At 41.8% G+C, this 120,109-nt stretch overlaps 2 protein-coding genes and 2 long non-coding RNA genes across 8 annotated transcripts in view; 2 read left to right on the top strand and 2 right to left on the bottom strand.

Annotated features, from left to right (window-relative positions):
* The first annotated feature begins 2,008 nt into the window (after positions 1-2,008).
* On the top strand, positions 2,009-9,518 carry LOC124072098. Its single transcript, XR_006845446.1, has 4 exons — positions 2,009-2,086; positions 2,482-2,525; positions 3,001-3,045; positions 9,380-9,518. It is a non-coding gene; the product is annotated as an uncharacterized LOC124072098 (long non-coding RNA).
* Positions 9,519-10,991: 1,473 nt separating this feature from the next.
* insm1b (insulinoma-associated 1b) lies at positions 10,992-14,793 on the top strand. The gene is made up of 2 exons (XM_046413912.1): positions 10,992-11,129; positions 12,771-14,793. The coding sequence occupies exon 2, from the start codon at positions 13,243-13,245 to the stop codon at positions 14,695-14,697; it is 1,455 nt and encodes a 484-aa protein (XP_046269868.1). The 5' UTR covers positions 10,992-11,129; positions 12,771-13,242; the 3' UTR covers positions 14,698-14,793.
* A 2,875-nt stretch (positions 14,794-17,668) lies between these two features.
* Positions 17,669-103,088, bottom strand: ralgapa2 (Ral GTPase activating protein catalytic subunit alpha 2). Of its 5 annotated transcripts, none has more exons than XM_046413864.1 (41): positions 102,783-103,088; positions 89,728-89,838; positions 89,315-89,364; positions 82,368-82,425; positions 80,399-80,442; positions 79,990-80,170; positions 79,733-79,848; positions 79,217-79,355; positions 78,275-78,483; positions 77,210-77,443; positions 76,762-76,944; positions 75,832-75,966; positions 75,561-75,709; positions 75,314-75,425; positions 74,731-74,968; positions 73,547-73,726; positions 70,937-71,083; positions 70,442-70,564; positions 69,722-69,807; positions 69,529-69,619; positions 69,101-69,274; positions 68,063-68,242; positions 67,103-67,296; positions 66,919-67,017; positions 66,186-66,341; positions 62,469-62,597; positions 61,259-61,387; positions 60,978-61,036; positions 60,590-60,698; positions 58,762-58,872; positions 57,521-57,589; positions 57,113-57,250; positions 54,003-54,180; positions 51,757-52,585; positions 50,797-50,868; positions 49,963-50,086; positions 49,690-49,845; positions 46,284-46,442; positions 44,220-44,347; positions 25,657-25,778; positions 17,669-20,385 (listed from the first exon to the last, which is right to left on the bottom strand). In XM_046413864.1, exons 1-41 carry the CDS (start codon positions 102,886-102,888, stop codon positions 20,228-20,230), a joined length of 6,165 nt encoding a protein of 2,054 aa, XP_046269820.1. In that variant the 5' UTR covers positions 102,889-103,088; the 3' UTR covers positions 17,669-20,227. The 5 variants fall into 5 exon arrangements, with proteins under 5 accessions (XP_046269820.1, XP_046269817.1, XP_046269819.1 ...); XM_046413863.1 differs by lacking the exon at positions 70,937-71,083 and adding an exon at positions 22,498-22,529 and having other exon boundaries at positions 20,264-20,385; positions 102,783-103,081; XM_046413861.1 differs by lacking the exon at positions 70,937-71,083 and having other exon boundaries at positions 102,783-103,083.
* Positions 103,089-115,114: 12,026 nt separating this feature from the next.
* The window catches only part of LOC124072210, a 7,337-nt gene continuing 2,342 nt past the window's right edge, over positions 115,115-120,109 (bottom strand). Inside the window, exons 2-5 of the long non-coding RNA XR_006845465.1 lie at positions 117,637-117,684; positions 117,458-117,525; positions 117,285-117,367; positions 115,115-115,736 (exon numbers count right to left, since the gene is read on the bottom strand). This is a non-coding gene — a long non-coding RNA (uncharacterized LOC124072210). The remainder of the gene's footprint in view (positions 115,737-117,284; positions 117,368-117,457; positions 117,526-117,636; positions 117,685-120,109) is intronic.

Genomic DNA, 120,109 nt, shown 5'->3' with positions numbered 1-120,109 from the left:
TCTTTTCTGTCCTCTAGTAGTGATGGATGGTCATGCTGCAGAGGATTAGGAGCATTTCCGTCACTTGGAAGAAGACAGTGATGGACCACTGGCATCTGGAGATTACCCGAGTTTCATTTCACTCAGTTTATGTAAGTATACAACAAGGAGGCCTGAGGAAGAATATCTTTAAACTGATATGAAAGATCAGCATATTTTAAATTCAAGGGGATGATGTTTGTCAGTCATTTGTAAGAGGAAAGGCTACTTCTTCGTTATAATTAAACAGCACATTGTTGCTCTATCATGACACACAATTAAATTGCTTGTATTAATTGCCATGTGGAGTTTGCTAACTTTTTATGAACATACTGCTGAATAATAACAACAATCCCTTGGACATTGGCATATTGGCATAGTGGATGCTGTTTCAGATTTCAACATGAATGCCACATAACAAAGTATAAACCCACCAAAACAGCAAGAACAAAGGAAACTGTTGACTTCAATCTCCAAAACATTTCATTTGACATAATTAATTAAAGTTACAATTATGAGCACAGATAAAAGTCACCCCTAAAGTTAAGCTTCTGTCACTTCCTCCTGCTTTCACCACTCCACCCAGAAAACACAGAATACAGTACGTTCGTTCACTGAGGAAAAATAAAAAAGCTGATGGATGGAGCGAGAGAGGATGTGACCATCCGCAGGGTCTCCGTCTGATTCTCTTCATCTCTCTCCACCTGAGTGCCAGTTAATCCCCTCCTCATCCCCCGACTCCCAGCTGGATACATCGGCTCCTTCTGAATGGCAAGCTGCATTAACGGCGAGAAACTTCCCCCCGCTGTCTGTTAGTCAAAGCTGATTGGAGATTATGGGCCTGCGGTGAAAACACAGCCCTCCATCTCATCTCAAATCACTTTCCACCCCTCACTCTCTTTTATCTCTTCCTCGTCTCTTCACTTCTTTATCTTATTAATTCCAACTCTCCTTCTGTTCAATGTCATCAACTTTCGCCTGCCACTACATTTTGTCCCTATTCAGTGCTCTTTTTTGACAGCTGAGTGACAAGAAAGATGAAGAGGAGGAGGAAGAGGGATAGAGAGGGAAAAAAGCTTCCCCTCCTGAGTGGAGCCAGAATGATGTCATGGGGGCATTTGTCCTCCTGGTGTGGAGGCTTCCCTTCCCCTGCTAATTACCTTGTACAAACTCGAATCTGATATGGCGGATATGAGGCCCAAATACAATTATTGTGGGCTAACAAAGAGATATTGAGATTCAGGGAATGAGGGAGAGACTGCAAGTGAGATAGAGGGGAAGACACGCGCACAGCCATGCATGCACACACACATACGGCAACCACATGCATGTACACACGCTTGCATACCCACCCACACACACACACACACACACAAACAGAACCACTTGTCCTTCCCTTCCATTCCCTCAGATAGGCTAATGTTATTACTGGGGTAATTATCCTCATTAGTGCCAGCAGCTGTAGAGAGCCCATTACTTGCTGTTCAAACTCCATCCCGAACCTTTCTGTCTTCACATCCCTCTTTGTATTGCATAGATCTCATTTAGAGACTTTGCCTCTATCCTCTGCATGCCAAGTGGAGGCTGTTGTAAAAATAGAGCCCCATCAAGTATCTAATAAGCCAGAGTTACCCCTGTTTTCTAACCTGTTAGAGTCCATTTTGTGGATGAGGGCTACTACATCAGAGAGAGCTACATTAGAGCACTGAACAGTGTCCAAAATTAGGAAAATAATCAGAGAATGGCCCAAGTGTTCAATGTGTATGAAATAACAATCTTTTGTAATAAAACGAGGGTATGTTAAGAACAAATAAGCTGTTATTTTGATTAAAAGCTGCGACTAAATTTTCATGTCATTCGAACCTTTCAGGCTTTGCGAGTTGAGCAATTGAACACTAGATGGCACTGTTTAGTCAAATACGCACTGCTCTTCAGTGACTATGCGTCTACTTTTGACATCTAGATCTTTGAACACTGGTACTTATTTACAAAAAAAACAAAAATTAGCTGCCATACTGTTGCCTTATTGGATGCAACAAGACTTTCCCACTGGCATGACTATGAAAAGGTGAGGATAATTGTGTGTTTACATAACGTATTGCCTCTTTATTTGCTTGATGTTTATAAGAAAGCTCGCGGAAAATAATTGCCTCCATGCTTTTTAACTTTAATGGTCTGTCTGCATCTTTACACACAGATTATGAGATCAAGAACTGAAACAGGCAGCTTTGTGCATAGCATGCCCACAGCTCTGTGAGATTGCCTTTTGTTTTATTACCAGAGGCTCGTGCGGACAGTAGGTAACCTGTATGCTGCTAAGCCTCGCATCAGGCGCTAAATGTCATGCATAGCCTGTTTTTATTGGCTGATATAGCAGGTTGTGCCCTTCTCCTTTTCCTGGAAGCCATTGTTAAAGAGCTGGTTGTTAATGCTGCTGACCAGATGGGCTCCTTCTCCCCACAGCTCTGACTGAGGGTGTTTACCAGGCACTGGGCTGTGGATAACAGGTGAGACTGCTGTTGGCTTGTCAACCAATCAGAGAGGAGCAGATGTCTGGCCTCTGCCTGTAAACCTTTATTTGGCATTTGGGGCCTTACGGGAGAGGGTTTGATAATGACACTGAATCAAAGTGAATCCTGGTTTATATGCTTTTTTTTTTTTTTTTTTACACAAAGCTATTATGTAAAATGGTTGTGCTGGCTAAGACAGTAAGTCCCCACACATATCAACTCCATACCCACTGCTGTAAAACCTCCCTGAGCACCACATGTTGAGTATTTTTTGTAGGTAAGAAACTTCAGTCAAATAAATTTGCTGTATCTTTTTGTGTATCTAGTGCTTCAGATGAAAAACTGCCCAGCTATTTAATTTTCCCTTCGTAAAGTTCAGACATCATTTCCAGAGATGTGCCCTTGTCCCTTGTGTGACAAAATGTTTCCAGCATTAGCTGGGCAAACACTGAACATTCCTTTTCCTTTCCAGTGCAAGCCATTTTGCATTACTGCAATTATCATGGCAACAGCAGAGGTAAGCAGGATTGTTGAGCAGTAGTCTTTTAAAGCTTTGAATCAATCTGCCTTAATGGATGACCTAGACTCCAGTATGCATGTATGGATTAGTTTGACTGGAGCACCTGTCCCTGTTCTGTCAACAGCAGATCAAGTTACTGGCTACACATTCACCTGGCTGACACAATTTCCTGTGATTGATAATACACTGGTCTTTGTTCACTGCTACCCACAATACTGACGTTGTAAAGTTATTGATGGGTGATTTTCAAATACTTTGGGTATATGAATAAATTATTGGTGAAATATTTTTTTGATCAGTATGATTTAAAATAAACATCAGATAAAATTCTCTTTGCATAAAAAGTCCAGTATAACATTATATTTCCACAAAGAATTCCACTTAACGGCTGTGCTCTAATTTCAAGATCTGGCCCTAACGAGGAACAAGGTCTCTCAGGTTGATTATGGGGTTAAGCTGCCAGAGCTGCCAGCTGAAGCAAGACTGAGACTGGGCTTAACATCCTTCCAAGGACAGCTTGTAGAATCTGGAGTGGGGAGAATGCTCTCGCTGAACTTTGCTCCTGAGTATTGAGATTTAAAGATTATATTTCTAAGTATTACTCATTTCTCTCAGATTTCCAGTCAGATATTGTTGATCATGCATATCTGGAGGCTTGTGATGTTTAGAAGGGAACTGGGAAATTAGAGCAGCTGAGCATATCTCCTTCACACTAGACAAGTTTTCATTCACCTAATCAGTGCAAATATCTCCTCAGAGTTTCTGTGAGCACAATATGGGGAAAATCCCCTCAGATTCGGGGTAGTTTCATTCATAATTAAAAATGAGGAAGCAGATCATTTCAAAGCATCCAGATAGTTTTATCACATACTAACGTATAACCATTAACTGATGTCCAAACAAACGTCACTTAGCCTGTATCTCCTACTGACCGCTCATCATAGCCCTGCTTCTGCCTGTATCTCCTACAGATTCTGGCTAAGTAATGCAGGGCTCCAGATGACACATCATTCACATTTCAGAAGTCTCTTCTTATTTCATCCAGCTGGTTTTAAGCCAGCTTCTGCAGCCTGCTACTCCGCATTCACTGTCATCTCCATTATCCCTCATGATGATGATACGATTAGCTAGCAACCGTTATGCTAACCACAAAGCTGGATGGGTGATGGATGGGTTAAGTGATAGAGTCAGGCGGTTGGTTGGGGGGGCTTTGTCTTGGATCGCTAACACCTTCTCTCTTGTGATCCAAGCAACCCCCCAATTGCCTTCATCCAGCCCCCAGATCTACTCCTGTTACCCCCCACCAGCTGCCTCTGACCCGTCAGCATAGTCTTGCCTCTGCTTGCCATGTGCTGGGAGTCAAAGGGTTCCCACCTATTGCTCATCAGAATAGAACCCCACCATCTCCTGCCCCCACGCACAATCAATTGCTTGGTAGACAGAGATGGATTGGGACATCCATGACCCTACACCTTCCATGGAGGCCCGAATCCCTCCAAAGGGTCGCTGTCACTGACAAATAATGGAAACGATTCCAGGAGGAGTGAGCAGGTCAAGTCTGCCGCCCCTGGAAGGAAGTTATCACAATGCAATGGAGGGAAATTCTTTTCTCTTTAGGAACAACAGGCCCGATGTCTAACAGCATGTCTGACAGAAGGATGTGCGGTAAACAAAGGTTTGCTTTGATGCTAAAAAAAAGACTTAAATTTATCGAAATGTAATCTCATGGATTCTATCTTTGCAACAAGCGAAACACATGGTGCATATCAGTGCGTTGTGCTTAACTCATCGGTTCAATAGTGTCTGTCCTCTCAAGTCAAAGTCATGTGTGATGAAACATTACATTGCAGATTTGTACAGAAAATAGAATCTTCTATGTTTATTGGTCCCTGGAAAGGAGATCAACACGGCTTTGCCTACAAGTGTGTGATATTCCAGTTTATGCTCACCCAAGATGACAGCACTTTTTTAGGCTTTAATCAAATTATGTCTAGCATGTCAGCTGGATGTCTATTAAATATCATTCTATCTGCCAAGCTAACCGTTAGCCAGTCTATTAGGTAAACTTAATTGGAACCATCAACTCCTTTTACCATGAATTTAAATAAACTAAGAAAGTGTAGCCGCATTGTAAAAGCTCCATCTCTTAATTTTTACAAGATATTTTATTTCTGTCATATTTAATTTTAACGTAGCTTGGCTAACACTGGTCATACTAGAAAGCCAATGAATCTGGATGCTATGTGGGTTATTTCTCATTTTAATAAAGCTAAAATGTTAGTTAAGATTACTAAATTCAGATGCATTAGGGAAACAAATGAAATTCTTATTAACATAACAAACCCTAGTGAAGCGTAAGCATATAGGACTACAGTACATACCAGGATTTCTGATCTAAAACATGAATCTGGACCCACTTAGAGACACACAAAGTAAAAAGCTAAAAAGCATTTAAACTCTGATACATTCATACTGGCCTTCTGCACATTTGACTGTCTGCTCTCAATAAGCTTCCTTACTCTTCTTTCCTTTTTTCTTCATTCTCAAAATGATACAATCTTGACATTCTGCCTCACATCATCATGTGTATTTGAGGAGTTGCTGTCTAGTGCTTCCTGATTTACTTCACAACAGACTGAGTGATTGCATCATTCACATGAGCATTGACAACAAATATCATTCAGACATGTAAAAGTCTCCACAATGCCATAACACGATGATTGGGAGTGAAAGATCTTATTCTGTATTCACTGCCAAGGACTCAAGGAGGATCATTCTCATGTAGATGTGTCCTTCTGAAAGTGCCTCAGCTATACAATTTCCATTTAGATAAGGTGTATACACAAATAAAGAAAGGACATTGGGTTCTTCATTTGATTAACTAATCATAGTCTTTGTAATTCCACTCGGAGACCTTGAAGGGCAGTCCTGGGCTGTGCACCCTGATTAGCCTATGCATGATTGCTACTGCTGTGGCACAAATCAGTTCAAGTAACTCAACTCCATACACTACACAGTGGCTGTGATTAAACAGGCGATTAAGACATAGAGAGTTTCTGTCTGTTTAATCCCTTTTCCCATTGTCTAAATAGATAGCCACAGTATAGTCCCTGATCAACAATAACTGAACACCGCAACAATCGGACTGAGAGGTGATTAGGGTCTTTAAAGCTCCCTGGAGTGTGGATGCAGGTTGTTTGTGATTAGCACAAATTTAAATGGACATTCTGTTCTTATTGCCTCTTGCAGGAGCAGAGAATTCGTTATCTGATGCGTAAGCTGGGAGAAAAAAAAAAAAAAAAAAAAAAAAGACACACCACAACCCCAGGGCAGAAGTAATATCTTCCAGAATGGTATAATCTGCATTTGTGGCATGGAACATGCCAAGTGAGCAAACTTTCAGTTCACATCATGTTGAGAAACCAAACAAAGCACTCCTCAAGCTCACGACTCAAGCCTCAAAGTGCTTTAACCCTCTTGCCACTTCTGTGGTAGCCCTCTTCATGCTGTGCAATGGTGTCTGGGTATCATTTGAAGGCTGTATAGAAACTCTACAGCTCCTCTCCATGACTGATCCCTTTTGATAGAGCTCATTATGCAAACTGCTCCCAACTCCCATCGCATAATTAGTGCTTAATTAATTTGAGTGAAATCTTTCATCTGTCTGTGTCCGGCCAGCTCCTTCCTTCCATTTACAACATGATATTAATTTCAGAGGGGGGAATAGTAGCCCAGCTGATGAAAGGGCTGATATAATTAATCAAGTACCGTATCTTTTTCCTTCATTTTTTGCAGGAATAATAATAAGTGTGATGAGCAGAGTCTGATTAACCCTATTATGCTCCCTAATTAGGGTGATCATTTAATAATCAAGGAAGCAGCACAATTATAAGAGAATGCAAATTATGCCATCTAATGAAGAGTGTGTAAATTCTGTGAATTCTTACTTAGGAAAATGTGGCATTCCAAAGTCAAAGGTCAACAAAAGGTTTTTCTCTTGACGCACATATGTTAAGGATTTTTCTTATTTTTCTTGAACTCCAGTAAATCTCTAAGGATGACAGCCTCAGTGTCAGCAGGATGAAATGAAGAAGAAATATGCATTTAAAAAAAGTTTGTTTTTTGCGGGGAGTTAGGTGTCATTAATGTGTAGTTGGAGTCAGCAGCTGGTTAGCTTCATCTTCTTTAAATCTTCCTCAGCACTAAAACTCACTGATTAAGGCATCATATTTAGCTTGTCTAATCCATCCGAACACCAAATTGCAAAACATGGGGTTACACAGGGTTATGTGCTGGACTACTACTTCTTCGTAAAACCAAAATACCATCATTTTATTTTGTACTGATTAAAAATATTGAGATATAAGGTATCAATTTGTGATCTGCTAGGCTTATATTTTTTTTAGAGATACTGTTGAGGAACTGTTTCCAGTCTTTGTGCTAAGCTAAGCTGTTGCAGACAAACATAGAAATGGTTGGAATTTTGGCAAATCAAATATTTGTTTTCTTCAAATGGAGACCTGCTTTTTTCGTGTTCAAATTAAAACACAATTAATATTAAAAGAAAAGAAAAGAAAAAAAATCTAAGTGTTCATTCTGTTGGCTTTCGTCACTCAGGCACTTAAAGCCACTGTGTGGGCATTAACTCTTATTTCCCGCTGGCCCTGTGTGTTTTTATAGCACACGAGACTGCCTCAGCTGCCTCTGTAAACTCAAGGACAGACATTCAGTACCATGGACAGCAACCAGCCCAGCCTGTGGGGGGAAACTTCCACAGACTTTCCACATGTAGACCTACGGTTTAAAACACACCATCTGGAATATGAATTCATGATACAGGGAAGCTATGTATTTAGCAGAGATTTCTACACAAGCCGAATGAAAGAATACGTGAGATAAGCTGACTAAGACTACGAGAAAGATGACAGTGTGTAGCTCAACATGTCAATAGATAAAGGATATGGCCCATTAGGTCTGCCAGAGCCCATCTCTCATGCTCCTAGATGATACAGCTGCTGTCTGCACTTTCATCAAGATAATGGTGACCTCATATATGGAGTCTATGAGCAATGGTCCTGATTTCATTTTTCTTACATGGAGTCATCATCAATATCATTACAACCTTCAGTCCAGTGAGCAATAGAGAGTGGACCTTTTTTTGTTGTCTACTTGCATGAGAAACACATTGAATGCTAAGCAAGATCCTTTGTATGCTGGCTTCCCTTGCTGCAGTATGTGTGTGTACCTCCTGCACTTCTTTCTATCTGCAAAGTGTGTGTGTGTCTACATGAATGTACCTCAATTTACTCCTCTTCACCCCCATAGTGCAGCTGTGCCTCGGAGGACTCTTGTGAAGTAATTGAATGAGCAGGGGCAGGGGGAAACCTGTGGCAGCGAATGTGGTGCCCGCTGGCCTTATTATCTGTAATACGGCAGCCGCTCTGCCTGCACTTTCTCATCCGCTCATGAATACAGAAATGAATGTGGTGGACATCAGAGGTGAACACAGAGGGGAGAAACAGGCCAGAGCCGTTTTTAATCAGCTCCCAGATAGAACAATCACTTTATCCACCTCCACAGCTCAGAGGTGAATTAGTGTTTAACATTCCATGGCATGCTTTCTGACAGGGGACTCCACCCCAAACAACCAATGGACTGCATAGCTTATTGAGAGACACTCTGATGTTTTTGATGAGTAAATTAGAGCTAAACATGCCCCTGGGAGTCAAGCAAGTGATATGCCTGATATGCAGGAAGATCTCTTTCTAATAAGAGGCTATTTACAGGGTAAAGGAAAGCTGATGTTGTTCCTTTGAAGCCTTTGTTCATGTGTCCGTACACAAAAAACATCAGATATGACCAATGAAAGCATCTAGGGTTTCCCCCAAAGTCATTAGCAAACTTTTGCAATTGCTCATAATGCATTTCATACTTATTTTACTGTAGATTTAAAATAAACTCGCTCTAAAGATGCACTGCAGGATATAGCAGCTTCAGAAATGGCATAAAAGCCCGGAAACAGCTGTCCTTGTCCTCACAGAGTCATCAGCATCACTGTCAAAAGTACAGATGACATCAGGGACATTCCCAGTCAACACCGAGGTCCATTAGTCTTAAGCTCAATGCTATACCACTTTACAAGGCTTTTCACAGTAACCGGGTCTCACGGGCATCCTTCTAAAGTACACTTTAAAGTCTAGACAGTGACCTCTGTGTTGCTTTCATGGCCAAACAGGCAATTTCCCCATTGATCTTCTCGATACTACAGCCTGACTTTTATTTTTTTCCTTCAAACTTGCTACAAACCTTTTACTATTGTTGCTCTTTACAGGTACAGGCTGACTCCCCCGAGACTGCCTACAGATAGTTTTTCAGATCTTCAATCAGAAACCAGTCATTATGAATCAACAGTGTGCAACCCAAATGGTGGCCCACTGCTGAACTTGTTATAAATTAAAAAAATGTTTTTCAAAGGCAGACAACTCTGTTTTTACTGTTTCCCCTGTGAAAACACAACTCTGACTCTGTGGTATATGTGTGTCATAGGGATTGAGTTCTGAAACTGTACTGAAAATTTCCTTCTCTTTGGAAATAACAGAACATTTTTACCAACAATTAATACCTTCACTGTAGCAACTGTTGTCCTCAACGAACCAGTCAACAAATAGCAACAGGACTAATTAGACGTGAAAAGGGCACCTACTCTCAAGTCAGGCAGTGGGTTGCTCTATAAAAATTGCAGACAAAAACAACAGATATATTATAGCTAACCTAAAGCGAAGAAAAGCAATGAAATGCATGGGTATATGCATATTAATTCAGAAATAAGGTACAATAACAAAGCTACAACAGCACAACTTAAAACAATGGGGCAACAGAGGAGAACTGAGCTGTCCTCCCTCTGCAGAAAAAGTTTAAATGTGGTTTGGACAAGCTCATATAGAACTATATTTAAAAACCAATCACTTCATTAAACTCTGGCACTTTTGTTCTACTGTGTCATTGTTCTCTTATTGGTGCCTGCCGGCTCTCAGTTTCGAGGACAAAGGCTAAAGCTGAGGCTGTGCTGTGTCCACAGCCAGCCTGATTAAATCTGGGTCCCTCGCTGGCTCTCTCCGTGGTGCTGAAAGAGTCCTCTATCAGATTACAACCAGCCAGAATAGGACCTCAGCTAATCCATTACAATAATTGATTGACAATGCATTGAAGGTGGCCATGTAGTGAGCAGCAATTACAGACATGTCCTACTGCACTTTCAAATTGGCTTGGATTGGCAAAGCACATGGAGCCAATCACTCATGTGGGAGGTACAGGAGGTTTCTGTACATCTGTAGTGAAAATAAGGCTAATCTAATCTCTGTAAAACAGCCAAACTGCTCCACAGCTCCCTGGTAACTTGGTTAATGTTTGACAGAAATAGCGTGGTGAGATGTCTGCAAAGAGATATGGGTGATATGCTTTGGATACTAGAGGTAAACTCTCTATCTGATCTAAACATTAATTCTTCATCCTGTAGGTGGTGCAATGAAGTCAGAACTGGACTCTGATTTCTTTGCAGCAGAAGCTCACAAATGTATTAGTTCTAATCTCAACACAGTTACACAGTCAATTATCAGGCCTACAGCAGATTAGGCATCATGTAAACGTGAGTGTTTTGAGAAAGCCGAACAACTTTAGACCAAGTGTAAGGAAACACGATTCATCATCACATTAACGTATTTTACAACATTAGGCCTACTTATTCGTGTATTTCCAACTTTTATCATATTATCTAAGTAATTACATTGGCAGCGTAGACTATGGGCAAACGGAAAATGAGAGCAACATATAAAATCCTATAGCATCCGATAAGGTTTGGGAGGGTGTAGCTGAGCCTGCTGCAGCTGTATGCTAATTAGGCGCCTATGCTTCCCGTCCAACAGGGCAGCACGCGCCACTGATCAAACACGCGCATGCGTCGGTGTAGCCGCACAGGCCCACGCGCCCCACAGAAATTATCACGGGGGAAAGAGAAACTCGTTAAAATGCCATCAAAGCTTGTAGTCTCAACAAACCACGACTAATGGATGCAGAAAGAACAAGTAAGTGAGCAAAGGAGGCAAACGCAGATAGACTGAGCAACATGACTGGAAAACGTCGACATTTTAGGGCGCGTATTAATTACTAACAGCGAGTCAGTGAAGCTCTAAAATTAAGTGACGTATAAACACTTACAAAAGAGATTTTCGGCCCATACAAAAACTAATGTTTAAACTTTAAAAAAAAGTTGTCTTAGTTTTAGCTGCATTTTCAAGGGAATTTAAAACTCTGTCCCCTTATTTTAAAATTTTAAAATTTTGTTTATGTACCTTTTTTTTTTTTTTTCAACAAATCTGTCATTTAACCCTTTCTAACCAAAATAACGGTGTGCTCTCAGGCAGGTGAGAAGGCACGGGGACACAGAGGCCTATTGAAAGAAGGCGCAGGCCTGCGGCTCAGCTCCGATTGTGTAATTATTTGACTTGGGCATACTGCAGCTTTATGCAAATGAGGGGAACAATGCACGACGATGGAGATTAATTCCTCCCTGGTCTCCAGACTGAAAGCAAAAAGAATGCACTCTCTGCCAAGTGGCGCACTGCAGTCTACATTTAGCCATTACAACGAAAAAAAGAAAGAAAGAAAGACAGAAAAATAGACCCATATATGAGGCCTGCGCAGATAACATAAGGGTAAAGAAAACAGGCCACAGTTGTTGGAAAATGTCTTTATTTGGCACTCGGGATGCTGCAGAGTTCTCGATTTAAACAGAGTTTTGATTTAATAAATTAATAAGGCATAACTAATCGTGCAACATCTTTACTTAACTCAAACAACTTTTAAACTTAAAGTTTAAAAGCTTCTCTTAACTGAATGGGCCTTGCAGTCAACAGTTAACATCCTGACAACAGCACATGTTTATGCAAACAGCAGTTCGGCAGCAGCTTCATTTGAGCTTTTTGGTAGTTATACCTCTGCAGCAGTTTGCAGCACAAGCCTCCACTGCGGCCTTCTTTGTCTGGAGCACTGATTCCGCCCAGCACGCGTCTAGCTGTGGGCCAGATTGGCCGTGAGTCCCGTTTCACAGTTAAGAGGTCAATTTGCCTTTCAAACGAAAGAGAGAGAGAGAGAGAGAGAGAGAGAGAGAGAGAGAGAGAGAGAGAGAGAGTGGGAGAGAGAGAGAGAGTTAGACAGAGAGAAAAGACAGGGATATCCAAGCACGGGCAGACGTGGCTATTGTGCACAAAGACCAGAGGGCCTTCTTATTACTTATGTATGCAGCGAGATGTCTGATTTATATGTCGAGTTAAACTACCGAGACAGACACGTGCCCTAAAATAAAGAAAACACTCCTTCTATAATATTTATTTAAGACGTAATAAAATAAAAGGCTATAAAACCTGGCTTGTTTGGTTTGTTGAAAAGCCTGCGTAACGTGCGTATGGGTGATGCGTAAAAGAGGCTGGAGCACGGCTAAGGAAAAATAAAGAACTGTACGTGTATGAAAAGAGAAAAACACTGAACTCACTGAACTAAGAGAGTTTGTCTTACAGTTATGTCTTTCACGGTTATGAATTGTCTCCTTAAATAGCAGATAAGGAAAAAACAGAGCTTTTGGTTTGTATTTAACCAAGCTTGTCTCGTTCCCGTCTTAATTCTAAATTGTGATGATTGTTGCAGTGACGGACATTTCCTTTTGGCAGCTCCGGGACCCCCAGAGGAGAGCCACAAAGCCGTGGCACGTGTGCAGTTGTATAGGGGCCCATCAGACCGTAAAAAGAGGAGGGTCCCGGCGTGTGCCTCTGTCGGGGAGGGGCTGAGCGCACACATTAATGTAATAAACCGCCAGTACATCTGCTAAGCTATCTGCACATCCTCCAACGAAATCCGCCAAACCCAGTCTGTAAGCCCTCCCACAATCAAATCCACTGGGATCTTGGTTTCATCCGATTGGTCGGGGATGCTGTAACAGGGGGGGCGAGAACAATAGCATCATTCCGGCATAAAAAGAGTGGAGCTATGCCTTGGAGACGAAAACATTTCAGCAACAGAAGGATCGATATACTGGGGAGATAAAGTCCCATAAGCTTCTTGTGTTGCCATATTTTTAACAAACCTGGATACTCGAGACTTCACCCACCTCCCCGAAGTGCCTTTCTGCTGTTACTCGCCAAGATGCCCAAAGGATTCCTGGTAAAAAGAAACAAGAAATCTGCACATGTTTCCTACAGGACTCGGTCAGACGAAGATGACCTCCAGGAGCCACCCACCCCAGCTGCCTTGCTGTGCCAGGCGGACCCCTCCCCGCCGATGTCCGTAGCGTCCAGTCCGGACCGAGCCGCAGCATCGCCGGATTTCACAGCAGCTGAGGCGCCGGTACCAAGACTGGAGAAGCCGGCACAGTTCGGCAACCCAGAGACGGTGTGCCAAGCCCTCTACAGCCCCACCCGGCCCATCAGCAAGGAGCACGACAGGGAATATTTTGAGCGAAGTTTCAATCTAGGCTCGCCTATTTCTGCCGAGTCATTCCCGACACCTGCCTCCCTTTCCGGTCTGGACCATCTCATGTACGCCCCGGTCGACCTTAAAATCGGCACCAGCAACAGCAGCCGAAGCGGCACCACCAGCAGCCTCCCGGCACCAAGCAACCGGGTCGGTACCAAAAGACCCGCAGCTGACGGCACGGAGCGCAAATCTAAACCCGCCTCCAAGAAACCCAAAGCCATTAGAAAACTCAACTTTGAAGATGAAGTGACGACTTCTCCCGTGCTTGGTCTCAAAATCAAAGAGGGGCCGGTGGAGATGAAGCCGAGGGCGCAGTCCTCCGGAGGAAACAAGCCTTTAGGGGAGTTTGTGTGCCAGCTGTGCAAGGAGGCGTATGCGGATCCCTTCTCTCTGGCTCAGCACAAGTGCTCACGCATTGTCAGGGTCGAGTACCGGTGTCCCGAGTGCGATAAGATGTTCAGCTGCCCTGCCAACCTTGCCTCCCACCGCCGCTGGCACAAACCCCGGACCACCGGCGTACCGGCGATGTCACCCGCACAGGGCATCAAAACTGAAATGGCCAAAATACCACCACTAGGTGTCAAGTCAGTCTCCGACGAAGCCAAAGACATGAGTGACAGAGACACCCCGAGTCCAGGTCTGTCCGAGTCGGGCTCTGAAGATGGCTCATATGACTGCCAGTTCTGCGGGAAGAGGTTTAAGCGACAAGCATACCTAAGAAAACACATCATGGGACACCAGGCCTTGCAAAAGAAAGTGCTGGAGGAGCACGGGTTTCAAACCAGCGACCGCCCGGCAGAGCAGGCTTCGGTATCCTCCTCCTCCTCCTCCTCCTCCTCCTCCTCAGCATCATCACCTCCCTCAGAGGAAGCCTCAAACCAAAGCCCTCTCAATCTGAGCCCGGTGGACTGCCTGCTGTGCCCGGTGTGCGGGGAGAGCTTCACCAGCAGGGCCGGCCAGGAGAGACACCTGCGCCTCATGCACTCCTCCCAGATTTACCCGTGCAAATACTGCCCCGCCACTCTCTACAGCTCGCCAGGGCTCACCAGGCACATAAACAAGTGCCACCCCTCGGAGAACAGGCAGGTCATCCTGCTCCAAATGCCGGTGCGCCCCGCCTGCTAAAGACAACACAAAACTCGTGCCTTTCCTGGGGTGGGGTGGGAGAATTAAAAAAAAAAATAACAAAAGAAGAAACAAAAAAGAGAAAGAAAAAAGTGGCTTTGGGGAATAAAAATAAGTTCGTGATGCTAACTGCCATAACTTTAGGCCAATGAAAGGCAGAGCGGTTCGATGTTTAAGTGGTGTTTAATGAGGTGTCTTTTCCATGCCAATCAGTGATTGTTGAATGCTTCTCTCTATATTTGAACTACATAGGCCTATTTTGAGATTTTCTTTCTCAAATTAGTTTATCAAGAAAAAAAAAAGAAGAAGAAAAGAATACAAAGCGTTAGTTTGACTGTTAAAAGGGTATTTTTCTAGGACAGCACATGTGTTCAATGATAGCTTCTAGACCTAAGAAATGTCTTAAGATTCTCAGAAATCCTTTTCCTCATCAAAGCCTTTTCAATTCACCGACCGTGATTGCTGTATCACTGTAGCTTTACGCTAGTTTGTGAATGACAGAACTTACCAACTTTGTGTTGGTGGGGGAAAAAAGAGTGAGTGAAGCATTCTCTGTTTAGTAGAACCACAAATGCCTTTAGTATACAAATAAGCCTAGTCCGACATAGCCTACATACACATCCAAATCCCGCTGTATAACTGCCTTAAAAAAAAGTCAACATAGACTGTTTTAATTTTGAATGCTGGCACATATTTTATTATTATTGTTATTATTATTATTGAAGATTGTTGCAATATTTTTCATCATATGTTTATTTATTTATTTATTCGAATTATTTTATGTAACTTATTGTTGTGTTTGTTGTGATTTTTCCTGTGAATCGTTCTGGCAGTTTACATGTCGTATAGCCAAAATGTTTTTGTTTTTTTTTTCTGTTTATTCCTTTGTCAGATTTACAGTATGAGTTGTGATATTTGTCGTGGGTCGGGTTTTAATCTTCAATCTCCACAGCTCTTGTAAAAAGGAAAAAAAAAAAAAGAAAAGAAAAAGGAAACGTAAAGCTCTTACCTTAGATGCAATCTTTTTTAAGGACAAGTTATTTTTCTTAAATGTTGGCTTTTATAGCGCTTTGATTGTATGTGTATATCGTTGTTGTCTATCGAAATAAAAATATTTTCAAAAGGACTCAGGTCTCAAGCTGGTTTCACTGTTTGAGACAGAGTGGACAAAGTACACGGCGTCAGTGAACTTTATTTCTCAAGCAAAAGTCAGTACTTTTCTGCAGGGAATTTTACATTACTTACATTGCTGAGTTTAGTGACTAAAGTTTTTTTTTAAATAATACGCTTGCTGATCCTTTCTTTGGTCATCCATGATGTGCGCCAATTTAGGAAAGCAAATCATTTCCACCGCATATTATCATGCCGAGATGACATGGAAATTAAAACGCGTAGAAAAGGCCTCTGATTTCTGTACTCTTTATTTTCAGGACACAAACTTAAACGATCATCTTCTCCGCCAATTAGAACCTCAAAAGATATCCATCAGTATTACACCACGTGTGGAATATTGTCCTAAAAACCCTTACGCTTCACTTAATTTATGAGTCCGTTCATCTCAGTATAGAATTTAAGACATTAGATCACCACCCAAAGATTTTTCAGAGCAGCTTTCTTCCGGTTTTTATGGCCGATTACGCGGGTAAAGCCGCTTCCCAGAGTCCGAGGGCCGCATGAGGTTACCAAAATCTCACACACTTAAAAGTTCTAAGAATGCCAGCGTCCAGTCATCATCATCATCATCATCATCATCCTCTCTCAGCGGATCACTCCTAAATAGTGCCAATCTATCTATTCGTCCTGAACAGGAAAAGGAACCCTCAGAGGTCCCCTTGGCCAAACCTTTGCCTTCGATTTATCAGACTGATTCGCAGTAAATCGTTGCTGCTGTGGCTCAATTGACGCCGTTTCGCTGCCATAGAGAAGCACTTAAGGCCTAATCATAAATTCCCTCCTTAATACCATGTCAGGGCACGACAGGAGGACAAAGAGGTGGTGGATCACAGCTCACCTCTGCAGCAGTAAAACATCTGTCTGCGTCGGAAGACCCATGCAGCTCGATTCTTGTTGGTTTTAACATGATTTAGGACACAGCAGGCCTCAGCTGGCTTCATGTCTGACCTGGAAAGCATTAAGTCAACTGTAATTTAGCAGGTGGCCTCCAACTGTGTCACCTCAGACTTACAGACACATGCAGTCAGCGTGGAGTTGAGCTCAGAGCATTGTGGTTAAACTCCCATAATCTGTTATAAAGATAAAAAAATGACTCCCTGACTGTAAGTGTTCTTTTTAGATTGTTCCTGCTCATTAATCTCTGTAGCTGTCCAAGCCAAAAGGAATAACACAAACTTTTTTCAATGAGTGTTACTCCCCCTTAAGGTCTCTGAAAATATATCAAGACAGAGATATGTGAAAATAGACTGCAGCCAGCAGTATAACACATGAAATAATACAATCTGGAAGTAATCACAGAATGTCAGCCTCGGAGGGGCTGGGACATCCAGCCCCTGCCTGTTCTCTTGTAAATGATGACAGTGTTGAGCTGGGTGAAAATGAGGTAACATTAGGTTCCTTTCTCACACACAGTTTTGGTGATCCAATCCAATTATGGTCAAGTGCTTTTCTTGCGTTTTTAGGCGACCCAGGCGAAGCAGGGCACCAGTAGGTGCTGCAACCATTGCACCTGTACCTCCTGGTGAGGCTCCATTATGCTGGCCTCTCCTCAACAGGGCTGAGCAGCAGGGGAGACAGATGGAGGAGGGTCAGGTTACCCCTGCTGCTGCTGTGCTGCTGCTAGCACTGCAGGGCCAGGGTCAGAAAGTCCATGGTAACAGCACCATCATGTCAGCACACACGCGCACACACACACGCACACACAGAGATAAAACCCACAACCACTACTCTACAAAATCTGAGGTTACACAATTAGCTGGCATGTTGCTGAGAGGGGAAAAAAAATGACAGACACATAGAATTTCAAATCGATTTAATGAAATGTTTCAATTTTCACATTTCTAATAAAGATAGCAGGACTTCGGTTGTTAAAAACAGTTTGATATGTTGACAAGTAATGATGAAATCTTCAAGCTTTTTTTTCCTCTTTCTCTTATACAAAGATTATATTACAGGCATTAATATATTTATATCAAGAAGGCGAGGAGGCCCTCAAATTTGACACAGTGTACAAGGACTTCTGAAACGAGAAGAAAAGCAACAAGAACATACTCGAACTAACACCAGCTCATTTTCTCTTTACGTATATAAGACACACTATTCTTTTCTTGGTCCAATCTAATATCTCCAGCAACTAAGCCACCTTTAGTGGCTTATTTCATCTATAACCTACAATCTTTAGATCAGCATCCTGGGGGGTTCCTTCAAGTGGCTTTGGGGAAAATAAAACCATAGATGTGATCCAGGCCTATCTATACATTCTTTAAAAAAAAAGGAAAAAAAAAAACAAAAAACGATCCTTCAATCCTCCTGCTGTTTAGATTCCCCATTTTCTGCTCCGGGGAACATACAGACCAAAAGAGGAAGCAAGATGTGAAGAGTAAAAATGGCAGGAGAGCAGGGGAAAAGTAAGGCATAGTAGTGCAACAGATGGGGATAGTGTTGCAGCTTGGGTGGAGCCCTCAGAGGGTGCAAGTGTACACTGTGTGTGCTTGTGTGAGTGTGTGGGGAACACCTGGCTACCATGACAACCTGAACGGGCAGGTTGGAGAAGTGAGAGCGCCGGCCAGGCTGTTGCTAGGAGGACTGTTAGAGTTCAGCTCTGGCACGCCACCTAACCCCCACCCCTTCACCCCCACCAAACCCTCCTGTGGCCTCCGGAGGCGACGTGGGGAGAGAAACATGGGAAAAGGAGGAGGAGTCGATGCCACTTGAGTCCATTCACAGATAAAGACAGAGCAGCACACCACCTATAATAAAGACGAAACAGAGAACCCTGCTATCCGAAATCCATCTGTTGTTGTTGTTGTTTTGTTGTGGGAAGCACAGTGACAGTGACCTTTACAGGCGTAGGGGAGGAAAACACTTTGTTTTAGACTGCTAACGAGGAGACACGGTGCAGGGTTTCCATGGTTTGTCTCAGATGATGAAGAAGAGAAACTGAAATCTGATTATGTCGAGTAGGGATGGGTGTGGGACAGCATCTTAAGGGACAGACATTACACAGGCACTGTGAGAAGCTCCCTCACACACAGATGACACACACACACACACACACACACACACACCAGTGCATGGAGTTAAGATTCACCTGAGGCTCTGGCGGTATTTTTCCTCTAAACAGCACATGAATACATAATACAACACGACAGCAAAATAATTCATCATCAATCAAATAGTCCTTCCTATACACATCTAGCAAACAGACATCAACACATAAAACTTAAAGCAATTTACATCCAAGAACAAAGAGAAACATTCGATGCTAGTTAATCAATGAGAGCGAGTGCAAAACGTTGGTTGGGAACGTTGGAATGTCGATGTCTTACCTTCACAGGACAGGGAAACTGATAGCAGAGGAAAGAGACAGGAGGAACTTATTCGATTACCGGACATGAGCCTATGTTAACGACATCAGAAAACAATTACAAACGCAGTCTTTTCTCATTCCAGCAGAGTTGCATAAATCAAATCAAGACACAATCCATCGGAATTCATTTAAAAAGGGTAATTAGAGAGATAAAAAAAAAATTCTATTCAGCTCAGGTTAGAAAGACGTCATTGATTGTCCACTCTGGGTTCAAAACTATAAAAAGCCTCTGACTGCAGGGACTGTGGAGTCTGTGTAGTGGTGCACTGAGTACAAATCATTCTGGGGAGGCTTTCCCCATGCATCAGTCTTTGCTCCTTTTCATTGCAGGGAGGTGGTCCACCAACACGGTCCAAACTGAAGTGGTATCTTTGACACAAAAAGATTGTGGCAGGTGCAGAAAGAGGTAAAAAGGCAGACATATTTATAAATGGATACCAATCTCTTGTGCGGTTTTAGCATGATGCCATTTACAGCTGTGTCATTCAGTGCTTCATAACATTAAGTGTTGAGATGCGTGAGATACAACAACAGGGTAAAGTGGTCTCCCATTCCCTCACTATGGTAAGAACTTTCTTCTTGAGTGCATCTTGTCTGCACTAGAAGGTGAGAATAAAAATGACATTTTCATCACAGGCTGCATTAAGACTTCTCTGTAAAGTCTTCCTATGTTACTGATTCTTAAGCTGAAACCACCAGGATGAACGTAAATAGCTTAGTCACACGTTCATCTCAATCAAGCAGTTAAACACCACAACAAAATGATTGCCACTTAAATTAAAATTGCAATATGCTCCAGTTACATGTTTATATGACATGAAATAAAACAAAGAAACAACATGTGCCCTCCCCCCCAAAACAAACAAGCAAACAAACAAACAAACAAACAAACAAATCTCTTGCAGTCATGGCTGGGTGTGTGAGGTTCTTCTAGAAAAGATTAAAGGCTGCACTTGGGCGGGTGGGGGTGGGACGGGGTCAAAGAGCTCAGTTGGAGGATTTGCTTATGGCGCTGGCTGATCGGCGGAGTTTTCCGGAAACTCGGTTCTTCGTGGCACGGGGCATCGTGGGAGAAACCTGGTCGACGGAGTCTGCGGTTCCCGCGGCGTTTGCGGCGTCGGCGCTTGCACTGCCGGTGAAGGAGCCTGGGGGGTGAGTTTGTGCCCAGAAAGAGACACAGACAGAGCGGGTCAGACATGGCAAGTGCTCATTGGGCTTTGTGTGATTGCCGTTTATCCCAGCATGCTTTGTCATGCACGTAGCTGCTCCCGCAACAAAGATTACCCAGTTCATCAGATTTTCACCAACATTCTCAAAACTTACAATGCAAACTATGGAAAAAATAACAAAGATTTGAGTTTGCTCGACCTGTTAAGCCATTGGAATAAAGATTTGTGGAAGCAAATGAAATGTTTCAGAAATTACATGCCTTTGTCACATGCTGGCAATGAGCAAAGCTTGTTAAAAAAGAGGCTGCCTTTCTTCCCAAAACTGTTTTTCCAGATGTTTATAGGATATAAAAATGAGAGGTAACCTTTGTAGCTATGGGCAAAAAAAAAAAGTAACAAGTATTCAATTCGCAGTGTGACAGCAGAATGCTTTGAATGAAAATAAAATTACACATTATGCTCTTGTTGTGAACATGCGGAGACTTCCCATTGTCAAACATTGTCCTTTTTCAAAAAAAAAAAAAGGGAAAAAACCTTAACATCCATGATTACAGGATGGCAAATAGTAAGAAGCTGGGAGGTGGGCATCAAAAGCTGCTGGAGACAATCAAGTATTGTTGACACTCCCCTGACTTCCTTGCGTTTGCCCCTGACCATCCCAAACTGCAAAGCCCCCTCCCCTCCCGACCCGAGTCGAGTTTAAACAACTTTCCTGCTTTGTCGAGATGGCATCTGGTTCCCTATTTTCTTTCCCATCCTTTTATTTCCTGCCATTTTTTTCGGAGGCATCTCAAGTTGCAGCAGCTAAAAGGAATGGCAGATGGCTGGAGTAACAGACACTCAGCAGCTCAGTGGACACCAGCAGCATCCAGGGCCGTGGCTCTCCGGGAGAGGAGGGCTGGGCTTTGGATGAAACGCTGTGTGTGTGTGTGTGTGTGTATTGTGAAGAGCTAGAGGGGAGGTGGGATGGGGGGGGGGGTACAAACATGCATTCTCAAATCTGCATATGAATATAGAAAAGGGATGGGCTTGGCTAAAAATGTGGGCTGGCCTTATGGACAGGGCAAATCCTGCATTCCCGTATTCTTCTACTCATTCCTACAGTAAACACTTTATTTTAAAAAACTAAACTCCAGCTGCATCTGCTGTGAAGACATAAGACAGACAGGAGGAAGGCTACCACCTATTAAAGCTAATATACGCAGACAATAGTGTGGTACGGTTCACCACTCACTAAACAGACTTTCCTTTTCGTTCAGCAGCCATTAAAACATGCTGCACTAAATAGTCATCACTCCCACTGTGGCACTTAATAACTGTGGTTGCATCAGATCCTAAATGATGTTCTTCACTGCATGACCTTATGTAAGAATTAATTTTCATAGTAAGTCAAGAGTAAAAAAATAACCCGTGGCCGGAAGAAGCTAATGTGTCATTACTATCGTCATCATATCCCAGCATTTCCTCTCCTTACTCAGCCCAAACTGTCTTACGGTGAGGTTAATTTCAGACGGAAAGAAGAAGGGAGAGACTGAGAGAGAAAGAAAACAAAGAAAGTCTTTAAATGGCCCTGCTATTCCATTGGTCCCCTCTGCAGCAGTTCAAACAAGGCTTTAGATGACAAAGACGTCTTCCAGTGCGGCAGGTGTTACTCTCAGAGTCTGCCCCAGGCAAACAGGCACACTCCAACAGGAGGAAATGAGGGGGGTGGAGGGATTGGGGAAAAAAGGAAAGCAAGAAAAGAGAAAAGTGTTTGCTGGGGGAAGAGATAAAGGCGCGCCACATGCAGAAGCGAGGGCCAGAAGTGTAGCCATATTGTTCATGCTGCTACTTAGTCAGGTGCTAATTGTGCCCACCGTACATCACTTTCAATTACCAGCCAGGCCTAAACAGTAGGACACCCCCCAAATAAACAGCCTGGTTTCTCTGTCCCCTTCCCTTTGTGAGAGCACTTGGTCAGTAAAGCGTGGTTAGTACCGAATGAAAAAAAGAAGGAGCGAGATTGGAGGGCAGCCAGGATGAGTGTACGAGTGAAGGGTAGGTAGTCCGCTGAACGGAAACAATCTTCCGGTCTGACTCGGGGCTTACCTTGGACCTTTAAGATTTTATTTTTTTTTAATCTAAAAGGGAAAAACAGAGCATCATGTGAGAGAGAAGTGGACACACAGACACACACCATACCACACTGCAGCAGAACACAACACAACGCTGCTGAAAAGTCAGCAATTTGCATGGATATTCAGACAGCTTGTGTGGCGTTGAGGTTAGTTGTCACTGGAGGGTTTCAAAAAGTCAGATGAGGTTAAATGACTTGTGTGAGGAGTTAGGAAACAAGTGCCATTTTTCTGAAGAAACCTCGAGGCCATATTGTCTGATGGTCCCTGATAAATCAGTCCAATTCACAGTTTTCAAATCTTTCAAAAACAATTTTGAAATCCAAAGCATGAATGGTGGGCAGGTTACATGGCAACAGCAGGCTGAGAAACATTTACCAGCAGTGTTACTTTCAGGGGGGGCTTAGGGTGAGAAAAGTAAAAGATGTTGGTGTGCATCAGAGGGCTATGGGAGCTTTTAAGTCATTTTATCCACTTGAGACAAGTACTGCCTTCTAGTTTGCTGTTACTCATTTTGAAAAAAGTTTAGACGATGAACAAAAAGCAAAAGAATAAAAGCTGAGCCAAGCAGCACAGGTGTGACACAGCAAGGGCAGAGCACTGTGAACGGAGTGTGTATTACAGATTGACTAGCTCATGCAGGAAGCCATGACTGGCTGGAGTGAAGTTGCAGGATGAGGGGGAGGTTGCATTCAGGATCATGGAGAACGAGACTGTGGAAAATACTAACAAGTCAACAAGGTTAACAGATGACAGGAGAGGGCCAAGGGTCCGGTGCTTTACAGCAACGCTGGTGAATTAGTGCAGGAGCGCTTCATTTAGCCCTCAGCACGCAGAATCTGTACTAGAATTCGAGACCTGCTTTGCCAGTGCAAAAGGGCTAAATCAAGCACAACCCTCGTGTATTTGATGATGGTGGGCTTCACAGAGACCTAAATGAACGAACGGATGGATGTTGGTGGGCTGGGGAAGGGCGTCATGCCAAATGTGGAGGAAGCAGCCAGAATCTTACAGTCCAGTTTGGCCCAGGGGTACTCCGTGTCCCATACCATCCCCGGCCAACGCCTGCACGCTGTCATGGAGCATGGATGACATGTTAGTGGCAGCAATGGGAGCCAGAGCACGATGGAAAGGACAGACATATGGGAGGACAAACTGACATACAACAACACACATACACACAGGCGCACACACACGTACACCCGAGGCATGGATGGGCAGTAGCACATTTCTGAAGGGTGAGAATGAGGAGCAGTGTCAGCCAGCCATCACTGCTACATTGAAGCTATGTGCTTAACGGGACAGACGATCAGGCATGATAGACCATAACAATAAAGGACACGGAAATGCATTACATATGTGGCCTAAAGCGTTAAATACATCATGACTATGGTTTTGAACAAAGCAAAACTATTCTAGCTACAGAGCAGCTGTCAATTTATAAACACACCTGGTAAGAATAAGTCATTTCTTGAAGGACAAATACCATAACATTCACTATTAAAGGAATTTTATATATAATTTGTAATTATAATTTTTATATCTATACTGTATATATATATATTTCTTAGTGTTCTGTGTAAAATGCATGCCAGATGTTGTCCACAATTTTATGTTTATTTTACTAAAATCCATCAATAAGTTTGGAAACTCAGAGGTGGACGAGTGAGGTGAACAGAGGTTAAAATTCCCTCTTCACCAGCCCTGTTATAATGGTTAATCTACAAGAAAATGTGTGGTGTGAGTGAGTGCTGGACAAAATATGAATGGACACACTCTCTCTCTCTCACACACACACACACACACACAAACAAACACACACACACACACACACACACCCTCTTATTAATCTATTTACGCACATATATTCCAGAGAAATACAAATTGCCGTTCAGAACGAGTTTCTGTAGCAGTGAGGGCGACACAGCAGCCTTACAGACTTCATTATGTTATGGTCTCTCACATTAGCCACAGCATACACTGTGAAACATTATTCTGGCTAACCTTTCTAACCTTTCTCTCTGTCCAGCCACAAAGACTGAAATGCTCAGCAAGTTCAGACAGATTTTCTTTCTCTCTCTTTTTTCTCTCCCTCCTCTAAATTCCACTGTTTCAGTATCCACTTTTTTCCTGTCCTTCCTTTTAAGCTGGTTTGCTGCTGGGGATGAGCGGATGTGAGTACAGGTCAGTCTGGGTAGGTTTTACACCTCTGGAGGAGAGATGCGCAAAGAGTATGGTAATGTGGCTGCCCACATCCTGCCTGCCTTCAACAGCCTGAATATCACACCTTCTGTCTGAGAATCTGAAGTCCTACATGGACACACAGTCTAGAAAATCCAGACATTTAATTCTCACATGCCAACATAGAGGATAAAAACATTACATACACTTTAAGCCAATCCTTAAAACTTATAAGCACTGACAGTTTTGAAAATGACAAGATGGTGTGGTATTGTGGATTGCTTTTCTTGTCAAAACAGAACGTGTGTCGGGATCCAATAGAGTGGAAAAGTGCAATCCCGTATTGATTTCAGTGCTGTTGCAGATCGATCAGAGCTGGTACAAGTAGGAAGAACAAGATAAGACACGTTTTCCATTCTATTCATCATGGTCTGATTAGAGTGCTGTGCTGACATCCGCGAGCTGCTGTTTGTGGCTTGGATTTCTTAAGTGTCGACGAAAGAGCTCATGAAGGCACATGTACGCACACACACAAACTTGTACTCTGCAACTGCCATTTAACAAGGCTGCTTATATTCATAGGAAAGTAATTGCATGGAAGGATGCAGTTTGAAACAAGAACAGATGAACAAAGTAGCGTGAGTGGGGCTTGAGGAAGTGGAGAAAGCAGATTGTTTGAAGTCGGTCGGATGGCGTGAAGAGCCGGGCCAGCCGTTTGATATTCATCAGCGAGCGTAGGCGTGGAAGAAGAGTGGACAGAACGGGGGTGGGGGGTGGAGGAGGCGACTGGGGCAAACAGGTGTGGTGGAGGAGGAGAGACAGACAAAAAAACAGGGGGCAAGAAAAGAGACGATGAAGGAGAGGGAAAGAAAAGAGAGAAAATGCACAAATGCAATGAAGCCACAGTGGGATGGAGAGACAGACAGAAAGTGAAGTGTGGTTTGTTTCTCACCTGTCCCACTCATCGGATAGCCAGGAGAGGGGGAGAAGACCTGCGAGGCAAAGTCCTCGAAGGTCATAACTTCTCTGTGGTTCTGAACAATGGCCTCCAGGTAGAGAGCCCGTTCCTCGTAGCTGTTTAGAACTCATTAAGGAACAAAACATAATGGCAGATTGGACAAGAAAAACAAGGTATGGTTAGCCTTCGAATGTAGCTCAACCTAATACTCACAAAATAATCACATTTCAGAATTAAAACATCCATCTGTACATAGCGCAATTTATCAGTTAGGAAGTCATAGCAACAGTCACAACAAATCACATTTTTTCACTGCCGCACTGCATACATTTACTGTGAGAGTGAGCTAGGAGAGCAAGAGGCAGCTTTACCGGGCAGGGCAGCTCCACCATCAGCAGCCCAGCCAGAAGCAAAGATGGAACAATCAGTCATGCCACACATCCCCAAATGAGAAAGCAGTCTCCAAAATAATCATAAAAAAAGAAAGAATACATCACTACTGGCGTGATGCTCCAAACCTCTCCTCTCCCACCTCTCTTCTCTCTAATAGAACCCCTGCTGCAGGCAGCATGTCTAGGACCACCCTCCCCGATGTGCTGCCTGCCACTTCTCCGTGCCATCAGGGGGAAAATTGGAGCCATTTGAAATTCAGAGTGACAAGCAGTGACTGGAGCCTGGGCAGCCAGCATGCAGGATGGATGGCCGTATTTGAAAAGGGAAAGCTCAGATTAATAAATAAATAAATAAGCCTGCAAAATGGCTGCCGGGTGAGGGAGGAAAACATTCTGATGGCCATTATCATATCATTATCATACATATATCGTGCTATGTCTGTTGTGGAATGGAAGCAAGTGCTGGATAAAATATGGTGTGGGAATCTATTGGAGTAAAAAGGTCTATAAGATGGCATAATGATAGCAAGCACTTTTCAGATTTAACTGTGCATGTATGTTTAACAGCGAGTCTGATTATTCTCACGGCTGCGTGTGGAGGCCATTTTCCTTGACAGACAACACCCAACAAATTACTTGACAAACAAATGCCTTCTCACTCTCACAAACACACAACACTAGTCTCTCGACACAGAGGGCTCCCTCCCCCCCTCATCTCATTACAGCTGCCAGGGTGGAGTGGCACTGGCCTGCTGCTGACGCCAAAGCTGAACCAGGCTAAGCTGAGATAGGCTAGACTGGGCCGAGAGGCTCTGGTCTGGGTTAGATAGATAGGACGAGACAGTGACTGGGCAGGGGGCCTGCTGTGGGCACATGCCGCCACAGCAGGGGCCAAGGCAGCCATGACCAATGGCTTTGAGAGAACCGTGGCAAAGCGGGGGTGACGGGCACCTGAGCCGGGAGGCACCAGAGGGTACCATGGCCAAGCTGCTCACAGGGACAGACAGAGATGGACAGGGGGCAGAATAAGACAAAGGACAGAGGACGACAGAGCTTGTATACATGTGTAGATGTAGTGAATACAGTTAAGCAAATCTAGTATAGTCTAGTTACATGTGTTTTAAACATCAAAAACTTGAATACCATTATTTCACGATGGCAAGTAAAAGTTAGAAAAACTAGAGAGGGCAGGTTAAAATAAATATTTTCCTTAAACAGAAATACTAACAGGAAAGTCTACTCTGCTCAGCCATTCTTTTTGGCATTTTGTTGGAAAATGAGATTCTTGGATGAACACACAAGATCTGGACACTTGTCAGGACAGTACACCCAGAAATCCATTAAAGTAAAAGGTCGCATTTCCTACCACAAATAGGCAAAGAAAAATGGAAAGACCAAATAAATAAATAAATAAAAACAACTAGCATACTGTGTATCTGTTCTCTCCAACGCATACATTTAAGAGAGATGCTAAACAGCATGGCATGAAGGACATAAAAGCACTTCCCTCTTGAGCTCTATATCTGTTCTGTTGTCATAGCCAGACATGCAACGTCACTGTCACTGTCACTTGCTGGAAACAGTATTGGACAAAGAGTGGGCATCCCAATCTCTGCTACCATGGTAACTTGGGTCACAGCTCTGTGTGGTGGGTCATATCCAAGCTTTTATGGAGAATAGAAAGGACGGATGTTTATAAAAGAACAAAATGTGCAGAGAAAGGTAATAAGTGAAAGACAAAATATAGCAGGAGAAAGGACTTGATGAAAAGAAATGAGAGAAGTTAGAAGGAAGCCAACAAGGGAAAGACAAGGAAGGACGAGGAGAGAGAAAGAGTAGCTCGGCACAGCGTGGGTCAACAGAGCCATATGGCTGTCCATTATCAGGGATGCAGATGACTGGAGGCCTGTTATTGAGATTCCTAAAGCAAATATTGACTCCAGCTGGAGCAGACGCTCTCTCGGACTCTGACACACGCCTCTCCTCCACTACTTCCTTCCGTTGCCCTCCATGCAAGTTAGACAAATGGATTATGGTGGGTGAGAAAAAAAAAAACTTCAAAGACTAAAATGAAGGGAGATAGTGCAGAGTTATCAACAGACAAGAGAAAATATATGACAGGCTGCCAGGGAGGAAGACAGGCGTAAGGTAGGGAGGCTAATAAAAGGTATTTTGGAGATGAGTGAAAGCGAGAGCCATAATCAGCTCACTTAAGTAAATGTACGATGCTATCTGTGGGTAAAAAAAAAATTGCTGCACAGAAATCAGACCTGATGCACAGCGAGGGGTAATCTCGCCTTCTCTCTCTCTCGCACTCCCTCATCTTTCTGCTTGTCTCTAATTACTAAGCCATGGGCACAGCTTGTTCCCCTGCATATACACAGATGCTGCTGCCTCCATGTAGTAACTTAATCAAGGGACATGTCCAGAACAGTGACGCAAAGGCTGTGCCCATGTCATGGACACCAAACCTGCTGACACTGACCTACTTTTCAGGTTTTTTTTTTTTTTTAAAAAAAAACAACAACAATGAAAATAGGCCCCATGATGACTGCCCAGCTAAGCTTCATGTTTGTGACAAAAGTTCTCCGGAAAGAAAACAAAAAATGGTATACTTCATGAAAATGGTATGAGTTGTTCAAAGCTCTTCTGATGAACTGTATTACTGTGTTGCTTAATGGTGCACTACATTTATGTCATAAAAAAACTCATAATGTTAGGGATGAAATATAGAAAAAGAAAAATGCAGACAGGTCTACATTTCCACAGATGGACTGCAACTTAAGTCACCCGTGACATAACTGTCATTTACAGCTGAACTGGGCCGACAAGCAATACAAGCCAGTGTATGGGAGGGCAGTGTGTTGCGCCACTTTGGGAATTTCCAAGGAACCCCAACGTTCCAAGTGGCTACATTCCTATTAGGGAGAAGACAGTGAAACCAATGTAATGTCTACGGAGCGTGGCAACCATTGGGATAGTAATGAGAACAAAAAACTAAAAAAAAAACCCCATCCCAGATCTGAGATAACGAAAGACAAGCAGACAGGGGACATATAGAGACATTGAGGTTACAGTTATGGAGGTACAAGGGTGACTGAAGGGCTATTATCTATAAAGATAAAAACACAAATCCATTCTATTAACTTCCACATTACAGTGTTTCAGTGGATAACAGCCCTTCCCCAGCCTGTCCCCTGCTTGCCCTCTCCTTCCTTTGTCACTAAAGTTGATAAAGGTTTTGACTTATGTGTGGCATGTGGTGTCTGAGGGTAGGTGTGTATCCAAAACCCAAGCACTGGTACACAAACAAACAAGCCGATTATGCTCAAACATCATTATGAATGAATAAATAAATAAATAAATCCTGTACGTGACAGAATCCAACAAGGTCAAACCTGTGAAAGCATATGTGCGTGTGTATGAGTCAGCCTACGTGTACATGCATATGTATCTGTGGGTGTGTGCACGTATGCATACATATGCATGCATCCTGTCCAGATGGTAGTGGGGTAGCTCTGGGGGAATGGTGGGGGTCAAGCATCTTTGTGGATCAAAGCCAAGGTCAGGGCAGCTGCAGTGGCCCATGTTCAAGGTGAATGGAGGCCTCAGATGGCTCTTCATTAGCAGGCTGCTCCATCCCTGCTGGACCCCATCGGCCATCGGCCACCAAACCCTCATCATCATCTCCGTCCCTTCTACTCTTCCTGTCCACAGGGACCTGTCCTGAAAATGCCTGTCCACTGGGATCCATTTTGCGCCGTGTGTGTCCCCACCCATAGCATGCAGACACATACACATGCTCACACATAGGCGTTTATGCATAAATAGGCACGACACACACTAACACCCTTCACCCACTCACACACTGTTCTCAAAAGAGCCAATATTGACCTCTGAACTGGTGTCTCTCTGGAGAGCAGAGTCCTCACCATCCAGCCTCTGTCTTTGTGTTCCTCAGCCCACTGCTGACAAAAGGCCTCATGCCACACACTCAACGTCTCTTAAACACACACAGGGTGCAGGGATGTTTACGCATCATGGCTTTAGATCGTACTCCTTTACTTGAAGGTACTCTGAAGGTAAACCTTTCATATTAAGTGTTTGCTTATCATTTCTCACCACCAGCACAGTGTGTGTGTCCTTGAGGCATAACAAACATATGAATGTTTGCTTTAAATTACTTTTAAACCTGGAACATTAAGATCCATGATGACAAGTGCTATAAGTCTTCCTCCCAGCAAAGGAGCTTTGTTAACTCTTCTTAATGTTTGATTGCCACCAGCTATCAATCAATGGAAACACTTTCACCCCCATGCTCATGCATGTGCTTTGAGCTAGTGTTAGCAGGGCATGAGTTACCAAAAACAGAACTGAACAAAACAGAACAAAACTCAATTGATATGGCAATGACACTCTGAAGATACACCTCATTTACGCATGTTTGAAATGAAAATTAGCTACATAGCGATTCCTTTAAACATCACTGGGTTCCAGTTAAAACAATTGGGGGACACCTTTCAATAAAATGTCCCACAGTTCACAGAATGAATACTAAGCCATGAAATTCAGAGACCTTCAGGCAAACTTATGAGAGGGACCTGTGTAAGGACACAGATAGTTCAACATGTTTTGGTCAAAGTGTTTAAAAACTGAAGGCTCTCAAGGGCCATATGCATTCCACAACTATGGTATGCAATATAGTTTCTTTTGTTTATGCGGCTAAACCTAATGACTACTGCTACACGACTACAGGACATTTAAAAAACTAGGCATGAATGCCAGATAAACACAATGCTGTATCTGGTGAAGACAAGATAAAGCTCAACGCCTCAGGATTACCATCCCAACAGCAAACTGTATTGGTTGCAGCATCATATCAGAGGGTTGGCTGTCGGCAGATGGGTGGTCAAGACTAGAGTGGGTTCAGGCCAAGGGACTCAGTGAAGCCCTGCCAAAATCCAAGACTGGAAACTTGTCCTGTTTTGAGGTTTTTGTGGAACACAAAACAAAACAAAACAAAACAAGACACACTGAGCAATGTGTTATTTTTTCATAGTCAAACTCTCCTTTTGTAGAGTAACGTAATTACACAAGGGAACAGAATGAATAAGACAGACATAGACTTGCACACAAAGTTAATCTGCTGATATGGGGGGGGGGGGGGGGTGGTGGTGAAGGTCCAGATCAAGCAAAGGAGCATCATTTGAAGGGGCCTTAAGACCCATACTGACATTTCAGTACTTAAACTCCATTTCTATCAACCTCTATTTTTTTTTTTTTTAATTTTTCATTCCCTGAAAAATAAATAAATAAATAAACAAAAATGTAAGGGAAATCATAAATTTCTTTAGAGTTACTGTTACTTGAAACTAGACAGTGACCAGAACAGATACTAGACTGAGTTTTGAACGTATTTCAACAGGGTATGTTGCTGCAGTGAAATGAGTCAGGACCACAGACTACTTCTCAACAAGTGCAGTTCACGATGACAGACCAGTGTGGGCATTAAGTTGCACTTGAGGAAAAACGATGGAAGAAATGTGGGAGCAACAAGAAATACATGCAGCCAATCCTGAATATTAGACGTTGCTTTAACATGGTAACCTGGATGACAGCAAATGGTTAAGAAGTCCTCTACTGAGAATCATGCCTTATGACTGTTCAAAGCTGTGAAGACTACTAACTTTACAAAGTTTGTCAGTGAACTAAAGTTAGCTGAAGTTAACACAGACTTTCATTAAACTAAAATAATTTAAGACACAATCAGGACACACTGTAGGTACATCCTCAGAGAGGACACATGGTTGACCTTATGACTCTGGAAGTTTGACCTGAAGAATACCAAAATAAACTGAATGGCTGTGTTTTTTTTTTTGTTAAAGAGAAGTAGAGGGACCACTCCTGTGCTCCTCGGGCCTCCACAGCTGCAGCCAAGGTTAATCCTGTTTGGAGAAGTGCTAGTGGTAAAAGGGGCTCTTGTAGTGAAGAGGGACAGTTTAGAGATGAGGTGGAGGCTGCCTCTAGGTGCTTGACCCGCTCCTCTCTTAGCCCCACATCTGCCCATTAACCTGGGCCAATCAGCTTGACCTTGGCAAGGAGAGGAGCTCAGGAGTAGCTCACAGCGCCATTGACTCCCAGCAGTCACATAATTGGACTGTTAAGAGGAAGGGGTGGGGTATGTGTGTGTAGGGGGTACTTGGTTGGGCCGGAGTGCCAGTGTTAGCAGGTTTGCGGGGGAAGAAAAAAAAAAAAAAAGCAGATGTGGTCATTATGTTTTTTGGAAAGACATAATGTCTCACCTCCTCATATCACATGCACACTATCACAGAAATACTGTCCATCCATGCCAGTTTTGTGTATTGCTTAAGTAGTAAATTACAAAGTAAAATATGACAAATGACTGGTGGCAAATATCGGTAGGAAAACATCTTTAGACAACTTATATACATGCTCTTCTTACCAGTCACTGCACTGGGTATCACAGGAGGAAAAGAATCTACACTGGTGTAACATGAACATGTTTAAATCAAGAAGTGATCACAGTACCATCTCCATGAGGAACTGGTATGGAGAAATTGATTGGACTACATATGGATGAACTGTTACTCATTATGGAAAAAGAGATAAGAGGCAGAAAAATGGCAGTGAGTCTGGGAAGTGTACAAAGGGGACAGACGGGGAAGGATTGGTGGAGACACAAAAGCAACAGATAGGACTAAGGAGAAAGAAGGAGGAGATGGAAAGATGGGAGGAGAAAAGATGGGAAAGCAGAGGAGAAGAAAGAGGAATAAATCTGAGCAGGTGTTGATTGGAGAGAGGCCAGGCAGTGAGTGCCAGCGGTACCTGTTGTCACAGCGAGGCCTGAGGTGTGAAGCTTGTCTCAGCAGAGGCCCTTAGAGGTGTGAGGTGATTATGGGAAAATGGGGAGAAAGACAGAGACATTTAGACAGAGAGACACTGAGACAAAAAAAGATAAGGACAGAGAGAGTGAATGTGGCAATAAAGCTGGCTGCTGGAATAATGGCAGAGTGGGAAGGAACAACAGATTGAGATGGATAAAGTGAGAGTGTGTATGACAGAAACTAGCCAGTAGGGTGATTGTAGTGTGTGTGTGTGTGTGTGTGTGCTCCACTCCGATTTTATATGGCAGGTACTCAAACCTTGGTGTCTCATTAAACAGCTTTTTGCTGTAGACATAGCAGCAGGAGAGAAAACGTCTGAATGTGTCACAGATGCATTATGATGAGTGGAGGTGTTTGTGTGTCCATTTTCTGGGTGTGCATACACATGCACAACATCATATGCTCCAGAGGAATAGCTGGTTTCAGAGAGTTTTAACAAGTAGCCTAATTAGGAGCAGGTCCAGGAAACGGGAGCTCAGGAGCCCCAAAGGAGTCGGGTCAAACAGTAAGCCCAGGTTAATGACACCTCCAGAGGGGTGAGTTTCCCACAGCAAGAGCTTTCTAAGCTCCAACCTCCACACCTTTCCACCGTCCATCTGGCATTCAGACAGCAGGATGGGAAGTTATGGCTGTGACATCACTGCTAACCTGTGACATCATCACTGCCCATCAGTGATTTCACACAGGTTTGCCACAGCTGCAGACAAAATCTGATGTCTGCTAGCTGGCATGACCAACTTATTTATGAGCTGACTGGAGGAAGTAGTCACCCATTTTCTCTAGTTTCTGGCAGTCCACCATTCCTCTGGGGGACACTAAAAATCGATTTCTGCTCCACAACAAATCATAAGACCAGCACCTACACCAAAGTCAATGTTGACCTCAAGGACCGACTGATTGCAGGCAGTTCACAGAATATAAATGAGCAACAAGTCATACTCACAACACAGAGAAACAGAATAACCACAAGACACCCGGTGACATCATAATTTGTTGTAGCATGGTATGTTCAACACAACATGACAGCCATCAAAGCCTACTGGGCTTGTGTATTCAGATGAGCTGAGTCTGTAACCCATCTCTTTTTCAAAGGACTCTGGTCCATTGATGAGTCCTAACGCAGCAGCCTTAGATGTGAAACACAATGGATCGACATGATTAATCAAACACAGGCCCATTATAGCCAGACAGTCACACAGGCCTCCACTGTGCATTAACAGAAAGTCATAATAAGATGAGCAAAAAGGCTCATAGGGATGAAGATTAACAGATACAGTTCTGTGACTGGCTGGGTGAGAGTTCTCTCTGAAGGTCCCCTTTGTCGGTGATGATGGCCAGAGTGACATGAATGCCTCAGCCTTCTGGAAACATTATTAGGTCAGGACAAAGGTGTGCATCTTATGAGTTATCTGAGGTGTGTATGCATCATGGTTTTCCTTCACTTCCTGATATTTGAATTGTTGAGAATCGAGACAGGGAACAACGGCATCTATCTGATCTCAATTTGAACTTTTAATAAAAAGTCAAAAATGAAACCGAGAAGGGCACCACAGACACAGACTTTGATTGAAATCCACCCGATTACATATGACGCATTTCATCTCTTCTTTCTTCTAGCTTTCATGATGAAATTTATAGTGTGATAATTAATATCAGGCTACAGACTCAAACTCAGTTTCTGGCCAACTGTACTCACCTTAAAACATCACAGCATCAGAGGACCCTGGCATTCTGTAATCTACTTGACACTAGAAATCACGATTGACACTTAAATTGCAGAAGGAGTGTGCAAACTCTGGGTCATGCCAAATGGCTCTGGTTTTAACCCTAAGATAACAGTGTTCAGACAAGTGCTGATGAAATATTAAAGCAAAATGAACATGGGCTTCTGCAATTTTAATGATGGCTTGTGGCATGTGCTAGAGAATAAGTGTGATGCCTTAATGCCAAGCATCTCTGTCTGCATCCCCACTAAAACTCGCTGAAATCTCTTGTTCTTCCATCATAGAGGGGGCAACCCTCTATGATAGGTTCATCGGGCCAATTAAGCTGCCTGGCCTTAAGCAAAATGCCAGGCATTTAGGGGGAATGATAATGATTAGTGCTAGGTTACATATGATTAAAGCTGTGGTGAATGCAGAAAACAGAAATTGTTAGTTACTAAGGGCAAGAGTGATTTTATTTGCCCTCATACTTTCATTTTGGACACATTTCAATCAATGCCATTGTGACTGCGATGGGATATGAAAAATTACACATGCAGACACTGGACCGTCGGGCCAATTTGTTCACATCATTTTGTCAAAATGATGATGATGGATGAATATATTGTTGTTGAAGAGCCAAGGATATGATGCAAAGGTAGGCAATGAAGGCAATCTCTACAGCGAGCCCTCAGATTGAAAAAAAGAGTGCAAGTGCCTTTCACATGAACATCCTTACTCCATTCAACTTTTAGACTTGTCAATCAAAAAGCAAATATATAGTGGTGTCTGTCTGAAAATAAGGTGCTGGATGGATAAGAGGGTGGGAGCCAGACAGGAAAAGGGGACAAGTCTTCTACCTGGTGTAAGTGTAATGGATGAGGAGGATTGCAAAGGTGTGTATATGTATATACACTTAAGGACGCATACAGAAAGAAACCCACAAACAAAAACCTTGGCAAAAAAGAAAATGGACTTCTGTGTTGGCAACAGCTTTTTCCTAATCCTCGCCCCTGGGCTATATTGTGCAGTCAAGCAGGCTATTACATGGCAACAATTAGGGGGGTTGGAGCCCAACACCTGGTCGTCTCCTATTCTGGCCCTTCAGTGGCAGCTGACTGTACAGTCTCATAGCCAGGTGGCCCTCCTTCAATGACATTAGCTAGTCACTCCAGGGTTAATCAGGAGCTTGCCATCATCCAGCAGGCATGCACAGAGGTCCATTCAGACTAGAAGCTTTTATAGGAGGAAAGGGATGATGGAGACAATGTTGTTATAAAAACTTGTTCAACTGAAGATCTCAGACAGAGCACCTAGATAATAAAAATGAACTTGGGGGAGGGTTTAGGGCATCGTGGATTCGTGGTCTAAGTTCAGTGTGATGCTTTGATTGGCTCAAGCCGAGCTAGCGGCACATCAACAGTGCATCCTGCAGATTATAATGGGCCTTTTCATGGGTGGACAAAAACAGATGGAGGAGCGGGAAGTGCTATACATCCACGCAGACGGGTGATGATGTGGGGGGAGGCAAACTGGATTTTGTCAAAGTCTGCAGATACAAAAACAAGTGGGTGTAGCTAAAGCAGCACAGCTATATCTGCCTGCACAAAGCCCCATTCCAAAGCCCCCTGGCTTGGAGATCTGAGGGTAAATAACACTCATTAGAATAACAAAAGCTATAGATTTGTCCCCAAATCAGCTACAGTCTCATCAATAGTAATTAGAGGCTATACATAACTAATGAAGATGTGTACACTACATTAAACAAAGGTACTGAGAGCTGTTGTGTATTTAAACATAGAATGTTGGATAAATGGATGTCTGCAGAACAAAGCAGTTCTTAAATTTCAACCACAACAAAAACAAAAAGTAGGATAAATGAAGAAAACAGGTGTTACCAATCCTAATATTAATGGAATACTGAATGACAAGAATGCATTTAGTTTTTTCTTAAAACTCCCACTACTAGAATATGTTCTGACTGCGTCTGTAACCAACGATACTTTCTCTTTGTTTGACATCAAACTCAATATTGTTAAAGCCTGTTGCAGTGGAGAGACACAGGAAGATTTGGCCGATATTTCTCAGCGCTTCGCTTTCAGCCACAACCGCCACTTGACAATGAAACACGGACTATTAGTATTAACACATCAAAGGCTGCTTTCTGTAAGAAGAGGCAGACAATGCACAGCGACGCATACTTAAATGTTTTGTTTTTTGTTATTGCTTTGTTTGCCTTGCCTTGTCTGTCAATGCAGAAAATTCCTTTTAGTGCAAAAATGCAAATGCTGTGAGGCACAAGGACATCCTCCAAAAGAGAACAATGGCCACAGGCCAGCAGAGGAGTAGACACTGCCTTTGAACCATTTAAAGAGGCATTAATGTGCAACTTATAAATAATCAACTAATTCCTTCTTAAAACAGCCAATTAAGTCTGTGACATTAAAAGCAAAGCAGCCTTATGTAAAAAAGGAAAAGAGCAATCCCAGTCTCCGAACAAAAAAAGAGAATTGAAAATTCAATAGCCATTTAGGGACAAAGAAACCCAATAATGTCACAAGGTGTCTTCACAAGAGTCCCAAAAAACCCAGGGCCACATCAGAGACTGAGAGATTCCAGCGGAGAACGATGAGTGACATTTCCCTGACATTTCCCAGCAGCATTCAATGCGGGGCTGTCTTGAGACGGCATCAGAAATATCTATGGATATGCTTGCATGTGACACAGGCGTTAAGGGATGCGGGCTCTTTCAGGGGACGGCCTCAGCTCTGGGGCCGGTGATGAGGAGCATGGACCCTGGGAGATTGAATGGTAATCACTGGAGCACAGATAATGGATGATTGAAGGCTCTTTCTACACCGCTGTTGGATTTCAATATCAGAGAGGCCCTAGAATTGGGATTCTTATCAGGGGCGGTGTGTCAAACAAAGGAAAGCCGAGCGTGAAATATGGGGTCCAACTCAGGCACACGACCATGGCGATTAGCACAAGGATAAAAAAGGCCGCACAAACAAAAGAGGGCAGCTTTGGCTGGACAAAGGGCTGTCCACTGCCTTGTAACAAGAGACATGGGAGGAAGAGGAGACATAAAAGAAGGGAGAGAGTACTTGGTGGCAAAAAAAGGAGGGCAGCACAAGAGTTTTGCTGAGATGGCTAGAAGAGGAATAGTGATAGAGCCAACTCTTAAAGAGAGTTCCAGATTCCCTGCTTCTGAAGAGGAATAATGGACCAGCAGGGATGAAATGCAATATACCCCAGCTCACAGCCATCCAAACAAATCCAAACAAACACACATTACCATTTACGTACACACTCACACACACAAACACACATGGTGGCACGAGGCTTCACATCTCTGCCAAGTCCATCACAAAAACAAAACAAAAAAAACAACAAAATTATTCCCATTTATCCCCGGATTCCAAGCGTTACAGCTTGCCAGGAAAGCTCATTAACCCTCCCTTCAAGAACCTGGAGACAAAAGAGGGAAAAACAAAACATAACTAATCAATGAGAACGCACCCATTGAGGAGGGGGGTGGGGGACAAGAACATGCATCCATTTGGATAACCTGAGAGGGCTAACAGCTTTTGCTTTAGTGTTGCACTGGCTGGCTACAGGGCGGAGAAAGAAAGTTCATTAATTAAACAGGGCTAGGGGGAACAGATGGAATGGCTAGCTGGATGCTTATCACTTAAAGCAGACAGACAGGGTTTTACTCCCGTGCTAGAAGCAGCACCACCTCTCATCAATCACAATGAGCATGTCTTCTTAACGGCAATGTAGTCGGTACTAGCCTAGTGGTAACACTGGGGTCAGGGTATTCTGGCTGATAACCTATTAGCAAGAAAGCTATTACAGCGATTTCATTTGTTGCTGATATTTAGAGAGGACATTTGCTGTGTTTTTTGACAGTCCTTCCATGGGTATGGTCTTGATGAGTGTTCACACGCAAACCAACACTGTCAGTGATTCCTTTACAGTATAGTATCCAATGTGGGGTGATTGCACTGTTAGGCCTACATGTTAAAGTGTATGCAAAATGTAATTAATACATTAAAGTCATGTTAACCTAAGACTTCTAAGACTTTTTCAACATGATACCATGACATGCTTTCTGTAAATTACACTGTAATATGTAATTGTGTCCTTAGAAATAGTCAAGAAATTGTCATTTCTATAACTGATAACTTGTTCTTTATATAATGCATGACCTTTAGAAATGAGCACAGAAAACACCTAAACCTGGACTGTCTATGTACTTTGAGGATATATATTTTTGTTTAAATATTGATTATAGTGAAAATTCTAGAAAAATTCAGCATTGCAGTTTTGAAGTTTAAGAGTATCAGAATAAACTGATAAGCCATAAAACTGATATGATATGAAAGTGATATTTTGTCCCGTCCCCAACTAATAGAAGGCGACTCCAGTCATGCTGGCTTTCACTTTGCCGCTCACAAACACACAGATGTCAGACATGAATGCATAACAGACGGAGGGAGAAGGGGAGGGGCGTGAGGGTGGGGGTTCAAGTTTAAAAATACACGGAGCGTGACATTCTTTCGGTTACACTAGGCTATTCGGGTTCTACATGGTCTCTTAATATGTTATGCAATGCATAAAAATGTGGTTTATTGTAAAATAAATCAAAATGTGAAATAAACTGAATTAATACAGCTGTAAATTATGATTTAAGGAGCCCTTCTATCCCTTTGCCAAATAAAGATTATCCTAATTTGTCAGAAAGGTTAATTGGGACACACAAAGAATGACGATTTTGTAGTACTAGATTAGCTACAAAATAACAGCGGCTTCTGTATGCATACAAACAGAAACACATGCACAAACAGGCACAACAGTTTGACACCAGCAGTGTGTGTACGCTACCCCAGGCAGGGCTGTGGGTCCCTGCTGTTGGCCGTCTGGTTCCACGCCTGCTGTACCTGTGTTTAAAAGGGGCGGCCCCCATGAAGCTCAGACCTCAGAGTGCAGCCTGGGCTGGGCTGCACTGGGCCCCCAGGGCTTTCTGGGTGTGGGTGCCATGCAGCGGACGCCTTTTGTTACAGGCTGGGTGGCAAGAGGAGGAGGAACTGATGTGGGGAGTGGTGGGGGGCAGAGGGAGAAAAAAAATGAGTAATGCTATGAGTCATTCTGCATTAGCAGCAGGGGAGGGAGACGGGGAGAGGGGAGTGTGGATGAGGGGATGGGGGTTGAAGGGAGAGAATACTTTTGCATGTTGTATGAAGCTAGACGCCATATGCCATCCGAGCTGGGCTGCCTCCTGAGTCAGGGCTCTTGGTTTGACAGGCCTGTGCTTGCCCCCCTCCTCACCCACAAAGCTAACCCCTTTCCCCCTAACTAACACTCCAGCAATGGACAAGGCAATTGCTTTGGTTGTGCATGTGCTCTGTGTATTTGTGTGTGTGTTGGAGATTGGAGGGGTACTCAGTGATCTGAACACATCGGACATTGTCGTGGGTCCCGGCAGGAACAGCTGGTCAGCTGGAGAGTAGGGCTGGAGGGGTGGGGATAAGGAGGGGGAAAGAGATGGGAGGCAGTGCGCTACACTGATAATGGGATTAGGTTAAAACATTCAGTGGGGGAGAGACCCCTCCTCTCTGTGTAGCCCCGCAAATACTGTGTAAACTCTCAACCGCTCTGTCAAAGCCAGCTTTGACAGAGCTTGGAGAGCAGCTTTCTCCAAGCAGGGACATTTACACTCAGAAATGGACCCTAACTGAACCCCCAACTCCCTACTCAAGAATTTTACTGTATATTACAAATTACTTGGGGGCACACTCACAGGACAGTTTCAGCCCTGTTTTACATAAACAGGAAGCTGGCTAGTTACATTCACATCGGCTCAGACTGCTACACAAATCCAGTAAATAATGACTAGCTGGCGTCTCACTGTGCCCAGTCAAGCACTGTGTTCCACAGTGATATAGACTGCTGAGTATTATCTATGAGACTGCCGACAGTTATGGCACAACAGCTGGCAAATTAGACCTATCAGCGATGCTTAATAATTCATGTGAGACAACACTAACATGGCAGATCCTATTCATGACATCCTATCATGCATATAGACACACTTTCATCTCCGCTAGGTGAGGAATCTTACAGTATACAAAGGAGAGCACTGCCATCAGACAAAGACACAGTGAGAGTGGGACAATAACTTGCTCAGAAGGGGTGTGAGAATATGTCAGTGTCAATGCAGTGACTGTAATAATTATGATGCCGTCTGGGGGGGGGCAGCAACAGCATACAAAAGCCTACATACAGGATATCATATCCATCATGTTTTCAGAACACAGCCATTGTAATTATGTACATCTCGTTTTGGCCTTCAGTGGTGCTGGGGGACTGTAGATCTCATATGAGCCTGTGAGGGAACATGACAGACTTTAGCAGCTTTCTGGGTTCCACTGAAAGGATCAAGCACCCTCCTCTTCTTTCTGCTACTGCGCGCACACACACACACACACACACACACACACACACACACACACAGTATCTAAAAGCCTGGCTCGCATGACTGGCGATGGGCAGAAACAGATTATGGTTATTGATCGCTGCCTGGAGATGGATCTGCGTGTGTGCGTGTGTTTATGTGTGTGTCAGAACAGAGGATGGGGACTAAGGGCAGTGTGCAAAAACTATTGATTCTGTCCAGTAGGAAGGCTATGTCTCTGAATCAAGGTCAGTTCCACACTGTCTCACCTATTAGAAACTTGCCATCTCCCCAACACACACACACAAATGCAGACAGTTTTTACACTTAACAATAATCCCTTCACGAAGAGTGATGGACGGCACATCAAAGTCGAGTGCTTGCAGAAGAGAGAAATGAATCCCAGCTGCTGGATGAAGACATCATTCTACAGTGACAGTATGAAGGATCTTCATCATACAGTAAATGGCAGCAGACAGCAAAGCCATCCGGTGAAAGGCTGGATTCAGGTGACACAAACTCATTGTCTCCTTCTAGCCAATATACCATACACTGTGCGCATGCAGTAACAAGTGCCATTAATAGAGGAACAAAATGACATTCACTTATTCTACTGTATGGCTGACAAATCGATGAAAAGAATGGTGCTTTAATAAAAACTTAAGCTGTTTTCGATTGAACATTTTGTGGTCACTGGTGTGTGGTTATTCCAAATGCAGCTGTGAAGCGTGGACTAGTTGCAGACAATACACTCAGAACACACAAAGCCAGACCAGCTGCATTTTCCATCAGGCATATAAATAATAGATGATACATTATGAGTTGTCTGTGAGAGGCTTGTGATATGTAGTCTATGAGGGCATGGTCAGGTCTTGACAGAAGAAATTGAGAGAAATTCTAAGTGACAATGAGAGCTGGGCACTATACAATATTTCGCAAACCAGAGATGGAGGAAAAGGAGTAGAGGGAGAGACAGAGGAAACAATTAGAAAAAAAAACAGCAAAGAGGGAGTATCTATCTGAAAAACACTCTTGTAGCCCGTGTGTGTCTATTTTCCGAAAAATGCTGGTGGTGGTCATTTTTAATATCAAATCCTATTAGCCTGAGAGATTCTGTGAACATTGCAGCAGGCTGCTGGAGTCCTCTCGAGCCTTGCAACAGAGCGAGAGAGGGAGCCGCAGCACCATACTGGCCTTTTATCTGGACACACGGGGGTCATATAGCTTCTCTTTGAAGAAATATTCAACTAATTACCTTGGAGAGTGGCCTCACAGGCAGGCAGCAGACTGTGGATTGTTAAGGCATTGTGAAGGGGTAAACTAAGGATGAGGATTTTCATCCTGCACAAAAAAACACACATACCAGAAAAAAAAAAAAAAGATTGGGTCATTGTTCCAACCTGTGAAAGATAAAGAGCCACATAACCTGAGAAGATGGAAGAATGGCAACTGGAGAGGCAAAAGTGCAAAAGGCTTGTACAATACAACAGCAAATCCAATGATGAAAGCATATAAAGAAGTAACTCCACCCGCTGATTCATTTATGGTTTGTGACATTTGTCAGTCAGGACATCCTGTGACCCCAATTCCCTGAAAACCTAAATACTTGGTTATCACTTTTCACATGGTTTAGAACAAACATTTTTGTTCTGTCCTCACAAACCCTTTAGCTAGGCAGACAAAAAGCCGAAAAAAAGACACAGAGATACTCATGCTGGCAGTGTGCTTCGCCTGGCACATTCATTCATCTCCTGTTTTGGAGTGTGTGAGGCCTGGCAGCCTATCAGTGCCAGAACTCCAGAGGCAGCGCTTATCTCCTCTCATAGATCATGCCTTTGTGCTGTCTGCTCTTCTGCTAAGGAATGCCAGGTAAGGCTTTGGTGGCTCAGCATAGGCCCGGTACTGTCCCCTCCTTCCCTCCGACCCTCTGAGTCTCACAGAGGCATTCAGGCCTGTGGCTGCCCCCCCCCCACCAAAGCACTGAGAGTCAGTGCTGGGCTAATTCACTTGGCGTCGGGTAACAGACATCTGTCACTCAGGGTGCCCCCAGGGACACACAGACAAGGCCTGATAAAGGGGTGGTGGGGCCAGGGGATGTGATGCACTGTGAAATGCATACACACATACACATACTTACACACACCTAACTATAAACACACGCAGACTGTGTTGCGGTTTAATTTAAGATCATTTAAGGCCTTTGTTGCAAAAGACCACAAAACAAGGACTTGACAATAAAAACAACAACTTTTTAAAATATGCCAGTGTCTTAAAAACAATAGATCCTCATCTTCCACCAAAATGAAACCTCCTTGGGGGAGGTTTCTATAGCAACAGCCAGAGGGGTAGCGTGGTTCTGGTGAGGCGGTGCCGTGCATGCTGTCCGAGAACGAGCAGGGCGTTAAGGGAGATCAGGTTTCCCCCTCCAGGGGCCATCCCGACCCGAGTTCCCCCCCCCACAACTCTGCTGCTGGCATTCACATGCTAATTCATCTCCATTGGTGATTACACTCCCTTTAAACCAACTGACAACTACAGCTGGAGTCAGGCTCTTAACAGCACACTGTTGGATGGATGGATGGATGCGTGCGTGTGCACACACTTGTGTGTGTGTATGCACTTGTATGCATTTGCAGAGGGTGTTCTTATTTCAGCTCTCCTTGGGCTCCATAAACTGGTAGTGATAGATGATGACATATATCTGTGTTCCTGCCTAAAACAGCCCCTTGCAACCTCCCATGTTGCTCCAGGCAGTGGAACAGCCCTGGCCTAATAGCCGTATGTAAATCAGCCAGCCCATAAAGATCAGTGTCAGCACTCAGCTGTGTGCGTTGGCTGATGTGACAAGCACGCCACATGTCTCAACGAATTTTCCCAAATGGGCCTCTGTTCTGAAAGTTTAAGCTCAGTGGTGTTATACATCCAATGAAATCACTCTAAAAATATCACAATATGTATGCTCATAACCGTAACGGTCTCAGCTGTGTGGGTAATCAATGGTTTATTTTTTTTAAATTGTTCAATTCCTCTGATGAGCTATTCCCATCTGGGATAGTGAAGAGTAAATGAAGCAGAAGGCATGAGGAGTAAAGGATACAAGCTCTGGTACAGAGTCAGCCGAGACTTGACAGCTCTGCTGGCATTGATACAGGTGGCCCGCACCAAGCTTGGCAGCAGCGTCCCAGTGATAATGGCGCCATTAAACAGGGGACCAAAGAAAGGAACCTGGGGATGTTGAGAGGGAGAGAGAAAAAAAACCGTGAGACACCAAAACTTCGACACTGATTCAAAGTCAATTTGATCATTGTCCTGTCATTGCACATTTAGGTGCCCAGAAATTATAAAGGTTCTTTTTTTAACCGTTTTTCCATCTGCTTAGGGCAAGGGTTCAAGTTGAAATTAGATTTTTTTTTTTTACCTAATTTTGCATGACAGTCACACATATCTAATGCGAATCAATGTTAGGTAAATGAAATTAAAATGACAATCAGTACTAAACAATGTCCTCATATTGACCTACTGAACAAATACAAAGGAGCAATATGCATTTTAGTTGCAGTGTGTGAACGTCTGTGGGTCCACGCGTCTGTTCATGCATATTAGAAGGGGCCCTTAATCACAGAAGCTCAATGGTCGTTGACCTGGAAGTTGACGTGAATGTCAAAGTCTCTCCAAAAAGTCCTGCTGTCTTCTACTTGGTAGTTCAGCAAGTATAACAACCAATCAAAATCTACTATAAATGGATTTTAATCAGAGATGATACAGATGTATCAACTTAATCACATACCAGATAAATGGGGTAACAGTGTGTATACCAACACATGAGAAGATATAATTTTTCCATGATTTTGGAGGTGGAAAATTTAAAGCTCTCGCTTGCTTGGTGGGATTGGGAGGCAGAACAGTGGCTGTGCTTTGGCTGCAGAAACCCTCCACTGGAGTGAGGCTAAAATATATATTGGCGATATCATCTGAGAACCACCTGCAACTGTTAAGGTATTAAAACTTAATGTATGCTTGACTTTGTGCATAATTGAGTATTAAATGTCACGCTTCTGTACAACATACATGCTTAACTGTACAACAAAAATAATCCAAACAGTCTCTCATAGGGTCTTAATGAATGCAGTTACCTGTAGGGTAAGTATAGCAATGAGTGGTAACATTCCAATCCCCACAGAGATGGAAATAATTTGTTATCATAATAATTTAGAGTGGTGATGAAAATTCTACAAAAGAGTAAATCACTGATGAATATTTGTGAAGGAAATACTGTAATATAATTAACACCATATGAAACAAATACAGCCCACCAACCTGCAGAAATACCTGACAGTAACTTCTCCATTGGGCTGGTCTATGACCATCATACACAGCTGAGGATTAAACACTGTATAAATATTTACCGTTTTTCTACAGCAATAAAACAGGTGGGCAAACAAATGCTTGACTATAGGACATGGGAAGCACCACAGGGGCACAACAGTCATTTCTCCACAGGGATGGTAGATGCTCTGGGGCTAAGATCGTTTCAGTAAAGCCAAGCTGAGACTCTATTGTTTCTTGCACTATGTTATGCATTTCTCTCAATAATTACTTGAAAGACAAAAGTGAGAAATACATAAGAGACTATATGATGGAAACATTTTTTCATCAGAATATTGTTCATATGGAAAATATTGTGGTTCTGTCTGAACATTTGAAGTCAGCCATTGTCCAACAAAGAAAATTCACTGTCCTCTGAAAGGCCACACATCGAGTGCTGAGTAACCAAGATGAAAGCAAGCCAAGAAAGGGTAGTAACCATCTCTGAGAGAACATACCCACAGTGTGGGTAATAATGCACTGCTGGAGAAAGGGGAACTCAGAGCCTTTAGACAGAAACCACAACAGGAAAAAGAATCCATAAAACTCAAAGGAAGAGAGAAGAAAGGCTTTAACTCATGAACAGAAACTGGAAATTAATGCTGAAAATAACCTGATAGTTTTTTTGCTTACTGTGGCTGGCAAATGCTACACTTTGGCATCTTAGTACAAATGCAGCTGGATCAAAAAATGTTCACAAACATGCAATAAATGTAATGTTTCATTTCCAATGAGTCGTAGGCATATAGTGGACAATAATCTTTACAAAATCCACTCACTGACTGCAGTGGTTTACCTGTGGCTTTTTCATGATCTGGATGAAATACATGTGGTTCTTCATCGGGTAGATGATAATCAGCACGTCTCCAAAGTCAGTTGGGATGATGCCACGTCGGTAGTCCCTGGTGTGCTCTGACCACACTATGTGCACCTCATCATTTCCCAGGTGACGCAGCTGCCAAACAAACAAAATCAGTCTAATCAAGTGCCTGGCGAGTGCAAGCTATTATTCTTTTAGGTTTTTCTTACACACATAAAGTGATACATATGTGCCGACACACACTTAGTCTTGTGTTTGTATGTCTTTGTCAAACAGTTAAGATTTCTGTATGTAGTGAAGGCTTTGAAGATATGTAATAAAAAAGGAGTAAGTGAAGTTTTGGGGGGATGGAAGTTATGGAAGTCACGGCTGCACTAACGTGAGTGAATCCGGTGAATAACTTCCAGTGAAACATGCTGTCTTCACTTAGAGACTATTTTTTACAAATGACTGATAGAGAGTTTTGTCACCTGGTGCAACAACAATGACCTGATGTTGTTGCAGGACATTCAAGATTCCACAGTGATTTTGACCTTTGACCTTTTGGATACAAAATATCACCAGTTCATCATCAAGTGAATGTTTATGCAAAGTATGTAATTTCTGCTGTTAGTGGCCTCTCAGTCAAAACAAAACAAAAGATATAAGTATCGAGGGATCATGGGAGTTGCAATCTTCATAATTAAACAAACAATATTACGAAGATCTATCTATGTAATGTTGGCAGACGAGGTAATGTTTATTCATGCTCACCAACTTCCTTTGTCACTTGTTGCGACAGATGACCAAATGAAATGCACCGCTACCTTAATTAAAACTGCTGATTTCTCTGAGTTGACTGATTAAAGAAGATTTGCTGCTGACAGATCAGTCAAATTTCTGTAAATAAAGTAGCATAAACTGGCTTTTATCATTGCATACAGCATCATTTTATTTAATGTTTATTCCAGTATAAGCACTGTTGGAGTATCTGAAAGATGACACATAAATACAGCAGGTGCAAAACCAAGATAAGTGCTTACAGCTCAATCACAAACTTTGTTTGAAAACAATGGTTTAAATAGAGGTCTGGGCTCTGGTTTGACTCTTTTTATAGCTTTTTCATTACAAATTCAAATTGCAAACACAAAATGCACAAAATTGAGCATTTCAAAACCAAATAATTCAAATCCAATTAACTTTCTCCATCAGAGATTAAATTGCTTCCCATTTCCACTCTATTCACAAACACAAATGAAACTGGGCAGGGCAAGAAGATACACTTAAATGACAGGAAATTGACTGAGACCAGTTTAAAACAGGTAAACAGCTTTCCTCTTTCCAAAGTAAAACTGGCAGACTTTGCTACATTATATACCCTGACAAGTGCAGATCATTTATTATCTGGTAGTCCACTGATGTTTTCTGGGGTATCATGGACACTGAAAAGTGAGTATCTACTCAGAGGACAACATCTGCCAATGTACTGTGGCTCTAATGAGCCATTAAGAAACATGCCCTCGCCACCAAAAATGCAATTAGCACATTCTATTATAAGCCTTTAATTATGGTAATGCGGTAATCTTAAACAAATCCACGGCATGCTGATTACTGGAGCTTGCCAGTTCAGTCTGTCTGTCCAAGGATCAGCAGGTACCAACCAGGTCAGTCACTGGGACAATTTCAGAGAAAATGTTGAATATGCATTTGCAGTAGACAATCAACACTGGGATGTTAATTTGGGTTAAGATATTAGCATTTGGATGAGCTTAATCACAAGTTTAATGAGGATGCTTATGCTCCAGTCAATCATCTTCTACACCAGTCTATTTACTTCCTCGTTAATCACATCCAAATGTTTGAGACTTCTTTAATAAAATGTGATTCAAGTCAAAGGCTCTTGTCCAATTAGCCCTCTTTGACCTCCCACCCAGCAAATGGGCTTCACACACATAGAGACAGCAGACCAGAGGACTGCAGAACACAAGGAGTTCCCTATAAAAACAACCTGCGGCACCCAGTTAAGCTTTGGTGCCTGGGGGTGAATGTGATAGCTAAGGCACCCGTCAATCTCCCTCTCTTTCACAGACACACACACACACGGTCTACATGGCCTGACCCCAACCCTGCAGGTCGCTTCGATAACCGCATTACTGAAGCCAGCTGCTGCTGCAGCCTGCACTGCCTAAAACCCACAATTGGATTGAGGAATTCATGGTTTTCCCTCTTTTCCCCTCTTCCCTCTTTTGTAGCCAACCCCCGCCCCCGAATCGTCTTCAAACAGGCAATCTGCCCAGCAAGAGCTCCCCCATCCATCGTTCTCCCACAGTATGCTTCTATGGTTACAGGCAGTAAAGTGGGTGACTGCAGGACTAAAAGTGTTATTTTTAAATTGACAGGGAAGCCCAGTTCTCATTCCAACCCTCCCATCTTTCTGAAGCATCCGTGCATGCAGCCAGCCTGCCTAATTTCTGTTCGGCCTGTGGCTGATGTGGAGATCTGTGCAAGGTGAGCATCAGCAATTATAGTTCCCAACAAAATGAATAGAAGTGGAGTGGCAGCACACTCCTTTCTGGGCATGATCGCCCCTCCAGCGCCTCACTCTGGCGAACCATAGTCAAAATCTTTACAAACTAATTTTTGAAGTCACTAAGTACAGGTTCAAGACGGGTTTAGAATAGGTAGGGGGTTATTTGTGAAACCGAGAGGGGGGAGATCTGTGGTTGACTGGGGGGGGGGGGGGGGTGGATATGAGAAGAGCCTGATGAATTTCCCTTCACAGCGGGGCACTGCATGAGAAGATTGGCAGCACGGGCAGGAGCCTTGCGGCTCATTTCTTCGTGCTAACTGGTACTGGTGCACTACAGCTCAGAATCCCACTGCAGAACCCAATCGATCGCTCCTGTGGCGGCAGCAGGAATTGGATAAAAGGATCCTGCCGGCATCCGGCAGGCGCCTGCCCTAGCAGGGAGAGCTAATGGCTGAATCCAGGCCCTGGTCACAGCACACAGGGAGGGGGGCAGGGGCTAGCAGAATCATACTCATTACCGCAGCGGCACATGCCCTCTCTTCACTCACGCGCCTGCAACTCTCTACTCCTCAGGCCTGCTTGGCTGGGGTCACTAATCAATGCCCGCACTCTGAAGTCACACCTCCTGAACACAGCTTAACACGGAGCTGAAGGCTACAACAACATACTGCTATGGTCAGGCAGAACTGTGTAGCCATTTCACTGCAAAATTCAAACTGGCACGGTAGAATTGTGTCTTTTTTTTTTTTAATACTCGACTTGACGTGCAATTCAAAACTACATACTATGGCAATGGAAAGGTCAAAGACAGGCAGGAAAACACCTCCATAACACAGATTAAAAACATTCATTGACTCATGCAACACTTTTTACCTTTTTGGTGATGCAGTCATCAGAATCAGATGGCATACGAGTAGATACGTGGAAGATGGCCTCCACGGTGGAGGTAGCATAGTAAGGAGCTGTTAGGCCTGTGCTGCCATTCCTCTGGAGGCCACCCATAAAGCCACAGTGTGTGGCCAAGTCCACCTAAGGGATACACGTACAGTTTAGAGTTTTCTGAACAGGCATGTACATTGGTGTGTGTTAATTTCGGTTGTATCTATGGATACAGGGGCGTTTATTTGAGGGTGTGGTTGTCTGCACCTCCCATCCCAGTCCAGACACAAAGTCTTCATAGGCCTGACTGCCTGCACTGTTTGACAAGATGGAGCACTTGTCCTCTTGGCCCTCTCCAATGTAGAAGACAGCAATCTTGTGCGTCTCTCGACTAAAAAACAAAACATATCGTAGCCATTATTAAAAGAACAGCAACACAGTGGCCAATTTTGTAAATGCAACAGAACTTGAAAAGCTTCTCACTACTCAAGCCACTTCAGATGTAAATGCTTTGAAATGTGAATGCAATGAATTAAAAGACTCGAGCTGTTAAATAAAATCAGGAAGAGAATGTGAAAAAAAAAAACCCCAACAAGTTTGTCAGGAAAATTTTTCCATTATCTCTCCAGCTCTGACATGATTTAAAAAAAGAATGACTGCCCTCACCCCACACGCCCACCCCAAACACCCTCTCTCCTTTCCCTGTTGCCATGGCAGTACATCATCCTGGGGTAGATTTAGGACACTTTGCATGCTTGTGCACAGGTTGCCCGACCAAGTCAGGCAATCTGGGAGAAAGAAGCCCGATCCTGAGGGACGTCTTTAATAAGCTCCTGTCATTAGCAATGTGTGGAGTACTTATTGATTGGCCTAAGAGAGACAGAGTAAAGCAGCAATACTGACAGTGGGGGACTCTAGGCGCAGGGATTGGCAAGAGATAGTACAACTTAGTAAAATCATGGCAAAGGAAGGGAGTGACAGGGCAATATGATGCTGCTTTAAGCGACAGTCCGACTTCTAACCAGTGTTAACTTCACTTATGTATGACTTATTATGCAGAACACCACATGAAATACAATTCCAGAAGTTAAAAGGCATTACCACTGCCTGGAATCCAAGTTTTTCAGTTCCCTTAAGAGTTTGGAGTTTTTCTTCAACAAATGGAAACTTTTCCTGTTAAAGAACAACAATCTTGATTAGACATGATATGTTTTTTTAATTCTCTTCATGAAATACAATTCAGGAAACCATGTTATAGTGGCAACAACAGTCACTTAAAAATGTGGTTTAATCTACGCGCGAACAGTAAAAAAAAATGGTTTCATGCAAAGTTTTGTTTTGTGGTTTAGATTAGCAAAGGCACAGGTGCAAACAGCAATCTCCTACAAGCTGTGTGTATGTTGCACCATCTCCATTAAGAGGTGTAAGCTTTTAATTTACGGGGAAGCAAAGATGTGGCTGTGCAAGGTAGACCTCAGTGAAAACAGCTGGGCACTTTTACCCTGTGGAGAGGAGATTAAGACACCGCAGACTCCAGTGTGATTTAAAATTTGCTCTTTCTCTCTTTGAGTAACAAGCCAACTGCTGAGTTACTTTGAGGATAAAGGAAGTAACTTGGTTTCAAACATTGTAGATTGCCAAGGTTTTTATCCGTCAAACTGACTACATTTAGAAAGTGTTTTGGAGAATAAATGACTCAGAAACAGAAAACCATATGACTTTTAACAACTTCCTTTTCCTCCATTTGTTTGTGTTTTCTTTTTGATTTTGACATCCGGCGCCGCTATGAACGGACGCCTGCCAGGATTGCTCCTTTCTTTGTGTTTGTTTTTGTTAATGTATATACTATATACTCTGTTATTTTTTTTTTTATAGTACTCTGTTATTTTTGCATATATTATTATATTTTGTGAGGAAATTACTTTCTACTTTTGTATGCTTCTTTGTATTGCAACCCTGGCACTACAATTTCCTGTGGGATCAATAAAGTTCCTATCTTATCATCTTTGGTATAGTGCAAACCACATCAATGCTTGTAGCCAACTTGTGTTGGTAGGGTACCTGCGGTCCCAAGAGTTCATGCCAAGGTCATTAAGCAGCAGCCGACAGAAGTAGAAAGGGGCTTTTGGTTCCTGTTGCGAGGGTTCCCTCTGGCAAGTGGCCCGAAAGCTTACATCAGCATCCCACCTCCTCACTTGCTCCTTCTCCTGCTGAGTCTGACGCAGAATGGCCTGCAGGATAGCGTTCTCTTGTTCTAGGTTCATGCCAAGGGGTGATGGTGCTGGCTGGTTGAGCTTGAGTTGTGGCTGGGGGAGGCATTCTGGGCTGCACTGGCCCAGGTCCTCCAAAAGCTTATCCAGAATATCTACCTCTTCCTCCTCACAGCAGTCAGAGAGTGAGTCTGAGACTGAGGAATGATTCTTGTACAGTCCCTTTGTTGGAGAATTGGGCTGGTTTTGGATGTGAGCGACAGGAGTGGAAAGAGGGCTATCAACTGCATTAAAAACTCCTGCATCAACACAGTCTTCCTGGGTGGTGCAGTAGAGGATTGCGCCATCCCATGAGTATTTGCCTGAGATGTCGCGGACAATGACACGCACTTGGGAGGAAGGTTGGGGGGGCTGTCCCACAGAGGGGGTCTCGGCGGGGATCTGCAGATAGGATACCAGTGTGCTATCATTGAAGACAAACAGCTGCAGGTTGGGGCTTTTGAAGACCTCAGAGGACAGCTCGGATGATTCCACATATGGGTTGTCGTGGTTCTCGCTCACTAGGCTATGTAGAAGTGCGGGACCACCACTCAGTGGATGATGGCCTAGATGGTTCACCAGGTGAGTCATGACCATCCGTGCTGTCAGGGGAATCAGTTCCAAGTTTCGGCGTCGCTTCTCTGGTGAAAGAATGAGGGCATGAGGATAAAAACACTGAGGCCATCTCTGAAGGAAAATACACATGAGAAGGTGTAACAGTGATCAATGGTAAAAGTTAGCGATGGGCTTAGACTAAAGCAGCACATGAGGCTACCTTTGATAATAGGTCCAATGCAGAACCATATTTCAAAAGGCCCACATTTGTGTGTAGACATGCTATCATCTCTGTTAGCTCTTTTTATACAAAGCCAAATCTCATTTATGATTACTAATAGGGGTACTTTATTCATTTCTCACAATAGCTTAGCCAGCACATCTCTAAGTAGGTAGCATCTAATCATGCGACAGACAACTTTGAAAAGCCCATTGAGTCTTCTTACAATGGACAAGCGCTGAGGCTGGCTGAGTGCTAATGAGAACCACTATCTTTACAAGCTGCGTAATAAGGCTCTACTTAGTGAATTGCATTTATGTAAATGCACAGGTTTTTGCTCCCAAGTGAAAGGCATGCCGTGCTCTATTCTGCAGTGATGTGGGAAAAACAAGAAGATGCACTCTTGCATTGTGACAGTGCTATCAATACCATCATCCCCCATCAAAGTGGAGAAAGCTCTTTAGAAAGCAGGCCAAGCTGCATTAGAGATGCGCTGGCCCTTTGATGTGACTTGATCAATATGAGGTGGGGGCATGAATATAACTAGGCCGGCACTCTTTGGTTTGCCCTTTTGATAGTGTTTTGTTATTTCTACTAAGACTCTGTGCAGCTGTGCACCAAAAAGCAGAAGTGTGGTGAAATTTTCCCGCAAAAGCTACTGTTAAAATTTTGTACATTGTTTCAGCAGACATATGGGCTGTGTATTTGAGCTCTAAGGACTTTTCACAAGTTGAGGATGTGAGGGAGAGAGAAGAATACATTGCCTAATGGAATCACAAGGTCACAAAAAAAGAGGAAAAAAAAAATCACATTTTTATCGAGACCCCATAATGGGCCTTCTCTCTATGGCTGAGTACTAATGTGAACATTCCAGTCCCTGTGATGGCTGATTTCCTTTTCATACTTTTAATAAGATATTGACATTTAATGGAGAGGCTGCAAATGGATGGGCTACTTTGAGTTTGCTTTTCCCTGTAATATTTCCTTTTTTGAGGGAGGAATAAGTTTCTGTGGTCTGTACTGTACAGCATAGAGCTAAAATGAAGTAGTGAGATTAGAAATATCAGGTGGTAATAAGCTATGATGTGGCAGCTGAAAGCCATCAATAAGTGCCCCTTTTTACTCTCTCACTCATGTCTATCCATACATACAGACACAAGCACACATACAGTGTACTCAATGAATCCAGCACCATCATTTTAGGTGCCAGCACAGTAAATTCTATAACACAGCAGATTATCAAACATGGCTAAAAAGGGGAACAGGGATGTTTTTATTATTACCCTCAGCTACGGTCAGCAGGTTGCCGAAGTCAGAGGTGGTTGTTTGGGTGAGTGGTGGCTCACAACTCTTAACCTGACCCAACATGAGGTCATAGTCAGTGGACAAGTCTGACAGGCTGAGGAGGTAGTGGCTCTGTTGAGTTTGCAGGTTGGAGCTGGACACACAGCAGTGCAGGACCTACAAAACAGCAGAAAAAGGGAAGGACTTAGTGATTATATCCAGATAAAGGTGGGGGGGGGGGGTAGATTTTCTACAGTATGACATAGACCGGCACTTTGATGACTGATGTGTAAAGACAACGCCCTGTTAGACAAGGTGGTGTCTGGCGAGACGATGCAATGACACTCCTGCAGGTCTGCTCTTTAATGACATGATCCAGAAGCATATGAAAGGGGAATATATGGTCCATTTACATCATAAGGCGACAGAGGGGAGGAAGACAGAGAGAAAAAGGGTCTTTATTGCCACTAATCCATTTCTCCTGTGATGTGTGAGTGTATCGATCTACATAACAGATGGCAGAGCATCCGTTGGCAGGGCTAGATAAGGCGCACTGGGGCAGTTGATTACAGCCATTGGACAGGTTTACACTGTTTGATTTAATTAAGACTTTATCCTTGTGCTCAGCTCCCACAACAAACACGCACACTCAGTCACAGACACATGTACATATTCACAAACACACCTGTATACTGTATAATCTGAGTGGAGATTAGGTGCTGCATATGAGTGGGCAAAACATATGTCTAATGTATGTAAATGAGGGGGCCTCTCCTTCAGAGTAGAGCAACTTGGGTAGGGCCATGTAAAGGCTAATCCCATTCAGTACACACAGACACACACACACACACACACACACATGCTCAAACTTGGCTGAGAGACGCTCAGAGAGGCAGGCCAGCCCTGCCATCTGAAACAGTATTGTGTGGGGCAATGCAGACAGTATGTGGATGATTCTACTGAGCAGACCTCTGGGTGTATGGGGGGAGGGATTGAAGGCTTGATGCTGAAAAGGCCTGAACCAAACAGCTGCTATGCCAACGCTCCAAAGAGGTTCCTCTGTGAAGAGGAGGAGAGACAGAAAGGGAGGCGGGAAAACCCACAGCTGTGTCTGACAACTAAGTGACTACACTTCAAATAGCAACAGTTCCTTGAATGTAACGCACACTGAAACAAGCATACTGTAGTGTAGTGAGTGTAATGTCGTACGAATACGAGTATGTCTATGTACACAAGCCAATCAAATAATAAAAATGCATACAGAGATATACAGGTGTGCACATGCACAGATGTACCTATCCCCCAACCCCCACCCCACACACACCTACACCAATTTTTGGTACTTTACATAGACTTACATTCATTTCCTGGAGGCTTAACCACACCTAACCATAGCAATAAACATTACTTGCCTCATCCTCATCCATCTATCCTCAGCCTAACCTTGAAACAAGTCTTCAACATAATATTTCATGATTTACATTTTGTCCTCATAAGTAAGGCGGGTTCTCACAATGTGACTGTGTAAACAGATTTTTGCCCCCACAACTACTGGAATATGTGTCCATACACACACGCACACAAACGTGCACACACACAGAGGGGAGGTGCAGCTGGCTGCTGAGGCAGGCTGAGAGAGCAGATGGAGTAGTTTGAACAGATCTCTAACAAACCAATGAGGTCTATTGCCATGTTGCTTTTTAACACTGATCTGCATGCTGATGCATGCTTTCAACTCCAGATGAATAGCAGGACAACCTTTTCTGGCTACATGTATGGTGCTTGTGTTTGATGGCTTGGGACGGAGTAGACTGAAGCTTTTTTTTTTTAAATGTAAAGCTGTAATTAAAGGAAGGTGAAGCATAAAAAAATAAATGGACACTCTCTGTTACCATGCCATTGACACAGGCAACTGATGGAATAATAGGGAGAGGATTTCTATTAGGGAAGCTATTCTCTTGTGGGTACAGAGAATAATTAGCAGCCAATGTATCTGTGGAAATGTAAAGATTTTAGTCCTGATATTGCATGAATATTGTCACACCTCTTGATTGCTTAATATATTATTTCCAATGAAACCCAGAGGGCCCATGCCTTTTGTGTGTCGATAGACAACCAATCATCCCTAATAGTCTTTGCCTTCATAGCAGCTGCAGTGGCTCTCATATTAAGACATATTCCATTCAAATCTTCAGGACAAGCGTTTATAGCCTGAGCTTATCAAATGGACAAAGGGTCCTGTTTGAATAATTGGACCATTTCTTATCAGGGGTGACATCCTTACAAAGATCTGCCGTTGACCGCATCTGCCCAGACAGGAGGGAATGAATAATACCTCATTCATTTGTGCCTGAAGCTTGGCCCTCATCCTTGGGGTCAGACCATAAAATAAAGGGTTAGAGGGATAAATGCACAGAAATAGATTGAATACTGGAAATCTTGTCTTTTTCAAGTAAATGTAGTAGATGCTACGACAACGTAAGTTGTGAGAGTTCCTTACATATGATAAATGCCAACTACATGTGTAAGGTATGGCAGGTGCTTCTAATTTGTTGTGTCAATATAATGTTAAATGAGGCATAGTCATGAGGTCATGGTGAAGGTGAGTCTAATTAACATGGCAAGCCCATTTGGTGGGGTGGGGTGTGTGTGTGTGTGCGCGCGTGGTGGGGGGGGTGCATTAATGAATGAATGCATTATTTAGACATATGCCGATCAGCTTCACTTGCAACTCTGCTTTCCTATAGACCACCATTATAAAAAGAGAAAACTGTTGACAGGACAGCTTAAACTAGGTTTTAGATTCGTAAAATCCTCTGTGAGCCAGGAAAAGAGATAAGATAAGAACTTTATTGATCCCGCAGGAAATTGTTGAAAAAGCCAGGTAAAAATAACATCATCATGTTGTAAGACCAAGCGGGAACTCGTGGGCGGGGCCAGCGGGAGGAACACTACTGAACACATTCAGCAGACTGCATACCCAGGAAGTAAACCTGGAAGCTAGAAAACTTTTTTGGCATATGAGGTGAGCTATACTTATTGGACCGAATAGAAACCAACCACAACTTTCACCCTGTCCCACCTTCCAGCTGCCAGTGAGATTACCCACCCTGTAGATGTAGTCCAGCAGTGGGGCCTTGTAGGATGTGCGATCCTCCAGCAAAGGCATGGTGATGGGTTCCAGGAGCAAACTCAGGGGAACGGCCATGCACCAGTCCAACAGGCAGAGCAGCAGTGACACCATCAACTGATTAAGTGACAATGAAGGGACTTTTTCAGTTCAGTTATCCACCCTTAAAAAGATTCTAGAAAAGTAATACCGATATCGCACAAAGAGCAAAACAGTTGCAGAGAAACAACAATTAATGAGAGCTGCAAAGAGAGAAAATACAGAAAGAGAGAGGGCAGAACAGTAGAGACAACAGAAACATTCCTCTGCAACTGCACCATTCCAACATGACAGATGAAGGGCCTTCAGATCTCAGCCATTTCACGTCCCCTCCTTTCCAGCATGTACCTTTTTGTCTACTTCCACTGTTGAGTGCTCTGCGCTCGGCAACAAAAAGGCTATTGTGGCCACAAAGATCTGTGTGGGGACAAAACAAGGGGAAAGATAATTGGATGACACACTCCTATTCATCAGCTGAGTCAGGGCTGTGAGCAAAAATGGTTGTGATGCCACAGGATGTAGAGTATGTATATGCACAAGTAATAACTCATGTAAGACTTCCTGTAAAAGCTAATGAGCTGTGATGGGAATTTCTTATATCTCTTCTAATATGTTGACACAGGTCCCTAATGGCGTTTGACAATTTATAGCCCTTATTCCAAAAAAGTTGGAATGCTCTGTAAAACATGGGGGGGAAATCAACGATTTCAAATTTGTAATGTTCAAGAGAACATAGTATGAAGACAAGATGTTTAACATTCAAACTGATAAATTTTTTTTAGTAAATATAAAACCATTTTGAATTTGATGCACTCAGTAAGCATTTGGGAACACTTTTTGCTCGATATATGACTTGAAATGTGTGCAGAACGTATCTTGGAATGGTCCGAATGCTCCTTTTCCCTTTAGTCTGGTGGATAAGACGTCCATGATTTTCAAACACAATCTGAAATGTGGATTTGTCAAACTACAACACCCTATGCCACTTTCAGTCCATCTCAGATGAGCTTGGACACAGAAAAGTTAGGAGTTGTTTCCGTATGTTTTTGATATGGGTTTTGCTTTTGCTTGGCAAAGTCTTAACTTTCATTTACAGATTCAGCAACAAACTGTGTTTACTGTGTTTTTTTTGAAGAATCCATGCAGGGATGTCGTTTCAACAATTTTGTGCACTGAAAAATGTTCTTAAACTGTACAACAATTTGTCCATGGAGTTTTTCTCAAAGTTGTGAACCTTGGCCCATCCTTGTGTGTGAACGAGGAACGAGTCTTTCGAGGAAGCGCCCTTCATACCCAATCATGATACTATCACCAATTATCAATACGTTTAAGATCATTACCCCATGAATGTTCAAAATAGGTGATTTTTTTTTCCACAGTTTTTTTTATTTCCCCTGTCTCAACTTGTTAGAAGCATATTGGTGACATCAAATTCAGAATCAATGTGTATTTACAAAAAAGGTTTATCAGCTTGACCGTTAAATACCTTGTCTTGGTACTCTCATCAGTTGAATATAGGTCAAAAGAATTTTGCAAATCAATGCATTATTTTCTTAAAATTTACATTCTGCACAGCATGTGTGTGTTACCTCAATGATTTTCTTAGGCAGAGTGGGCTCCAACCTCTGCAGATGTTCCCAATGGGAGATGAGCAGCTGAAAAACGTCACAGGCTGCTTGAGCCACTGCTTTGTTCTCAAACTGGACAAACAAACAAGCAAGAAGACAAGTAAGGATCAACAATGCAAAGAATTTTGCTCCTTTTATAACAAGTAGTATTGACATAGAGAAAAACGTAACCAAAACAATGTTATAAAAATACAATAAAAAGCATAAAAATAAAAGTGATTTGCCTGTTAAAAAACACAAAAATAAACAATGCTGTAGCTCACACTGCTCACCATCAGAACAGATTCAAACGATCGTAACAAACAGAATTTAAGTCGAAATTACATATGTACAATACGTCTTGAGGCATTCATTTGTCCCAGTTCTCAAACATCAGTGTTATCAAATTTATCTTTCACACTTCCAGTAACACTTCCATCATTTGTTCTATACATTTCCTTTCTTGGATGTCTGTCATCTAAGTACCGGAATTCTAAAAGGTCAGATTGATGAGTTGGGCGAAAAAGTTCAGGCACACACTGTGACAAAATTTTGAGTAATTTCTCTTAAATTTAATCTTTCGCTTACTGTGCATATAATCAGCATAATTTCATTTCCACTCCAAACCATGGCTCATTTTCTCCAGCCTCATCGGAGTAGAGAATTGAGCTGTTGACAATTTTCTTTCAAATGTGGATTTCTTCAGTGATTTGAAATTCTTTGTGGAGAAATAGAATTTCCCATTTCTTCCAGCTGAATGCCTCTCAACATGTAACAAGAGCAGACAATGTGGGGAGTGCAGAAATGGCCAAACACAAAAAGGGGCCCTGAGAGTTCAGCACCTGCTTTTAGAAAAGAGACTCTCAGTGCCACTCTTCCCCCCAGATCCCCTACCCAGCCTATACCCTCTATTTTGGGGCTGGCTGAGTCTGTGTGTCAAGTTGTACAGGGGAGTGATTACTGCTCCATTAGAGAAGGAGGGGGGTGGGGGGGGGTGAGGGGGCTGCTCGAGCAGGAAGCTGGGAGATGTAGCTGCTTAAATTGGCCCACATCTACTGAGAGTGAACAGCCTGGAAATTACGCCACCACCCCAAACCCTTTTCCATGGGAAAAAAAAACTCCAGCCTCCGCTGGTTCTCCGCATCTCTTCACTCAGGTAGGAAAAAAAAGGATTCTTCCAAAATACACCCATGAGTCACATCACTGGACATGTTTTATTCTCACCCATTCTCTCCACTCACTATGTTGAAATTGTTCTGCAGTCCTTTTATGTGATCAACTGTCATTTTTGAGTTAAACACCATAGGTTTTGTGGGATAAAACAAAAAATAAGAGGATGATAAAATTCAGGATTCGTCCAACAATTTGTTTGAAAACACCGTGGCTAAAAGTCATGTATTTGAGTCAGAATATGCTATGCGGTTATATTTTCTTAATCAGACTGTACAGATAATTTAGCAGTAAGGTTATCATGATACCAGAATTTTAAACTTCTATGCAATACTAGCATTAAAAAAATGAAACTTCATAGCCCTTTCAATAACATGGAAAAAAAATCCTAATCACACTGAGCTGATACAGAAAAGGTCACATACCAGCACATCTTTAATAATATTAATATCTGCACAGCCTTCAACAGAAAATCTGATTGCAGGTGTGTTTTATTAATTTTTTTTTTGATACTTTGGTTTTAAACACCTGGTAGCAATAAAGTATTGAACTATCAATACCTTTGACAAGCTTGTGTGGCAGATATGATGCCACATATGCATTTACAATGCGATGAAACTCGCCTCAGAGGATCACTGACCTTTAGTGTTACTCCCAGAACACTGATGGCATCTTTAACCTGGTTGTGGATGTTCTTTTGCATCAACTCCTCACACACCCACAGACCCAGACTGCACACAGCAATGCACCTGAATGACAGAAGTTATTATGGTTACATTTAACAACAATACAGAGTTTGAACTTCACAAAACATTTTCAGGAAACTATTCTACAATAAAACTTAAGGACCACATTTCTGGCAAACAGTCTCTAAAAGCATTTTTTTACGATGGTTAGTAAAGGCTCTGAATCCACTGTTTTTGAATTTTTTATTACACATACATGTGCATACATATTCACATCAAGACAATAAAATAAGTAAAAAATGTAACATTGAAAATAAGCATCACTAGTACTGCCATCCATACCTGGCCCCTTCACAGTGCTCCTTTGTTGCTGTCTCTAGCAGGATGCTGACCAGATAGTCCTGAACAGCAAAGACAACATGCCAAGTTCACTTCATAATCTATATGAATCTATCGATCTATCCCATTCACTTCATTTAATATTTGTTAAAATCTGATAGCATCTGGACTTGGAAATCAGACTGACACATTCTTAAGACCTCAAGTTCACATTTGAGGACAATTTTATAAAGTGCTTAAACATGGTACTTGCACATGCAAGGTGGTACATGTTGACTATTTACCTTGATATCCTCATTGCCCACAACAATGTCATCAGAACCAGGCACACGCTGTAGCACAGGAATCTGGAGGTAAAGGTTGGGGAAACACACGAGGGAGCCCAGAATTGTCTGAGCCTCCATCCTCGGAGCCTGGCGGAGATGATGAGGACAAAACAACAAAAAACATCATGCTATCATTAACTCCTGAAAGCTACATGAAAACAACCCAGTTCCAGGAAACAGGAAGGTCGCTATCTGGGGAAAAAGGATTGGAGGGATCCAGCAGGATTAATTGGGTATTTATTCATGATTCTGCTGATGTTCAGCAGAATCTCCTGACACATGGTAGGCGTTGGGCAATAAAATGACTGATTTAATTCGCAATGGATTCAGCTCTATAGCACACTGCACATCCCATTGCACCTGTTGAACCACTGTTACCCTGAAAACAGATAATAAAAGAGAAATGATCTGGCAATCAAAGCAGTAAGGAACTACACATGGTCAAACAAGTGTCCCTGTAAACAGTTCTTGACATCTTGACAACACACTTTAGAGAAGTAAGAAGACAGTCAGCACTGACTTGCCTGTGTCTACGTTTAAATCTGTGCACAATCGCATTAAGTTAAGAGGGAGTCTGTCAACATTATTTCAATTTATTGTTCCAAATCCAGCCTCAGTTATGCAAAATGTTTGCATTACAGGCCTGGGGTCATGTGACTGAAGGAACATCAGTAGGCTATTCCAAAAGAATGTGTACAAAACTCCTCTGTTTTATTCATAGGAACTACTAAAAGCACAACATGAAACTGAATAATGGAGGAATAATCATGAACTGTGCAACAAGATCGAGCAACGACCCTGTGTGGTTTTAATTTCAGTTACAGTGGCACAGTCTTAGATTCAAGGACAATGAAACAAATACGATGCTACATTTTCCCACACGTGAAGACTGCATTCACAATTTTCTTGCAACAATAACAAATAAGTTCTAGTGCTCTTAGTAGAATTCACAAAAGACTTAGATTTTCAAAGTCAGACAGCTGCAAAACCTGAGACAATAATTACAGGTATGAGGAGGAAGTTTTTTTTAAGTATTTTTGCATACAAATTCAGTGGACACTTTTAAATATGTGTGACATTTAACCACATGTTCTAGTTTTGGAAAACATAATAATACATTGAAGAGCACAACACAATAAATCTGAAAAATGAAAAGGGGTGCGTGTACCTCTGAGGAGACAGAGCTGAGAACAGAGGCTGCAGCAGTGATGAAATCTCCAACAAGCAGGGTGAAGCCCGGCAGGCCGAGGAAGAAGAAACGAGGAGAGCAGGAACGGATGATGGTGTTCAAAACATCCTGATGACCAGCATACATGCACACACACACACACACACACAGTGTTAATAGAAAGCAAACAGTAATTTCCACCTTGAAATCTGACTTGACTTGATACAGGAATAAATATCTATTATCTATCAGAACCAAAACTGAGTATCTTCTACAGTTAGATGGGATTCCTGTATTCGGTATGAGCACAGGGTCTCATTAGTGTGTGTGTGGAGGGAAGCAGAAGTATTTCGTAAATGGGCCACCATGTGAAATACATGGCAGGGAGAAAGCTTTTTTCCTACAATAGGTAGGCTAAGCATTTTAACAGTGCTGAGAAGAGTAAGGCACTCAGCTGTACGTGTCACTAAAGGACAGGAAAAAAACGAGGTGGGAAAGAAAGACAGAGAGGCAGCAGATGGATTGTTCACAGAGGATAAGAGGGAGAACAAAAGACCCCAACTTTCGTGAGCCACGTTTACATACACACACAAGCAAACCTGTAATTAAAGCTAGAGACAAGTATTGTTTTGCAGAGGTACAGGCGGCTCAGTGGCAGATGGGTGCTCTTTCAACACTGACATATGCTGTACTGCAGAGGGCTCTGCACAAACTGCTCAAGTATGTACAGTGTAATGCCATGGTAGAAAAAACCATAAAAAGCTGTTAACAGGTTTCCATGTTTTATTTAGGTGGTAAAGCAGCAACGAGATCGATTCATTCATTCTTCACTGACAGATTGTTCGTGGAAATAAAAAAACCATACTGGTATGAGAATGCAGCATCTCAGCAAGGCAGAATCATTGTTCTGTCTCTTATCTGAGACATGCGCGTGTATATTTGTGTACAAAGGCAAGGTCCAGGCTAGAAACACCTGCTTTCTTGGCCATAAACTTGTGTAAATCGGACAGTTCAAACATGAGCTTGTTTCTAGCTAAACCGAGGCACCTTGGCAAACACACATGCACACTATTTCTCCCTGTGTCTCTCTCAATGACATAAATCGCCTGAAGCTTTGGTAAACAGGGAATGCAGGCGAACAAAAGGAGAACAGAATAAACACGCGGAGACTCTAAGCAGGAAGTCAAACCAACATGATGCACTGCATGTAGAAAATTGGTGGGAAGAGCTTTAGGATTGAGAGCCCATTTTACCCTCATTTTGTTGGTAATTGACCTCTGAAGCATAATGTGCACTGCAGTCAGAGGTAATTAGCATGCAACAAACTGTTGCTTGATTGCCTGAAATGAGCATTTTAGAGGAGACCACAAATGTAGAATGCAAAGTGTTTTCTATTGTATGTGTAAGTACAGGGAACCTGATTTGAGGTGTGTATATAGAAATGGGAATTTTGGAACACACACTGGCAGTAGGAATGGCCTCTGAATCAACAAAAGGTGCATTAACGTAACTCTGAATAGGGCCACCTCAGGCCTTTTCATTTGGCCTCATCTCCAGGAAAGCACACGCTGTCCACCTGCCGCCCCCCAGGGTGACAGGGTTCAGTTCGGTATTACATCACTCCACACAACATCGGAAAATGTCTGTCTTGTTTGAGAAACATGGATGTTTCCAGTTTAGTATGGGTTGGATTTCCTCTTGCAAACACCATTATCATCAATGTGAATATCTGGGGTTTTCCCTTCACAAGCTGCTGGGATGTAACCCACCTGCAAAATAACCGTGAGGTAAGGTTAAATCAACAGCCATGTTTAGGGTCAACTGCCACATAAAATAAATAAATAATACAAGAGCTCTCTTTTTGGATTGGCAAGATGAATCAGTTAAGGAGGAACTAGTTTAGCTCTGTCTATTTGCACATTGTGTGCAGTGACTGTGCATGGCTGATCTAAGTGTTCTTCCATATACACAAAATGAATAGATATCAAATTTAAAAAAAACAACAACTGCATTTGTGAGCACAGCGCAGACAGGAGACATATTAGGTAGATTACAGCTATTGTGCTATGATCATGCCTTTGTGAGACCAGTGATCAGGGAATGACAATCAAGACAATAGCCCTGACCTTGGCACTCTGTCAGTTGGAAGGAGAATCCCTCTAAGGGATAAGGGAACCGTCATTTTTCTTCTCAGTGTAGTGAAAGTAATGGTAAAGATTTACACTGGGATTCCCCCTGTTGTCTAAGTGTCTAAACATTTAGTCTAAAGAAAATATAGACCACTCTATATTGGTGGCTAATTATGGGAGCTAAAAAAAAAAAAAACAAAAAAGAAAAATATATGTATGTATACACACATATATATATATTTCTTTTTTGTTTTTGTTCACTTATATTTCAATTATACATATACATATATATATATATATATATATATATATATATATATATATATATATATATATATATATATATATATATATATATATATATATATATATATATATATATATACACATATATATACATATACATATATATATATATGTATATATATACACATATATATATATACATATATATATATAACAGATTTGGAAAAGTATGTGCTTATTCCTTTTTTTGGTGGAGTGGGGGAGGCAAGTGAAGGCAGAGAGGAAGGAGGAGGGAGACAGTAAGAGCCACTTTCTTATGTTAAGCAGGCGTGCGGCTGTCCTCTATTGTGTGGCGTGAGGACTCTTTTCTCCGGCCAATTTGAGCATGCTTCAGTGGCCAGCCTGGCTCTGGCCCCCTGACGCATTATACAGAGCCACAACAAAAGCTGGAGAATGTTGCCTTGTCCCTCACTGTGCCCCCCTCATTGCTCTACTCTACACTACGTTCCCCAGACTCCCCTCCCCGCTCCTTCACACACTTGCACACACAGGCAGGCAGGCAGACAGGCAGGCCAGCCTATTCTGGGCCCCTGGCCGACGTGTCAGTCTAACGGAGCGCGACAGACGTCAATCCTTAATTAATCACGTATACGCGGCAGGGGCTCAAAACATTATTTAACGACATGGACAACATTCTAATAAGCTTGTCGCACTGCCAAAGCGCAATAGAAACCCAGCCAGGAGGGCATACATATATACACAGACTCACACACTTGCATCCAAAACACCTCCCACCCACACACACTTTTATCGCTGTCCTTTGTTTTGGAGGACTCTATTCATCTCCACTAAGCTTCACATGGAAGAAACAGAGCAAGGCCAGATTTAAATACGAGGAAGGGTGTGGCTAAAGGAGGTGGAAGATGCCAAAACACTAAAGCATTCTTCATTACCACTGATTGGCACGCAATTTTCAAAATAACCAGCTGAAACAAAGCCTCGCCCATCTTACAATAGCAGTGCACCTATGTGACCCCTGTTCCTACTCCTGTCACAATGCCTGTAAAAAGAACTGGCACTGGACACATATCAATTAAGGTGATGAGCCAAGAGTTTACCTGAATTACATCAAGAACCAACAGGTGACTACAGCTCACTCAATAACATCAAACAGGAAAAGTAGATGGCAAACTGGCAACTACCAACCATCGTTCCATCATTTTCCTTTTTTTTTTTCCTACCAGGGTCAATGTACATAACATGAGTTTGACTGGTGCGCCATCTGGCGGTGACAAATATGACAACTGGCAGCTTTACTGTCGGTGCCTCCTGCTGGTTGTACCTGGTCATCACTGGTGATGCCCTTGTGCATGATGTAGTAGAGGTGCACCAAGAAATCACTGTTGGGGAGCACATCCTGGTGCCTGGTCATCATCTCACAGATCAGTTTGTAAGCCTGCAGTTTGCCAGCCTTGTACTCAGCAGGCAGCATGGTGGCCTGTGAAGGAGAGTGAGATGGTGAGTGAATTTAACGTGGCCACAGTTGCTTTTCTCCATCAATTTTCTCTATCACAGGAACTGTGTGTTTAGTTGCAGTTGCAGTTTAGTTACAACTGCCGAAGTCAACCATTCACTCCTGTTTGTTACTTGAGTCTGTTGCTGAAAATGTAATCAAATTGCTTCCTGGGCTTTAGAAGATTCTCCCAGAGCAACACGTGAAATGCTTTGCATATTTTATATATTATATATTTTTTTTATTTATTTTTTTTGGTTGGTGCATAACCAACCCCAAGCACTGGTATATGATGGCCCGAGAATGCGACTCTTTATTGAGCTATCTTTCTTGAATTCTTTGTTTGTTTCCTCTATTCATATGGAAACTTTTTTTCTGGGAAAAAAAAAAAAACAACTCATCACCAGATAACACAATCGGATTGACTACTCATTCTGCATGCTGCTGCATCCCTCGTTTCCTTGTGTCTTTTGCACATCTTTCGTACATATTTTCAGATTGTGTAAGTATTCAATCATTTTGACTGCTGTTTTCTAAATGTTGTCTGCTGTGTTGTTGATACCCGGAAGAGCCAAGAGGCCAGCATTCGAATAGGTGGGATGAAGGCAGGCTGCGGTGGAGAAGACTGGTTGTCAACACTGATCCCGAGGTTGTCCCGGATCTGTAAGCACAAGTTCACTTTCAGTCAACAAATCAACATCACCAAAATAAAAAATATGTTTGTGGTTTTTGCCTCTTCACCTTACCTTGGCAAGCTTGTGCCAGAGCTCATAGAGATAGGAGAAGACTTTGGCATGGATTTTGGGGCAACGAATGTTGTTGACATCTCCCAGGATGCCCAAAATCCTCCTCCACAGGACAAAGGCCGAATCAGCATGCCAACCAGTTAGGGTCCCACCAGCAATGATGCTGACATCATCAGCCAGGCATTCACTACTGTCTGCATGGTCAGAGAGTTAGGGGTGGTTTGGGTTAGAAAAACAAACATTTGGAAACACCTATGCATATTTGTAGCAGCCTGTGCATAATACAAATTGAATAAAATTAATATGATAGAGGATATGGGATTCAGCCAGCAAATGTAGCACACACTTTGTAAAAGCTTTTTAGATTAGATTTGTCCGCAATGCATTAAAGATTAATAAACCCTCAAAATCATCCTGTCACTGCTTGAGCAGTTGCTGACCAAATCCTTAGTCTCTCTGCGTATTTTCCCAAATGCATCCAAGCACTAAGATCTTTGCCCATTGAAAATGATCAAAGCACTGAAACGTTTGGGAAGCGGACACAAGACACACGCATCATCCAAATGAACTCAGGCTGAGTTATGGGAGTACAGTGCCACCCAGTGGGCAACAGAGGCACAGCACGGAGTACAGGGAGTTTTAAGGACAAGTACTAACACAATCATGGACAGGGTGGATAGTGTAGATCAGGGTGATAATTACGTTAATGAATTATGTCGTACCCAATTTAAAAAAGATATAGTGAAAAGTTCTACAGGAATGTATATTTAGTACTAAGGAGAAACAGAAATGTATCATATTGAGTAACTGCAAGGATCTGTCATCTGGGAGATTGAAAGAAAAAATATGGATAAGTGTCATGTACATAAAAGAAATCAAAAAACAAAATATAGCATGGAGGGTCAATGGTAAATGAGGACTCTGTGGTCCATATGATGAGTAACAGCTGGGAAGCAGTACCCAAGTGTTGTGGCATGTGTAAGACAGACTGATGCATGGTGTCATCCAGGGGGTAGTCCCGTGGGCACTCTGTGTGCACCAGCAGGGCTGGTGAGGCGGGCGGGTTCTGGGGGTAGTGGTTGTGGTTGTGGTGGTGGTAGGACGAGGGTGCAGAGTGGGGAGGGAGGGCACACTCGGGACCTAAAAACAACAAGGGGAAAGGGATAAAATTGGGTTTGAAGAGGGGAGCACAGCAACACAGGAAGAGTGACAACTCCATGATGATCACAATGTAGGACAACACAAACAGGGACACATACAAGGCTGGGAGGGGCAAAGTGATGACAACAATCTCTCCATCAGTACTGATGGGTTTGAAGCAGAGGGAATACTGTGATTACTTTCCAAAGAAAATGAAAATAACTGCCACCAACAAATACCACAGTTCTGTCTAAACCAAACTGTAGATCACAACATTCACAATGCACAAATATAAAAGCTGTCAGCAGCTTTAAAAGATTAAATGGCTTAGCCAGAGATGTGCTGCAGCAGATACTGACATGCAGGTCAAGTGTCCTTACTGGGTCACTCTACCTGGCTATGACTAATCCATCAAGAGTGAGGTTTTAGGAGGAACCAAACCCCAGATGGGATGCACCTTAGATGAACCTGCAGAACTGATGAACTCTTTCAACTCATTTTTCATCTGTGCTGAATGTTTCCAAAGGATTGTTCAGTGAAATTTAGATTGTTTTTTTAAAAATATAAATGAGACAACACTATCTTTACTGTATACATCATCATTTAACTGACACTGAACCAAAAAGCTCAAAAATCCAGAGAAATGACAACATCTACATTTATCACACTGACCAATTGCCTCCAATAGTTGCATGTTCTGGCCGTTCAGCAAACGCACAGGGCTAAGAACTTATCTTGGATTATTTGTTTTAATTCACCAATTGTAGTTGAGTGTAGTACACACTAGCATCTAAAATAAATACAGAGTCAAGATCTGTTTCAGGTAGCTTCAGTGTACATTCTTATGGGTTCCAATACCTGCTAGAGCCTCGCTGTGGCTGAGCAACAGACTCCCCTGGCTCTGCGGGTCAGCTGTTACATCCATATGGGCCGACTGTGTGGACTGAGTGTCAGCCTCTTCTTCAAAGGCCTGCCAGGTAACCTCAGCTTCATTGAGGTAGCCATTGGACGTCTCACTGCTCATGCTCTCACCTAGGTAGAGTGGGTGAATGGGGCAGATAAAGGACATAACAGGCTTATGAAGCGATGTATGAGATGAAAGGTACTGACTGTGTAAGGAAAACTATTAATCGTTGCAAAGAGTGGGCTTTATTTGACTGCAGTTCTTCACACACACACACACATATATATATATGTGTGTGTGTGTATATATGTGTATTAAAACACAGCACAGATCACATGGTGATTATCTCTGTGAAGAAATAATTAGTGATGTAATCTCTAACTTTTCTCTCTGAGCTTGGGTCTTGTGTGGTTTGCGTGTCCGTCAGCGTTGCATTCTGTCTCAGCTGGACTGCTGCTCCTCCGGATGAGGATCTAGGAACACAGAAACAAACATCAAAGCACAGGAACTTGGATGGACAAATTTCATTTCATTACTTTGACGTAACACTGTAAAACAAAGCTGAATGTTCTCACCACTGGTGGCTCACTGCTCTCTCTCCTCCCCTCAGACGTCCTGCTATCATAGCCACAGGAGGTCGGGGAGTATTCCCTCTTCTGAGCTGAAGTACAACAGGGGATATTACAAATAGGCAGAGAAACCAAAATTAAGTTATCTACTCTTTACTACTTTCTTTATGTCTTTGAGAGTAACTGGAGAGGCAAAAATTTGTTCCTGTTTAATATCCAGCCAGAGATAATACATGGACAATTCAAAGCCACTCTGATCCATTTACAACTTTTTTTTATTTATCTGTGTTGATCAATAAGCATTGTACCTGTAAAATAAACTAATACAACATATAAATCATATGGAAAATGCAATGAAATCCACATGAAAATTGATCTAAAAAGTCTAAAGTCACCATAAAATAGAGATGCAGGATCCATATTAAATGTTTAATTTTATATACACAGTGTTCAGCAGATATTACATCTATTTTAAAGGGCACAAAATTATATCGTATTTCCTTTGAAAGTTTATCTCTGATTCTAGATTATAGTCTAATACTATTGCACCACCACAAACTATGGCCTGCAGACCTGCGGTATCTAACTGACTGTCAACAAAAACTGAAAAGAAAACAGGCTTCACAAAGACTGAGTTATTGCTATTGTATTGAATTGCGTTAAATCTTATTGCGAGGGTGTAATTTCAGACAAGTCAAATTTGAAATTGAGTGTGTTTGTATATACCTGGCAAAGTGTCAGACAGTTGTTGGGTGATGTCTGAGGTGCTGCTGCTACGTGGCAGAGGGCTATCCCCACCTCCCAGCTCCTCCTCACCCCCACATTCAGACAGCTGACACTCCTCCACATCTGATCAACAGATGAAAAGAGGACATACAGTTAAAGAGACCCACAAGACCGACACATCAAGATATGTCACTTATTATTTTTTAGGGATTTGAAGACACAATACAGGTGAAGATCGGACACATTCATGAGAGACTGGAGAGAAATTAGGACATGCACACATGCAGTGGTGATGCTGACACAGTTTTAAATTGTTCTCTAATTAAGCATAAGACAGTGCCACATTCCTGTTAAAACATAAACCTCTCTGCTCCAAATACTGTTGCTAACATACACAGAAACTGGCATCATTGGACAGAAAGTGACAGACGGATGGAAAGGCAGGTCGGAGGTCACAATCACACAAACACATGCAGCTCTCAGAATACACTTTACCTGAGAGTCTGTGAGAGCAAGCAGAGTTACCAGAAGAAATACCAGGCAAGAAAGAGCTCACAGTGTGGAGCAGCATAGGAACACTTTTAGTAGTGGGCAAAGCCTCGTATAGATGAACACAGTTGCTGATGGACTGGCTTCGCTTAGCTTCCATCAGGAAAAAAGAAAGAAGAGGAAGAAGAAGAAAGACAGTGAAAACAGAAAAGAGGTAAATGGAAGAAGATGGTATTGACAGTAAAGAAAGCTGCATAAGTACTTCACTTAACAAAATCATTCCTTATCAGGAAAGTGGAGTAAATAAAGCACAGCAGAACAGACTTTGACCTAAATATGAGAGAAAAATTCTTGAACAACCCCCCCCTCGAAAAGTAAGGATCTAAGAAGGACTACAAATCACTGAAACTGTAAACAAGTTCACCGTATGGGTTGATACTGAACATTTGTGTAAGATGCAGTAGTACACTTGATATCTGCTAGATGTAAATCGTTTCTCTAACTAGATGCTGTTAATGATACCCAAAGGCTTTAAAAACAATACTGATTAACTTTATTTATATAGCACCCAAGTTAAAAAGTGCTTTACATATTACAAATCACATATTACAAATGAAAATAAAAACAGAAAATAAAATAATAACAAAAAACAGGAAATATCTATCTAATATCTTTCTTTTTCCTCCAGACTAGCTGAAGCAACTGTGATACTCTTCTGTCTTCCAAGCCTCACATAACCTCAGTGACTTGCAGATCTGTGCTACATGCACAAACCAAGAGAGCAATGTAGACAGCTAGTATGGAAATACTGACTGGACAGATTAATTTATCTGGTTCTTCCTGGGGAGATATATTATAGATCATAAATAAAATTATAGCTAGAAGCATGGTGGTATTGGCATGTGCTCATGTGAATGCCTAAGCAGAGAAATATAGTGGGACGCTGTGGATAGGAAGCATTGTATCACTTCTGATGAGCAGGTCGTCTTGCCAACAGCGTATTGCTTTTGTTAATTAGACTAGTGTATTAACTTCTAATGTATTTAAGATAATTGAAAATGGGGTCATTTTGATTTTTAGCTAGGATAACTAATCTAAATGAGGCAGCAAAATGCAGGAAAATAATATAAAATATGATGATAATACAATTTAGATACAAATTAGTGTAGGTATAAGTGATAACCATCCCAGCAATGACAGAGTGACAGCTAGTTCAGATGGTTCTCTGTAGTTTGAAAAGCTAAATGAGCATCATAATAGAATATTCAGTTTTTTCCCCTCCATTATCAAGACAAGATCTCAGAACAATATTAGTTTGCATTTGCATGCGCAAGTACAGCCAAGTTTTGACAGTTGTCAATGCTGAGGCATTGCTATTGTGTCTGAACAGCACTTCAGGCTTAATCTCAAAGAGAGCAACGGAAGAAGACTGTTCTATTCTCTTCTTTCAGCACACTTTAATTATGCCTTTCAGTGAGAGAGATACATCGTCTGCTACAGCCCACCACTGCTTCCTATTTATGCATATTAATGAGCATTAATTACACTCTTAATGAAACTATCAAAAACGCCACACAATTGATGTGTGTGTGCCTTCTCTTGAGGAGTAGGGAGGAGGGCTGTCGGCCCTTTGAAGATCAATTTGGTAGAAATCCAATTAGGCCAAAGAAAGGGAAGGGAATTTGAAGCGGTAGTGTTTAATGTCCATCTTTGCTTGCACGTAGATACAAATAAACAGAATAGGTGCATTTGCATGCACAAGAGATACATAACAGATGTGTCAGCAAACATGCACGCACACACACATGCGCGCACGCACACACACACACACACACCTTCTTAGACTTCATCCTCCAGGCATAAATGCATCTGCTCCTAGCTCAACAAGCTCATCATTTTAGAACGCTGGTGGTAATTGGAGGGGTGGAAGGCCAGGAAACGAAAAGGGATCGTCTCGTCTTTTATCCCTCACATTAAGATTCTGTCTAGACAAAATTAAGACAAGCAGGACAGGCACTGCAGCTAGTTACTTCTCTACTGCCTTCCAGCTCAACTTATAATTAGCCTGCCACATTCCCATCAGATAAGGGGTGTTTGTGGTGTCTGAATTGAGCTAATGACAATGAGTGTCCAAAGCTGGCCTTTGACATGCTGTCGGGGCGGGTGCAGGTGGAGGTGGGGTGTAGTTTTTTTTGGGGGGGGGGGGGGGCGGCTGTGCTGTATGCCTGCAATCGAACTGACATGGAAACATGTTGACGTTGGCCAGTGACATGTGAGGAGAACAATGGTGGCCATCTGCTGCGCTCTTTGTCTTTGGTGTCGGGCCTTTCAGTGACACCTGGGCTAGTGTACACATGGACCTGTCCGAAAGCGTTCACACGCAGTCAATACGTCTGATAAATCCTGCAGTCTGAGGCTGTGTTCGAGAAGCTTATCAGCACTGTGTTGTTGACCCTCACAAAGCCAGAAGATTAACACAGCATGGATACAGAACAGTACAGACATATGGAGCCTCTTATAAAAGGCACCTCTTTGTATTTTATTTTTTCCTCCTTTGATGGTATACTGATACACAGCAACAAAACTATTATTATCACTGATATTACAGGGGCTTACCAGAAGCCTTCTGTCGGACATTGTTACGGGCTTTTTCTACACCAGGAGCACCCGACGTAGTGGCTGAGCGAATCCTCATTGGCTCTTGAACTCCTGGCCCACCCTGCTCCACTTGGTTCCTCCAGCTCAGTGAGAAGGAACGCGCTACTGCTGCTGCCTTCTGGGAGTCCTGGATCACTCCTGATATACAGACAACAACACTTACTCATTACTGCAGTGTCAGTGCATATTTTGTCTTAAAAGAATCATTTTTTGTAGATTTAGCACCACCAACCTTTATTGACATGCAAGACAGTTTACTGTGGCTTTAAGCACCACTGAGTGTGTCAAAGAATAATTATGGTATTTTAGGCCTTAGAAGCGTGGAAGCTGTTATAGTTGCAAAGCTGTCTATACATTTAAAATGCAATATCATTAAAGTCCCTGTTATTGCACTGGTCAGGTTTGTTAGGTGTCCCAATTTTGTCTACATAGTGTATCTAAACTAACTGTCAAGTGCAACATTAAAGCTCAGCAAAGCACTGGAATCAAATTTCAAAGTATCAAATAAGATACTCAAACACACTACTGGATAGACATTATGCAGTTAATGTAGTATGTTACAGGTGTATTGCTTTCACAAAAGTTCCCCAAAGGTATTCAATTTACAATGGTAAGAGACGTTATCAAATAGTTGTACATAATTTTTCCAGCCATTGACTTTCAATCAACTGACTAAATGTCAGCATTCAACAGTTGTTTATAAGGTCACATCTGTTTGCGCAAGGGGTCACGGTGTAGGGTCTTCATGTCACAATTCAGAAAATCTGTTTCACAAATTGTGTATTCACAAATTGGAACGAACTCTATACATGAGAGATGTAATAAAATAAAGTTGTCTAATATACACTCAGCTTCTTTAGGGTGAAGTTTTGTAATACTGACTGTGAGAAACAGCACTTCTAAAACATTTTCTTGCATGTATCCCCTTTTGGACTTGAACTGAGTTAGAACACTGAGTCACAGAAATGACTTTTGCATTTCAACGTGAAAGAAACAAATAACTACCATAAAGTGAAATGCAGGAACAAATAAGGTTCAACTGTAAAGTAACCAAAACCAGAGTAAAATTCATTTCAAACCTTCTCTTCAACCAAATTTTAACCATCCCAATCCCCATTTTCTCCCCCGTCTCTCCCCCTCACCACGTCCTCTCTGCTTCTTCTCCTTCTGTTCGCTGAGTTTGTCCAGAGGCAGGTTGGCCATGTCCAGGCCATAAACAGAGCGTGCCAGCACAGCCGTCAGCGAGTCCATGATGCTGGCCCACTCTGTCACCAGCTCCTCCCAGCAGGTAAGAGAGGACAGCACTGCCAGCAGCTCGTCCCATAGCTCCCGGGAGATAAATACGCACAGGTTGGCTCGCACCCATGCCACAATGATGGTCTGAATGCAAAATGAGACAGGCAAACATGCGTTAGCATTGACAGATATGGTTGCAGCTATGAATTCCATCCCCTTATAAGATAGGACAGCAGAATTCTCAGAGCGATGCATCTAATTAGGTATAGTGTCTGTTTGCCTTTTTGTCAAAATTAAACCCATCCAAGACAGACAGACAGATATATACACACACAGAACTTACAAATTCCTTTGCAACAAATTAAGGTGGCTACTCATAAACACATAGGCACAATGACAAAATCACAATCACTCCTTCAACTTTTTTTTTCTTACGAATTAAATACTTTGTATATGAGTTAATGTAATACTAAAAACCTCTGGACATACCCTAAAAAGTATAGATGCTAAACTTTCAGCAAAGTTGTCTTTTCTTTGGTTTTCCAGTGGCCTCTTCATCACTGCCTCTGTGATCCTCAGAAGTACCTGCAACATCTGCTCCCTGCAGAACAAAGACAGTAAATTAGAAGAGCGTTAAACACAAAAAAGAAGGCAAAAAGAAAAATAACAAAACTTGACGACATCTCAGACAAATGAAAAAAAAAAAAAATCTCCCATGTGTATCTGACTCACTGACCATGTCTGTGTATTCATTGTGTGCTCCATGATCATGTGTCGGTAGATGCTGAGAACACCCTTGCACACCTCAACCTGGTTATCGAGGAGTTTAGGTACATCCTGGCATGGCTCCAACAAGAACACATTGGATGAGTTTGTCAGGAACACCTACACACATGTGAGACAGTAAAACACCCAAACAAAAGGTACATACAATAAGTACTGCTGAGTCTCAGTACCAAATACTGAGATCTCAGGATAAAATCACACCACTCAACAAAGAAACAGACCTGTAGTGTGGGCTGGACACCAGCTTTGGTGTCTGTGTTTTTCTCCTCCGTGAGAAAGCCTCGACTGATGGCACTGCTGAACGAGTACGTCCTCCCCCAGCTGGACGTCCGTCTGTGGCCGTGACTCTGTAACGCCTGGTGAAAGACAAGGCAGGCCAGTTGATTCATCAGTAAACATGAGTTAAGATAATAAGAAAGGTACTATACTCATACTAAATACAACATGCATTCTTCATTAAGAACAGATGTAATACAGTCCAATACAGCAGCTCTGTCAAGAATTCTAAATTACCGTAGCTTACAATTTTTCAGATTTTTTAAAACTAAGAAAGGTGTTAATTGTGCTTTAAATTTATCATTCAGGTGATAGTAGGTTGTGGTGGTGCTGTAATGGAGTGCAATATGTAGAAAAGTGACACTAACATTCTGCCCTTCTCATGTATGCAGATGGGGTGAAATGCAGTCCAATTCACCACCACTGCAAAATACAACTCAAAACATGAATATCAATGTAAACGCAGAGCACTGGATTGCATTACAATGTCAACCTAATGAAGTGGCCAGGGACTGTACACACCATACTAATTGTTTGAGACCCCCACAGCGTATGACATGATTTATAGGTGAGTATGTCATGTAATCATTTTATTTATGTCAAACTGAAGACAAATTTCAACCATTAAAATATACTTTTGCAACAAAAATAAATTATAATAATAATAATAAATTTATGTTATATAGCGCTTTTCATTAAAACTCAAAAAAAAAACAACCTCAAAGCAACCTTTTTAGCTATAATTAAAATCACCTGGAATGTGTTCCTTTGCTATCTGCGTAATAAGTGTACTGCTAATGTATATCCCAATCAGATAACATGGCTCACTTTTAAAATAATCTATTTTAATTGACTGTCTGTATCAGAGGTTTCACCTGTGCGTGCATGCTGTTAGCCTCTGGGCTGAGTGTTTGTTCAGAGCTGTCATCCACTTCATCTGTCTGGGAAGTTGTTTCAGGCTCTGTCATGAAGTTGGGCTTCTCCTGCAAGATCCACTTCCTGTAGACTTTGATCACCTTCCTGGTTGCTGATGCCTCACAGGAGGGCAGCAGGAAGGCCTTAGCAGAGAGAACACAGACTTTTGATTTGAACTATTACAGTATTATGAACAATTTTAAAAAGGCAGCCTGGTAATAGGACAGACTGTAAGGTAACATTAACAAACGGCCAGCAGAGGGCAACATAGTATATGATATAGCATAGGATAGGAGGATATGACAGTGTCACCAGCCAGCCTGTTTCCAATCATGACCCAAACAGAAAGCTATACAGAATGTGCAGTGCAATTAATCTTTACAATGTGGCTCAGTGACCCTACTGTACCTGGTGGAAGACCTCGTTGACAAAATTCACATTGTCCCTGGTGGACAGCAGGATGGCATGCACCATGTCATAGACATAGCGATGCTCCTCCTCAATGCTACACAAACTGGAATCACTGGGTCGGCGATCTGACAATGTGCTGCTGTTGGAGTGGCTCTTCTCAGGCTCCCCCGCTGGCCCGTTCGTATCCCCCTCTGATGTCTTCTCCTGGCTGCTACTGCCTGCAGTGACAGTCTAGGCACCACAGAGACACAGAGAGAAATTAAAGTCCCCAAGTATGCCGAGGAACTGCCTCGGTACAGTTAAATGATTGGCCGCTACAGTCTCTGTGATTAGAAATAACAACAACAATGATTACAATAATTATAATAATGATGGTCTTAAACACAGTATATTATTAGTTGCGTTTTAAGGACTTATTTTTTAATGGTGAATGAGCTACAGTATTGGTCTTTATTATAAAATGATTCTCACCTCCATGTAAACATAATAATGTTCATTTTGTATTTAATCCCCTTCTGTCTCTCCAAATGATTTCTGTCACTCTGTTTACACGAGAAATCTACTGTACGGTAAATAATCTGACTATGCTTTATTCATTTCTACTGAGGGATTTCCATGAGTCTTGCTGATCATATTTTTGAGGACTGCAAAAAAATATTTATTTACAAATGTATTTAACTTTTTTGTGAGAATGTATTTCAAACATACATTCACATTAGCAACTTAACAGCAGCACTCATCAGTGCAAGACCCTTCCACATTTGCAGCAATATGTTTACATCACAATCCACTGTGAAAATGTGAGCAACTTGTATTGAGTATTATAATATTTTAAATGATTAATTATATGATAATTCTTTTTATGAAGTTATTACTTGCTGGTTTGACATTTTTGCAGTGGAGAAAGTATGAAAAAAACAAGTAATAACTTGTATTATTAGCTGTGTGTGAATATTTTCTCAGTTTCTTGCATCTCCATACAGACACACAATAAGGGGTTTTGCTGCAAAAATATCTTCATAACAGTATGAAAAATAAACAAAACAGTACTGTCATGCTCACCTGGATGAGTTTAGGAATGACTTCAGTACCGTTCTTGGCGCTCTGCACCGCAGCAGCACTACTGACATACTTCTTCTCCAGGAAGAAGGTGACGAGCCAGGTGATGAAGGCCACACGGGGAGCCAGGTACTGGTCCCTGGTGCAGAAGGTGCTCTCATTGTTACGCGTCACTGGCACATACAGGGGTTTTGGTCTGTGGTGGGGGAGGTCTAATTGAGCAATGCAGTGGGGTGAAGAGAAAATGATGGTGACAGAAAGAGAGAGTTAGAAATAAAGGACAAAAGGAGAAGAGCAGGAGGGAAAGACAAAGGGATTAAATGTCACCTCCAGACATCTTGCTGTTTTTCCAGCTGAATCAAATTTTCTTCACTTGGCCATAAACCTCTAGAACTGTACAAGCAGTATATTATAATAATAATAATAATTTGTTTGTGATAGTTAATACCTTTTTGAAAACCCTGATTTTAATGAGGCAGTTTTACACAGACTGCTTTACTTACTGAGATGCATTTGGTCAGCACTTGAATTCAAGGAGATGAGTGGTTTACCATAACACTATGGAGTTATCAAATAAACTTGAGGTTTCAATCTGTATTTTTTTTTTAAAATGAAAAAGTAACTTTGCTCTAAAGCTCCGATCTGAAGAATGTAAAGCTTACTAACTTACTAACTGCCATCTTCCCCTTTAGCAAAGACGACTCACTCACTTATTTTGCCCACAGCCCAGGCTGTGTTTAATCAGATTCTGGGTGAATATTGCAAAATACTGTTTAAGATGTGTTTCTGTATATAATGCTCTAACAACAAAGTAGCAAATGGTACAAATTTGAAACAATCTTAACAATGTCTGACTCTTGTGTCTTGCATAGTGTGTATTCCTTTGCAGAATACCCACATCTGCACAAAAGCAAATATTTATCTATACACTTTTTGACAGCTTACCTAATAAAGGCTTGTAGAGATTTGTAAGCTTTGTGAAAGAGGGGAATAGATGTGGAAGGTAGTACTTCTTGAAAAGGCTGAAGAGAAACCTGAAGCCTGTGTCCTGGTTCTCTTTGTTCTTCCATTCTAAACTGGATGCCTGGCAGACAGAGCACAGAGACAGACAAGGTCAGGCTACAGCGAGAGGAGATGGTTCCAGCCTTACTCAGACAGTGACAGCATATTGTTTTGCAGCACAATGACTTGAAGGTTGCTCTAACACAACATTGATAGATGGGGTTTGGTGTACATAAGACTTTACACATTTAACAACTGATACAGATACATAGGAGAAATCTGGGTCATACAGGGCAAATATGACTGTATGACAAACTCTTTTCCCTGCATCTTACATGCCACTGTGCACTACAATAACCTGCAGTACTGCAGTTATCTCATACTGACAAGCAGTTCAAGCTTGAGCGTTAGTTGTGATAATGTGCGTAATTGTGTTTTCCAAACATAACTGGTTATTACCTGGATGACCATGTACTTGAGCAGCGTTTCGAGGATGTAACATGTCTGGTCATCTGCAACCTTTTCTCCTACCACAGCTGGAACCAGTGGGGTAATCTCCTCAGGCACCACCTTGGCTGCTCAAATCAACAAATACACTGTTAACTCCTAACAGTTATCAGTTTAGCATGTTTTAGATTACAGATGACTACCCTCATCAGTCTGTGAATGTCTCAGAATGTCTTTAATTTCATGCATGAAGAAGCGTTCATATTTACCATCAGGAGGGTTGGAGAAAGGGTTGTAAATGATGGTGTCAAGAGTACAGGGCCCTCTGGAGGAGGGCACAGCAGGGAATCCTGGAACCAGACAGGCAAAGATAAGGAACTGCTCCTCAGCACAGTTGTCCCTCAGGGCCTGCAGCCACAGCAGGAAGAGACGGATCCCCTCACAGCGGATCTACAAAGAAGGAGGATCGGACAAATTAATGGATGGACACAGAACAGGCAAACTTTAACAACCCATTTAACAGAGAAATATGTGGAATTCTTAATATTTCAAGTTCAATGTGACCATTTGTGCTGCCAGATTTTGCACATTAACCTTCACAATAACATTATAGAGCATCGAGTGGCTTGATGACAGAGATTTTTTTTTACACCTTGCGTCAATGAAGACAGAATTTACCTTGAATGAATTTCCAGTGTGTAGAAGCTTTTTCAGAATAGAACCTAGAAGAAAGAAAAATACAAGCGCAGCTGTCAAAGACTTTTGCACTCCAAACAGAGGTTTCCTACACCATAAGCAGAGGCACAACAAACACAGGCACAAAGATGACAGGGGTGGGCCTGCTTGTAATCTCTACTGAGGCAAATTGACCTTGATGGGTGGTTGTGACAAACTAGTAGGGAGAGTGGCGAGGCTTCACATTTTCCTGATGAAAATTAACATCAGTTGGCAGCGACATGCATTCATGAAGGCAATCTGGTTCCACTGTAATCAAATGAGACATTGCTCTGATTGCTAAATACCTTGGGCGGAAGAGGTCTCTTTGTGTGTGTGTGTGTGTGTCAGGACAAACTCTTGACAGCCTGCAGACAGCACTGTTCTTTTGAGTCATTTAGGAGCTGTGAAGAAATTTTGGCTACTTCTTTTTATAGGGATTTTGAGTCGTTTTGTTTGATCAAGAAGGCCCTTCATTGAGTGACTCGATCCAGACATATTTCAGTGAGTAGCCATGAAAACCCAGTTGAGTTTTTCTGTTAGTGTCCTTCTCCGGAACTTTTGTTACTATGCTCAATTCAGGTTAAAGCAATAATATTTCTATGTTGGACACATAAAGGTGCAAATCCTTTTAGTATTTTTGGGCTCAGGCTGGAGGACTTAAATGTAAGCAGACAGAGGATGGTGAAAGGAGTGCAGATTTTGTTCAGCTTTTAGTAGTCTGAAACAAATGCCTGTGAACTTACAACCCTCAGCTGGAAGGACAACATGACTAAAACTCGTTAATGCCATTTCAGACCTACTGTGCCTCCCGAGAGTAACTTGGAATGAGACTAAGAAATTCGTTTTAGCTATAGATGTAGCTGCCAGCATCTGGACCAGTGACACATTAAATGAGCAGCAAAAGAATATTCAAGAAAAGCCCAAGAGGTTGGCTTTAACCTGTGAGGAATGTTTGTTCAATGACTGAGCAAAATGTGAGTTTGTCTCAGGCATCCAACCTCAGATTAGCCTTCATACTACACACAGATAGAGCACATTTTCTTTAAATTATTAAAGCAATTATTAAGTAAATTATTAAAATAATATTATTGTCATTTTAAGATAATTTTATACCACTGGCAAAAAGATACTTCATTCATAATAATGCAAGTACACCCTCTCAAAGAACAATAAACCTTTAATTCTTCTCGTGCTGCACACAAGTGTTAATAGAATAGCAGGGACAACCCTGAAAGTTATTCTGGCATCATGTTGGCTAAAATGTTGGTGAGATTTCTGTGTAAACAAAGACATATATGCAGGTGAACAAAACTAACAAAACTCATACACATGTATCTGTGAGTCAATCTGATATGGAGCCTATGATAAGCCAATAATGTAACTACTGTGACAGGTCTAAAATGACCACATGGAAAGGTTATTTGACAGTTTTCTAGTCTGGGTCAGACTTTTCAGACCAAAAGAGCGTCATTGCAACAGACGTAACCCATTTTTTAGGTACGAGTTCCTGTGATTCATGAGTGATATGAAATAACAGACTTTTTTTTTCGCTGCACAGCCCTAACTGACAAACAACAGTTATAATTAGGGTTATCGCTCCTTGCAAGGACTTTCCCTTTTTTGTGCGTGTGGGACTGGAATGGTGCCAGCATAATTCAATTACTTATTTGCATTTCAAATGAAGTGCTCATTTGCATTTCCCATTTACATTCCTTTCTAAGACTAATTATTTTCTCTTCATTATGGAAGGCTTAGGCATGGTTGTGGTGACATTTTTAGTCCTAAGGTGTATCTTAGAGGTTACAGAAGCATAAGAAGAAAAGACATACACAGTATATAACTGCCTGTCCAGGTGTAACATAGAGACAAATCATAACATTCAAAGTGGTGCCAAGTATTTCATACGGTGAAAAAAGCTAGTCATACATACCTATACTGTGAAACTGCCATCGGTTGTAGATTTTCTCGGGCAGATGTTGAAGAATTTTCTGATAAAAAAAAAAATAGTATTATAGTAGTAAATATGGTTAGGTTCAGTGAGAAGTTAATAGAGTTTGGCACAATTCATCTGTAAGAATGACATAATAGTTGTATTAGCATACCCAGTAAGGCTTTTTTTCCCCCTTCACCAAACTAAATGTTTTACTCTGAAAAGTAAATTTCCTTCTGGAGATGAAAGACATTGTTGATTATTCAGTCAAAAAGAAAATTAAACAATTCGATGGAAAAATCTAAAGAAAATCAATCTGAAATAATTTTTTTAATAATTTCATTTTCTTAGTCTTGTGTGACTGTTCATTGAATATCTCTGCTAGACGTCTGACGATGTCAGCTTGAGTTCTGCGAACCTGCGATGAATATTTCCTTTTGAAACCATTTGCTGGCACTTTTAAGATCACACAATGAGTTAGTCTGTAAAGAAAATTATCAGTACACTAAACAGTAATAAAACTGCTAGTGGTAACCCTGAAACAGAAGAGGAAAGAGAAAACAACAATCAACAGTATACATTTAAGGAGTCCTGTGTCCCTTTGTGTGCTCTTTCCCTCCACTTGGCCTAGCATGTGTGCAGATCCGGGTGACACCGGACAACATTGAGAAATGTCATCACCTCCCCAACAACCGCTTTACAACTCAATTAGAGCGCCCTAACCTTTCTGCAGCCTATCATTATTCTTGAATGCAACGACAAGTTAACTGGGTCCCTCTTGAGAGACGGAAAAAAGGCCCGGAGGGATGGAAGATGTGTGGGCGCATGCACGTATGGCTAGTTAATAGTCAGTGCACTGTGAGCAACCGATGCCTGAATGGCTCACTTCTCATCAAATCCTAATCACTGACCCAATAAGACTTCATGATTGCAATGTGGAGGTCAAGTCTGTCCTTTACTGCCTTTCGTATGCAGCTCTGACCCACTCAACCAGACAACCAACTCTGGCCAGCATGATAAAAAACTCATCTGCCCTGCAGGCAAGAAACAGACTATGATGGGAAATGTGCATGAAAGAACTTATAATATTAAGTCTTCTGCAGCCAAAAAAGACAGAAATATGACAGACTATGGGAAGACTGAAGATGATCATTGTATGGGGAAAAAAATGAAACTATCACAATAAAGTGACAGCTTTTATAATCTCAATTGCTCCATGCTGAACAATAAGGTATATGTAGATACAATCATTTAATCTGATACTGAAATTGATGACTTGATGACTATGTCTATACATATGTCTGAAAGCTAATAAAAAGATATTTTTAATTTTTTAAGTTCAAAAACCAACAATATTTCATGTCATTTTGACACAACCAAATGTGTGATTAATTTGCTTGTTTCTATCATTTTATGTGACCAAATACTGATTGTAAAATGTTCTAGAATTTACTTCCAAAAAAGAACTGCTCTGATAATAAGCTCTGTGGCTGGCATACATGATGCTAAGAGCTGTGGTGGCCCAGTCATCTCATGTCATCTCATGTTTTCACTGTCTAAGTTTGTCAACAACATCCTTCTCCCCTTATCATCCTCCATCTTTAACTTTCCCTTCTTGTCCTCTGAGACTAAATCCTTGTCATTATCAGTGACAGCGGAGATACTGAAAGACATGCATCACTTAGAGGCGGTGCTGGACGACTATCTACTCTGTTCAATTTCTCTCTGATCCACAGACGTGATGGTATGCGTGTACAGGCGTGCAGCTGCACCTTGCTATTGATCCAGCATGGGATTATTACATCTCTGCACAGGCTCTGTGCTGGCCTCCTTCACTCTGTCTCCTTGGGGCAGCAGACACATTATGCTAGGCAGTAACACAGCAGGGTAGCGCGCTTAAGCCTTTTCCTGTGTGTGTGCGCGAGCAGACACAATAACACTGTCATTCTCTCTCCTTACAGAGCACCAGGATGGGAGTGGGAATGAGATGGAGAAGCTAGCTCAGAAAGACTCCCTGTGGAGCTGGAATGCTGCAACAATGAGGAATTTACTGGCTGATATGAGGCGAATGCAGAGTCTGCTGGAGTGAGGGTTGGTGGAGTTACTCTAATCTGCAGCCATACTCCAGCATAAAGATGGGGGCATTACTGTGGTACAACTACAGCCTTAACGAATTTACATGATCCGCACTTAGGTTTCCAGTTGCAGGGCCTGAACATGACACAGAATACACTTCTCCAAGAGGTGGTCTTCAAGGGCTTTTTGATAGCAGCAACAGACCTGCAGTACTCTCAGAAGAAATGTAGTCATTTGCATAATGTTCTGAAATGATTATACCATCTATATATACCATATACCAAGACAATGAACTATCCACAGAGACACAAAGACAATGGAGACACAAAACTCTGACTGACTAACACTAGATGTAATTGCAGTAATCACAAAATGACTAGCAAGGCAAACACAAAACAAAACATAGAAAAAAAAATACATCTTAAAACTTGGTAAATAGTATAAAGAATACATTTATATACTGTTCATAAGTACTATTTTTGCATAACAACATAACAATAAATGAGACCCTGCAATAAAATCATTTGTAGGCCTCATGTACAGTGTGAGAAAAGACATTACACCTGCTTTGTTAATGGACCAAACCAGACTGCTTATTTACATGCTAAACAAATTTAGCTTGCCCTCATTATTTGTTGGTAAAGGTCTAGGTAAATTTAATATGACAATACATATTGTAAAATTATTTTAAAATTTGATTAAAAGCCTAAGGCATTTCTTTTGTTTGATTTTAGAGTAATTTCCCTAGAAAACACTTTGAGATGTATCTAAGAAGTTTTCATTCTCCTCTGTAGCCAATGGGTGGCAGCAGCACAGTGCAATAAAAGTCTTTCTCCATTGTCCACTTGTCAGTTAGCTCAGCTGTCAGGTTCTCCTCTTTGCTCTATGTGAGAGCCAAGCTGCAGAAGGTTTTCTCTGGGACCATTTTGAATATATTTCTCATCATATTTTCAGACATGAACACAATTTTGGACAAATGAAGAAAGCTTCTTTACATGTCAAAAAAGCCACAAACACACACATACTTTAAAGCAGATTAAATTCAAAGGCTAAACATAAACACAACTTACGTCGTAGCATCACACAATCACATTTATTTTTGCAGGCTAGTAAATTTGCATTTATGCATTAACTAACAACCCCCTGCTGATGAAGTGTCAGTCGTAACTATGGCTGCATCAAGAGGAAAGAGTGAGGAAAAGAAATCACTTAGCTAAATGGCCTTGGCTTCATTTTTCAGCAACATGTTAGCCAACATGCAGAGGAGAGTTTGAGTGATTTAACCTTAGATGTGCATCAAGAGGGATATAATGCCATTACACCAGACAGAACAAGACTACTGATGGATGTTCATGACACAGAGAGACACTGCGTTATTAATTACCTGCTTACTAATTCCTGACCATTTACATACACTGCACTTAAATGGTGCATTTTGGTATGGAATTTAAATGAACAAGTCATAATCAATCGTTCTGTTCGCTGTGATCTATGACATGAGCACAACGATATCTCTCATTCCTCCTTAACTGGTCATTTTTAAGTTCTTGGCTTGACTAGACACATAAAGCTGAATGAAACAGCAACATCTTACTTTTCCTCTTAGACAACCCCTTGATTTCATCTCAAGTGACCCTTGCTGGTTAAATCCTGAAAAAGCTTTTGCACCCTGAGCTGAATTAAATTCACTCTTATTAAAAATAAAATTAAGTACACATAATAAACAGAAATACCCATATAAGGCAACTCAGCAAATCAAAAATCTACGCGGGGGGCTTTTACAGAAAGGATGACAAGAGGAATTCAGAATGCTGTGTCAGGTCCGGATGACAGACTACAGGTCATGGTGAGGTCGCATCCTGGAAAGAAAGTGGATATGTGCAGACTTCCCTCTGAGTTTTGTTGGTCCCAGAGCTGTCCCTTAACCTGTCTCACAACCTCAGCGGCACCAGGGCCGAACTGCTCTCCGACAGTAAGAGGTCATCTATGGTCATGCGGGAGTGTAAACAAACCGGAGTTCCAAAAGGCATGAGAACCGCGATCTGGTCTCATGACACAAATAATAATAATATAAAAAAAACTCTGCCTCTGCTTTCCTTTCTTGAATTACGATGAGTATGATGTTATCTCTCACATGCCTCCTTAATACTGATGCTCTAAAGCGGTCATTGTAAACCATTACAAAAAACATTACAAACATAACTAAAACAACTAAACTGTCACTGTCAAAAAAGACACACACTAGTACTGTGCTGGTAAAACCTGACTTTTTTCTTTTCGTTTTTTTTTTTTTTATCCACTTGCTTTGTAACTGAATTTGTCTGATTTTTTCTTTGCCTTCATGGGTTAGCTATTGCCAGGGGAATGACTAGCTGTACAAACACATCCATATGAGTGTATTTAACTTGCAATCATTTGTGACACCTTGACTCCACACAGGTCTCCTCTGAAACTCGTTTTGCAACTTTTAGAAACAATTAGCAAGCACTGATGATTTAGGTGTGTCACAGTAGAGTGGGCTCAACACTTAGTATTTTGACACTGGATGAATGATACAGAAGTTCTCCTTTAAAAAGGAACATGGACCTTTCTCTGTCCTGACATAACATAACCACTGAATGACAGCCACAAAACATACAGTGAATATGTTGGCCAGCTCTGGTAGAGGCCGTGTTGTTGCATTCTCACAGAGATTACATCTCTTATCTCTGTCAGTTTTGGGGCAGCATCAGATGCTGCCATGGTGGCTACCTTCATGGCAGCAGACGCAAAGAGATCTGGGAAGGGAATGGCGATGGCTGCTGTTGGTGCTGGGGGGGGCACAGTTTAGGGAGAGGGGGAAAGATTACCCCCCTTTAGATATCCATTACTCAAACAGGCTCAGCATCAGAGATCATACTCCCCCACAGCAACCCACAAAAAAGGGGTCACATAACTCATCAGCACAGCAAAGTAATCCCCACACAGCCAGCTGGAGACATGTACTGTAGGCCAGCCAGATTTGAATGCAAGGGGGGACTCAGGTGAAGAGTGAAACGGACTATATCTCAAATGTGCCTGGAGAGATGAGGAGATAACTGCGAATTTCCGCTGAAATTCTTGCACAAAATAAGCAGGGCTGCCATGTTGAGCTGTATTGTTCTTCTTAACCTGTCATATAGCATTTAAGTGTATTGCAAGCAGAAAATGGCTTTATCATTTTATAGCCTTTCCACGCTGCTCTGAGGCTTTCTGGACAAAGGCTGCTGTGGGTTATGTTTTGGTTGGTTGACTTTTTCTAAGACAAATGATACACATTTACAAAAGCATCTCTCCTGCCCCAAGAAATCTGGTTAATGATAAAAGCGACATAGGCTAAGCATGACTGTTCTTGCTGCAGAATATAAAATGACTAGGATGCACAATCCACATACCCCAAAATATTGTATTAGTTAATCTTATGCCAAATTTGTCAAGTTCCTGTAACATGCAATATAACCTCTGGAATAACAGGATAAATATTAGAAGTGCACTTTTGTGAGCACAAACGTAAACAGTGATATATTCATGACCACATATGATTCAACGTGCCTAATCTAATATGGCATAAAACAAAGTCCACAGAGCGTAGCAGAGCTCGGGATCAAAGCGACCTTGTATCTGTCCAGTACACACCACTCAAAGTAAGCTTATCTTCTCAGTGCATGGGTAAACGCACACGTCGTCACAGGCATGGGGCTAAAAGGGGACAAATGAGGGTTAAGCTGCTTTTAATGTTAGTTCTTTTTGAAAAGATGACTCCATAAATATGTAGCAGGCATGAATCCAGGCTTTATTTACAGGTTAGATGTCTGGATGTGCACTGGCAGGCAGGGAAGAGATGAGACTGGAAACTTGAGGGAAACCTTGTGAGTTAGCTTCCTTTTATCTTAAACAAATTGGAAGTCTCAGTCTTAATAAAAATTTTTGATCAGGTAATAAAATACCTAACATACAGCAAGCTAGGAGAGCCATAAATTAAAAAACCTGAATAACTAAATAACTAAATTCCACACTCCACACTAAAAGGTACTACTAAGTACATAGCACATCACCCAAACAAAGCCAAACACAATTTAATGTGATAACATGAAAATAAAGCCCAAGTTGTACAAGACAGGCCTCACTAGCAGGAACAGCTAAGGACAGACAAGCGCAGTTTGATGCTACAGTGATAAGCAAATGAAGTGGTCAATAGGCCTGAATCCAAAGACACACTCAGGTTCTGAAAAAAAACAACCCACTCTGTGTTAGACATAATGCAAGGAACACTCCCACACAGTGCTCTCAGGTGAACAGAACAACTAGGACAAGACACACGGCTCAAAGAGGGACAAACAGACTGCCCCATATTTTTATTTGATCTGCTGCCATCCTTCCAGACCAGCCCTGAGCAAATGTAACTGGAGAGCCGACTGTTTGTATTGGAAACCGGAGCTGCTTTTGCAGTAAGGTGGGAAAACAAGGTAAGGGACTTTAACCAGTACGTGCAACGTAAAGAACGTTCAGTAAAAGAGGGAGTCATCACAGACGCAACAGTGAGTTATGCACACAGGGATGGACAGACATACCTCCTCTGATTTGCATGGACACCCTGGTTTAAAAACAAGAAATGAACTGAAAGCGCTCGCACAACCTGTCAAAGGCTGGAACATGAATGAGTAAAGGCTTATGTTAAGCACAGTGTCCAGTTGACTTCTAGGCTATCTGAAGCAAATTCAGGAAGTACTCAGAGCTGCATTGTGGCACCATGGAAACTGGTCCCACCCCCGAGTTCAGCAGTAAACAGGTTGAGGCTGCAGCAGCTAGCAGTGGAAAAAGGGACAGCAACATAGAAAAAGACAATGACTTACTTCAAAAATAAAGAGGATAGAGTCCAGCTCCTCCCTTTGAGATTTGTTCCCTGAAACATAAGGATATACTTTAATTATTTTAAACACACAAGTCTGAGTTGTAATGCATTAGACTCATCAATAATGTAACAATAATACAGGCCATTTCGTGACCACTTATTCAAGGGAACTTGGTTTACCATTAGGGCATACTCCCGATGGGACTTAATCCCCCTACGCCCAATATTGTTGCAGTCAGGCTCAACAGACTGACTCATATTGAATATATTCAGAAATTGCTTCTCTGTGGGGCTGAGGGAAATAAACCCTTACCACTTACCCCTGAGAGCAGGTACAGGGTTAATTATTGAAGCACAATCGAAGGTGGTGGTCAACTAGTGCAGTTCATGAAAAATAAAAACATCTGTACTCACCTTTTTGTTTTAAGTTGCTTTCCAGTGTAATGAAATTTTCATAGAAGATAAAATAAATCTGAGAACAGTTGCTCTCGAAGAATGCCTTCAGTTCACTCTTGTCAATGATCTCTGTGGAACAAAGGGAATCACTCAATGTTTGAATGAAGACCGAATATAAAGATGTGTCATAAATCTATAACTTCATAGATACATCATAAGTTGAATAAGTTGGTCTGGTTGGTCAGGCCTGTCTTTTTTTTTTTAAACCCGCTACCCAACTTGCTGTCTCTTTAAATCAAAAGACAATGTTTAACTTCATTGTTGCACAGATGACTTTCCACTTGTTTCTCATTCTGCAAATCTGTTTTACATCAAGGCAAATTGCTTCACTTCCTTACCCTGCATAAGCCACCTCTTACCTGCAATCATTAGTGGAATGATTTCAGGCTTTTTGGAGGAGTTGAGAAACAGCTTTGCCTCACATTCTGATCATTTCACAATCCCTGAATAAGTGCAGAGAGCATAATTTGAGTCTTTATGTACAAAGACAGACTGATACACACTGCCCCACAACATGTGTATTACTGTTGACATGAGGAGTGTGACATATTCCCAGCACTTACACTTTCAAGAAAATTCAATGCATGACTGAAAATACCATGTCAGTAAACATATGCTGGTGTTCCTGCCTGCAGGGCAATTCACATTTTCCCCTAAAGAGTTTTCAGTCACCATTTAGGATAGGGTCTCATCTCAGCTTGGATGAGTTTGGGAATTATCTCTGGTCTGGATCAAGGCCAGGCTGAGGTGCGTTCATGGTCACGTGAACTCAGGTTGCAGGTGGTACATGTATACAGTCACAAACCCACAAAATCCTAGATTCTCCATGTAATGAACCATTATCGTTTGCCAGACATATACTAGACAACTGTGGTAATGAGGTAGGCCTGGTCTGAATAATCAAGTATAGGCCAGGAGGAGTCCTGGCACTATAACAGCAATTAAGTTTTACCTTCTGTTTCAATTCTCCCTCTACCACATGGCAAACTGGCACATTCCCAGAAGCAGTCCAGCTCATAAGGAGTGATGGAGTTCTGTAGTAAAGAGTAGGATACTTTATCTTTGCCCTGAGATTAAAGCAAAGATAAGGACGCATAATGTGAAGATCAAATAAAAGGCACGACTGCCTTCAGTTTTCAGCTTTGATGTAGTAACAACTAGCAAGGCATCATCTGAGGATCTCCGGGGGCCCACTGCCTCTTTGAAAGTTATGATGTCTAATACAAATCTAGAAGCTAGATCCAGGTCTGTCTTAAAGGCGGTAAATAAAACCTTAAATTAGTAGCCAGAGATTAATTCTACGATGAAAATCAGATCTATAACTTTTCAGTTGCCTCATAGACGACGACCGAATCCAGAACTTCATCTCTCTCAAAAGTCTTCATTAAAAAATCTCTTGCTCCTGGCATTAAGCTAATGAGTGCACACACGCACACAGGAGATCTTATGGAAAACTCCTAACGGTAGGAGTAATGATTGTCCATGCAGTGACTTAAGTCTCAAAGTGTGCTTGCTAGTGCTTAACCCTACTGTTACGGCTGTGTTTTTCCTGACTTGCACTTTGCTAACATGTATGCAGTGCATACACATTTATATGGTATTTATTCTGTTTCTCTCAGCTGGCTGAATCAACTAACCTAGCTGGATTGTCTTCAGTGCAGGTAGCTGGAATGATGAACTGCTGTGCTGTACCAAACAACACTCCTGCATGAAAATCTCACAGGCTATTATACTGCAGATGTGCGGTCAGCTGTGAAGAATGGACTGGGGCGTTTTATCCAGACAAACACCTTTCAAACTACAAACTAGTTTACTGCTAAACGTGGCTATCTAAAATGGCACTTCTTGCTTTTAGAAAATTTACTGTCTATGCTACCACATCAAAATCACACCCTTCATTTAAAATTCCACAATATATGAACGTGCTAACATTTTCCATTGTAGAAGTGATGTTCAAGGTGCATAGAGAAAATTTACACAACAGCCTTCTTTGTAAAACTGTGCATAATAACGTAACCCTAACAAATACCCAGGGGCTGGGGTCTCCTGTCTTGGTCCTTCACGTGGTTAATTTTTTAAACACTATTTATTCTGCTGGAGGGTTTCCTGAATGCTTGCTCACCAAAATCTCTCAGACAACAGACTTGACAGACAGACAGAGTGACTTTGAGTGACCTGTGTTCTCTAATTAGTCCAGTATTTAAGTCAGACTCTTTAAGATGAGTTCCAAGGAAAATACTACACCAAACAACCATCAAGATTTGAACATGTTCAATTAAACAATCGAACAGGTCTGAGTAGTGCTGACAGTGTGGCTGTGGAAAGAATATAGAGTAAGTCTTTATGATAATTTCGCAACTCTCATTTGAATATTGTTGGGGTGAGTGCGTAGGGTGGGTCAATTTCATGTCATTCAACATGTCAAAAGGCCATCATCTTGGATTCCCCAGCTTTCAGAATTAATTCTCCCCATCTGCTCAAATAACCCTAACCAGTTGCAGGGACAGACCTTAGGGGGAGAATATAAAAATAATAATAAAAAAAAAAACTCAAGCAAGAACATAACATCTTGGAAAATATGAATAAGACACTGATCTACGGGTGGGCGTTTGTAATATCGTCACTACAGTGATAAATATTTTAGCATATTAAAAATAATGTGCTTTACTTTGGTCGTAGTAATATGGAGGTAGAGGGCTGCACATGTTAGATATTTCCCTTGCAAATGCCAATTTGGTGATGTGGAAGGTACAACTGAAGTAGGCCAGTTTCTCTGTTATTGGCTGCAACAAGCAACACAGAAGTCTTCATGGATTCCTACCATCCGAGGAAGTGAAGACCCAATGGATTAACTTTATTTGTGATGGAAATGTCCCCACAACAACAGGGAAAGTTCTTATGTATGCATGTTAGGTTAACATTCACTTGGGACTGCTTTCTCAAAGTGGGTGAGTACAAAGCAGAATTCAATTCAGAACTGAAGTTAAGGGATGGTTGAACTGTCAGTCTTAATTGACTTCGATCCTTTAGTTATTACTCGTGAAATGAAAACCACAACAACTCTTACTTCATGAAAAGGAAACATTTGGTTGAAAGAATGAAGGTGTGCAATGGTTATCAGCACTGTGAACTGCAATATCCAGCGACCATGTTCATGCAGCAGGCTTTAGTGAGTTCTCAGGTAACACCATACGAACAGAAGGACACAGAACCTGTTCTTCGGGCCCTGGGAATGCAGGGGATGACACTGTATCCTCTGAGCCCGGCAAGATAACTGTGTCCCTCAACTGACACCCCTCAGTCTGCGAGACATCATGTCACAGAGAGGGAAGCTGCTGGATGAACAGCAGCTGTAGAGTTTTCGCGATCACGTAGGTGCTGTTATGCTGGAAAGAAATTCAGCATGTCTTAACACCAGTGACTGCAGCTGAATGAGCAGCTAGTCTGGCACACTAAAGTTAAAGACAACATTTTGTTATGTGATCCACACTAAACAGCTCTTCTTGTAGAGGGGAGACTGCTGAAGATCTAATAAAATGGGGATGATAAAAAAAACCCAGCCAAATTCAGTAAGAAAACAAACAAAAGGGGTCAAGTACTGCCCCATATGCTTTCCTTGTATTTCTGCATCTCATTGTCCAACACTAAATACTCAGCTATTTCCCATCAGCTGCCTAAACCACGGTAAACCGACTATTCAGCAAGGGGATCATTAAGCCAGCCTCATTGTTAACAGAATAAAAACTGTTTGAGCATTGGCCTAGATACTGCTGACAGTGATAACTTAATGATGCAGAGACCTGCAATCTTCTTTAGTGGAATTAATAAACACATGCCAAACAGACCAGCCATGGCAGGTTTGGGTTGGATGACATTCTTCTCCATTGTGATATGTTTCCTGTTAACTGTCAGGGAAGGGCAGATGTTCCAATCCCATGCGAGAGGACCAGCTGGAAAATAATAACATGCCATCAGAGCTGAGGGTCATAATATAATATTCTGGAGGCCAGAAGAAAAACATGGCATCTTCTGAAAATGTTCTACAGAGGGAGATTATAATTATTTTTATTATTATAATAAATTATTATTATTATAAATTCATTGCAGTTTCCACAAAAACATTTGGTGGAAATCCATTTGGAAACTCATATGTCATTGCAAAGATTATGTCATAATTTTCTGACCTCTGGCTGGATAAACAGATATTTCAGATATCATCGCGTCACTGAAGGTCTCCCTGTGTCTCATGGTGACTTATGGGTCAAAGGGTGAACAGTACAGTCCCACACAGATTACTACACTCCATAGCATGCCTGTGGTGCATAACAACATCACAAAAAAGGACCTCATCCATGAGGTGGGGAAAGCAGCATAATTTTCAGTTTCAACTGAAACATTAGTGTCGTTATGTTGCTTGCTATTCTAATGAAGTGGTGCTAAACAGAGTTTGCCCAACAAGCACTAAGAGAGTGCACACAGTAGTGTGCATACAGGGTTTGACTTTGGTGAAGGTCATCTAGTCAGCTGAAGCTTATGGCATATTTACACAATCAAAACCAAACACCTGGTGACTGGGCCAAAGCTGTGTGATCAAACTTAAATCAGCACACAACACATGCAATAGTAAGTACTCACATTTAATGTTCAAAGGTTGAGTAAAACCATGTTTAATCAACTGTATGCTGTTTATACCACCTGAAGCAGACTCATTAATATGCCATGTCATACTCAAAAAGCAGTCTAATCAGGCCTTTGATCAGACATACACTCATTTGCATTAGGCTGGGCAGGCTAAGACTGCAGGTGCAGTAAATTCTTGCCAAAAAGGAGATGAGGAGAGAGAAAAGACTGATATTCTTCCTTGGCAGTGTGCACAGATTAGACACAGTGGACTCTTTAAGAGTCCCGGCAGAGGGATGCCTGGAGGGCCCAATAGAAGAGATTCGGGGGTGGTAGATAATGTGGATCCACCATAGATGGCACTTCCCTCCCTAAATGGTGGTCTACAAACAAAAAGGACCCTGAGAGAATTACAGAGACTACATAAGAGGCATCTTTTGAAAGATGAGAGAGATGTTGTCTTTTTGGATGTTTTTGGCATGAGGAAGACACCAAAAATGCAAAATGACAGACTTTACTTTAACAAGTTCTAAAATAGACAGTTTTTAATCAAACACAACATCTTAAACTCAGCTTTCTTTCAAGGTGTTATCGTAACAAACAAAAAGTTCAAATACAGGGAGTAAAATTATTTTTTAAAACTACGTATGGTTATTTAAATGCTATACTGAACTTTATGTGTTGTCTGTTATTTTTCTTTGACCACAGAAGACTAAAAAAAGCACTGATATGGAGAAAAACAGAGAGATCAGCTGCACACAGCACTTTGCGACCCATGGCTGGGTAAGAAGGTTGATATTTGACCGCAGTAAAAGGAGTTTAATCATAAATCTGTTGAAACCAGCTGAGGAAGGCAAGTCTGTCACATGATTTCCCAGAGTTAAAATAGGTAGCAGGTTGTATGAGCCTCATTTGAGGCCTTGATAACACACAGCTGCTACTGTTAAATGTGCTCCAAGCTGTGCCAGTCTGGAAATGTCAGTCATAATTCAGCACTCGCTGGGTAAAATTGATGTCCCTTATCAGGGGGTCAAAAGGAGCCAACTCACTTAGTTTTCTCTATCAACACTGACACAAGACTCATCTTCTTTGCATTGGTATAGCTAATAAAGCTTCCAAATAGTGCAATTACAACAGCGATGTCAGCCTGCAGTGAGCTGATCAATTTTAACCTGCCACAGCTAGTCAGGAAGAGACATTAATAACTTGTTTGGCTATGCTATGTATCATCCACTATGAACAACATATTCACAGAGAAAGATTAACATGCCGCCGAGCTACAGCAATGGAGCAAAGCATGCAGCTCTCTAAGTTGACAACTGCACAGCATGAGTTCCAATTTATATAAGGTATGCCAGTCTGTAATGACTCAACCTTCTTTAAGATGTCAGCAGGCTTGTAATGGCTCTGAAGATGCTCGGGATAAATGCTACAGCAGTGTCATATAGCTTAGAATTCAGAGTTCAATACAAATGTGATCATTATGCAGAGGGGCTTTACTGCAATCACATCACTTTTGGTGCATATAATTTCATTATGTTGCCATTGTGCCAAACACTGCATGAATGTCTCTCAATTTGCAGTCAGTGTCTAGCTGTGTAACAGATTGGGGCCTGTGGGTCCACGCAGAGCACAGTGTGAAAGAGTCATGGTCGAACTGGCAAAGCCTGACCTTATCTGAGTCTGAGCTCACACATTAGAGAGTGGCTTATCTTGGCAGCTTAACACCGAAGAGCTGCTAAACTGGAAACTTTCACTCTCCATCTTCAGGTAGCTCTAAAATACTTATCTTTATCAACACAGGGTTTACATTTGCTCCCCTATAAAATTATTCCTTCTGGACACTGCCATTCCCCAAATGGAGGGTAGAGAAATATATATAATATTTAAAATATTTGAATACAAAGATTGTACACGAAAACAATCATAAATATAGATATTTTTCTTTTTTCTGAATTCTCTCTTGTCCTCTATTCATCACCCACTATTTCACTAGGGTGTCCAGTCCTGGCAGCTGCTATTTAACAACTCTGTGTAGCAATCTGCTAAAAGTGTGACAGAACAATAAGTGTTTATTTTCCTTTGACTTTAAGCTTGGAAATCCATAACAGATTAGCAGGAGTTTGGGCATTTAGAAAGACAACATAAAATCGCCGTCCGCTTTGAGATCAAATCTCGATAACAAGTGGTGTCACAGCAAACTGCAGGTGGTGGGTTAGGTTAAGCTATTACAGAAGCAGGACAAGTACATGGTGCAACTAGACAAACTGGTTTTTCATGCGCTGTGTAAAGTCACAGATATCATCCACCACAGAACACAGAGCACTGGTGTTTTCCTGTCTGTAGCTCTCCAGCAGCTAAAATAAAAAGCCTTTCATTCAACATCAGGTGATTTATATCATATTTAAAATTTTGGTTTTAAAGAAAGCTCTGAATCACATGACAATAATGCAACAGCCTGAACAAACAAAAACAAGTGGAAAAACATTGCCAAAGCTTTTCACAAAGTTCAGTACATATTACAGGTTAACTAAAAAAAAATGATATTTAGAAGTCACATGTCATAACATGTAGCCTAGTAAAAAAGAATTTATATCCAGTTAGTTTATAAATAGCGGTTAGTTAGAACAAAAACAAATAGTCAGAAGTATTTATGTAGTCAGTTAGTTAGTTTATGACTTCTTTTTAATCATGGCATAGTTTGAACTTCTATGGCGCAGGCATTGTGGCACAAGACTTCTTCATACTTCCAAATGCTCTCTTGACACTGCCACCAGCTAATTGGTAGCCACAACTAAACCTCTTTGCCTCATCAGTCCACTAAATAGTTTTACTAATCTGACTGCAAAAAAGATCTCAAGTGGAAAAAGCGATCAAAAATGCTTGCTAGCATACCAACTTCTAAATTCTGTTAAATCTTCCTGTAACCAAAAGAGCTATAATACCAATGACCCCTACCTTCTGAAAAGGGCTGGGTGACTAATCTAGTCTAGTGATATACAGCAAAGGCCTTCTTTCCTAGCTAGCCTCTGTTTACTTTCTGCATCACCATGATTTTTCTCATATGAGGGCTCGTTCATTGTTCTTTCAAAGAGCTGAGCTCTGCAATTGAGGCTTTTAGTTGTTGAGCCCAAGAATTATTTAGCATTCAATTTCATAGCCCAAGTAGTTGACATCAGCATGGTATCAAAGCCCCATATTGGCCATAGGTATGGATGCTGACTAAAAAACACAATGTTATATGTATGCTAAAATGATGGAGTCCCTTGATTTTACAAACTGGGACAGAACAATTTAACAAGACTGTCTCCACATGTCATGTGTTCAGTTTTTTCCCTCCAACTAATTTCATGCAGTCAAAAAAACTGTTATGCAGGCTGCCTTTGATTTTGATATGCAGGCTAACTCTGATTGCCTATCTCAAGTAGAGCTTGACTGACATTGGCAGTCAGATGTGGCTTATCACAGACAACAGTACTGGCATACAAGGCTTGGGACTGGGTGGGGAATTTATTCATGAAAAGTAAATTACACTGACTAAAGTCAATCTGAATTTAATTCCTTAAAAGGTAGCTATTGGATGGCTATTTACAATCTAAGATAAAATCACACAACCTCACATTACTGCATAATTTCAAGTAGTAGCAGTTTAGAACTGCTGATTCCATAGCTCATTCTTCATTTCTTCTTTTAAACATCTTTTCAAGCAGCTCTGCAGATCTCATGTTAAGTGAGCTAATATGATGCCAGGACCATCATGACAGAAGCTGTTATGTTAATGGACCCAGACAAAGACCTGTTAATAGCTGTCTAGTGTTGCCTAACCTTGTCAGCAGACAATCTTGCTCAAGTAGTCATTAGCACAGTGTCATTACCAAATGTCTGAATAATAGGTTTTATGCTCTCTACTTATGATAGAAAGTTGCTGCTGTATTTTTGTATTTTATGATCAGGACTGATTTATATTTTGTCCACTGATGTAGGTTAAACCAATTTGAACAGCTTTATTTTCCCTTTGACATAAAGGAGTCCATTTGTGCTATTTAGGGTCAAATTAACTCTGCAATGATATACAAGCCCTGTACTGTCGTGAAACAGTGAAACTTCAGTGAGTGAGAGCCTGTAAGAAAATAAGACGACTAAAAGCCTCAAGACCCAAAAAAAGTCAATAAAACCCATTCATTGCTTACTATGCTAGTTAAATAGAGCTATACTTGGAGAAAACCCTTAGAGAGTCAATATCATACCTACATACACTGGGATAAAAGATGATAAGATGCTGCAGTTATTCAAAAGTCTGAGCTGAGTGTTTTACAAAAGGGGAGAATCAGAAGTCGAGTGATCTCAGCCTTTACTTCAGCCACACAGAAGATCTTCTTGAGAGTCCCTCCAGCGTTGTGTTCATTGTTTCCCCTGGTGCTTCACCTTGTGATTTCCTCTTATAACAGCAGTGCTTTCAGTTGACCCAAGACTCCAGCAACACTTAGAGCATGCACAGGGACAAAACCAAGGTGTAATGATACGAGATTTCATTTTTTCCTGTAACACTTTCTATGAAGACCACATCTGAGGGGCGTTATAGGAACATTCATAAGGTATTATCATGCATCCATCATGCTTTATGGTGACACTCATAATACACATAACCCTTTCTAATGCACTGTATCAACCTTACGTTATAAAACCAATATGATAATTATCCATTGAGACATTACTAAAGCAGACAAATTGTGATTGTAATTCTCTACATTTCGGCATCTTTCATAAAAATCACTTCTGATGGAGCATAGATTGTTTATATATGTACTTCACTTTACTTAACACAATGATAACTTGATATGGATATGAGCCCTTACTACAGTTGATTGTTCAGGTGTGTATAAGTGAGTAAAGGCACGCCCCATCAGTCAGCCTCTAGTGTATAACTAGTCAAGAACATCCATGAGATCCTTGAATGTGTGTCTCTATAATGTTTCATTACACATAATGCATTATGTGTTGATGAGGACAATAGTAAAACATTAAGAATGCATTATAATTCACTGTGAATGCCCCCATAATGCAATACAGATAGGCTATTCATAGAAAGTGTTATCATTTCTTCTATAAGAGGAGTGCAGCGTGTCCTTAAGAAAAAGCATTACCTGTGGCTCCAAACTCACACACACCTACATCCACAAACAAACACACCTGACTGTTATCACTAACAACACTTGAACACATTCACTGTTGTTCCCATGCAATTCAGCAACGGGTTCACAATGAGCTTGTTTACTCCAGGTGAAGGGGACAAAAGGAAACAAAAAATACCCACTTGAGTTATATTTTAGCTTGTTTTATTTAGTTGACTGAGTGATGTCCATTAAACACGGCCCAAACTCAAGCCCTCAGGCTAGCAAGGCATATTTGAGCAAGGCATTGAATCATTACTACCTCCAGCAGCAGTGGTCTAAAGCTGACTTGACACTCTGACTTCCCTGTGAAACAGGTAAGTAAAAAATGAAATTATCTACGCTGGGAACCAATGGGTATTCCTCCAGAAAAAACTCTTGAGTACAGTCAAATTAATGACTTCCCACACTATTGCTAGAATTTGGACTGTCAGCATTTTATTTTTGAAGGAACTGGGCAGAATGACTCGGGACTGTGTTTGAGAATGACTTTTAGCAGGAAAAGGTCAGTGGAATAGTTGTTTGTGTCTCCATTGAGAAAAGTAGTGCATGATCAGGTGATTTACTGGGCTCCTGTAATTAACAACCTCAGCCAAATCCAGCCAGGCATGACCAGCAAATTAACATGCAGCAGCTTTCACACTCTATCCCACAGATCTGCTCAGTGAGCAGAAAACCAATACAAGGCCACTCTGAAAATAGCCCCAACCACAGATTGTCCTCTCAACTCCAATACCACCGATACTACAACTAGATTCAACGAGTTGGTTTAACAGATTTCTGGTCCTGGTAGCACAAAGCCACAAAGACAAAGAAACAGACAACGAATTTGGTGGGATCCACAAAAAGATTAACAAGCTGCCAATAACTCTGTTTTTGTACAAATACTGGAGGGACACATTTTCCAAAAAATCTTGAGATTATCAGTACCTTTCTGGAATTATCCATTTTAAAGGCAAGTAAGTTTAACAGTTGAACTTTTAGTTTTAGAGCCCCTTGAAAACTTAGGCTGACATATAAAGTAAATTGTTGGCCATTGCAGGCAAGGATAGTGTTGTTTAATGTTAAATAAATGAATGAAATACATTATTTTTGTTAACATTTTACAATCATCATATTGAGAGAATTGATCTTAACAGACTTTCTATTCATCTAGGGAAAAATGCTACACAAATATAAAAAAATACAAATTCCTGTCAGCAGTGAAATGAAGCCAGCTATATTCCCCTTGAGTCCCTGTTCTGTCCTCAACAGCACCCCATCTCTCAACACCGCTTCCTGCCCACACAGGAACCAACAGCACCAGGAGGAAATCCTTCCTTAGCTGAAAGCATGGTGAACTCAGGGAGATTGGGGGACATCAACATGTTGGCTCCACTATCAGCCGCTGGACAAACAGTCCAGTCTTATCTTTAACTGCACATGAAGGAAAGAGAAATAGAAGACGTGCAGAGCTCTGTACTGACCTCCACTTTTGTTGTACTAGTCTTGACATTGAAGGTGAGCTATGATGGCAGAAAGTTCAAACCATATTAACTTGCAAACTGTTTTGCTCAAGCTTCTGAACACGATTAAGCGTATACTGGCTGACACACTTATGCTCACTGTGCATGCAAGAAATCAATAAAACAGCAAACATACCACTATGAAAAGGTTACAAACAAGCACACATCAGTCTAATGGCTCAAACCCTAAAAATCTCAAAGGCACTTTGTTCCTAAAGTGATTCTTTTGTCCCATGACTTGAACTGCTGCTGCAGAAATATCTTCACTGCCAGTTATTTTTGCATGGTTCGGGAAAAACTGAAGCTTATCAAATGAGATTAAGTGGTAATAATTGTCAGAATATTAACTTAGCTATATTGCATTATCATGTAAATACAAATACTGTATGTGATGAGTCTATAAAACTACATTGTAAACTGCATTACCTATACATTCACTCTTGAGATAAACTCTGTGATTACAGGGCAATACTTGAACAGAAGTGACCTACTTTGATGAAGTGCTGGAGAGAGAGAGCATCGTGCAATATGTTGCACCTATAACGGATCCATTGAGGTTTCCTCCATGTCTTGCAATTCCCTCTCGACAACTTTCTTCCTCGCAAGCTTTCCCCTACTACCCACTGACCCCATTATGTCCGTGATGCAATGAGAATAACAGTAGTGTATATGCACATATGCCACAGTACCTAACACAATGATCATCTTGGTTATAACAGGAAAAGGTGAGATGGTATGAATAATGTATATCTGCAGACCTAAAATACAACTGAAATTATTCTGTGAAGTTCCAAAAACCTCTCTGCATTGTTTATATTGTTTTTTAAGTCACCAAAATAAACGGGCATTGAGAGAAAAAATCTACTGTAGAATCCTTAGAGCATAACAACAGTTGATCAGTGAATGAAAAGTGGATTGGAAAAGTTCCATTATACTGTATGTATGTAATACAAAACTCTGATGTGCAGCCAAGTCATACTACTACAGAGCAAATTCGCGTCTCTTTAGACTATGATAGTGATGCAAGACAGGGTTAGAATAGCTGCACAGCAGTTTTATGACTGTCATAAATACTGTACTTCCTTGTCCAATGAAAGAAACAAAAGACTCCACCTGAATCGCACATTTACATTTTTCATTATCGTAAAATCAAATACCTCTAGGGTAAAGTAACTTAATAACAGCTCTACCAAGCTACCAGCTAGGGCAAACCTCTATTCTCACTTCAGTGCAAATATTTAAACGGTGACATTTGTTTGTCAATATTTAGTGTTGAGTAGCAATTACTACGTTTTTCAAAACAACTAGGATTTCACAAAATTAAACGACAACAAAGGCCGTGGAGGATATCTACTTCTCAGCGACTGATGCCCTGACAAATTAGCATCGGTTAGCACTGACAGGCTAGTTAGCGGCTAGGGGAGCTAGCTCATGTTAGCTACCATCCATGCCCTATTACAGTGACTTGTTTGATATTAGCACACAAAAAAATCAATGGAAGCAGTTGGTGAGTGGCAAACACTTCACTTTGCAGAGATATTCTTTAGCGTTGTGTGAATTTATGGAAAGCTATATGCGTCAGTTTGATTGGACTAGTCCCCGCAGTGACAGCCAGCTAACCTGATGCCTTGTTTGACGTTAGCCGTTACCAGCTAGCTAGCTCGACTAGCTAAGCCACGGCGATGCAGCATCAAAAGCCCGGTGACATTTCACTCACCTAACAGTGAACGGAGGTGTTTGAGCCGGGTCAGTACATCCTTCTTTGGGTCCAGAACTTTCTGTGTAGATTTCTTGACGTCTCCATGCCCCCTTCGAGTGAACATTCCGCTGTAAAATGCAACCGTGGAAGCTGAAATCACCTGTGTTTCACCATACACCAAGCCTCCAGTGTGACTGTCACTTTCCTCACCACCACTCTATGCCTGCTCGGTAAACATTCGGCCGACGGCCGCTAGTGCCCTGTTAATTTTTTTGTTGTGGGTGTGTAAACACGGAAGAGCAGCCCGGACAGAGAGGAGGGGTCAGATCATATGTGTACGCCTCCTTGTTTATAACCGTTCCACCTTGCACTTCCAGCGTTTGTTTGTTTTTCTTGAATTATTTCACCTTCCAATGTAGGATTTTTTGGTCATTGTTGTTTAAAGCTAAGTGATTGCAGTGAGCATTCTTTTTCTGCCTCATATTGTCACCTTTTTTAAAAATTGAGACAGTCCAGTTTCAGAGCGCCGTCCTGCAGTAAACACCAGCCTGAAGACTGGCAGCCAGTCTTAGTCTAGAACAGAGACTTATTAATATCACTTTCTTATCCATAATAGAGGTTTGATAACTGCAGGTTGAGGTCTGGTTGTTGTAATAGCTCCCAAGCGCCCTCTCCTGTTCGGAAGAGTTCAAACACTACAGCAGAGGAGGTTCGTATAAAAACAGCCAGCATTTTTTTTTTTAGATTACATGGTTTGCATGTTTTGGGATAACTCTGGGGCTACAACAAAAATATTTTTATTATTAATTAATTTGCAGATTGATTATATATATAAAAAAATACCAGAAGAAATGCTAAGTTCTCATTGTAAATTCCCAATGGCCATGTTGTCATTTGCATGCTTTTTGCCCTACCAAGATTCAAAACCCCAAAGATCTTTAGATTTATGTCATAGAAGACTAAGAGAGAAAGCAAATGATTGTGAAGTTGGAACCAGGTATATTTCTGTAGTTGTGGCCAATTAATTTTCTGTCATTTCACTAACATTAGGCTAACTGATTGTTTAGACTCTAGATTTTGTCACCTTCTCAAAGGGTTTCAAGATAAGGTAAATGCAAAGCTATTCACATATAGGTCGAAGATTAATTTTAACAAATAACAAAGAGACCCAAAACTGAGTGAAACGTAATGGCACACTGTAGCATCCTAATGTATCACATTATAATGCATGTTATAACATGCTTCAGCTGTAAAAGAGTCTTCTGTATATTTCAGTGCAGTGCGGCATAAACAAATTTAGCATGCATGTCTAACACTGAAATAGACTGGACAACCGAATTGTAGTGGTTTCACTGACTGTCATTAATACATTATAACATTATTATGACAAATAAAATGTTTGCACCTGTATTTGTTTTTGTCATTACTAGAAATTAACTGGAAAGTTAATGACATCTGCATCCCATTTGTGTGTGTGCATGTTGGCTCACTGACATCAGTTACTGGGACATTGAAATTGCTTACACATGTGTCTATATCTGCTATGAGAGGTTTAAACGGCGTAAATGTGAGTGCTGTATATTAAAAGTATGTGTTCTGTCTGAAACAATATGCTGTAGTATGAGTGTGAAATAATTACACCACGTCAGCTGTTACAATAAAGTTATGACTGAACCAGGGAGCATAAAGTCCACATGCAAGAGACCTGTATTTTTGATATTCACATCCTGCTGACACTTGCTGAGAGAAACAAAAAGGTATAACAGCTTCACTGCTCATTCAAGCTTCTGCCACTTGACACTTTAAACTGGAGTTTTGGATGAATGAATATAAGAATACAAGTAATCTTTAAATAGAGGAGCTCCCCTGCATTTAAAGTAAACTTAGGGTTATGCTAAATTGAACAGAGAGTTCAGTGTGCTCATGACTTTAATGGATTTTCAAAATAATTTGTTCTACATGGTTGTGCAGACAGCAAATTCAATCTTGGAAATGAAAAAAAAAAGTGTTTACGTTCTGAGATGAATCTTAAGTTTGAAGAAATTGGATGCACCCATTAATCAGCCCCAATAAACTGACACTCTGTGCAATCTCGCACTTTCGCTTGTCTGAACCTATCTGTCTTATTTTGGAAGCAATTAATTTTGAGGCTAAACTGGGAAAATTATTTTATTTGCACATTTTAGACGCATCTCATTGAAGACACAGTATAGACCGTGTGGTCAACATGGAGTTTGTGAGTGAGAAATCTTTTCAGACTTAGATAAAGTCTACAAATATAAATATATATTACAACTGTGCCACTCTTTCCCCATCACATTATGTAAGTTTGTAAGTGTGTATATTAAGGGTTTTTTTTCGGAATTGGTATTACAAAATAAAGCCTACTAATGTAGAAGAATAGCTTTAAAAAACTGACAACAATTATAAGAGAGACTCATCTTGACATTCTGGGATGACCAAATTTACCAGAAGATGGCGCCTAAACCATTGGTGATGTCGGACAAACACAAGATTCACATAGTCATTGGGTTCCTGTTTATTTTCATGATTAAAAATTAAAAAAAATATGCTTTATTCATGGCGTGCACATAAAGAGGTATCATGGCAAAAAAAAGAAAGAAAATGAATTTGTATGACAAATTATAACCAAAGGAAATGTAACAAAAGTCTCATAAAGGAGTTAGTAATTCTGAAAGAAAAATAAAGGAATTCACAAGAATGCCAGTGTGTTAAGGAGTCGACTGTGAAGCATCCTATACTCTCAATAAACAAGACAAGACTGTGTTTTATTTCATCTACCACCCCCAGAAACTGAGCACTCACAATGTTGTGAGAGTGTTTGTCTCTCTTTTTCAAGGTTCTCCACAATGGATGTCTTAAATGATAGGAGAGGGAGCAGAGCTTACTGAGAGCGGAGGCCATAGAGGAAGGAGTGAAAAGAGGAGTAAAATCAGCCTTTGCCCTGCAGTTTGGTATGACACTCATTATCTGAAGTGGGCCATTCTGAGAAAGGAGGAGGTTGCCTGTCACAACAGATGTTGATTACACAAAACAGGGTGGTTTGGAAGGATGCGTGAATAAAACACAAGCTTGCTCAAACGCACACACGCACACACACAGGGTTATTGTTAGTGCTTTGTCACCAGTCTTAATTGATTGTAATCACCATTCTTTCTTGGCAAACCTCCCCTGTTCTTGAAGTGCAGGTTATTGCTCATTATCTAGGATGGCATGGACCTACAATAATCTATCAACAATATCTGTGGTTCTGGATGTTTTCTTCACTCTCTAATCCTGCACCTGGAAGTATTTTGGCTCCAGCTTGTTGCTGAACGATACACCGTACACTAAGACAATTCAAATTTATGATCTGCTGTAGAGCTGCATGCTGCTTTCTCAAAAATATTTCAGTGCCGAATTAGACAATTAAGGTGCCAACTGCGACAGTATTTTGAATGAGATCATTTATTTCAAAATGGGATTTTCAGAGTAACCAACATAATTTAATTTTTTTCCATACTGGCCTAGACTGATGCTTGCCAGGGCCTGGCGGAAACACGAAGACCTCATCATGACCAAATGGTGGCACTGTAACCTCACAAATGAGGACCCGCCTTCTCACGGCCAGGCTGTCGGACTGATTCCAATCCAAGGTTTGAAAAGCACTTGTCTGCTCTAAATTGTTCTTATAAAGAGCTTGGAAATACTTGACTTTTCTCCTTATGTGGTTATGGATTTCCTTTTTGTACAATTAAGTGCCATTAAAAGCTAATGTATCCTGTTAAACCACATTAAGGTGTTGGGGTGGACAGTGGCACAGTTATCCACCTGCATATTGTGAATAGGAGCCCACTTTCGGAGCATTTTTTGAAATCTATATTGGACCATTCAGAAACTTCACAATGAAAAGGATCAAAAGGGAAATGTCCACTGCTGATTTTCTGGCTGTGAGACCACCCACAGCTGCTTGACATGGATGAGCTAGTGAAATGAAATAGTGAAGCAAATACCAGTCTGGGTTTGACTCAGTCAGACACAGATATTTACTGCATGTAATGCGATAACTTTTTGTATTTTAGTTTGTGAAGAGTAATCATAAAAATTCTATTGATACAATGTTATAAAGACATTTCATTCATTAAATGTGTTTTCAGCCCACTGTTAGAGTCGAAGCATAATATTGTAAGCCTTGATGCTTTTTTGTTCTCAGCAGGTTCCACAAATAAGGCGCAAACATGAGTTTGTAATGCCAGATTACTGCTCCCACCAGGGGTCGTCTTGGTGCCCTCACCCACCAAGGTTATCTCACAACGGACAAGTTCAAAGCACAATCATTTAAATTGCATAGCCGCTTTCCTTTAATTTGAAACGCTGAACATTTATCTGAACATTTATCTAAACAGCAGAACGAGGAAACTGTGTTTAATTTGTTCATGTCTTAACTTTCAAACACTGCAAACATGATGCTCTGTATATGGATATAAGCAATTTCTGATTCTAGTGTTTGTAATGCACACTGTAGTTTGGAGCACATCTCCATAGAGGTTAATGAGGGGGTACTCTGAAGTAATTAAAACAAGAGCATTATAAGGCAGCAGTTTCACATAAGGTACTCAGAGCAACATACCCCATACTTAATTAAAACTCCTTGCTGACAGCATTTTGTATCTGCTCAGGTAATCTGCTGTGAAATTAATAAGGAGGGAGAATTAAATGACTAATGTTGGCAAAGAAAGGCTATTTTTTTTCTGCAGTGTGCATGACAGGGGTCTCTATCTGGAATGCGTGATCCTTATTGCACTGAAAAAATACTTCTTCAGGTTCTCACCGTAATCTGATTCCAATTTCACTTATGGTGTGACACCGCAGCGACAAGCCGGGCGACGTTTAATTGAAATGTCCATGCTTTTAATTGGATTCTGTTAAGATGTGAAATTACCTCCTGAATTACAGTCTTGTACCTTTAAATGCTGATACAGAATGGTTTCCAGCGGTGATCAGTTAAGGAGCTGAAATAATGCCTCCATTCAGCGGCACATCACTGTGCGGAGGCATAAGAATATTCTTGATTTTAAAGACAAACTGTTAAACCTGGGGCTTTGCATTTCAAAGACAGACATTTATCTAGTGAAATGAATTGTTGTATTTTTTTTATTTATTTATTTATTTTCTTTTAACCAGGGTAGTGCTTGAAGGACAATGCAATACTTAAGCATGCTCCTGTGGTACCAGACAAGAGATTCAAACCATCTCTTAACTATTCTGGCAAGATTTCTTTATCAAACTACAATCTTTTGTTATTATGCACTGCTCTTCATCATGATACTGTATTTAGAAACACAAATGCCCATCCCCAATAATACAGTGGCTGCCATATATCCATTGCAAGGCAAGTGAACCAGGCATTCATGATATCATAGTTAAGCTGAAGGTGTTAACACCAGACTCTGACATGTTCAGGTAATGTGTGGGTGGAAGACAGCACAGCTTCCTTCACCTCCTTGAGGGTTGCGCTCTTCCAACCTCCTACATTGAGAATTGTGAATTTTCCCATTCTGGGGCCCTGTGTCACCCTGCTGTGGCTGTGCAAAAACATCCCTGCCTCCTCCACCTACATCCACGACCCCCTCTGATAAGCTTGGAGTTCATCCCTTTCTCTGATTAGTTTGCTGGCAGATTGAATGCCCATGTCTGCAGACCTGTCACCCAGGCTGGCTCTACCTGTGTGTGTTTGGATCAGCAGGTGGCTGGCACACTGTCCAGCGTGATACTGAAACCATTATTTATACATAACAGTTCTCTGTGTGCTCAGCAAAGCCATGTTTCCCACCTCGGGGAGAAATGTATGGAGTGTGGACCACATCCTTATTATTACCATTATTATTTTATAATTCTAGAAAAATAGATTACACACTAGAGATGTACTATATTGGAATAATTTGCAAAAAATGCCCTGTGGGATTCTGTGGGATTCTTAAAAAAATATGAGGTCATTAGTAATTTCTCTGCCAAAATTCTCTCTTCAGTACAGTGTGTGTGTGTGTGTGTGTGTGTGTGCGCGTGTGGATGTATATTCCTGTAGTTGTGGGGACAAAAGTCTGTTTACACAGCCGCATTATGAGAATCTGCCTTACTTATGGGGACAAAATGTAAGTCCCCACAGCACAAATCATTAAATATTAGAGTGACTTGCTTTAAGGTTAGGTTGAGGTTAGTGTCAGGTTAAGCTAAGAGTCATGATGAGGCAAGTAATGTTTATTGTTGTGGTTAGGTGTGGTTAAGCCTCCAGGAAATGAATGTAAATCTATATAAAGTCCCCAGAAGTGATGGAAACATGACTGTGTGTACATATGTGTGTGTGTGTGTGTGTGCGTGTGTGGTTTGCGTGAATTCACGTGTTTGTTTGTTTACCATTCCACTGCTGGTCCAAGTTGGAGCCACAGGAGTGTGAAATAACAAGCACAAGAGGGATTTCACGCCTTTACAGAGCTGAAAAGGTAGGTTTTTGTCAGACAACTCAGTCCATTTCCATCCCAGACAAACTTTGTTTACTTCCCACCAGTCACTGCCTATCTATTTCCTAAAACCCCATCTAATTAAACGGCAACATTATATATGGGTTCCCACGGGTATTGTGTGTCCAGGTTTGCTTATGCTACACCTCTAGCCTGTTTTATCGCTGTTATCAGCAGCACACGGTCCATCATTAGAACAAGACAAACAGCCCAGTTTCTTTTTGGGGGGCGGACACGCTGACAGAAAATCAATGCTCGGTTTCCCATGAGCACCTAATTAGCTGGACACTTGTGCACTGTTGAAACACGGGCTGGATTTCTTTGTCTGCTGAGACGATCAGGTGAAAATGCATGAGCGACACCTTCAGAGCTGATAAAGTGTCAGAGAGGTGAGGAATAAACACATAAGTGACACTTATGGCGTCACACCCACTAAATGCTTTGGCAGACTTGATTTGAACTGCCACTGACAAATTTCATACCGTGGGCAATATATGATATATATATATATTATCAACTAAGCTTTCTTATCTCACAAATACCTCAATAGTATCTGTAATATATATTTGTAATAGACTTAGACCCCTGTCATATAAATATGTTGGCTATAACACAAGGTCAGAAAACAAGTGCTGAATGTAGCATTTTAAGTTGAGTGCCATGCAGAAAGCAGAACTCAATTGGTCTCTCACTGGAAATTCTAAACATTCAATAAAAAAGGGAAGAGGTAGGTAAAAAAAAAAAAAAAAAAAATCTAAAATGTCCAATCTTATTCTATAACCTGTTAGAGTGACACTTGCGAATTTCCACTATGGACAAGGTGGCAGTACAAACGCAGATAGACGAAGGGGAATAAAAGGGCCTTCTCATGACAAACTTTCTGGAAATGTCAGCCTTTCATGCTTTTGAGAAGACCTATTTCATATCTATTACAGCAGGCATTCTGTGTCCGATATTTCAGATTTCAGTCCTCCCCGCACTGCAAATCCTCTGCCAATCTTCCGCCCTTAAGAATCTCTGCCAGCCCCGATGCATTATTCCCCCTACCTCCTCTCTCCCCCACTTTTGATGTGACAGAACAAACCGCGACCTATTAGGATTAAGGCTTTGAAAAGATCTTTGAAGCCGCTCAAGGTTCCTTTAAACTGGGGAATGACAATATGAGCTGTGTGGCAGCAGATGCTGAATGGAGTGATTGCTAGTCCTCCTCAGCGAGGTCTGCTGTCACACAACACAACACACGGGCATAAAAAACACTCACACACAGGCGCGTGCGTCTGTGAATACACGCACGCACACAAACAACATGCGGCATCCACCCTTTACCCAAAGCACTGCAGTTGTCTTCTACAGTACATGTATTGTGCTCACAAATGCAGATTTGGTCCAGCACTTTTCTTTTTTTTCCCCCCTCTTCTAGCTGTGTTTTGCAGTGAACTGTCAGAGCTGAGTTTGGCTCCGAGCCTTTGCTGTATCTGAACTGCTGCCCAGGATGAAAACAAACAAACATGACAAAACCTTGCTTTTTCTTTTCTTTCTTTCTTTTTTTTTTGTACCTTTAATGATCTGTCTCTATTTAGGACACAGTCATGTCAAAAGCATCATCGGAGGCAGGATGCTGAAATGTGAAGCACAGGGGTAAACACAGAAGGACGTGGGCTGCTGGAAGGCGACATGAAAGAGAGAAGTCGAAGCCCTCTTGTGTATGCTAACAATGTGCCTGTGAGTGCGTGCAAATGAGTTTTGTGTCTACTTTAAACATAATGACATCAGGTGGGAGCAGTTTGTCTAGCTGAAAATTAAAGGAGTTCAAGGTGCCTCACTTTTCAGTGTGAAGATTCTTAAAAGCACAGAAGAATTTTCATTTTTATCTTTCCTGTGATGCCTCAACACTGATGGAGCATCTGATGATGCTGGAATGATGGAATGCTGCACTGATGCAAAGGAGAGCAAATTAAGTAAAACTGACATCCTGAATGCTACCTACACACTTTACTTCAGTCACACAGACATGGCAGAGTGCAAATACCATTGCTATGCATCTCCCACAATCAAAAAAGAATTTGGCTTTCTTTTATCTAATCAATCCTCTGAATATCCCTTATCATACCTGCCTTACCCCCTAAGGTAGCCGAGGACAGATGCGATATCAAATATTCAAACTGGGTGATTCCTGGAGAGATTTATCATGGCAAATTTCACAGGTGATCCTATTTAGATATTCACTGTCTGTTTTGCGTGGTGTCGGAGTTTAAACATGCCCCGGTGTGGGATGTCACTGAGAGACAGTCACTACAGATAGCTGGTCTGTGGAGAAATGAAGCCATGGGACACACAGGGTAAAGGCTTCTCACTACACAGTCAGAGAGACAAGTTCTCAGGGAGCTGCCACCATAGAGCACATATTGATCTGCCATTGCATCTTATCTTTGTGACTCCAGATTAAAATGCTCAACATTGGCTCTCCCTCTCTCTCTGCCAGGCTGAAGGCCTTTCTATATCCCTGAGTGGAGGAGTTCTAATCTCCCCATGAAGTAGTGGGAGCCTATCACTGGCAGAAAAACACACAGTTCTCACTGCAGAATGAAGAGGGGGGGCTCGGAAATTAGCAGGCTTAAAATGCTCCCCATCAAAAGTATAACTTGAATGATAAGCAGGTTTGATCTACGCTCTGCGTCTTTTGATGCTGGTGGTTGTTTTTCTTTACAGAATGTTTTGCTTGGTGAAATTTCTGACTTTTCTCCCCCACCGCCTCACCCTCTTTCCACTCTTTCTTCTTCTTCTTCAAGCGCTGTTATCATAATCCAAACAATTGGCTGTTGTAACTGTATGTATTCCTCTTGTGGGAAATGGCTGGGAATCAGATCCTCTCGGGTTGTGTTTAATGTCCTGTCCAAATGAGCTGGGAAGAGCTGAAGCTCTGACAAAAACGAGCAGGAATAAAGGGGAGAAAGCCTGGGCAGACAGACGGATGAGCCCCAGGCTCCAGGGCTTTGACTTTGGCCAAACAAACGTTTGTTTTTCAAAGTGTTTTTATAGTAGGATGGATTAAGGCGGATGTGGACCAAAGCCCCCCACCACCCCTGCCCATCCGGGGTCTTGTCAAATGGTGCATTGAGAAGAGGGGTCGCACCTGTTAGGGCAGCGCAGAAGAGCAGGACCAGGATGATATTGAACAGGGCTTTGTGGGTATCAGAGTCAAAACAAAGCTGTCAGCCAGGGCTCATTCATCTTTGATGTTCATTGATGAGGAAACTGGTGGGCCTCAACAGGGCATTGTTTCTTCTAAGTGGTGCCCATTGATAGCCAGAAAGCCACGTTTGTTTTTAGTCTCTGACGGGTGGAGCTCATTTTAAAAGGCTTAATGGTGCATTTAACCAGTCCAAAATACTGTGCTTTGGAGCTCTCCTTGCACCATTGGCTCGGGCCTGTCTTCCTGCTTCCTAAATGGCCTATAAACAATAATAAAATGCTAATCATGTGTGAATGGCCAACACCGGTGGGCATGCATGTATCGTCAAGCCCTGGGCTCTTCTGAATGCCTGCTGTGACAAATCAAGATCCAGAAACAAGGGCATTTGACTGCCGCCGTGTCTGCTTCCTGGCCCATTCTCCACCTCTCCACTCTCTTTGTCATAAAAACCTGGATAGCCTTCATAAAGTGCATTTCTCATGCTATTGTTCAGCTAATCATATCCTCTCCAACAATTTCAGGATGTGACAAGATAAGATAGGGAATATTAATGCCATATCGTCTCATCTCAAATTATGAAAATGTGTGGGCGGGGGGCATCTAGGGAGGAAATAGAAATCAATTTGTAGCGCTTCCATTTTGTGTATTGCCTTGAAAAGAAAACAGTAATTTTCCATGTTATCTACCTCAAATCCTATTAGAATCAGGTTAATTTAGTGGCACAGATTTCAAAAAGTTATCATATCATCCTATCAGCTGATGTCTTTGAGTGCTCTGTGTTTGTAAGGTGTAAATGTTCAAAGTTAATATCATGTCAGATACCATATCTGAGTGATGCATGATCTTGGATATCACTGGCACAATCGTGAATCCAGGGATGCCATATTAATTAAATTCAGTTCAATTGTAAAAAGCTTATTGTGCGGTCCAGCTTTCAATAAGTAAATGTAACTATACAACAGGTGAAAGTCCTTCATTCCGCTATGATAAAAAGCCAACTTGTTTACCAATCACCTCTTACAATGACCTCATATGCCCCGTTTTAATCTTTCTTGGTATTCACATTTCTCTATTGTACATAATTAATAAGAAACTCCACACTGTCCACACTATAATATATTCTTTCTAGTAGCTGACATGAATACACTGAATGATTCTGTTATGAAAATGGTTTGCGTGTTTCAAACGTTTCATCTCTCATGAAGAGCATCGGAGCTGCATGTTCAATTCATGAATATGAATGTGTCTTCCTCAAGAGGTGGCCGCTATTGTTGTGACAAAATCAAGGACTCTTGCCTTATTTCAGCACAGAGGTGTATCAAGGATGCACAGCCACATCTTACCTTAAATAAGGGTCTCTGTTTACACCTTCAAAGCACTGGCAGAAGAAGCTCTCTCAGAGTTTCTTTTCCTCTCCCTCCTGATTGTCTGCAAGCTTGATTCGCTTGGATTCTTAAATGATAGGCTCATATAGAGTCTCAGACTTTGTTTACGTGGGCCTCATATTGGCTGGCTGTCTCCTTAAGCGTGAGGAGATATGCAAGAGCAATCAAATATTTCTATGTCTTGTATAAATGATGGTGGATGGGAGAGGAAGTTTGTATTTTTCACTCCTCATTTGTGGTTCAATTGCCAGAGTGTGTATTGCCTGTTTTTCCGGAAAGAAAATAGATGGCTTTGTCACTCAGTATGCATAAACTGTTGGTCTGTTTGTTGTACGCTGTCAACGGAAATGATAGCAATTCTATTTGTCTTATGAGAAAGACGTTGTTACAAAGTCTGAATAGCAGTTTTCATGAAAGGGATTGTTTGTCCATTCTGAAGTTATTTTCATCAGACATTATACGTCATATTTCCGTGAACACTTTCAAACGCTGAAACCCCTGTCACAATGTGATATGTTAAGAGGAAAACAGAAAAGAAATTTGACTTTTTTTTGTATCCACCTTTGTTAGTGTTGACAGAACACAGTTTGACATGGTGTCCTCTTATTTCTGCATAGCGTGTAGAATTCAGGCAGAAAAAACTGGGCAGTAATTATGAGCTACTCGTCCAACACTAATAGTAGATCACGGAGATTACAATTTGTCTCTTTACCTAAAATGACAGACTGTCATACGTACAGCTCGTCCACATCTTCCTTGCAGTCTCATATCATTCAGCACTTGAACCAAACATATATTTCTATCAAGGCGAGGGAGAATAGCATCCTCAGTTTGGCGCAGAGGAGGTGTGTCCCCTTCTATCTTCACGAGAGAGGGAGAGGGAAGGAAGGGGGGAGAGAGAGGGTACCTCTCTTTTGTTCACTCCTCTCTCTAACTGGTAGTGTTTGACTTCCCCCAGCCAGGAGTGGGTAATTCTGGAGCCCTGTGTGAGGTTGTTAGATCACTGAGGCCCAAGACAGCACCATTCTTTGCAGACCCTTGACAGCAAATATGTGGTAATGATATTGTCTCCTGCTGGGTAATAACACACAATTCAGACTGCCACATACTGCAGTCGCCGGGGAAAAAATGGAGGGGAGAGAAAAAAAGAATTACACTGAAGTACTGGAGGAAAATGACCGGAGAAATGTCTTCAACCTGAAGTGCTATATTGAAAAAATTCACTCCTGCTGGACAGTGTAGTTGGATCAACTGTTTTATTCCCCTCTTCTCAGAGTGATGTGCCACAGAACGGCAACTGCTATCTGTCACAGGGACATGGTGGTCTCCATGAAAATGTCCATTACTAAACAGTTTGGTTTTCTTTTTAAATGGGATTTTTTTTATAATGATTGCTGTGTTTTGACTTGGGCATTTTAAGCAAGTCTGCCTCTTTAACAAAAGCCGTGGCTTTAAATGACTAAAATCCTTTGTGTCCATATAACTACATAGTTAGTGTTTAGTATAAACAGCATTTTCCTACTATGGAGACCTTCTATTGTTAACCGGACCACACTGGCAGCTTCAACCTTGACCTTTGTGTTGCTCCACTTGGCACTCGGCTTGTAACTGTCAACACCATCCATCACTGGCCAATCAGGGGCTGGGACGGGGGCCTGGTCCCCCTGCTGTACTGTGAAATTGTGGCATGTGATCCTTAATGTGCGTGAAGTAGACAAGGCCTTGACACAATGCATCAAGCTTCAGGGGGGCTCCTCTGTGCTAGTCTATTAGCCTCCCGCTGTGCCCCTGGCTGCCTGGATGTATTCTTAGGGATAAGTTGGAGTCCGCATGCCTCCAAGACACTGGCTTTGGCCTTCCTCAGGCCCTGGGCTGGCTGTCAATCAAATAATTGACACAATGTCAAGCCCAGCACACCACTTTTAACACAATTTCAAAATGTTTTAAAAAAGATCTATCAAAAAAAAAGAAAAAAAAAAGAAAGTTGCCAGTGACGGATATGATTGATATTTGGGCATTCCTGAGCTCCAAATGAACCCTCTACTCACATCATCAAAATAATCTTCTCTGGTCACTTCTGCCAATGTCCATGATCTTACAGACCTCTCCTCTCATGAGCATGAGGGAGAGACAGTGTGAGACAGAGACCCTCTCTTCTTATTCATACATTTGACTACCTGAGCAGCATTGTGCAATGGGCGAAAATAAATGAGAGCACCATGTAAAAAGGTAGCCTTGATATAGCGCGACTGGGTGCAAAAGGAAGGCACAGTGAAATGGAAGAATTCATCTTTTCTATCAGCCCCTCCGCTCAGGAGCTGAACCAGGTATTCAAATGGGTTCAATCTCAGCCGCTCAGATTTGCATAACACAGACAGATGAACTCAAGTGATTGAATTGGGCTAGGTGGAGTGAAAAAACAGAAAAGAAAATGAATTTCCAGGCGAATTAGGAGATGATGGAAACGGCAAAGGGTACATTATTTATTTTTCACACTGAAATAATTACGGAATTAACCTTTCCTTCCAATGTGACAGCCCTCTAAACCCTCTTTGTCACAGTGAATTTGATGTATTGGACTCTCTTGGAAAAAACTTGACTCTTTTGACGAATAAAACAGCACTAGCTATTATCTCCTCGGAGGCTATTTCCTCTCACTACCAACCCTGGGCCTATTCTGCCGTTGGTCCAAGCAGATCAGCTGATCTGCATCAGGCACCTAAGTTCCATGGATGTCGTGTTTTGTTGTCCTTCACTGATGTAACATTAATGCTTGTGCAACTTCCTGTGACTGGCAGTGACCACTAAAGAGTCAGAACACTGCAGGAGGGGAAAAAGCAATTTCATGGTTCAGACTGTGGTTAATGTGCTGCTGTAATCTTAAGAGAGGCTTGTCTTTTTTGTTTAAGTTTCACAGAATAAAGGGTTGGACTATCGTAAGCTCAGGCAAATTAATCACTGGACTAAAAGGTGGTGGGAAGCCATCTACTGGGAATGGCACTGGTGAAAGTGAGTGACTATTTGTGTGTGTGTGTGTGTGTGTGTTTTGTTGAGCGAATAAGTTCTTTCAGAATGAGTCAGGCTTTCATTTAGTTGCTGTATGTGCTGACCTCAGCTGGTGTGTATACATTTTACCTGACTGTGCAGTATGTGCTTTTTTGAGGGGGCGAGAAGGTGTACTTTACTGAGTGTACCTTTTGTGTGTGTGTGTGTGTGTGTGTGTGTGTGTGTGTGTGTGCATTTACGTGTGAGCTGCGCTCACACAGTCAGGTAAGCTTCTCTAATTGCTGTGAGGTGCATTAGCACTCAGCCACCTCTCTCTCTCTCTCCCTCTCTCTCTGTGTGTCTTTGTTTTTCCTCTCAGTGGCAGTCTGTGGGCCAGAAGACAATCAGACCAGAAGGGTCATTTTCTGCAAGAGCTCACCTCCCTCCTCCAAGCCTCGCCGCTGACGGGCTCACGCTCGGCAGGAACCCTAAATTAACACTTGACGTCTGCGAGGCTCAGTCCTGATGAGGCCGCAGAGAGACAAAATGTCAGAAAACAAACACTCCATCATTTTTGCTTCATTTCCTCCACCGATGGAGAAACACACTCACCTGGAGGGCTTGAGAGGGCTGCTGTGACATTCACTCCCCTATCTGCTGCTGTGGATCAGCTTTGGTGCCTGTGGGCCAAGGTGAGAGGTTGAGACCAAATGGGAACGGAGGGATGCTTAGTAGGAGCTGATAATTCAGTAACTGTTATCATAAAGCAACTGGAGGGAGAAGTGAATCACCTGACACCCGTTGGGTTTAGATCAATGAGCTGAACTCTTCTTGTTTCACTGCATCAGGACAGAAAATGGATTATAAGCAAGCTTGACTCAAGTCAACATGTACAAAATGCAAATGCACTTTTGTTTTGGATTTTTTGTTAAAGTCATTTCTTTATTTCCCTTCATTTGGAATGCATTCACCTCCATTCTGCCATTTCAAAGTAAATGATTTGTTTTCCTGAGCGCATAAACAACAACCCTTGTAATTATTCCTCACTGGGGACATGCACAACACTGGGACTCAACACTGTAGAGTAGTATGATACTATTTGAAGCCTACTTCAAACACAGTGCCCCCAGTGAGTTACGATAGCGCCAGTGTCTATTTTATTATTTGCTTTATCTCTTTGTTGCGTGAGAGTTTATTTGTTTACATGAGAGGGATTGGAGGTTTGGTGATCTGAGCAAATTGCAGCAGAAAGTACTTCAGATGGGAATGACTGTAATTAGCATGCTCTTAAATGTGGAACGCTCTCCTAATGTTTTTGTTTATGTGGGGCAGCTGATCTGTGACTCCGTGCGGGGGCGGCCCACAGGCAGGTTAAAATCACTTGTCATGCCAGAGATCATCATTATGAGCTTACAATTGGTCAGTGTTGAGGAACAATCAATGTAGCGCCAGGTAGACACTCTACAACCAGCCCATGCTGTGAGATTTTGTGTGTAATTTTGTATTTATAGTTGTGTTTTCCAGAGTGGATAATTTGAAAATACAAGTGTGTTTATGTGGGCCTGTTTGCATGCGGTCATGCTCATGGTTTGGCTCATATTTTCTTAAGCTTACTGAACTGCCTTTTCTTAATCTCTGAATCTACGCTGAAGCATATGTTCTGTGACACTCATTAAGAGTCAATTAAGAATTTGCTGGTGTGCCCAGTTATTCAGTCAGTGATTATATTTCACTGGAGGATGATATCCAGGTAAATTAAGATTTCGATTTAATTCGGCCCTGGTTGTTGCTGCATCTCCATTTCACATCATGGAACAATTGAGATCTTATCATGGATTAAAGTGGGGTATATTACACCTAATTTAAAATACGCACGTCTACAACTGCACACACACAGCTTAAGCATCCGCCATGATATTGTGAAAAAAAAAAAAAAGCGAAACAATTAAGCACCTTTCGCATTAAACTCAAAAGGCTGTGAGATACAATTCATCACATTGGCAGAGGAATTCAGGGCGGAAACCCTGCCTTAAAGAGTTCTTGAGAAAGATGAAGAGAGGCAGCTAAAGAGGAGACACGAAAGGAGCAAAGAGGAGACAGGAAGTTGGGGAACATTGTAAAGGGGGTGCCATGGTAGTCAGGTGACAGTGTGACAAAGTTGTGCTTGTTTAAAATGGAAATCTTCCCAGACTTCCTCCCTCTTGGCCTCTCTCCCTCCCCCCACCCGCCTGGAGCCCATTGCGAACGCTAAGCTCCGGCATCTGAAGTGGCAACACTTGAGATGGTGAAAGTGACAACATCTTAACATAAGCTGAGGGGCTAAAGTGAAAGTCAGTGAGAACCCCCAACCAACCTCTCTTTCCACCCACATCCTTCACCCCTACTCTGTCACACCCCCCCATGCCTGAGCCATACAGTAACCATGCTGTGGCTGCTTTGACATCCAACCTGCCTTCTTAAATGAAAAAGTTACCAGTAGAAAGTAGGGATGAACAGGCATCAGTGATTCAAGAAGTGAAAATAAAAGGTGAAAAGTTGAGAAGAAAGGATGAATCTCTCTTTCTTTGTTTCACTGTCATCATTGGTCTTGCCTTACACTTCCAGTCACAGGTGCTTCCAAACAGAACTGGAAGCATGTAATCCGCCCAAATCCAGCCTCTTCCGAGGAGTGTAAAACCAGGAATGTTCTGTGGGGGTCACTGGATTAGACAGAATTCATGGTGGTAGCTTGGCTTGAGAGGCGGAATTAGCGGAGTAGGGAAAAAAGGGAGAGGAGACTGAACTGGTTTTGTATTAAAATGAGCTTACCAGGTGGTCTCCCTCCCAAAAGTGGACACAGTGTGTCAAGTAATCTGAAAAGCCCCCGGGTGTTTGTTGCTCATTGGCCAGAGGCCTGGTAAAAAGAGACAGCGAGGGACTGAGAGAAAGCGAGAGAAAGAAGGGGGGCTGGCTAGGGAGGTGGCACTGATGTGGCCATTGAGGCCTCAGTGAAATGTCTGTCAGGCTTGGTTTACCACAACCACAGCAGTGATTAGGCCTCTTTTGATGACAGGTTTAGTTTTCTGTCCATTGGCAAGAAAGTGAGAATGGACAAGAGGGAGGGGTAGGGGTGCGGGATTGGGTTGCATTGCAAGACTTTGGGGGTGGGCCTTTACACACTGTTGCAGGAAAATGGGAGGGGTGTAGATTGGGGGGGTGTATATTAATGTCTTGCACCAGGGAGCTCCTACGTAATTTCCCAGCGGGTCGCGAGGTCAGGTTTGT

The sequence above is a fragment of the Scatophagus argus genome, chromosome 15, assembly GCF_020382885.2.
Source record: "Scatophagus argus isolate fScaArg1 chromosome 15, fScaArg1.pri, whole genome shotgun sequence".
NCBI lineage: Eukaryota > Metazoa > Chordata > Actinopteri > Scatophagidae > Scatophagus > Scatophagus argus.
The sequence above is the reverse complement of the archived record's forward strand: the minus strand, read 5'-3'. Positions and strand labels throughout refer to the sequence as shown.

Bases quoted from the DNA above. Each gene is read 5' to 3' on its own strand.
- insm1b (XM_046413912.1), top strand. From the start codon at position 13,243: ATGCCCAAAGGATTCCTGGTAAAAAGAAACAAGAAATCTGCACATGTT.
- ralgapa2 (XM_046413864.1), bottom strand. From the start codon at position 102,888: ATGTTCACTCGAAGGGGGCATGGAGACGTCAAGAAATCTACACAGAAA. The intron at 62,598-66,185 runs GTACAACCAGCA...GCTGGTCATCAG, and splicing joins GCATCACCAGTGATGACCAG to GATGTTTTGAACACCATCAT. The intron at 61,037-61,258 runs GTAAATAGTCAA...TTTGCTGTTCAG, and splicing joins TGGGCAATGAGGATATCAAG to GACTATCTGGTCAGCATCCT.